At 46.7% G+C, this 144,179-nt stretch overlaps 1 protein-coding gene across 1 annotated transcript; it reads right to left on the minus strand.

The window, feature by feature from the left end:
* Nucleotides 1-8,696: 8,696 nt before the first annotated feature.
* LOC143785042 (uncharacterized) lies at nucleotides 8,697-96,808 on the minus strand. Its single transcript, XM_077273700.1, has 4 exons — nucleotides 96,408-96,808; nucleotides 83,779-83,902; nucleotides 71,134-71,207; nucleotides 8,697-9,733 (listed from the first exon to the last, which is right to left on the minus strand). Exons 1-4 carry the CDS (start codon nucleotides 96,721-96,723, stop codon nucleotides 9,174-9,176), a joined length of 1,074 nt encoding a protein of 357 aa, XP_077129815.1. The 5' UTR covers nucleotides 96,724-96,808; the 3' UTR covers nucleotides 8,697-9,173.
* Between the last annotated feature and the right edge of the window lie 47,371 nt (nucleotides 96,809-144,179).

Genomic DNA, 144,179 nt, shown 5'->3' on the forward strand with positions numbered 1-144,179 from the left:
TGTTTGGACCTGAAGGGTCCAAGGGCAAAATCCCTGAGGGAGTTCCTGAGGACTCCGTGTGTTCCTGTGTTGGAAGCCTGAGAGGAGGCTTCCTGGAAAGCACCTGCTGGCCTGGGATCGTCCTAGGAATGACTAGGATCCCGGAGCAGTGCACAGTGGAACTGGGGAAGCTACAATCCTTCAGTGGCTCTGGACTGACTAGTGTGTGCCGGCCAGGCAAGTTGGTGATCCCTGTAAGGCAGCTTACCCGGAGGTGTGGACTGGCGAGGAGTCAGCAGGTGGAGCCGGAGCTCCCGTCAGGTATCGGACAGGCCGGTAGTGCTTGTGAAGCCCTATGAACTGTGTGGTCTCCCTTGGGAGCTGGTTAAGGGAGTACCAGCGTGTTTAGAGACGACAACCCAGAGTCACATGTGCTGTCTGTGACTTGGGACGTTGGTGAAGTGTACGGCGTACGGACACCCTGGTAACTGGGCGAAGTGAGAGGCCCAGCACGTTAGTGTCCGTGAGGCAAAGCCGTACACTGAAGTGTTTGAAGATGCAAGTTAATATCACCAGTTGGTGCCTGTTGTGTTTCATGTTTTGAACTGTGCGTAACCCGGTTTATGAGGCTTAATAAACCGCATGGACTGCTTTGTTTTAAAAACCCGTGCCCGTGTGCTTAAATATCGCGGCCAAGTGAGTGTCCCCCAACACTCTCAGTAAGAGAAACCTTACAGCTGGTACCCCATATGTGGGGGTAAACCACTGTTTGGGCGCACGGCAGAGCTCAGAAGGGAAGCAGCGCCATTTTGAAATGCAGGCTTTGATAGAATGGTCTGCGGGCGTTATGTTGCGTTTGCAGAGCCACTGATGTACCTAAACAGTAGAAACCCCCCACAAGTGACCCCATTTTGAAAACTAGACCCCCCACGGAACTTATCTAGATATGTGGTGAGAACTTTGAATGCCCAAGTGCTTCACAGAGGTTTATAATGCAGAGTAGTGAAAATAGAAAATATTTTTTTTTTCCACAAAAAAGATTTTTTAGCCCCCAAGTTTTTATTTTCACAAGGGTAACAAGAGAAATTGGATGCCAATATTTGTTCTCCAATTTGTCCTGAGTATTCTGGTACCCCTTGTGTGGGGGTAAACCACTGTTTTGGCACACAGCAGAGCTCGGAAGAGAAGGAGCGCCATTTTGGAATTCAGACTTTGATAGAATTGTCTGTGGGTGTTATGTTGCGTTTGCAGAGCCCCTGATGTACCTAAACAGTAGAAACCCCCACAAGTGACCAAATTTTGGAAACTAGACCCCCTAGAACTTATCTAGATATGTGGTGAGAACTTTGAAAGCTCAAGTGCTTCACAGAAGTTTATAATGCAGAGTAGTGAAAATAAAAAAATATTTTTTTTTCCCACAAAAAAGATTTTTAGCCCCCAGGTTTTTATTTTCACAAGGGTAACAGGAGAAATTGGACCCCAAAAGTTGTTGTCCAATTTATCCCGAGTACGCTGATGCCCCATATGTGGGGGTAAACCACTGTAGAGCTCAGAAGGGAGGGAGCACCATTTGACTTTTTTAGCGCAAAATTGGCTGTCGTGTTTGGAGACCCCCTGATGTACCTAAACAGTGGAAACCCCCAAATTATAACTCCAACCCTAACTCCAACACACCCCTAACCCTAATCTCAACCCGATCCATAATCCTAATCACAACCCTAACCCCAAAACAGCCCTAATCTCAACCCTAATCAAAACCCTAAATCCAACACACCCCTAACCCTAATCCCAACCCTAACTCTAATCCAAACCCTAATCCCAAACGTAACCCTAATCCCAACCCTAATCCCAAACGTAACACTAATCCCAACCCTAATCCAAACCCTAACCCTAATCCCAACTCTAACCCTAACTTTAGCCCCAACCCTAACCCTAACTTTAGCCCCAACCCTAACCATAACTTTAGCCCCCGTCGTCACAAAAAAAGTTCAATGTAACCTTTTTTTTGTACGTCGCGTCCGCCATTTCCGCGCATGCGTGGCCGTAACTCTGCCCCCTCCTCCCCAGGACATAGACTGGGCAGCGGATGCGTTGAAAAACTGCATCAGCTGCCCACGTTGTGCACAATTTTCACAACGTGCGTCGGTACGTCGGGCCGACGCATTGCGAACGCCCCGTACCGACGCAAGTGTGAAAGAAGCCTAAGGCTACTTTCACACTAGCGTCGTACTCGGCCCATCGCAGTGTGTCGGGCCGACGTACCGACGCTAGTGTTGTAAGCGCCGCACAACGGGTGCAGCGGATGCTGTTTTTTCAACGCATCCGCTGCCCCATTGTGAGGTGCGGGGAGGCGGGGGCGGAGTTCCGGCCACGCATGCGCGGTCGGAAATGGCGGACACGTCGCACAAAAAAGTTACATGTAGCTTTTTTTGTGCCGACGGTCTGCCAAAGCACGACGCATCCGTCGCACGACGGATGCGACATGTGGCAATCCGTCGCAATGCGTCGCTAATGCAAGCCAATGGAGAAAAAACGCATCCTGCAAGCACTTTTGCAGGATGCGTTTTTTCTCCAACGACGCATTGCGACGGAAGCCAAAAAACGCTAGTGTGAAAGTAGCCTAACCCTAACCCTAACCCTAGCCCTAACCCTAACCCTAAATTTAGCCCCAACCCTAACTCTAACCCTAACCCTAACTCTAACTCTAACCCTAACCCTAACCCTAACCCTAACTCTAACCCTAACCCTAATTTTAGCCCCAACTCGTCTCTCCTGCCGGCCGGCAGATGGCAGCAGATGGCGGGCGCACTGCGCATGCGCCCGCTGTTGTGAATTAGACCTTTTGGCTCCCTCTTGTGGTCACTAGTGATATGACACTTTGATTTTCCTTCCCTTGCTTGGTATCCACCTGGCCTCGTTAGTCCAGGGGTGTCGCTATTTGAACTTCCTGGATTTTCAGTCTGGTGCCTGGCATCGTTGTAATCAGATCCTTCTGTTTGCTCCTATCTGCTGGTCCTGGTTCTTTGCAAAATTAAGCTAAGTCCTGCTTTCTTGTTTTTGGTTATTTTCTGTGCTCTTATTTTTGTCCAGCTTGTACTAATGTGATTCCTTATATTGCTGGAAGCTCTAGGGGGCGGATGTTCTCCCCCCGTGCCGTTAGACGGTTCGGGGGTTCTTGAATATTCCGCGTGGAGTTTTTGTGAGGGTTTTTGCTGACCATATAAGTCATCTTCCTATATTCTGCTATTAGTTAGCGGGCCTCTCTTTGCTAAAACCTAGTTCATTTCTTGCGTTTGTCTTTTCTTCTTACCTCACCGTTATTATTTGTTGGGGGCTTGTATCAAACTTTTTGGGGTATTTCCTCTGGAGGCAAGAAAGGTCTTTCTTTTCCCTGCTAGGGTTAGTTAGTTCTCCGGCTGGCGCGAGATGTCTAGAATCAACGTAGGTACGTTCCCCGGCTGCTGTTATTAGTGTGCTAGGTTCAGGTATATGGTCAGCCCAGTTACCACTGCCCTATGAGCTGGGTTTTATGTTTGCAGACTTCGCTATTGTCTCTGAGACCCCCTGCCATTGGGGTCATAACAGCCCGCCATGATGAAAAAGCCGGCTGGCAGGAGAAGACCGAAGAGGACCCAGGGACACCGGGTGAGTATGTTAGGGTCCCCGAATCCCCCTATTTCTCTGTCCTCTGATGTGCGATCACATCAGAGGACAGAGAATTACAGATCGCTTTTTTTTTTTTTTTTGCGGTCGCCGGTAAACTGTTACTTACCGGTGATCGCAAAACAGGGGTCGGTGCAAACCGACCCCGATCATGTTCTTTGGGGTCTCGGCTACCCCCGGCAGCCGAGACCCCAAAGATCTTCCGGGTGCCGGGCGGCGGGCGTACTGCGCGTGCGCCCGCCATTTTTTCCCGGAAAAAAGATGGCGGCGCCCATCGGGAGCCACGAGGAGCACCGGGGGAGATAGGTGAGTATTGGGGGGCTATCGGGGGCCATCGGGGACCCTATTTCTCTGTCCTCCGATGTGCGATCACATCGGAGGACAGAGAAATTAAAAGGCAAATCGCGTTTTTGTTTTTTTTTTGCGACCGCCGGTAAACGGTTAATTACCGGCGATCGCAACTCGGGGGTCGGTAAAAACCCCCCGAATCATGTTCTCTGGGGTCTCGGCTACCCTCGGCAACCGAGACCCCAGAGAAAATCCGACTCTGGGGGGCGCTATTCACTTTTTCCACAGCGCCGTTAATTAACGGCGCTGTGGTTTAAGTACCCTTAGCGGCCGCCGTTAAAAGGCGTATCGGCGGTCGTTAAGGGGTTAAGAGTACCACAGATCGCAGGATAATAGAGTCACATCCATGGATGCTCGGATTTGTTGCTTGAACTAATATAGGTAGGGAGGTGTGTGTTCACCTAGGCTTTGAAGTTCAGCTGTAAAATTGAGTTTGTTTTCCTGTGCATCTTAGATTGGATAAAGGGTGTTGTTACGTGAGCTAAGATAGGCGAAGAAGCAGAGACAGATAACGGACATACACGATGGAGTGTCATGTTATACTGCCTGCTGACCTTGAAGTTTGGACGGATAACATGGTTTTGTTTAAGACCTGATGCAGGATACAACTAGAGTCAGTGTACCTTAGTTTAATGTTTAGTTTTCCTAGGGTGTTAAGTAGCTGCGAGGGTTATATGTTACTCTTTGAATTGTGGAAAATTGGTAGGGGTATCTGTATAGGAAATAGAGGCAATTGACTAGGATCGTACTATAAGAAAATTGCATTCATTTTGTGGGGTTCAGGAGAGTTGAGGCATTAGCTAATTACTGGGCAGCTGAATAAAGGTCAACAGGGGGAGGTCACCCTGAAGTAAAAGTATAAAGAATTAGTGAGTTTGGGGGAACAGTGAATCATCAAATAAGGCTGTTTATTAGCTGCACTGGGAGATCTCCCAGAGCGTATTGTTCCCTTTGTCCATTTTAGATATCTATGTAGAAGAGCACCTATCACTCCAGAGAAGAAGTCTTGACCTTTGCCCAGATGCCCTGAGAGACTCCAGAACACCCCTCTTACGTTTGGTGCCGAGCTGAAACATCTCCTCTCAGATTTCAGCCATGAGGAGGAGACTGTAATAAAACTCAACGCCACTTGGTCCTGTCATTTTCCTCCCGGTCATTATTTTATATATATTGGACTGTTTATGATCTGCAGAAGGACTGAAAGACTGGACACCCAACTGCACGGAAGTCAGGCTGAGCACCATTAACTCAGCCAGTGAAGGGGGTTAAGGACGCAAGAAAAATCCAGTCCTTTACCCCGAATCCAATATATATTGTATATAATAATTATGTTTTATTCATTGACGTGTTAGGCCTCTTTCACATTAGCGTCATGCACTGCACGTCGCTATGCGTCGTTCTGTAGAAAAACGCATCCTGCAAAATTGCTTGCAGGATGCGTTTTTTCCATAGACGTGAATTAGTGATGCTTTGCCACACGTCGCAACCGTCGTGCGACGGTTGCGTCGTGTTGCGTCGGACCGTCGGCACAAAAAAAGTTACATGTAACTTTTTTGTGCGTCGTCAGCGTCTTTTCCAACCGGGCATGCACGGCCAGAACTCCACCCTCACCTCCCCGCACATCACAATGGGGCAGCGGATGCGATGTAAAACTGCATCCGCTGCCCCCGTTGTGCGGCGGTTTCACTGCTAGCGTCGGTGCGCCGCAGTGTCGCATAGCGATGTGCGGTGCACGACGCTAGTGTGAAAGAAGCCTTACTGTGTACTAAATTCCATATGTGTGCATATAGACACTTTAGGTGGAAGTGCAGGACTACCTGTACATGGACATACTCAGTAAGTGTGTTCATGTGAAGGTGTCCATGCATTTACAGCCAGTAGAGCTTAAGTCTCTATTTGCATTATGGAATTGTAATATTTTGTGTGAATGGGGTGTGAATGGGAAAAAGAGTAAGGTTCCCTAGGGACAGGTCCCCTCATCTAAGGTATTTGCCACTTTAACCCTAGCAATGGTGAAGTTCTTAAGGGATGGATTGAATGTCGGTTAGAATCAGATGGTGTAATTTTCCCACAGTCCACTTAGGTATTGTGACATCACTCCCTACTTAAGAAATTCTGACCTGCCTAGTAAAGATCTGCTTATCTGTCCATGGAGGAACCTCATCAATAATCTTCAATCAAGATTACAGGAGAAGTGCCTGATGGAAGTCGCATCTGATGCATGTCTGATGAAAGTCTTTTCCAGTGCCTGAGTCCAGTCATTTCCAGTGCCAGAGTCGAGTCGTTTCCAGTGCCTGAGTCCGTGAGGCCCAGAGGAAAAAAATACCTGTGACATCCAGCAGTCTCATCATGCCAGACATACTCAAAATCCTGCTGAATCAAGCTATAGGGGAGTAACGTGAAGTCTGGCAAGGTGACGGGTGCACACAGGATGATGTTGACTGACTATGGACTGTGAGGGTGAAGCCATTCCAGAGTCTGACCAGTCACAACTGGAGAAAGATGGCTTTGGGATGTGCTGATACTTGAAGATTGACAATTAAAGACCAGAACAGAGACTGAAAACTGCAAAAAGACTCCATGAAAGAAGAATAAGGTGTACTCTGTGGATAGAGATGTGGGTTACGGTGAATGGCAGGGAAGAGCTGATGGCCGTGTGGATGATGTCTAGGTACCTAAGTGCAGAATTATGCTTCATTCCATCCTGAACTGTCACTAGTTATAAATGGGGTTGAGTAGGCAAATAAATCCCAGCACAAAATGTCCCTCAAATTTCATTGTCGTGTTCTCAACAACAGGGGGAAAGTAGAAGGGAAGTGCACCCAAAATGTATATCTTTACATAGAGATGTGTTTAGTGCATGTTTTGGGTATATCCCCCACATGTATACCACATGGAGCAAAGCCCCCCTCCAGTCTGCTGTAAAACAAAGCTGCCATGAGCTGGTATATCAGGTTTCATTTAGGACAGGCCAGTGGACAATAGATTTGTGACCTCATCCCCACACACCTGGGCCTGTACACACCTCTTCTAGCAGGACATAAAGGCACAAGACACATGTGCTCTGCCTCTTTTTTGCTGTGCCTGCATTGCCTGGAATGATGATGGACCCACATGGCTTAAGTATACTCTGTATCCCCTTTTCTTAATAGGCCCAGTACTATTTATTCGGGTTAGCTAGCCATAGGTGGGAGGGCTGATATTGTATGTGTGATTTGGGTAATCGGGCAGTTCATTGTGTTTTTTTATATTGTGTGATATTGTTGTGATATTACTGGTTATTGTGGGTTATTACTGTGTGATACTGTTGGGATATCACTGTATACTGTAGTGATATTACTATATCAGAGTTGTGATATCCATATATTTGTATATATATAATTTTGGCATTAATAGTTGATATCGGACCTCCTTACAGGTGAAAGGAGGTTTCCTCTTTTGATACTATAAGTTTCAGTATTATTAGGAGGAAAACCCTGTGTCCTTTAACAGCTCCCATGCAATTTTAAAAACCAGCAGAGGAAAAGCCAGCAACTGGGGGCCGATGTGTATAGCCTGGGAATAGCTTCCCAGGCTATTAAAATCAGCTCACAGCTGTATACTTAGCCTTTACTGGCTATTAAAATGGGGGACCCCAAAAAATAAGGACGTGGGGTCCCCCCCATAATTAATAACAGCAAAGGCTATGCAGACAGCTGCAAGTTGATATTAATACCCTAGGAAGGGTATTGCCCCCCCTGGCTAAAAACATCAGCCTTTTAATAGACTGTTTACACAGGCAGACCACTCATTAGGATGCGCAGCATCTGTATTAGATCAGTCTATACACACAGGCTGCCATTATTCAAGGCAGCACAAGTCCAGTTTGTACAGAATAATGAGCTGCAGAGAATGATGATTTTTAAGCGCCTTATTTGACCTGATGAACAAGCGTTCTGCTCATTTATAGGGTGAATTGAAGCCTGAAAGACTATTGAGAGATGAGAACTCCTAGGAAAGTTCGTCCAAGATGTATCTGTTAATGTAAACGCACATTTAGGACACGATCTAGTCACAATTTGTGTAACTGCATTTACTACGATAACATTACAGCTTTCACTCCAAGACTTTTCGAATCACCAATGTTAGGTACTTCTAAAATACTCAAATCTCAGTTTACTGATCATGTGGTGACGCATGCAGGCTCAACATAAAATGACATATGGTCACAGCCTGTGAATGGAGTCGGATCAGGAACATAGTCCTCACCAGACCCAACAGATGCCATCTGTCCTTGTGTGATACTCATCCTCAGGGTTACATCACGATTTTGATAGCAAGATACACTTGGCAGCTCCTCTCTGCTCTTTGTGGAGGTCTCAGCACAACCATCACAGTCTATTCATCTAGTTCTCAGCTATATAATTCTTCTTCGTCATCACTCCTTGGGTACAGTTTGACGACGGTCACAGAAGGTCACCTACTCACCCTTCTACCGGACAGGTCTACACCGACACTCTCCTCCCTCCCCAATGCCACGCAGTCTTGTGTATATTATATCCAGACTTCCATCCTCTGTGTGGTTTTATCCACAGACTAAAGAGTGTATAGACTGGTGTAAGAATCTCCTGATGATGGCCCACAACCACATGGGGGCAAACCCCTTACAGTCAAAAAGAAATGTCCTCCAGACATGGCTCTAGAGACAGAAAATGTAACAAGACACTGGAGGTGGATTGATTTTATTGGATTGCATACAATAAGTGTAAATTGGATAAAAATACAAATCAAATAACATATTCGGGTATAATAAAGGCAATAGTGTCTAAAGCTCCAGTCTGTCAGCCATCTACATGACCTGCCCCTGTCTTCCTACAACCAGGGGGCTTAAGAACACTCAGCCAATAGTAGCCATAGGACCCTTACCAATGATTAGTCCACTGTCTGCACCCTGGGAACTTCACACAAGGTTATGCTTTTTTATTAGGCTATGTTCATACATTGCAGACTCTATAAAGAAACAGTCGTAAAATGTTTGCACCAAACTCTCCTGTGCAGACGTAGCCTGTGGTGGATCTCCGATGTCCATGCTTTCTTCAAAAAAATCTTATGATTTATAACCATAGTCTGCTCTCTGGATGAATTATTGCGTTCAAAATACATATGGGGACATTATGGGACATCGCACAGATCCATATTCACGCTCACCACTGTCCTCCATCTGCACCATGCAGTATTTTCATATTATTTGCTTTTCCTTTTTTCTTTCCTTTTTTCTTCATATTTTCCAATCTCTCCTCATGCTCGAACTGATCCTGCAATCTCTGTCTCCCGTACTCTCGTTGTAATCTCTCCATTCTTTCCTTATGTTCTTCTCTACGTTTTTGCCTCCGTGCTTCCTCCTCCTGATGCAATAGTCTGAAGGTCTGCTCCATCCGAACATTCTCCACATCTTTCTGTGTGGCTAGATTTGTCTCGTGAAGGTTCATTTCCCTTTTGTGAATATAATTCAGCACAAATAGTTTCCGATCAATCATCTCCTGATCGGCGTCCCGGGGCTTGTTGGCTCGGAACTGGGCATCACTGATGACTTCATAGAGGAACCGGATGACCACCTCGTGAGTTTCCATTTTTTTCTTCGGATTCTTATCTGTGTAATTTTCAATGGCAAAAATATAATCGACTCCGATGGCTCTGAACATATCCTCAAACTCGGTGTAGGTCTCGTGATTCCGGTGAGTGAGGACAACGATGGGAACAACCTCTGAAACGAGAGTAACAGTGAAACATCAGAACTGATTCCAGTTACAGATGAAAGGAACAGTGAATGTTCAGCTTTTCCTCTTTCACTAATTCACACACGTTCAACGACTGAGGCGCAGCTCTGCGTGTAAGTCAGTGCTGGCTGGAATATAGCTCGGCCTTCATTGACTCATGTTTGCCCATGGAGCTCCATATTCGAGAATATGCAGAGTAGCAAAATGTCAGCAAAGAAAAGCCTTACTACATGGACCCGTAGAAGAGCCAGCTAGGCGTGAAACGGCCGTAGTCTGTCAATTCTCACTGTTCGGAAAAAAAACTCCCCTGACACCTGCATTTCCGCAATTATCTATGTAACCAATTTTATGGATTAAAACCACATCTTGAAAGAAGGTTCGGGTGAGTGCTGTTTTTCTTGTTACTTTTTCTGATATAATACATGTTCTTTATGCATGCGCCACCCAGAAGAGATCGGACGAGGCTATTTCTGAGGATATTGGTTGAAATAACACACAGAAAAAATAGCGACTTGGTGCCTGGAATAACCCTCCCTTTTTTAAAAATAAACCCTTACTAATTCACACATCATTAAAGCAGATGTCACCTCAACATTTGTATTTAGTACAGTAAAATAAAGGACACAATACACACAGATTACACAGCACATACATGACTTCTGGATATGGGACCCCGCTCCATCATAAAACAACCATAACTACAGTAAACCTAATCACAGGAAGAAATACACAAAACACATTATGTTACTGGTCAAAATGGCCACAGCTTTATTTAAATCACAGGATTAAATAATCACAGTAGGAGTCAGGTGAAGTGCTAGTACATTGGGATTCACAAGTACTGCGGTACGCCCAGCTGTCTGACATATAGCACCAGGACAGACAGCCATAAAGGGGCGGCACCAGGACAGACAGCCATAAAGGGACGGCACCAGGACAGACAGCCATAAAGGGGCGGCACCAGGACAGACAGCCATAAAGGGGCGGCACCAGGACAGACAGCCATAAAGGGGCGGCACCAGGACAGACAGCCATAAAGGGGCGGCACCAGGACAGACAGCCATAAAGGGGCGGCACCAGGACAGACAGCCATAAAGGGGCGGCACCAGGACAGACAGCCATAAAGGGGCGGCACCAGGACAGACAGCCATAAAGGGGCGGCACCAGGACAGACAGCCATAAATGGGCGGCACCAGGACAGACAGCCATAAAGGGGCGGCACCAGGACAGACAGCCATAAAGGGGCGGCACCAGGACAGACAGCCATAAAGGGGCGGCACCAGGACAGACAGCTATAAAGGCTCGGCACCAGGACAGACAGCTATAAAGGGGCGGCACCAGGACAGACAGCCATAAATCGGCGATGTAAGGGGGTGACAGACTGCCATGTGCCTCTCCCTTCTTAAACAATGTTAGTATCAAATATGGGCTGTTCCATAGAGTTTTATGAACAATTATTGCATTCGTTTAATGTTATGATAATTTGTATGTGCTTCAGATCAGCTTTGTACAAGATTGGGGAAAGATAAATTAGATAGGATATCACATTATTGGGAATAAGTTATTGGGGCACAAAAGAGATAGGAAATGAGAGTGCCAGACCAAGTGTACTTAGAATAAGGGGTTTTCTATTGGGAGGAGTTAGAGATGGGTGTAGCACAGAGCAGTGAGGTATAGTGTGAGACTTCCTGGTTTTGTGAGCAGAAGGATTAGTGATGCAGCAGTGAGAGGGCAGATGGATAGCCATGGGGGTGAAGATTGCTGTGGCAATGAGGGACCCCAGGCTGAGCAGTGTGCGAGTGGTCACCATCTACTCAAGTAACCATTCCAAAGGGCATCTGGGGCCTACGGCCAGGACGAGTCAGAGCTGAGCGTGCCTTTTTCCATTTCCCTATTGAAACCAGACAAGGGGAATGGGAGGAAGTTGGTGGACCTAGGGGCATGGACGCCTCAGAAGAGAAAAGGACTGTCTGTGGGACAAAGGCTACCGTAAGCTATAGGGATACAAGTGTGTTCAGGAAGGAAGTGTCAGGGAAGGCAGGGAAAGTTCCAGGATTGTTTTCGTATATGAACTGTGCTACGTCTGTATCAAGAACTCTGTTCCCAAGTAAAGTTGAACTGTTGAATTTGGACATGGAGTCTGGATTTGTTTGTGCAAACCCAGAATCAGAAGCCAAGGATAGGGAGCCAGAGGGAATCCCAGTGGTTAGCATAAGTGTTCTGCTGCGCACATTTCACATACAACAGAAGGGGCATTATGTTTCCTTTGTGGGGTGCCAGGGTGTGAGACCACCATAGCCCCTCACTATGACTACCACCCTGATCACCTGACAGCAACACCAGGACAGACAACGATAAAGGGACAGCACGAGGACAGACAGCCATAAAGGGGCAGCATGCACTGGGATCATTCAAGCAGAGCCAGTAAAATTTTCAGGGCACCAATGACCCTATAATCCTCACTCCAGTGCTTAACCACTGTGTCCGCCTGATTGACATTACCATTATAACGTCATTGAAGCCACAAAAGCTGAGCCTGTTCACCACCATGAGGTTTAACATCCTCTATTAGTTACAATGAGTCCACCTTAAATTGCAACTTCCACCTGACTCCTAAACAGCCACCAAAGCCAAGCTTGGTCACCACTGGTGATGAGCCAATTTGTTCGAAAAACGATACCAAACAAAAATTTGGCACAGTCATTTCACATTCGGATTTGTGATTGGAAACATGATCAAAATTTTATAAAATCTGAAAAAATTTTTTAAAACATTCCGTAAAATGTACGGGAAAATATTTGCTTTGCCACAAAAGTGTTTTCAGGACTTGGGCTATAATAATGGTGCAGTATGATAAGTGTTAAGTGTGTTTAATGAGAGGAGGAGGTTTGCAGAGGTGTGCTTGTAAACTTTTTTTTCTAGCTTTATGTGTGCATAGCGCGGCTAGCCAATCAGGGCGCAGGAAACACCCACAATGTCCTGACACTACGTCTTGTGTCACTGGCTGCTGAAATCACATGTCCCGCTCCATATAAAGAGCGACATCTTGTTTTAGAGCCATCTTGATGCTGTGATAGCGCAGAGAGGCTGCTCCTGACACTGGCACTGTTAGCAGCAAGATTTTAGCTAGTTAGGCAGATGTATATCAGTCAGATAGCGTAGCTAGATAGAGTCCAGTGTGGCTGTTAGATTTACCTTCCAACACTTATTTTGGGCCATTACTGAGGTCCACAGACAAAGCCGGCAGGGCACATGTCCTACAAGTGTGTTGTGCACTGCTACTATTGTGCTCCATGGATGAGTATAGCATTCTAAATGATATTATTTCACTAACTAAATGTATAGAAAAGTAGGAGACAAAAAAAGCGCAAATAGGGTCTTATCCTCAGGATTGCTTCTAATCAATTATGAGAGAACTGCTCACCTGGTGGTACAAAGTAAAGGCGTATAGTTTGTCAGCTGCTGCAGATCCACAGGTCGGCGCTGCGACCTCTTAGAACCGTTATAATAGATGAATGTGGATAACTTTGTGTGGAAACTTCCTGAAGAAGAAGCCATGAGCTTCGAAACGCGTTGAATAAACCACCCGAACATCTTATAACTATATCTGGATCCATTTTTTGTCACAGCAGCGCGAATTTTACTAACTAAATGTGAAACAGCCTGCTGTATCCCACGTTGTTATTTAGTGCTGTGGTGACATTGTTCCGTGATTTGAGCTGTTTTATGGGTGGAGGGGCAGTTTCTACCATGATTCACCATGCCATATCTCACCTTGTTATTTAGTGGCAGGGAAATTCCACAGTCGGCATAGCTCATGCACATTAAAAAAATTTTAAAAAAAGTTCTGTTGATAAACAGGATACAGCCCGCTGTATCCCACATTGTTATTTTGTGGCAGTGATAAGAAGCTGTCTGCATAGCTCATGCAGATGGAAAAAAATGTTTTTCTGTAATTTTGTGGCGGTGAAATAAAGCTGTCTGCAGAGCTCATGCACATGAAAAAAAACAGTTTTTTTGTTGATAAATGTGATACAGCAGCCGAGATCCGAGTTTGAAATTGTTTTGAGCATATCTACTAGGTTTTACAGGCCTTATTCACACTAAAATCTATTTTTTTTTCTGTTACTAACATCATACAGTAGGGCAGATCTCAGTTTGAAATTGTTTGGAGTATCTCGTGAGTATCTAGTCAATGTCATACAGGCCTCATCCACACTGAAACAATTCTTTAACCTGTGGCTAACACTATTCAGCACGTCATATTTCACCTTTTCATTTAGTACTGCTGAAATTCAGTTGTTGCAGAGGTTGTGCAGAGTAAAAAATCTATTTTTGTTGCTTTTACCACACTATCTGAGCAACATGACTGGGAAAAAGCGAAGTCGTGGTGGAAAGGGGATTAGGCTTGGTTTTTAAGGTGTATGTGGGGTAGATGGTAATGTTTGCAAAAAGCACTAGTGAATCAACACTGCCACCTCCTATGCAAAGACAACTGACAACTTTTGTTACTGGATTTTGTAGTTTTTAGTGTGCAGCATTGTTCTCGCATAATTGCAGTCTTTGATATCTTTAGTGTGGCTTATATGCCTGCTGTTGCTGCTGCTGCAGATGTTAACACTAATTTGTGGAAATGTGAACACTCCTGGTTGGGTGTCCATCTGCTGAATTAGGTGTAGTGGAAGACCTGTCATCCTTATTGTACTATTTCTACTGTGGTAAACTTGATGTCACTTTTTTGGTGTGTGCAAATAAATTTTTGTAAATGCGTAGATTCCACGTTGGATCTCCTTCATCTGTTCAGTATTATTATTTATTTTTTATAGCGCCATATATTCCATGGCGCTTTACATGTGAGGAGGGGTATACATAGTAAAAACAAGTACAATAATCTTAAACAATACAAGTCACAACTGGTACAGGAGGAGAGGACCCTTCCCGCGAGGGCTCACAATCTACAAGGGATGGGTGAGAATACAGTAGGTGAGGGTAGAGCTGGTCGTGCAGCGGTTTGGTTGATCGGGGGTTACTGCAGTAGTAGTAGGCTTCTCGGAAGAGGTGAGTCTTCAGGTTCCTTTTGAAGGTTTCGATGGTAGCAATATGTTGTGGTAGAGAGTTCCACATGCGCGAGAGAAATTTTGTATGCGATTGTGGGAAGAGGAGATAAGAGGGGAGTAGAGAAGAACATCTTGTGAGGAACGGAGGTTGCGTGTAAGAAGATGATCCAGGACAAACTCAGCGGTTCCCTGTGCATTTTGGGGCCGGAACTATCGGGACTGTCACCACTTCAGCTAGGGGACCGTTCATCTGAGGGGGGGATCTTTGCACTGTGCAAGAGGGGGCATAGGGGAGATAAAGGGGCATAGCACGGAAACAGGGGAGATTTGATGGGAAGGCGACAGGAGAAGGTTGACTCCTTCCCCACTGCTCCGACTGCGAATGCTGCATACTCTAGTTCCCTGCAGATTGACTTACTATTGAAGTGTGTCCTGACTGAGCTGTCCCCAGACAGGTCCTTATCTTTCCCAGCGAAAGACAATTTTACTCGCTCTGTTCATTGCGAATCCGTCTGATGTTCCCCCACTCCCGAGGCCTGCGGCCCTGCTTGCTGCTCGAGTTCTGCGACACCCCAGAGGAACCAACAAAAGAGACTGTTTCAGCATTCCAACGTACTCAAGCCAAGCGAACCTGGATGCATCGGCACGGTCGGGAGACAATGCATTTCGTATCTCCGTAACAGAGCCAGAGACATTGTCAACGATCTACGTCGCCAGCGGGAGATATTTCAGCCTCTCCCCAACAAGAACTTCAAGCGATAAATTACCGTATATATTCGTGTATAAGCTGAGATTTTCATCCCTTCTTTTGGCTGAAAGTGCCCCTCTCGGCTTATACTCGAGTCATTGTTGTCAAAAGGTGTCGGCGGGGGGAGGGTAGCGGCAGCTGTCATATACTCACCTGCTCCTGGCGCGGTCCCTGGCAGCATCTCACTGTCAGATGGTCTCCAGGCACCCGCAGGTCTTCCTACTTTCAGCGGTCACGTGGTACCACTCATTAAAGTAATGAATATGGGCGCATATTCATTCCTTTAATGAGCGGTACATGACCGCTGAACACAGGAAGATGCTGCCGACTCCCGGAGACCATTTGACAGTGAGACGCTGCCAGGGACTGTGCCGGGAGCAGGTGAGTATATCGGGGAGGTGAGCATTGCACGATATTCACCTCTCCCCGCTCCACCGCCGGGTTGCCGCTCCATCTTCCTCGTCCTCTGCCTGTGACTGTTCAGGTCAGAGGGCGTGATGATGTAGTTAGTGCGTGCTGCCCTCTGCCTGAACAGTCAAAGCCAGAAGACAGAGAAGCGCGCAGCGGTGGAACGAGGATGGGTGAATATCGCAAATGCCGTGGGCCTGAGCGACGAGAGGTGAGTATGTGATTTTTTTTTATTTTAATCACAGCATATAGGGCATAATCTACGGATCATCTTATGGGGCAAAATCTATAGATCATCTTATGGGGCAAAATCTATGGAGCATACTCTATGGAGCATCTTATGGGGCATAATCTATGGAGCATTTTATGGGGCCATCAACCTTTATGCAGCATTGTATGGGGCAAATGTTTCTATGGAGTATCTTACGGGGCCATTACTAACCTTTGTGCAGCATTATATGGGGCATATTTTGTATGGAGCATCTTATGGGGCCCATCATGAACTGTATGGAGCATTATATGGGGCTCCTGATTCAATATGGATATTCAAAAACACTTAAAGGGGTTGTCCACTACTTTCAATTAACCCCCCTATGTATCCCCCCGGGGCCCCTGATGATTTGTGTAAATACCTTCTTTAGCCGTTTTCGCCTGTGAGCGGCGCTATGCTGGCGGCTGAGTCCGGGTCACGTGACCCCCAGGCTTCAGCCGCCGCTCATTTCCGCCGACGTCACGTCAATTTCCAGACTCTGGAAATTGACGTGACGTCAGTAGCAGGCGTGTCCCCAGGCTCCACAGACAGCAGTCACTCAAAGAGTGACTGGGCTGTGGGCGGGGCTGAGGCTGCCTGCGGGGCTGTGCTAGGGGCGGGCGGGGCTAGGCAGGGATGTGCGGGCGGGCGCCGGTGCTGTGCGGTCCCGGTCCCCGGCGCTGTGCGGTCCCGGGCGCCGGTGCTGTGCGGTCCCGGGCGCCGATGCTGTGCGGTCCCGGTCCCCGGCGCTGTGCGGTCCCGGGCGCCGGTGCTGTGCGGTCCCGGTCCCCGGCGCTGTGCGGTCCCGGGCGCCGGTGCTGTGCGGTCCCGAGCGCCGGTGCTGTGCGGTCCCGGTCCCCGGCGCTGTGCGGTCCCAGGCGCCGGAGCTGTGCGGTCCCGGTCCCCGGCGCTGTGCGGTCCCGGGCGCCGGTGCTGTGCGGTCCCGAGCGCCGGTGCTGTGCGGTCCCGGTCCCCGGCGATGTGCGGTCCCGGTCCCCGGCGCTTTGCGGTCCCGGTCCCCGGCGCTGTGCGGACCGGTATGTGCTGGGGGGGGTGTGTGTGTGTGTGTCTGTCTCTGTGTGCAGGCAGAGCCCGATGGGACAACAAGTCCCATCGGGCTCTGCCTGCTACAGTGGCAGTGAGTGACACATTAGCCAATGATGGGACAGTAGTAGTCCCATCATCCGGCTAATGTGTTGAATGTAAAAAAAAAAAAATACACATATACAATACATACATACATACATACATACAACACACGACATGCGACGACACTCACCATGCGACGCCATGCGACAACATGCACCGTGCGGCGACATGCACCATGCAACGACACGCAACATGCGCCATGCGACGGCATGCGACATGTACCATGCAATGACATGCGCCATGTGACGACATGGGACGCCATGCGATGACATGCGCCATGCGACAACATGCGACATGCGACATGCGGCGACATGCACCATGCAACGACACTCACCATGCGGCAACATGCGCCATGCGACGGTATGCGACATGTACCATGCAATGACATGCGCCATGCGACGACATGGGACGACATGCGCCATGCGATGACATGCGACATGCGCCACGCGACAACATGCGACATGCACCATGCGGCGACATGCACCATGCAACGACACTCACCATGCGGCAACATGCGCCATGCGACGGTATGCGACATGTACCATGCAATGACATGCGCCATGCGACGACATGGGACGACATGCGCCATGCGATGACATGCGACATGCGCCACGCGACAACATGCGACATGCACCATGCGGCGACATGCACCATGCAACGACACTCACCATGCGGCAACATGCGCCATGCGACGGCATGCGACATGTACCATGCAATGACATGCGCCATGCGACGACATGCGCCATGCGATGACATGCGCCATGCGACAACATGCGACATGCAGCATGCGATGACATGCGCCATGCAACAACATGTGACATGCAGCATGCAATGACATACAGCATGCGACGACATGCGCCATGCGACGACATGCGCATACAGTACATATATACAGAACATACATACATACAGTACATACATACATACCTACATACATATAGACATACAGTACATTAAACATAGATTACATACTCACCATCACTTGTCACTTTGATCCCCGAAGCCATTGTCATCTGTAAAAAATATTAAAATAATAAACAAACACTATACTCCCTGATCCGCAGAAATCCAATTAAAACGAGTGTCCCACGACGATCTCCCGTGGAGAGCTGGAGCATCTGCTGATGCAACCACTCACCAGGGGCTCCAGGAAGACAATGAGGGAGGAAGGTATCCTTCCACAATGTATTCCCCACAATGTATTCCTACGCCCCTGTGAGAAAATAGTCCCTAGTCTCACTTTATGGCATGCTGTATGAGAAAGTTCCCACACAGCTTTTTGCCATAAAGTGAGACCAGTGAACTTTAGTAACCTCAGTGATACACTGCAGGAGCCATTGCCTCCTGTCAGTGTGTCACTGAGGGTCCTATAGAGCGGTGACATCAACCCTAACCCTAACCGTAAACGTGACAGAAATACGTGGCACTTTAATACGTGACACTGAAATACGTGGCACTTAAATCCGTGGCACTGAAATACGTGTCACGTGGTACTTAAATACGTGGCACTTAAATACGTGGCACTTACATACGTGGCACTTACATACGTGGCACTTACATACGTGGCACTTACATACGTGGCACTTACATACGTGGCACTTACATACGTGGCACTTACATACGTGGCACTTACATACGTGGCACTTATATACGTGGCACTGAAATATCGTGGCACTATGTCAGAAAATGTTCATTAAACGGTTAGGGGTGAGGTTAGGGGTAGGGTTAGGGTTTGGATCCCTTTATCACCCTGATGGTGGTGGTTGGTGTTTCAGTGTTTTTTTCTGTTTTTTTCTATAAAAACGCATGCGTTTTTAACGCAAACAAACGCATGTGCTTAAAAACGCATGCGTTTACATAGACAGCAATGCATTTTTTTGCCGCAAATAAACGCTTGCGTTTTTTTGTGGCAAAAAAACTATGAAACTGAGCTGTGAAATGATGAATCCGGCCTTGGAATCCGTTTTTTCATGCATGTTTCCATTCAAATCATGCACATTTTCCGTTTATTTACTTATTTCCAAAAACGGCATTAAAACCACGCATAAACCGCACCAAAAAAAGCATCAAAACTGCACCAAAAACTGCATCAAAACTGCACCAAAAACTGCATCAAAACCTGGTGCAGTTTTGCAGTTTTGGTGCAGTTTGCAGTTTTGGTGCGGTATTGATGCAGTTTTTGGTGCGGTTTTGATGCAGTTCTTGGTGCGGTTTTGATGCAGTTCTTAGTGTGGTTTTGGTGTGGTTTTGATGGAGTTTTTGGTGCGGTTTTTGTGCAGTTTTGATGCAGTTTTTGGTGCAGTGTTGATGCAATTATGGTGCGGTTTTGATGCAATTTTTTTCAGTTTTGATGCATTTTTTATGCAGTTTTTTGCACGGTTTTGATGCATTTTTTAATTCGCTTTTGTTGCGGTTTTTGCGCGGTTTTTAGGCGTTTTGGTGCGTTTTTGAAAGGTAAATAAAGATGTATTATTGAACAAAAAAAAAGATTTGTGATGTCATTATTGTCCAACCTCCTCTTTTACATTTGTCCAACCCACACTCCTTTAAACACACAGATAGACAGATAGATGATAGATGAAATGGATAGACAGGTCTACATATAGATAGATCTATAGATGCATACATCTATCTATTCATATATCTATCTGTAGATGTGTCTGGATAGATATCTATTGATAGATGTATGGATAGCGTAGGGTGTGTGTCCACTGTCCGGATTACATCCGAATGAGCTACAGATTGTATGCTGCGTACTTGTAGTTCCATCAGATGATGCCTGCACACACACCCCAAAAGACCCCCCCCCACAGCCCCGCACACATCCGAAGAGCCCACAGACATCGCACACACCTGAACAGTCCCGCACAGCGCAGCACACATCCGAACAGCCCGCAGACCCCGCCCGCCCACACATAGACGCACACCGTCACCGCCCACACACTTCCATCCTCCCGAGGTGCTGCGTTTCTCGGACCCACATCCGCAGCAAAACTGCAGATCTTTTTTACATCTGCGGTTTTGCGGCGGATGTGCCCGACTCAATGAAAGTCTAAGGCTATGTTCACACTTTGCGGTTTTTACCGCGGATCCGCGGCGATTTTGATGCTGCGGGTCCGCAGCAGTTTCCATTGCGTTTACATTAACATATAAACCCTATGGAAACCGCAAACCGCAGTGCACATGCTGCGGGAAAAAGCGATTCTGCACCCATAGGAATGCATTGAACCGCTTACTTCCCGCATGGGGGCTGTGCCCACGATGCGGGAAGTAAGCAGATCATGTGCGGTTGCTACCCGGGGTGGAGGAGAGGAGACTCTCCTCCAGGCCCTGGGAACCATAAATAGTGTAAAAAAAAGAATAAAAATAAAAAATGATGCTATACTCACCTCTCAGTGCTGCACGCGGCTGTCCGGTCAGGGTTGGTGTGCGAGCAGGACCTGTGGTGACGTCGCGAAGGTCCTTCTCGGCACAGCATCTTTGGAACTGGACCGCCGGGTGCAGCGCCGAGGAGATCGCGACGTCGGAGGGCGAGTATAACCAATTTTTATTATTTTTTACATTACTATTGATGCTGCATATGCAGCATCAATAGTACAGGAGTAATCCCGCAGCAGAAACCGCGGGACAAACCGCGATATATCTGCAGGGATAACCGCAGCGGTTTTGCCCTGCAGATTTATCAATTCCGCTGCAGGAGAACCCGCAGAGCAGGCCGCAAAGTGTGCACATAGCCTAAGGGTGCAGAAACGCTGCAGTTCCGCACAAAAGAAGTGACATGCTGCGAGAAAAAAAAGCTGCGGTTTCGGTGCGGCTTTTTCCGCAGCATGTGCACAAGTCTGCGGCTCCCATAGACTTACATTGGTTGTGCACTACACTGCGGATTTGATGCAATTCAGTGCGGCAAAAAACCCTGCGGATCTGCAATCAAATCCACAATGTGTGCACAGCCTTAGCATTTAGGGAACCGAGCAAAAAAGCCAAGCAAAAAACAAGTGTGGGATTGCACTTTTTTTGCAATTTCATTGCACTTTGAATTTTTTTCACATCTTCTGTTACACGACACGGTAAAACCAATGGTGTCGTTCAAAAGTAGAACTTGTCCCGCAAAAGACAAGCCCCCACATGGCCATATTGACGGAAAAATGATGGCTCTGGAAAGAAGGGGAGCGATAAACGAAAAAAAGCTCCAGGGGTGAAGGGGTTTAGAAACATGGATATGGACATACCTATGGAAATAGACATAGATATATCTGTATGTATTCATTCATCTATCTATCTATCTATCTATCTATCTATCTATCTATTATCTATCTCTCTATCTATCTATCCCATATCTATCTATCCCATATCTATCTATCTATCTATCTATCCCTCTATCTATCTATCTATTAATCTATCTATCTATCTATCTATCTATCTATCTATTATCTATCTATCATCTATCTATTATCTATCTATCTATTATCATTATCTATCTATTATCTATCTATCTATCTATCTATCTATCCCTCTATCTATCTATCTATCTATCTATCTATCTATCTATCTATCTATCTATCTATCCCTCTATCTATCATCTATCTATCATCTATCTATTATATATCTATCATCTATCTATCTATCTATCTATCTATCCCATATCTATCTATCCCATATCTATCTATCTATTATCTATCTATCTATCTATCTATCTATCTATCTATCTATCTATCCCTCTATCTATCTATCTATCTATCTATCTATCTATCTATCTATTATCTATCTATCATCTATCTATTATCTATCTATCTATTATCATTATCTATCTATCTATCATCTATCTATCTATCTATCTATCTATCCCTCTATCTATCTATCTATCTATCTATCTATCTATCTATCTATCTATCTATCCCTCTATCATCTATCTATCTATCTATCTATTATCTATCTATTTATCTATCTATCTATCTATCTATCTATCTATCTATTATCTATCTATCATCTATCTATCTATCTATCTATCTATCTATCTATCTATCTATCTATCTATTATCTATCTATCTATCATCTATCTATCTATCTATCTATCTATCTATCTATCTATCCCCTACCTATCTATCTATCCCCTACCTATCTATCTATCTATCTATCTATCTATCTATCTATCCCCTACCTATCTATCTATCTATCTATCTATCTATCCCCTACCTATCTATCTATCTATCTATCTATCTATCTATCTATCTATCTATCTATCTATCCCCTACCTATCTATCTATCTATCTATCTATCTATCTATCTATCTATCTATCTATCTATCCATCTATCTGTGTGTAATGGAGGGTGGGTTGGACAGAAATGACATCACAAATCTTTTTGAAGATAGAGGGGGGAGAGGAGGGAGGGGTTGGGGTGTGTTTTGGAGTGGGTGTGGTAGGTTCAGGCTTAGTGGCGAGTGCAATGCATCATGGAACTTGTAGTATTAGAGCACAATGACTCAGGAGAAAGGAAGTTGTCGATTAACCCCATGAGAGCTGAATCCAGCACTAAAATGTGCTGCTACAGCATGATAAAAGGTAATATTGCTAAAATAAACACAGTAGATGTTTTCAGTGGCCCATAATAGCAAGATTTATGAAAAAAAAAAAAAAAAGGTTATAGTAGTGGACAACTTCTTTAACCTACTGATGTCTCAATTAAATTTTACTTTTATGGGTATCTATTTTTCTTTTTGAAATTTACCAGTAGCTGCTGCATTTCCACCCTAGGCTTATACTCGAGTCATTAAGTTTTCCCAGCTTTTTGCGGCAAAATCAGGGGGGTCGGCTTATACTCGGGTCGGCTTATACTCGAGTATATATGGTACCTCTTTTGTACACCCCCTTTCCCCCAAATATTGTGTTTTTGTGCAAATACCCGTTGTGGCGCTCAGTGATCCGGTGCCATTTTGTTGTTAATATTATCTCCCTTGTACGTCAATAACCTGTTTAAGTAAATTCTGTTAACTCCTTCTCTCCCTCCTGCTCTTTACTGCATCCAACGAACCTCACTCCGGAACCTGTACATTTGGCATATTCGGCAGGATGCAGTCTAACAGCATGGAGACGGCAGAACAGGCAGCTGGGCCCAGAACCAGTATCTCCCTGGGGGCCATGTTAAATAATTTGCCTAAATTCACATGGTCTAACACTATGTTGTGGAGTTGGACAGAGCACATGAGGGGCCTGATGAGAATGCACCCTATGACCCCCGCACTAGAGTCCGAGGTGGCCATTATGGCTTTGGATGGGGAGGCTAGAGATTCAGTGATGTTGCGTACCCCCCCCCCCCCCAAGACCGTGATACTTTTACCAAAGTACTCCAAGTTTTAGAGCCGACCCATGGAGACCTCACTGGCGTAGGGGAACTTAGGACTCACCTGCATGCAAAAGGAGGGGGAGACAATCACGCAGTATATGAATGCGCTGCAAGAGTTACACACCACCATTGCTAGAAAGGACGGAGTGGGGATAGGACCAGCAGATGTATTGCATGACTTGTTGGTGATTGGCCTGCAGGACACCCTGTCGAAGCAGACCTGAGAGAGCAGGTGCGGGCGGACCCTTGCATCACTTTTGCTGACATAGGAAAAGAGGCCCGCTTACGTAAGCAGAAGCAGAGGGTGACAGTTCCGGTAAAGAAGGTCCAGAGTGGCGAAGCAGCAGTTAAGACATTTGCTGAACTCCAATGGGTTGAAGAGTTGAGAAAGGAGCTGGTGAATATTCAAGGGGAATTGGCTCAGATGAAGGAGAAAGTTGAAACTGGTCAGTCTGCATCAGGGGCCCAGAATGATACAGATGCCCATAACGATGCCAGACGATTCTGCTGACAGAGGCCCTTTCGCTTGCTATAACTGCAGGGAAATAGGACATATGGCTAGGGAATGTCCACGGCGGAACGGGCCACGGCCGTGCCGTCCATTAAACTAGAGGGCTCCAAGCCTGTCCCACAAATCTGGTGTCTACATGCCCGCTGGTCTGAGCTGTAAAACAAAAAAGAGAAAATTATGCATAACAACCAGTGGGTACATAAAAGTCAAGGGAAAACACCATGGTTTAAAACCAGGCTAAAAAAGCCAACATGGTTAAAAAAGAGATAGACCAGATATGGCCATCCCCAGGACAAAGTTATTCTTATACTTTAAGGCACATCCCTAATGAGTTCAAACCATAACATTACAAACTGGGCACAACAATGTCATAATCACATAAAACAGAGTAAATATCAATGATCTTCCCTCCATTCAATTCAATGGTTGGTATACTGCCAACCCAGTTTAAGGAAGAATGAAGTGCTTATAAACATGATAATCCTGAAAACACGAAATAAAATATAAATAATTTCCACAGGTAGAAAGGCAGAATGGAGTAAACAAGGGATAACATCCCAATGAGAAAACCCTCTATTGTATGCCAAAGAGAAGACCCTCTATTATATGAGATCCGTTACTCAATATACGATTGCCAGCCGGTATAAGCCTAGTAAACCTAAGCAGCCATGGGATCGTATGGCAGTAAAGTGCCAAGTGCAGCCTGGGTAGGAAGAAAAAGTTTTTAAACCATGGTGTTCTCCCTTGTCTTTTATGTAACCACTGGATTTGAATAAAGATTTTTTGTTTGGGTTGATCCCTGTTGTTATGCATACTTTTCTCTTTTGCTCTATATACTTACTCTTATGCATATGGTTAATCCTTGACTATTTAATGTTGATTATATTGTGGTGACCGCCATTCCTTTAAATTTCAAAATAATTCAATACACAAGAGAGGCACGTCTGCACAGCTGCGATCATTTAGACTATCATGTCCAATTGCCAAACAGTGCTGCAGTGCTGTAATGGACCTTGTGTGCCAGACGGTCTGGTGCGGTATCCAGTGAAAGTTCAATCATGAAATATCCAAAATAGCGAAAGAGAAATGGAACGCACTCCCCAGTCTGATAGCTCTGATCCTTTATTTGAACATGGACAAACTTAGCACGGAGGGGTGTGGAGGATGACGGGCGACGGCCGTTTCACACACACTGGCGCTTCTACGGGTCCCATAGAAGCACCAGTGTGCGCGAAACGGCCGTCGTCCGTCATCCTCCACACCCCTCCCTGCTAAGTTTGTCCATGTTCGAATAAAGGATCAGAACTATCAGACTGGGGAGTGCGTTCCATTTCTCTTTCGCTATTTTGGATATTTCTTTAAATTTCAAATGCTGTTCTGGGCTGAGTTCGATGGCCAGACCGTGCGTTGCCTAGTGGATACGGGGTCTCAAGTAACCACAATTCCCAAAGCGTATTTCTGTCGACACTCACCAGAGACTCTACAGCCTGAATGGGGCCCGGTGGTAAAGCTGACAGCGGCAAATCACTTGCCCATCCCAGTCGCAGGGGTGGTGTGGATGCAGTTCTTCCTGGGCGGAAAAGATCTTGGACGGAAGGGTACAGTACTGACCCTGGGGGAAGCCGGTCACAGTCATATAGTCACCCTGGGGATGAACATCCTGAAAGAGTTCGGAAAGCTGCTCATCGATGAACCTTCACAATTGTCCCTGAAACAGTGGAGTCCGCATACCACCCAGCGACAAGTGTTTCGATGGCTAATTCGTACAGCTCGAGCCCAGGAAGCCTCTAGCCATGGGGAAACGTTAGGAAAAGTGGTTGTGCTGTCTTCCACTAAACTCACCCTACCACCGGGACAGACCGTACTGAGATTGCCAGTCCATGCGCATGCCCCGCTGAAGGGGGTAGAAGTACAGTTGGAACCCTCTATAAAACTGAACAATTGCCTACAGGACTCTTAGTGGCACAGACACTGGCCCTTGCACATGAAGGGACGGTGCTTATATGTTGTGTTAATTTGATAGACCAGGAAATGGTCGTCCCACACAGGGGTGAAGTGGCGCGGGTAGTGGGCATGCCCGAAGAAATCATACCGCCCCAGGCCATACAGTTGACAGTTAATCCGGAAGACCTGTGGTAAGTAAAGGTCACCACTTCTCCGACAACAGAACTTCAATTCATCCAGGAGGGGCGACGCACACCAGATCAGATGTGCGCCGAACTATCTGAACTCACGCCCACCCAAGTACAAGTAGAAGTGTTACTGGGGTGATACAGGTCCATGTTTGCGAATTATGAGGATGACTTTGGCTGCACTACGGCTATTACTCACAAAATACCAACGGTGGATACAGCACCCATTTGAGAACGTTATCAAAAAATTACCCCTCATCAGGGAGAGCCAAAGTCCATGGGCAGCCCCCATTGTGCTGGTGCGAAAGAAGGATGGATCACTGAGGTTGTGTAGATTACAGTAAACTCAACAACTGCACCGTGAGGGATTCATACCCTCTGCCCTGGATTGAGTAATCCCTGTCTGCATTGGGGAAAGCCAATTCTTCTCGACGCTGGATCTCACCAGTGGCTACTGGAAGTGCCCATGTCGGAGAAGGACCAGGCAAAGACGGCTTGTATACTACCAATGGGCCTCTTCAACTTCAATAGGATGCCATTTGGCCTGGCCTATGCCCCAGGTGCGTTCCAACGATTGATGGAGAGGTGCTTAGGTGATTTGAACTTTGAGACCACACTTATTTATCTGGATGACATCATAGTATATGCTGCCTCGTTTGAAGATCACCTGCGGAGATTAGAGCAAGTGCTGAGCCGTCTGCAGAAATATGGACTAAAGGTGAAACCCCAGAAGTGCCACTTGTTTCGGACCCAGATTGAATATCTGGGCCACGTTGTTTCAGCTGAAGGAGTGAAGCCAACATGGGAGAAAATCGCGGTGATTCAGGATTAGCCGACCCCGGAGACCGTAAAAGAAGTCCGAGCATTCCTAGGACTGACAGGGTATTATTGTCGTTTCGTGAAGAACTTTGCTCATGTGGTGAAACCTCTGCTCAAGCTTTTGATAGGGGAACGAATGGAAAGGGCCGGTCCATCCGTTGGGAGGAAAGGCAGAAGAAAGCTTTTTGTGACTTGAAGAGAGCGTACTGGCCTACGCGGACTTCTCAATACCGTTCATTCTCCACTTCGGCGGAAGCTTGCACGGACTTGGGGCTGTGTTGTCACAGGTGCAGGATGGGAAAGAGAGGGTGATTGCTTATTCTAGTCAGTCCCTTCACAATTCTGAGCACAAACCAGACAACTACAGTTCTTTCAAGTTTGAATTGCTGGGGTTGGTGTGGGCTATGCCAGAGAGATTTCCAGAATTCCTGTCGGGCTCGGAGGTGTTTGTGCGCACCGATAACAATTGTTAGCGCATCTGGAGAATGCTAAGTTAGGAGCCCTGGAACAGCGCTGGGTGGCTCGGATGGAAAAGTTTTGATATAGAATCACTTACAGGAGGGGGGGTGGAGAATACCCACGCCGACGCCTTGTCTAGAACAAGACATGCGACACCGGGGAAAAGTAATACCGCTGGGACGGTGACGGCTACGCTGGACCAGATAAGGACCCTCCACCATGAGAGAGTGTTAGGAAGGTCTAGGGATGAGTGGGTCCAGTTTCAGCAGGAAGGCCGTGAACTTGCTCTGTTTAGACAATGGGTGACACTGAAGAAACAGCCCTGTTAAGAACAGAGGAGTACTCTGACTCCAGAAGCGATGAAGATACTCTGGCAGTGGGAGCGCCTCCAGATGAGAAGCGGGCTGTTATATCGGAAGGTCCAACTGCAAAAAGAGTTGGAGCCTCCTGGCAGGAGGTGATTCCGGAGATGGTGCTATCTACAGTAGCCACTGAGGCTCATGAAAAAGGGGCTCTCTTCGGTCTTGAAAAAAACTTTCCAATGGCTACAGAGGTTTGTCTACCACCCTCAGTTAAGAACAGCGGTTGAATAAGCTTCTAGACTCTGTCGGGCATGTGAGTTGTCCAAATCACCAGACCAAAAGGTTTCCCATCGCGACATCAGCCACCTTGGAATTATTGATCATCGACTACTTGACCATCGGGCCGGCACACCAAGGATATGACCACTGTCTAGTGATGGTAGATCATTTCACAAAGTTCGCTGTAGTGACGCCCATACAGGATCAAATGGCTGAGTGTCATGGTTCTCAATGGCAAGAGACCGTAGTAAAGCATACAAAAGGACTAGCTCTTGGAAGATGGGAACTCGAGCTGACTGTGAGCTAAACCTTCCGCACAACTAACAGTGGCCGGGTAGCGTGCCTACGTTTTATCCCTAGACGCCCAGCGCCAGCCGGAGGACTGACTGACCCTAGCAGAGGAAAATACAGACCTGGCTTACCTCTAGAGAAATTTTCCCCAAAAGGCAGACAGTAGCCCCCACATATATTGTCGGTGATTTTAGAGGAAATTGACATACGAAGTATGAAGATGGGTTTAGCAAATTGAGGTCCGCTTACTAGATAGTAGGAAGACAGAAAAGGGAACTTCACAGTCAGCTGAAAACCCTTTCAAAACACCATCCTGAAATTACTTTAAGACTCTAATATCAACTCATGACACCAGAGTGGCAATTTCAGCTCACAAGAGCTTCCAGCCTCAGAAATATTCAAACACAGAGAACTGGAACAAAAATGCAAAACAATCTTAGGACTACAAGTCCAACTTAGCTGATAGTAGTCTAGGAGCAGGAACATGCAACAGAAAGGCTTCTGGTAACATTGTTGGCCGGCATAGAAATGACTAAGGAGCAAGGCTAAATAGAAACTCCCACATCCTGATGGAAACAGGTGAACAGAGGAGATGAAGCACACAAGTTCAGTACCACCAGTGACCACCGGGGGAGCCCAGAAACCAAATTCACAACAGCTGAGTCTGCTGCACGTGCTATTTGCAAAAATTTCATCCAGGTCCACGGATGCCCGCTGCAGATCCATTCTGATCAAGGAGCCTGTTTCTTGGGGAGAGTAATGGATGAGATACAACAGATCTATCAGTTTGACAGGACTCATACCACACCGTACCACCCTCAGAGAAACGGGGCCTGTGAACGATTTAGCTGCACTCTAATCCAGATGTTAAGAACCTTGGAAGAGGTTAGGAAGGCTCAGTGGCCCAAGTACGTGTCTGAGCTAGTGTGGATCTACAGTAAAAGAATCCACCAAGCTACCGGTTTCACACCCTACTCCTTGTTGTTCGGCCAAACAGGGAAGGAAATCACGGAACAGGAGTTGGACGCAGGGGAAGACTACCCAAGGATGGGGGTGTCTACCTGGGTCTGAGAACATCGTGACCATCTGCAGACCTTACATCGTCTAGTACAGACTCAGTTCCTGAAGTTGGAGCACCCTGAGAAGCTCCCTCTGCGGGGGACAGATCTTCAGGTTGGTGATTGAGTGTTGGTGTGGGAGAAACATCAACGGGACAAGCTGGAAAACTGGCGGGAAAGTAGGCCCTACTTAGTGAAGAGTTGGGTTGGTACAGAAGGACATGGATATGAGATTTATCCAGAAGGAGAAGAGAATGCTCCCACTCGGGTAGTACACAGAAGTATGCTCCTGCCATGCCTCTCAGAAGACCCTATACAAGAAGGAGAGGCACCTGAGATTCCTGATGTGGTGCCTCCCATGACAGAGGAAGATGAAGAGGAAGAAAGTTCCGAGCAACAGTCTGAGGATAAGATTATCTCCCTGCGTGGAGTATCCCTTGTACGTCAATAACCTGTTTAAGTAATTTCTGTTAACCTGTTCTCTGCCTCCTGCTCGTCACTGCATCCAACGAACCTCACTCCAGAACCTTTACATGCGTGTATGTAAGTACGGGGTGACGAGGTCACAGACGTATGGAAGAGACAGGTTGTGGATGGCTTTGTATGCCATAGTTAGGGTTTTGAACTGGAGTACTTGGGTAATGGGGAACCAGTGCAGGGATTGACAGAGGGGAGACGCTGGGGAATAGTGGGGGGGACAGGTGGATTAGTCAGGCAGCAGAGTTTAGAATAGATTGGAGGGGTGCGAGAGAGTTTGAAGGGAGGCCACAAAGCAGGAGGTTACAGTAGTCAAGGCGTGAGATGATGAGGGCATGGACTAGGGTTTTTGCAGATTCTTGGTTGAGGAATGTACGGATCCATGAAATATTTTTGAGTTGAAGTTGGCAGGAAGTGGAAAGGGCTCGGATATGTGGTTTGAAGGAGAGATCAATGTCAAGGATTACCCCGAGGCAGCGAGCTTGTGGAACTGGGGAGAGTGGGCAGCCATTTACTTTAATGAATAGGTCCATTGGAGGGTTGAATGAGATAGGGGAAAGATGAATTATGTTTAGTCCATATTAACTTTTAGAAATCTAGTTGAGAAGAAGGATGAAATCGCAGACAGACATTGTGGGGTTCTGGTTAGTAGGGAGGTGATATCTGGTCCAGAGATGTAGATCTGTGTGTCATCAGCATAGAGGTGATACTGAAAGCTATAAGAATCTATGAGCTGTCCGAGGCCGAATGTGTATATGGGAAAAAGTAGGGGCCCCAGGACTCCGACACATAGGGGGCTAGGTGAGGAGGTGGCATGTGAGTGGGAGACGCAGAATGTCCAGACTGTTAGGTATGAAGAGATCCAAGATAGGACCAAGTCAGTGATGCCAAGAGAAGATAGGGTCGGTAATAGTAGGGAATAGTCCACTGTGTCAAAGGCAGAGTACAGGTCCAGGAGGAGGAGGACAGAGTAGTGTTGCATGGCCTTGGCGGTTAATAGATCTTTGGTGACTTTAGTTAGGGCAGTTTCAGTGGAGTTATGCGGCCGGAAGCTAGATTGTAAGCGGTCGAAGGGGGAGCAAGAAGAGAGGTGGGAGGACAGTTCAAAATGGACAGTTCAAGATGGACGTTTTGTTCCAGTAGTTTTAAGGTGTAGGGGAGAAGTGATATCGGGCAATAGCGAGATACAGAGGATGGGTCAAGAGGTCAAGAGAGGGCTTTTTAAGTATAGGTGTGATTGAGGCATGTTTAAAGATAGAATGGAAAACACCAGTGACAATTTGAAGAGATGGGTGAGATTTGGGATACAGTGGGATGAGATCGGGTCAAGTGCACAGGTGGTGAGATGTGTTCTTGAGATTAGAGTGGAGAATCGATCTTCTGTAGTGATCAGCGAACGTTCTCGCCACTACTCGTTACTCGCCTGAGTATCGCTATGCTCGGCGTACTCTGTGAGCAGCGAGCATATCCGGGATTATTCGGCGGTAACGTAAGTCTCCACCCAGCAGTTTTGGCGGACTTTAGAGACCCAATCATGGTACAGGGATTGCATGCCAGGCCATGAAACGCCGCAGCCATCTTTGTTGTCGTCGTGCAGGGATTGGCTGGGCCGCACAGCAGCATCCCGAGTATAAGAGACCAGGCGCCTCCCTGCTCGCCGCATTCTGTTCCTGTTTCAGCTAGAGTAGGGAGAGCTGCTGCCGAGATAGGGTCGGAATCGTGGTTTTAAAGCTAGTGTAGGTCTGCAACTCTTACATCCACTACTCCTCAGAAACCAAAAGTCCTTTTTAGGGCTAATTCGTGGGTCCCGATATTGCAGCACTAGGTAGGCAGGGCACAGCATATCCACATCAGTGCAAGGCCTGCAGGCACTGTAAGTGCGTCCATTGCTCCCACTGCATCCCTCCCAAAGCTCCATAACTGCCTGCTGCAGCTTATTTACTATCTATATACCTTTTTTTTTCCCAAAAAATTCCCCCCCAAGAAAAAAAAAATAATATACAGTCTGCTCTGTCAGGCTGAAGCCTGCTGAAAAATTATAGTTTGTCAGGCATACGTAGCATAGTTGTGTGTGCTAGCCTTGTGCCACTTTTTTTTTTTGATGTTTTAAATTCACTGAAAAAGGCCTCATATATCTGCGTGTTCCAAGTTTGGTCATTGGAGGATGGTGTATTTTTTTTTGGCAGTCTGATAGTCAAATTCTATACAGCACTATTTTGCCTAAAAAAAAAATTGAAAGGCCACAGATTTGCCAGTGTGGTATTTCTGTTACAGCCGTCATATATCTCTGCTCCAAGTTTTGCCATTGGAGGCCGGTGGGTGTACTTATTTTTTGGCTGTGAGATACTCAAATCCTATACAGCGCTATTTCGCATACATTAACTTAAAAAAAAAAAAATGAATCCAGTCTGTTAGGTCAGGCTGAGGTCTGCCTCGTGTTTGGGTTTGAAAAATCATAGATTACTGATCACATTATTTCACTACTAATAAAGACATTTGTGTTGAGCATTTGAAATAGTGCAGTAGTTCATTTAAAATGGTTAAGGCAAGGGGCAAGGGACGGGGAAGTGGACGTGATGCTGATGGTGCATCCAGAGGACAAAGCCGTGGACAACGTGAAAGTGGGCAACAACAAAGACCCACATCTTCTCTCTCGACCTTCCTGTCCCAGTTTCTAGGGGACCGCAGCACACCACTATTGAAGCCAGAGCAATGTGATACGGTTGTTGGTTGGATAGCAGATAATGCTTCCAGTCACTTAGCTACCACCACCACCTTGTTCTCCACAATTCTGAGTAGCCGTGAGTGTGGCCAGGATATTCCTCACCCTGATCGTCCATCATCCCATCATGCCGAGTGCCCTGAGACAACTGATTCCACACTTGGACACTCTGAAGAGCTGTTCAGTATTCCATTTCAAGATTCAGAAATCTCTGCCGGTCAACTTGAAGTGGGGAAAGAGAAGATCGCATGTAGAGCTGCCCAAAGCTTTGACCAGCCCCGGTCACACAAAGGCGATGATGGGAAAGTGTCACAAGAGGTGGACGATGATGAGACACAATTGCCAGAAAGTCAGGAAGAGGAGCAGGGTGCAGATGTGGAAGACGAGGTGGTGGGCAGATGTGGAAGACGAGGTGGTGGATGACAGTGACAGTGACATGGGGAAAGAGGCATATCCCCCAACAGGCAGGAAGAAGCAGTGTGGTGGCCACAGACAGAAGGCGTGCATTAGTTCCCCATAACACAAACATGAGTGAAGTTGCCATTCCACCTGTGAGATCTTCCTGAGTCTGGCTATTTTTTAAAGACTCTGCCGAAAACCCCAAACAGGCCATTTGCAGCACCTGCCATGCCTGCATCAGCAGGGGTAGCAAAACAACCAGCCTGACCACCACCAGCATGATCAGGCACATGCAAACAAAGCACCTGACTTTGTGGGCCGAACCCCAGGCTCCAGGACTACTGCTTGCTGGTCACACCACTGCTTATTCTACTGTTTTACATAGAAGCCAATCCCCAGTACACCGTGCATGTGAAGATGCCTCTAGCCCTGTAACTGTTGTGTCCCACAGTCAAGCAGCACCATCAGCAAGCGCGTCCACGTCCTTGTCCCAGCACAGGGTTCAGTTGTCTATAACCCAGTCTTTGGAACGCAAGTGGAAATACCCCTCCAACGTCCTACAGGCCACAGTCCTAAATTCCAATGTTTCTCTTCTGCTTTCGCTAGAAATGCTGCCTTTTAGGCTTGTTGAGACGGAAGCTTTCTGCAACCTTATGGCCCCAAGGTACTCGGTCCCCAGTCGCCACTATTTCTCCCAGTGTGCTGTACCGGCATTACACCAGCCTGTGTCCTACAACATTAGCCGTGTCCTCAACAATGCTGTTACTGGGAAAGTCCACCAAACCACGGACACGTGGACAAGTGCTTGTGGGCAGAGACGGTACATCTCAATGACAGCACACTGAGTTAACATAGTGGAAGCCGGGAACCAGTCGGACCTTGGGATGGAACACATCCATCCCACGCTGTGGATTGCTTGCCCTACGTCAATCAGGGTTGACCCCACAGTCTACAGCTCCTGCACCTCCTCTGTTATGACCCCAGTGGACAGGGTCTCAGAGATACGTGTAAGTCTGCGAGATACAAAAATCCAGCTCATAGGGCAGTGGTAACTGGGTCGACCAAATATCTACTCCTAACGCCAACACTAGAAGTAGCCGGGGATCATGCCTACGGTGATCGCTAGATGACTCGCGCCAGCCGGAGAATCTAACTACCCCTAGGAGAAGAAAACAAAGACCTCTCTTGCCTCCAGAGAAAGGGACCCCAAAGCAAGATACAAGCCCCCCACAAATAATAACGGTGAGGTAAGAGGAAAAGACAAACACAGAAATGAACCAGGTTCAGCAAAGAGAGGCCAGCTTACTAATAGCAGAAAAAAGCAAGATAACTTATTTGGTCAACAAAAACCCTATAAAAATCCACGCTGGAGATTCAAGAACCCCCGAACCGTCTAACGGTCCGGGGGGAGAACACCAGCCCCCTAGAGCTTCCAGCAAAGGTCAGGATACAGATTGGAACAAGCTGGACAAAAATACAAAACAAAACAAAAGCAAAAAGCAAGGAAGCAGACTTAGCTTTAACAAGCAGGAACCAGGATCAGTAGTCTAGAGCACAACAGATTAGCTCTGATTTCAACGATGCCAGGCATTGAACTGAAGGTCCAGGGAGCTTATATAGCAACGCCCCTGAACTAACGGCCCAGGTGAGCATATAGGAGAAGACAGAAGCTCCAGTGTCAAATCACTAATGACCACTAGAGGGAGCAAAACGCAAATTCACAACAGTACCCCCCCCTTAGTGAGGGGTCACCGAACCCTCACCACGACCACCAGGGCGATCAGGATGAGCGGCGTGAAAGGCACGAACTAAATCGGCCGCATGAACATCAGAGGCGACCACCCAGGAATTATCTTCCTGACCATAGCCCTTCCACTTGACCAGGTACTGAAGCCTCCGCCTGGAGAGACGAGAATCCAAGATCTTCTCCACCACGTACTCAAACTCGCCCTCAACCAGCACCGGAGCAGGAGGCTCAGTAGAAGGAACTACAGGCACAACGTACCGCCGCAACAAGGACCTATGAAACACGTTGTGGATAGCAAACGACACAGGAAGATCCAGACGAAAGGATACAGGATTAAGGATTTCCAATATCTTGTAAGGACCAATAAAACGAGGTTTAAATTTGGGAGAGGAAACCTTCATAGGAACAAAGCGGGAAGAAAGCCACACCAAATCCCCAACACGTAGTCGGGGACCCACACCGCGGCGGCGGTTGGCAAAGCGCTGAGCCCTCTCCTGTGACAACTTCAAGTTGTCCACCACAAGATTCCAGATCCGCTGCAACCTATCCACCACAGAATCCACCCCAGGACAGTCAGAAGGTTCCACATGACCCGAAGAAAAACGAGGGTGGAAACCAGAGTTGCAGAAAAACGGCGAAACCAAAGTGGCGGAACTAGCCCGATTATTAAGGGCAAACTCAGCCAACGGCAAGAAAGTCACCCAATCGTCCTGATCAGCAGAGACAAAACACCTCAAATAAGCCTCCAAAGTCTGATTAGTTCGCTCCGTCTGTCCATTAGTCTGAGGATGGAAAGCAGACGAAAACGACAAATCAATGCCCATCCTACTACAAAAGGATCGCCAGAATCTGGAAACGAACTGGGATCCTCTGTCTGACACAATATTCTCAGGGATGCCGTGCAAACGAACCACGTTCTGGAAAAACACAGGAACCAGATCGGAAGAGGAAGGCAGCTTAGGCAAAGGAACCAAATGGACCATCTTGGAGAAGCGATCACATATCACCCAGATAACAGACATGCCTTGAGACACCGGAAGATCAGAAATGAAATCCATGGAGATATGTGTCCAAGGTCTCTTAGGGACAGGCAAGGGCAAGAGCAACCCGCTGGCACGAGAACAGCAAGGCTTAGCTCGAGCACAAGTCCCACAGGACTGTACAAATGACCGCACATCCCTTGACAAGGAAGGCCACCAAAAGGATCTGGCCACCAGATCTCTGGTGCCAAAAATTCCTGGGTGACCTGCCAACACCGAGGAATGAACCTCGGAAATGACTCTGCTGGTCCACTTATCAGGCACAAACAGTCGGTCAGGTGGACAAGAATCAGGCCTATCAGCCTGAAATCTCTGCAACACACGTCGCAAATCTGGAGAAATAGCTGACAAGATAACTCCATCCTTAAGAATACCAACAGGCTCAGCGACTCCAGGAGCATCAGGCACAAAGCTCCTGGAAAGAGCATCGGCCTTCACATTCTTAGAACCTGGTAAATACGAGACAACGAAGTCAAAACGGGAGAAAAACAATGACCAGCGGGCCTGTCTAGGATTCAGGCGTTTAGCAGACTCGAGATACATCAGATTTTTGTGATCAGTCAAGACCACCACACGATGCTTAGCACCCTCGAGCCAATGACGCCACTCCTCAAATGCCCATTTCATGGCCAACAACTCCCGATTGCCCACATCATAATTTCGCTCAGCAGGCGAAAACTTCCTAGAGAAAAAGGCACAAGGTCTCATAACAGAGCAACCAGGGCCTCTCTGTGACAAAACGGCCCCTGCTCCAATCTCTGAAGCATCCACCTCAACCTGAAAAGAAAGCGAGACATCAGGCTGGCACAAAACAGGCGCCGAAGTAAACCGACGTTTCAACTCCTGGAAAGCCTCCACGGCAGCAGGAGCCCAATTAGTCACATCGGAGCCCTTCTTGGTCATATCCGTCAAAGGTTTCACAATGCTAGAAAAATTAGCGATAAAACGACGGTAGAAGTTAGCGAAACCCAAGAACTTCTGAAGACTCTTAACTGACGAGGGCTGAGTCCAATCAAGAATAGCTCGGACCTTGACTGGGTCCATCTCCACAGCAGAAGGGGAAAAAATGAACCCCAAAAAGGGAACCTTCTGTACACCAAAAAGACACTTTGAGCCCTTGACAAACAAAGAATTTTCACGCAAAATTTTAAAGACCATCCTGACCTGCTCCACATGCGAGTCCCAATTATCAGAAAAAAACAGAATATCATCCAGATAAACGATCAAAAATTTATCCAGATAGTTCCGGAAAATGTCATGCATAAAGGACTGAAAAACTGAAGGGGCATTAGAGAGCCCAAAAGGCATCACCAAGTACTCAAAATGACCTTCGGGCGTATTGAATGCGGTTTTCCATTCATCACCTTGCTTAATGCGCACAAGGTTGTACGCACCACGAAGGTCTATCTTGGTGAACCACTTGGCACCTTTAATCCGGGCAAACAAGTCAGACAACAGCGGCAAAGGATACTGAAATTTGACAGTGATCTTATTTAAAAGCCGATAGTCAATACAAGGCCTCAAAGAACCGTCCTTTTTAGCCACAAAAAAGAATCCCGCACCAAGAGGGGAAGAAGACGGACGGATGTGTCCTTTCTCCAGAGACTCCTTGATATATGAACGCATAGCGGTATGTTCAGGTACCGACAGATTAAACAGTCTTCCCTTAGGAAATTTAGTTCCTGGAATCAAATCTATTGCACAGTCACATTCCCTATGAGGAGGCAATGCACTGGACCTGGAGTCGCTAAAGACATCCTGATAATCAGACAAATACTCCGGAACTTCCGAAGGCGTAGAAGAAGCAATAGACACAGGCAGGGAATCCTCATGAATACCATGACAGCCCCAACTAGACACTGACATAGCCTTCCAGTCCAGGACTGGATTATGGGTCTGTAACCATGGCAGCCCTAAAACAACCACATCATGCATTTTATGCAAAACAAGAAAACGTATCACCTCGCGGTGTTCAGGAGTCATGCACATGGTAACCTGTGTCCAATACTGCGGTTTATTTTCTGCTAATGGCGTAGCATCAATACCCCTAAGAGGTATAGGATTTTCCAATGGTTCAAGAATGAAACCACAGCGCTTAGCAAATGAGAGATCCATAAGACTCAGGGCAGCACCTGAATCTACAAACGCCATGACAGGATAAGATGACAGTGAGCAAATCAAAGTTACAGACAGAATAAACTTAGGATGCAAGTTACCAACGGTGACAGGACTAACAACCTTAGAAAGACGCTTAGAGCATGCTGAGATAACATGTGCAGAATCACCACAGTAGTAGCACAAGCCATTCTGGCGTCTATGAATTTTCCTCTCATTTCTAGTCAGGATTCTATCACATTGCATCAAATCAGGTGTCCGTTCAGACAACACCATGAGGGAATTTGCGGTTTTTCTATCACATTGCATCAAATCAGGTGTCTGTTCAGACAACACCATGAGGGAATTTGCGGTTTTGCGCTCCCGCAACCGCCGGTCAATTTGAATAGCCAGGGCCATGGTATCATTCAGACCTGTGGGAATGGGAAAACCCACCATAACATTCTTAATGGCTTCAGAAAGGCCATTTCTAAAATTAGCAGCCAGTGCACACTCGTTCCAATGTGTCAGCACGGACCATTTCCGAAATTTTTGGCAATACACTTCAGCCTCGTCCTGGCCCTGAGACATAGCCAGCAAGGCTTTTTCTGCCTGAATCTCAAGATTGGGTTCCTCATAAAGTAAACCGAGCGCCAGAAAAAACGCATCAATATCAGCCAATGCCGGATCTCCTGGCGCCAACGAAAAAGCCCAATCTTGAGGGTCACCCCGTAAGAATGAAATAACAATTTTTACTTGTTGAGCAGAGTCTCCAGACGAACAGGGTCTCAGGGACAAAAACAATTTACAATTATTCCTGAAATTCCTAAACTTAAATCGGTCTCCTGAAAACGGTTCAGGAATCGGTATCTTGGGTTCAGACCTAGGATTTCTGATAACATAATCTTGTATACCCTGCACACGAGCAGCAAGCTGGTCCACACTTGTAATCAAGGTCTGGACATTCATGTCTGCAGCAAGCTTAAGCCACTCTGAGGTAAAGGGGAAAAGAAAAAAAAAAAAAAAAATGAGAGGGAAAAAAAAAACTCAAAATTTTCTTTCTTATAATCCCACTTCTGCAATGCATTAAACATTTAATCAAGGCCTGGCATACTGTTATGACCCCAGTGGACAGGGTCTCAGAGATACGTGTAAGTCTGCGAGATACAAAAATCCAGCTCATAGAGCAGTGGTAACTGGGTCGACCAAATATCTACTCCTAACGCCAACACTAGAAGTAGCCGGGGATCATGCCTACGGTGATCGCTAGATGACTCGCGCCAGCCGGAGAATCTAACTACCCCTAGGAGAAGAAAACAAAGACCTCTCTTGCCTCCAGAGAAAGGGACCCCAAAGCAAGATACAAGCCCCCCACAAATAATAACGGTGAGGTAAGAGGAAAAGACAAACACAGAAATGAACCAGGTTCAGCAAAGAGAGGCCAGCTTACTAATAGCAGAAAAAAGCAAGATAACTTATTTGGTCAACAAAAACCCTATAAAAATCCACGCTGGAGATTCAAGAACCCCCGAACCGTCTAACGGTCCGGGGGGAGAACACCAGCCCCCTAGAGCTTCCAGCAAAGGTCAGGATACAGATTGGAACAAGCTGGACAAAAATACAAAACAAAACAAAAGCAAAAAGCAAGGAAGCAGACTTAGCTTTAACAAGCAGGAACCAGGATCAGTAGTCTAGAGCACAACAGATTAGCTCTGATTTCAACGATGCCAGGCATTGAACTGAAGGTCCAGGGAGCTTATATAGCAACGCCCCTGAACTAACGGCCCAGGTGAGCATATAGGAGAAGACAGAAGCTCCAGTGTCAAATCACTAATGACCACTAGAGGGAGCAAAACGCAAATTCACAACACTCCTCCTCTTCATCCTCCATGTCTGAAATCAACACATCAGTCAGAAGCTGGAAGCACTGCAGCATTGCTTCAGCCAAGTGGCAACAGGCTGTGCTGAAGCTAATCTGCATAGATTATAAACCGCACAATGCAGAAGAGTTGTTGACAGCGCTGAAAGAGCAGTCAGATGTTTGGATGACACTGCTGAACCTACAGCCAGGCATGGTCATGTGTGACAATGGCCGTAACCTGGTGGCGGCTCGGAGGCAAGGTGAGCTCACACACGTACCTTGCTTGGCCCATGTGCTTAACCTTGTGGTTCAACGTTTTCTGAAAAGCTACCCGGAGCTGCCAGATCTGCTAGTGAAAGTACGCCGTCTGTCTGCCCGCCCATGTTAGAATGTCAGCTACAGCTTCAGCCGCCCTTGCCGTGCTACAGCAGCTGTTTCAGCTTCCAGCTCACCGACTGTTGTGTGAGGACCCCACGCGGGAACTCTATGCTGCATATGTTGGAAAGGATTTGTGAGCAGAAGAGGGCCGTTGTTGACTATCAACATCAACAAGGCCATTGAATTTCAGGTCAGACTCCACACAGAAGACCTCAGGAGTGGACATGGATGTCACTCATACGTAACATCCTCCAAAACTTTGAGGACTGCACCAAGATGGTGAGCGGCGATGACGCGATAACTAGCATCACCATCCCGCTTCTCAGCATTCTGAAAAACTCTCTGCTCACAATCAAAGAGGATGTATTGCAGGTGGAGTATGAGGACATGGAGCAAGGAAACATACATAGGGATTACACTCAGCCCAGCGTCATGTCTTCTCAACGTGGATTCATAGGCAATGAGGAGGAGGAGGAAGAACAGGAGCTACTTTCATGCCCTATAGACGGTACTGCAAATACATCTGTATTAGCTTCTGTTCAGCGGGGATTACCTGAGGACAGGGAGGAGGAGGATGAGGAGGAGGAGGACAGCATGGTTAGTGGTTCTGTTGGTGAGGACATGGACATCTTGCCTGTTAGCAGTCTGGCACGCATGGCTGACTTTATGTTGCGCTGCATTTCATGTGACCCTCGGATTATCAAAATTTTGGGCGACACTCATTACTGGTTGGTGACACTTCTAGACCCATGCTACAAGGAGAACTTTCATTCTCTTCTGCCTGAGGCAATGTTGCAGTACCAGAGGGCCCTTGTAGCGGAATTACTTAGAAAATTCCCATGTGAGAACGCTGGCAGCAGATGTCAGAGTTTGTTGTACAACCAAGGGCTCCAAGCGAAAGAGACAGAAGTACAATCCAGCTCAGGCAGGGGAACAATGGCCAAGTTCTGGGACAGTTTTCTCAGACCCTCCCATCGTGGCGGCACAGAGGCAAGGGGTGCTGTCACAAGAAGTGCAATGTTTGGGAAGATGGTGAGGGAGTACCTTGCTGATAATACAAATGTCCTCCGTGATTCCTCTGTGCCTTTTAATTATTGGGTATCCAAGCTGGACACGTGGCATGAACTGGCTCTCTATGCCTTGGAGATCCTGGCCTGCCCTGCTGCTAGCGTTCTGTCAGAGAGGGTTTTTAGTGCCGCTGGTGGAATTATAACAGATAAGCGCATCCGCCTGTCAACTGAAAATGCTGACCGGCTGACTTATCAAAATGAACAAGGCCTGGATTGGGAAAGACTTCTGTACACCACCAAGTGAAAGCAGCGAAACATAACCTCAAATACATTCTCTCTTTTGGGGAAGTGTATTCTCATGCACCTCTTCACAACCACACATGGGTATACGCTGTTATGATCTGGTGGCCTAGGAGCAGCATGGACGAGCTCTGGAGTAGGTGGCCTCTATACTGACCGCAGACCCTGAACTTAACACGCAACTAGAAGTAGCCGTGGGATGTTCCTGTCACTCCCTAGACACCTCGTCACAGCCGGAGGACTAATTACCCCTAAAGAAGGAAACAGGAAAACTATCTTGCCTCAGAGAGAATTCCCAAAGGAAAGACAGCCCCCCACAAATATTGACTGTGAGAGGAGAGGGAAATTACATACGCAGACTGAAAACAGAATTTAGCAAAGGAGGCCACGCTAGCTAGAAAGAAAAGACAGGACAGAGTACTGTGCGGTCAGTATTAAAATACTACAAAAATCCACCACAGAGAATACAAAAATCTCCACACCTAACTAAAGGCATGGAGGGTAACTCTGCAACTCCAGAGCTTCCAGCTTGGCTGAATAAATCCTTACACAGACAAAGCTGGGCAACAAAAAAACATAGCATTTCACTGAGCTATAAAGTCCACCGCATGTGGACTGCAAAAACAAAGCCAGGACTTATCTTTGATGATTTAAACAATCCAGCAGGAGAAACCAAGAGAGATGTGAATCCTCCAGAAAACAATGGACAACTGGCACTGACTAAAGGATCTAGCCAGAATAAGTAGCCCATTCAGAAATGGTAGTAAGTGAAAGCACCTGTTGACTGCTGAGATCAGCAGCAGTACCACTTACAACCACCGGAGGGAGCCCAAGAGCAGAATTCACAACAGTACCCCCCCCCCTTGAGGAGGTGTCACCGAACCCTCACCAGAGCCCCCAGGCCGATCAGGACGAGCCAAATGAAAAGCACGAACCAAATCGTCAGCATGAACATCAGAGGCAGCAACCCAAGAATTATCCTCCTGGCCATAACCCTTCCACTTGACAAGATACTGAAGCCTCCGCCTCGAAAAACGAGAATCCAAAATCTTCTCAACCACATATTCCAACTCCCCATCAGCCAACACCGGAGCAGGAGGATCAACAGAAGGAACAACGGGCACCACATATTTCCGCAACAGAGATCTATGGAAAACATTATGGATGGAAAAGGAGGCTGGAAGGGCCAAACGAAAAGACACAGGATTAATAATCTCAGAAATCTTATAGGGACCAATAAAGCGAGGCTTGAACTTAGGGGAAGAGACCTTCAAAGGAACATGACGGGAAGACAACCAGACCAAATCCCCAACCCGAAGCCGGGAACCAACACCCCGACGACGGTTAGCAAAACGCTGAGCCTTCTCCTGAGACAATACCAAATTGTCCACCACATGGGTCCAAATCTGCTGCAACCTGTCCACCACAGAATCCACACCAGGGCAGTCAGAAGGCTCAACCTGTCCAGAAGAAAAACGAGGATGAAAGCCCGAATTGCAAAAAAAAGGCGAAACCAAAGTAGCTGAACTAGCCCGATTATTAAGGGCAAACTCAGCCAATGGCAAAAAAGTCACCCAGTCATCCTGATCAGCAGACACAAAGCATCTCAAATAAGTCTCCAAGGTCTGATTAGTACGCTCGGTCTGGCCATTTGTCTGAGGATGAAATGCGGAAGAAAAAGACAAATCAATGCCCAGCCTAGCACAAAAGGACCGCCAAAACCTAGAAACAAATTGGGAACCTCTGTCAGACACAATATTCTCAGGAATGCCATGCAAACGAACCACATGCTGAAAAAACAGCGGAACCAAATCAGAGGAGGAAGGCAACTTAGGCAAGGGTACCAAATGAACCATCTTAGAAAACCGATCACAAACCACCCAGATAACAGATATCTTCTGGGAAACAGGAAGATCAGAAATAAAATCCATAGAAATATGCGTCCAAGGCCTCTCAGGGACCGGCAAAGGCAAAAGCAACCCACTAGCACGGGAACAGCAGGGCTTGGCCCGCGCACAAGTCCCACAGGACTGCACAAAAGAACGCACATCCCGTGACAAAGAAGGCCACCAAAAGGACCTACCAACCAAATCTCTGGTACCAAAAATCCCAGGATGACCGGCCAACACAGAACAATGAACCTCAGAAATCACCTTACTAGTCCATCTATCAGGAACAAACAGTTTCCCCGCTGGACAGCGGTCAGGTTTATCAGCCTGAAATTCCTGAAGAGCCCGTCGTAAATCAGGGGAGATGGCAGAAAGAATCACCCCTTCTTTCAGAATGCCGACCAGCTCAAGGACCCCAGGAGAATCAGGCAAAAAACTCCTAGAGAGGGCATCAGCCTTAACATTCTTAGAACCCGGAAGATACGAGACCACAAAATCAAAACGGGAGAAAAACAGGGACCAACGAGCCTGTCTAGGATTCAGCCGCTTGGCAGACTCGAGGTAAATCAGATTCTTATGATCGGTCAAGACCACAACACGGTACTTGGCCCCCTCAAGCCAATGTCGCCACTCCTCAAATGCCCACTTCATAGCCAACAACTCCCGATTGCCGACATCATAATTGCATTCCGCAGGCGAAAACTTTCGGGAAAAGAAGGCACACGGTTTCATCGAGGAACCATCAGAATTCCTCTGAGACAAAACGGCCCCTGCCCCAATCTCAGAAGCGTCAACCTCAACCTGAAAAGGAAGAGAAACGTCCGGCTGACGCAACGCAGTGGCAGAAGTAAATCGGCGTTTAAGCTCCTGAAAGGCAGAAACAGCCGCAGAGGGCCAATTCGTCACATCAGCGCCCTTCTTCGTCAAATCGGTCAAGGGTTTAACCACACTGGAGAAGTTGGCAATGAAACGGCGATAAAAATTAGCAAAACCCCAAAATTTCTGAAGACTCTTCACAGATGTGGGTTGAATCCAATCATGAATGGCCTGAACCTTAACCGGATCCATTTCCATAGACGAGGGAGAAAAAATGAAACCCAAAAAAGAAACCTTCTGTACTCCAAAGAGGCACTTAGACCCCTTCACAAACAAAGCATTCTCATGAAGGATCTGAAATACCACACTGACCTGTTTCACATGAGACTCCCAATCATCGGAAAAAATCAAAATATCATCCAAATATACAATCATGAATTTATCAAGATAATTGTGGAAGATATCATGCATGAAGGACTGAAACACCAATGGAGCATTAGAGAGCCCGAATGGCATCACAAGGTATTCAAAATGGCCTTCGGGCGTATTAAACGCAGTTTTCCATTCGTCACCCTGCTTAATACGAACAAGATTATATGCCCCTCGAAGGTCAATCTTAGTAAACCAACTAGCCCCCTTAATCCTAGCAAACAAGTCAGAAGGCAAAGGCAAAGGGTATTGAAATTTGACCATGATCTTATTCAAGAGGCGATAATCAATACAGGGTCTCAAGGAGCCATCCTTCTTGGCAACAAAAAAAAAATCCGCTCCCAAAGGTGAAGAAGATGGCCGAATATGCCCTTTCTCCAAAGACTCCTTAACATAACTCCGCATGGCGGCATGTTCAGGCACAGACAGGTTGAAAAGTCGGCCCTTAGGGAACTTACAGCCTGGAATCAAGTCAATAGCACAATCACAGTCCCTATGCGGCGGAAGGGAACTGGATTTGGGCTCATCGAAAACATCCTGTAAATCTGACAGAAACTCAGGAATTTCAGAAGAGGGGGAAGAGGAAATTGACATCACAGGAACGTCATCATGAACCCCCTGACAACCCCAACTAGTCACAGACATAGATTTCCAATCCAGTACGGGGTTATGTACCTGTAACCATGGAAAACCCAGTACAATAGAATCATGCAAATTATGCAACACCAGAAAACGACAATCTTCCTGATGTGCTGGCGCCATGCACATAGTCAGCTGTGTCCAGAACTGAGGTTTATTTTTAGCCAAAGCATCAATGCCCCTCAAAGGAATAGGATCCTTCAAAGGCTGCAAAGGAAACCACAATGCTTGGCAAACTCTAAATCCATCAAGTTCAAAGCGGCGCCTGAATCCACAAATGCCATGACAGAAAATGACGATAATGGGCAGATCAGGGTCACAGATAACAGAAATTTAGGCTGTACAGTACTGATGGTAACGGAACCAGCGATTCTCCTTGTACGCTTAGGACAATCAGAAATAACATGAGCAGAATCGCCGCAGTAAAAACACAACCTATTCTGACGTCTGAATCCTTGTCGTTCAGCTCTAGACAAAATCCTATCACACTGCATAGGCTCAGGACTCCGCTCAGAGGACAACGTCATCGTGTGCACAATTCTGCGCTCACGCAAGCGCCGGTCAATCTGAATGGCCAGAGACATAGAATCACTCAGACCAGCAGGCGTGGGGAATCCCACCATAACATCTTTAACGGATTCAGAAAGACCCTTTCTGAAAATTGCCGCCAAAGCATCCTCATTCCATTTCGTGAGCACAGACCATTTTCTAAATTTCTGGCAGTATAATTCTGCTGCTTCTTGACCCTGACTGTTGTGAATTAGACTTTTTGGCTCCCTATTGTGGTCACTAGTGATATGACACTTTGATATTCCTTCCCTTGCTTGGTACCCACCTGGCCTCGTTAGTCCAGGGGTGTCGCTATTTGAACTTCCTGGATTTTCAGTCTGGTGCCTGGCATCGTTGTAATCAGATCCTTCTGTTTGCTCCTTTCTGCTGGTCCTGGTTCTTTGCAAAATTAAGCTAAGTCCTGCTTTCTTGTTTTTGGTTATTTACTGTGCTCTTATTTTTGTCCAGCTTGTACTAAATGTGATTCCTGATACTGCTGGAAGCTCTAGGGGGCGGATGTTCTCCCCCCGTGCCGTTAGACGGTTCAGGGGTTCTTGAATATTCCGCGTGGAGTTTTTGTGAGGGTTTTTGCTGACCATATAAGTCATCTTCCTATATTCTGCTATTAGTTAGTGGGCCTCTCTTTGCTAAAAACCTAGTACATTTCTTGCGTTTGTCTTTTCTTCTTACCTCACCGTTATTATTTGTTGGGGGCTTGTATCCAACTTTTTGGGGTATTTCCTCTGGAGGCAAGAAAGGTCTTTCTTTTCCCTGCTAGGGTTAGTTAGTTCTCCGGCTGGCGCGAGACGTCTAGAATCAACGTAGGTACGTTCCACGGCTGCTGTTATTTGTGTGCTAGGTTCAGGTATATGGTCAGCCCAGTTACCACTGCCCTATGAGCTGGGTTTTATGTTTGCAGACTTCGCTATTTGTCTTTGAGACCCCCTGCCATTGGGGTCATAACAGTATGCCAGGCCATAAGTGAATATTTAATGCATTGCAGAAGTGGGATTATAAGAAAGGAAATTCTGAGTTTTTTTTTTTTTTCTTTCTTCCTCCCCTTTACCTCAGAGTGGCTGGAGCCTTGCTGCAGACATGAATGTCCAGACCTTGATTACTAGTGTGGATCAGCTTGCTGCTCGTGTGCAGAGTATTCAAGATTTTGTTACTAGCAGTCCTATGTCAGAACCTAAAATACCTATTCCGGAATTGTTCTCTGGAGACCGATTTAAATTTAGAAATTTCAGGAATAATTGTAAATTGTTTCTATCTCTGAGAACTCGTTCGTCTGGAGACTCAGCTCAGCAAGTAAAAATTGTTATCTCTTTCTTGCGGGGCGACCTTCAGGATTGGGCCTTCTCGTTAGCGTCAGGCGATCCGGCTTTGGCAGATGTTGATGCGTTTTTTCTGGCGCTTGGGTTGCTATACGAGAAGCCCAATCTTGAAATTCAAGCAGAAAAAGCTTTGCTGGCTATCTCTCAGGACCAGGATGAAGCTGAAGTTTATTGCCAAAAATTTCGGAAATGGTCCGTGCTTACTCAGTGGAATGAGTGTGCTCTGGCCGCAAATTTCAGAAATGGCCTTTCTGAAGCCATTAAGAATGTGATGGTGGGTTTCTCCGTTCCTACAAGTCTGAATGATTCCATGGCGTTGGCTATTCAAATTGACCGGCGTTTACGGGAGCGCAAAGCCGCTAATCCTCTGGTGGTGTTGTCTGAACAGACACCTGAGTTAATGCAATGTGATAGAGTTCAGACTAGAATTGAACGGAAAAATCATAGACGTCAGAATGGGTTGTGTTTCTACTGTGGTGATTCTACACATGTTATATCAGCATGCTCTAAACGCTTAACAAAGGTGGTTAGTCCTGTCGCCATTGGTAATTTGCAACCTAAATTTATTTTGTCTGTGACTTTAATTTGCTCATTGTCTTCCTATCCTGTTATGGCGTTTGTGGATTCAGGTGCTGCCCTGAGTCTTATGGATCTGTCATTTGCCAAGCGCTGTGGTTTTGTTCTGGAGCCTTTGGTTAATCCTATTCCTCTGAGAGGTATTGATGCTACGCCATTGGCGGAAAATAAGCCGCAGTTTTGGACACAGGTGACCATGTGCATGTCTCCTGAACATCGAGAGGTGATTCGTTTTCTTGTTTTGCATAAAATGCATGATTTGGTCGTTTTGGGTCTGCCATGGTTGCAGACTCACAATCCAGTTTTGGATTGGAAGGCTATGTCTGTGTCAAGTTGGGGCTGTCAGGGAATTCATTGCGATTCCCCGCCGGTGTCTATTGCTTCCTCTACTCCTTCGGAAGTTCCTGAGTATTTGTCTGATTATCAGGATGTATTTAGTGAGTCCAGATCCAGTGCTCTTCCTCCTCATAGGGACTGTGACTGCGCTATAGATTTGATTCCAGGTAGTAAGTTTCCTAAGGGAAGATTATTTAATCTGTCTGTACCTGAGCATACCGCAATGCGTTCGTATATTAAGGAGTCTCTGGAGAAGGGACATATTCGTCCATCCTCTTCCCCTCTTGGTGCGGGATTTTTCTTTGTGGCCAAGAAGGACGGATCTTTGAGACCTTGTATAGACTATCGACTTCTGAATAAAATCACTGTTAAATTTCAGTATCCTTTGCCTCTGTTGTCGGACTTGTTTGCCCGGATTAAGGGTGCCAAGTGGTTCACCAAGATAGACCTTCGTGGTGCGTACAACCTTGTGCGCATTAAGCAGGGAGATGAATGGAAAACTGCATTTAATACGCCCGAAGGTCATTTTGAGTACTTGGTGATGCCTTTTGGGCTCTCTAATGCTCCTTCAGTGTTTCAGTCCCTTATGCATGACATCTTCCTGAAATATCTGGATAAATTTATGATTGTTTATCTGGATGATATTCTGTTTTTTTCTGATGATTGGGACTCCCATGTAAGGCAGGTCAGGATGGTGTTTCAGGTTTTGCGTGAGAATGCTTTGTTTATTAAGGGCTCAAAGTGTCTCTTTGGTGTGCAGAAGGTTCCCTTTTTGGGTTTTATCTTCTCCCCTTCTGCTGTGGAGATGGACCCAGTCAAGGTCCGAGCTATTCATGATTGGACTCAGCCCACGTCGGTTAAGAGTCTTCAGAAGTTCTTGGGTTTTGCTAACTTCTACCGTCGTTTTATCGCTAATTTTTCTAGCGTTGTCAAACCTTTGACGGATATGACCAAGAAAGGTTCTGATGTTGCTAACTGGGCTACTGCAGCCGTGGAGGCTTTTCAGGAGCTGAAGCGCCGGTTTACTTCGGCGCCTGTTTTGTGTCAGCCTGATGTCTCACTTCCCTTTCAGGTTGAAGTGGATGCTTCTGAGATCGGTGCAGGGGCCGTTTTGTCGCAGAGAAGCCCTGGTTGCTCAGTAATGAGACCATGTGCTTTTTTTTCTAGGAAATTTTCGCCTGCTGAGCGGAATTATGATGTTGGCAATCGGGAGTTGTTGGCCATGAAGTGGGCATTTGAGGAGTGGCGTCATTGGCTCGAGGGTGCTAAGCATCGTGTGGTGGTTTTGACTGATCACAAAAATCTGATGTATCTCGAGTCTGCTAAACGCCTGAATCCTAGACAGGCCCGTTGGTCATTGTTTTTCTCCCGTTTTGACTTCGTGGTCTCGTACCTGCCTGGTTTAAAGAATGTTAAGGCTGATGCTCTTTCTAGGAGCTTTGTGCCTGACTCTCCTGGAGCCTCAGAGCCAGTTGGTATTCTTAAAGAGGGAGTAATCTTGTCGGCCATTTCTCCGGATTTGCGACGTGTGTTGCAGAGATTTCAGGCTGGTAGACCTGACTCTTGTCCACCTGACAGACTGTTTGTTCCTGATAAATGGACCAGTAGAGTCATTTCCGAGGTTCACTCCTCGGTGTTGTCAGGGCATCCGGGAATTTTTGGCACCAGAGATTTGGTGGCTAGGTCCTTTTGGTGGCCTTCTTTGTCACGGGATGTGCGGTCATTTGTGCAGTCCTGTGGGACTTGTGCTCGGGCTAAGCCTTACTGTTCTCGTGCCAGCGGGTTGCTTTTGCCCTTGCCTGTCCCGAAGAGGCCTTGGACACACATTTCCATGGATTTCATTTCGGATCTTCCAGTGTCTCGGGGCATGTCTGTCATCTGGGTGGTATGTGATCGCTTTTCCAAGATGGTCCATTTGGTGCCCTTGCCTAAGCTGCCTTCCTCTTCTGATCTGGTTCCGTTATTCTTTCAGAATGTGGTTCGTTTGCACGGCATTCCTGAGAATAGCGTGTCTGACAGAGGATCCCAGTTTGTTTCCAGGTTCTGGTGATCCTTTTGTGCTAAGATGGGCATTGATTTGTCGTTTTCATCTGCCTTTCATCCTCAGACTAATGGCCAAACTGAGCGAACAAATCAGACTCTAGAGGCTTATTTGAGATGTTTTGTTTCTGCAGATCAGGATGATTGGGTGACCTTTTTGCCATTGGCTGAGTTTGCCCTTAATAATCGGGCTAGTTCCGCTACCTTGGTTTCGCCATTTTTCTGCAACTCTGGTTTCCATCCTCGTTTTTCCTCGGGACATGTGGAGCCGTCTGACTGTCCTGGGGTGGATTCTGTGGTGGATAGGTTGCAGCGGATTTGGGATCATGTGGTGGACAACTTGAAGTTGTCACAGGATAAGGCTCAGCGTTTTGCCAACCGCCGCCGCGGTGTGGGTCCCCGACTTCGCGTTGGGGATTTGGTGTGGCTGTCTTCTCGGTTTGTTCCTATGAAGGTCTCATCTCCTAAATTTAAGCCTCGCTTCATCGGTCCTTATAAGATTTTGGAAATTCTTAATCCAGTGTCCTTTCGCTTGGAACTTCCTGTGTCGTTTGCCATTCACAACGTGTTCCATAGGTCTTTGTTGCGGCGGTACGTTGTGCCTGTGGTTCCTTCTGTTGAGCCTCCTGCTCCGGTGTTGGTTGGGGGCGAGTTGGAGTACGTGGTGGAAAAGATCTTGGATTCTCGTCTCTCCAGGCGGAGGCTTCAGTATCTGGTCAAGTGGAAGGGCTATGTGCAGGAGGATAATTCCTGGGTGGTCGCCTCTGATGTGCATGCGGCCGATTTGGTTCGTGCCTTTCACGCTGCTCATCCTGATCGCCCTGGTGGTCTTGGTGAGGGTTCGGTGACCCCTCCTTAAGGGGGGGGTACTGTTGTGAATTAGACTTTTTGGCTCCCTCTTGTAGTCACTAGTGATATGACACTTTGATATTCCTTCCCTTGCTTGGTGCCCACCTGGCCTCGTTAGTCCAGGGGTGTCGCTATTTGAACTTCCTGGATTTTCAGTCTGGTGCCTGGCATCGTTGTAATCAGATCCTTCTGTTTGCTCCTTTCTGCTGGTCCTGGTTCTTTGCAAAATTAAGCTAAGTCCTGCTTTCTTGTTTTTGGTTATTTAATGTGCTCTTATTTTTGTCCAGCTTGTACTAAATGTGATTCCTGATACTGCTGGAAGCTCTAGGGGGCGAATGTTCTCCCCCCGTGCCGTTAGACGGTTCAGGGGTTCTTGAATATTCCGCGTGGAGTTTTTGTGAGGGTTTTTGCTGACCATATAAGTCATCTTCCTATATTCTGCTATTAGTTAGTGGGCCTCTCTTTGCTAAAAACCTAGTTCATTTCTTGCGTTTGTCTTTTCTTCTTACCTCACCGTTATTATTTGTTGGGGGCTTGTATCCAACTTTTTGGGGTATTTCCTCTGGAGGCAAGAAAGGTCTTTCTTTTCCCTGCTAGGGTTAGTTAGTTCTCCGGCTGGCGCGAGACGTCTAGAATCAACGTAGGTACGTTCCACGGCTGCTGTTATTTGTGTGCTAGGTTCAGGTATATGGTCAGCCCAGTTACCACTGCCCTATGAGCTGGGTTTTATGTTTGCAGACTTCGCTATTTGTCTTTGAGACCCCCTGCCATTGGGGTCATAACACCTGACACAGGGTTACCAAGGTCTTTTCTGCATGATCCACTGAATTAGGTTCATCATACAATAACCCTAGCGCCTGAAAAAAGGTGTCTACAATAAGCAAGGCCGGATTCCCAGACTCCAGGGAAAATGCCCAATCCTGAGGGTCGCCACACAGCAAAGAGATGACAATTTTAACTTGCTGAATGGGATCATCAGAGGAACGAGGTTACAGAGCAAAAAACAGTTTGCAGTTATTTTTAAAGCTCAAAAACTTGGACCTGTCCCCAAAAAACAAATCAGGAATTGGAATTCTAGGCTCCAAAACCGGAGTCTGGACAATATAATCGGAAATACCCTGTACTCTTGCAGCAAGTTGATCGACACGAGAAGCCAGTCCCTGAATATCCATTCCCGCACCAAACTCCTGAACCACCCAGAGTTTAAGAGGGAAAAGAAGACAAAACAGACTACAAAAAAAAAATGGCTCAGCACTTCCCTTCTTTTGAGATGCATTTAACTCTTTGTAGGCCAGATGTACTGTTATGATCTGGTGGCCTAGGAGCAGCATGGACGAGCTCTGGAGTAGGTGGCCTCTATACTGACCGCAGACCCTGAACTTAACACGCAACTAGAAGTAGCCGTGGGATGTTCCTGTCACTCCCTAGACACCTCGTCACAGCCGGAGGACTAATTACCCCTAAAGAAGAAAACAGGAAAACTATCTTGCCTCAGAGACAGCCCCCCACAAATATTGACTGTGAGAGGAGAGGGAAATTACATACGCAGACTGAAAACAGAATTTAGCAAAGGAGGCCACGCTAGCTAGAAAGAAAAGACAGGACAGAGTACTGTGCGGTCAGTATTAAAATACTACAAAACCCACCACAGAGAATACAAAAATCTCCACACCTAACTAAAGGCATGGAGGGTAACTCTGCAACTCCAGAGCTTCCAGCTTGGCTAAATAAATCCTTACACAGACAAAGCTGGACAAGAAAAATCATAGCATTTCACTGAGCTATAAAGTCCACCGCATGTGGACTGCAAAAACAAAGTCAGGACTTATCTTTGATGATTTGGACAATCCAGCAGGAGAAACCAAGAGAGATGTGAATCCTCCAGAAAACAATGGACAACTGGCACTGACTAAAGGATCTAGCCAGAATAAGTAGCCCAGTCAGAATTGGTAGTAAGTGAAAGCACCTGTTGGCTGCTGTGATCAGCAGCAGTACCACTTACAACCACCGGAGAGAGCCCAAGAGCAGAATTCACAACAATACGCTTCCAGATTTGGTGTGTTTGTTTTTATCCTCCTCCTTTATCCTCATCCTCCTCATTCAGAACCACAATATCACCAGGGTGAACGTGGTCTGTACGCTGCATTTTGGCCAAGGGTGCTGTGATGGTACTCTTATTTTTTTAAAAAAGGACAACACATTGGGGAATTGGGCATGGCATTCCATTGGGCGGACTTCTTAACTCGGTCCCCTGCAATCTGTCCTGTACCTGCTACTAGATCACCAGGGTGAATGTGGTCTGTACGGGGCATTTAGGTCTAGGGGGCTGTGATGGCACTATTTTAATCTGTCCAAAAAGGACCTCAGATTGGGGAATTGGGCATGGCATTTCATTGGGCCTACTTCTTAACTCTGTCCCATGCAATGTCTCTTGATTAACTGCCACTAGATTACCAGGGTGAATGTGCTTTGTACTGTTATAGGACGGTGAAGTTTGGTCAAGGGGGGCTGTGATGGCACTAGTTTATTTTTACAGAAGGTACCCCCCATTGGCGAAATCACATCCTTGTTGGAAAACACTTCATAACATTTGTGTACCTTAAAGAGCTCACTTGAAAAGCTCCTTTTTGTGTTGCCTGGTTGCTAACATTGGACACAATACACTTCATATAAATTTGATAAAGCAATGCTGTTAGTTTGCCTCAGTAGTTCATTAAAAATATAGCTTTGTCCACTATATTTGTTTATCTCCTTGCGAGCCTTAACTTTGTCTGCCTCAAATGTACAAATAGAGAATATACAAATGGTGATTTGTAACCAAGATTGAAGTACTGTATACTGAATGCATTCAGACAATCACATAGCTGCATTTCTGGTAAAATATTTACAGATGTGACAGACAATGCTCATAGTGACGCAATCTTGATAAATGTTTGTTTATTCACTTCACAAACAGTTCTAAGCCTCTATATGTTTGCTCTTTGTTATTGTAAAACATTAAGGTTTACTGAAACTATGCCGGTGGTGGTTTGATCTAAATCCTTGTGGCTTTTATTTTCTAGGGGTTTATGGCCCCTCGTCTGATGACACCATGATATCTGAGTTTCATCCAACCCTGAAAAGTGGCCACTTGAATGTGTGGGTGAAACTAGAGTTACTACATAGTGTTATTCACTATATAAGACCAGAGAAACATGACTAAGACAGATGCCAAAACTGGGGTACCTTTACATGTACAGTGTGCTGATACCTGCATGATTGGGGATGCTCATGCAGTGTAGGTAATCTCCCAGGGATTCTCTGTCTTGGTCTTCTCTGATATTCCAGACGGATGATGTTTAAAAGCCTCTTGGTGATGATCTAACTATACTGTATGTATATTCATATATACGTAATCACTATATTTATTTAATCCTTATATGTACTTATTAACCTGGGTATGTTAACACATACACATACAAAAGTGTACGCATTCATACTATTCAATGATACTATTCCTTGAATTTTATATATATGTGCAATCAAAAAGCACCAATTTATAGTAAACCTGAGAGTATAAAACTCTCCCCGGATGCCCCAAGGGCATCCACTCAATTAGACAACTCCAGAAAGGTTGAAACAAAAGAAAATGGAGTAAACCAGTCCCAAACAACATATTTAAAAAGCAAATCCAAATTTTATTATACAAATGAACACTAACAACAAATATATGTATATACAGTATATTATTATTATTATTATTATTTATTGTTATAGCGCCATTTATTCCATGGCGCTTTACAAGTATATATATATATAATCTGCTGTATGCAGTATATATCAAACAGGAAAGTCGAACAGAGGAGACATGACGGTACGTCAGGTTACATATTGTTTAACCGGAATTCATCCCTAAAGGATGCACAATATGTATATATCATTAGATTCAGGGAATAGATAGGAGCTCAACAGAGCATCAAAATGAAAAGTCACCCTATTCCCAGAAAAATAACCATGAAGTGCATAATCGTGCTTTTAAATGTGCATGTTTACCCATAACTCAAAGGGAAATCCGACCACACTTCACCTGACTGCCCCGGACGCACGTTTCGCGGTGAGCTTTTTCAAATAAAATTGCAAAATTCTCTTGTAAATAATTGTGCAAAGAGGGAACCATCATATCATTAAAAAATACGAGTGAATTTTCCTGGGCCCATCCAGTATGTGGGTTCCAAGGCCTAACGGGGTGCATATGACTCACTATGCGGCAGGGCTGGCCTTGCTTCCAATGTATAAAACAAAGGAGTACGGGAGCACAAAATGCATATTGTGAAGTGGATTTTCCTGGGCCCATCCAGTATGTGTGTTCAAACGCTTATTGGGGTGCATATGAATTGGTAGCAGGGCAGGCCTTAAATTCAATGCAACACTTTTTCAGGAGTCCCCCTGGACATCTTATGATGGGGTATTGTGGTGCGTCATAATTCTTGGCAGCCCATCCACTCACAGCATAGGCTTCAACAGCTTAGGAGACCCAAAGTTTAATAATGGCCCTTTAAGAAGATTAATGCCGCCTGATGCACCAGTAAAAATAGGCTCTGTGACTTTAAGAGTCCCTCCTTCGTAAATGAAAAAGATGGGTCTGCTTATGTGTCATGGCCAGCTAGGGGGGTTACATGTTACAATGACATTTCCCAGTGAATGCATTTGTAGTGGTTGAAATGTTAAATGTTAAATGTTAAAGTTAAAAAACGCTTCAAAATCGCAGCGTCTGAACTAAGCCGAAGTGGGGAAGGAAATTTTCCATCTGGGGTGAAATATTTGGCCTTACAGGCAAGTCATTAACCGGCAAATGATGGACCTTGACATATTTCCCAGCAAAACCCATTTTGGTTTCGTTTACATGTGTTTTTTGTGGCATTGGGAAAAATGGCATGAATCTCGGAAAAAAATGATTAAGGCTGTGAACTAGGAGTCAGGAATGCTTCCAGGGGCGATCCCCATGATGTCCCTGTGTCATTTGAGCAGTGTTTCCCTCATTTTCAGACATTTCTAGACCTTAATATGACCCCCGCGGGGGGGGGGGGGGGGGATCGCGGTAAAAATACTCGGGTCTCCCATAGACTTACATTGTTCTGGCCAAGTACCCGCGTATTCCAGTTTGCTTGACCCGAGCAACGAGCACCCGAGCATTTTAGTGCTCGCCCGTCACTAATCTTCTGTAATGGTGGAGAAGTTGGTCTTGTAGGAGGAGAAACCTTCAAAAGGAACCTGAAGACCCACCTCTTCTGTCAAGCCTACAACCTGCAGCGATCCTCTGTATGCTGAACCGCCGTATGATCAACTCTACCCTCTCCTAGTGTAGATTGTGAGCCCTCGCGGGCAGGGTCCTCTCTCCTCGTGTACTTGTGTGTGCCTTGTTTTACTCATGTTTATTGTACTTGTCTGTATTTACCCTGTTCACATGTAAAGCACCATGGAATAAATGGTGCTATAAAACTGTATAATAATAATAATACTAATAATACTAATACTAATAATAATAATAATAATAATAAAAAGGGGGTTGGGCAGTTATGAGGAAGGGCTCTGGGGATTGTCGACCAAAACTGTCTCTGAGGCTATCAATCTTCTGCTTGAAGAGTGAGACAAAGTCTTTAGCTGAGATGAGTGGAGAGGGAGGTGGTGCTGGGGGACAGATGAGAGAATTGAAAGTGTTGAATAACTGTTTAGGGTTGTGAGACAGGGAGGGTATGATAGATGAGAAGTAGGTTTGTTTTACTGCAACGAGCGTGGCTTTGACAGTAGTGAGGGACTATTTGAATGTGATGAAGTGGGATCTTTTCCATCTCAGCTCAGCAACCCTGGAAGCCCGCCTCAGGTCTTTGGTCAGGCTGGAGTGCCAGGGCTTTCTGTTGATATTGCAACCTTTGGTATGTGTGAGAGGGGCAACCAATTCCAGAGCTACAGCTATTGTGTTATATAAAGTGGCAGTGGCATCCATATTGTGTAGGGAACTTATGTCTGTAAAAGGGAGAAGGGACTCAGAGAGAGTTTAAATTGAGGTGTTTAAGATTTCTGCGAGGGTGTGCAAGTTTGTGTGGTGGGGATTGTGGACCTGGAGAGGAGAAGGATGAGAATGTGAGAAGGTTGTGGTCAGAAAGAGGTAGAGGTCAGTAATTATTATTATTATTATTTTATATATGCAGCGCCCCAGAGACCTGGTCGTTGCAGTAATGTCGCTCTGCCACTAAGGGGAGTGATGTTACGTCTGATTGCACAAAAGGAGTTCACCTGACCAGGTATCACAGTCACACAATACATTTCACACTCCAGCCACCAGGGGGAGCAAAGGGTTCTATGTATTAGGCCACTCCTCACACTTTGGTAAAACTGGGGGCTGGATAGGAAGTTAGAGAGAAGCTGACTGGGTTTTTTCCAGGCAACATCCTGTGGCAGAGGGTGTTGCGGGAAAAGATTCAGGGGGGTCTCTGTCAGGGGTGGGATCCTTGCAGTGACCTAGCGAACAGGACAGATCGTTACGGAGCCGCGCCTGCACTTGAATGTGGCGGCATCTTAAGAAAGGATACGAAGCAGCAAAAAGGAGATAAAGCCAGTAGGAGTCGTGCCCCGAGATCGGCAACATCCTACTGAGGCGCGTAGCCGGTGGCCGGAACGCGGAGGAAGTATTGGCTCCAAGCATTACTTCAAACAGCAGCAGGACAGTTGATTATAGGTTGGCTGTCTCACCTAAAACACCTAAGCAGACATAGGGGGCAATTGTGGGAGAGGGGCGACTTTAGGGTCTCGGAAGAACTCCAGGCCTACCCATCATACGATGCGTCCTAGCCATATCATCTGGGGGACGGAGAAGAACATCAGAACAGATACGATAGTTGTGAGAAAGCACATCAGATACAGACACAACAGTTGTGAGGACTATCCTGTGGTGCTCAGCAGGGAAGGACTACAACACACAGGCGCTAGAAGGTAGACACTGATTCCCACCTGCAAAGGGAACTCTGGATGTGCCTTCGGACCGGCCGGTCTCAGCCAGCCCTGTTAGCAGTACTCTGGATTGCGGATCCTGAAGCCTTCAGTAAAGAGGTAAAGAGACTGCAACCCTGTGTCCTCGTTATTCATTGCGCCTTGCACCACGCACCAACCCACCATCACCTTTCATTGGACGCCCCTTAGCAGGGTTGCGGCCCGGGTCTAGCCACAGTGACAACCCTAGGACCGACACAGAGAGGCCCGGTACCGAGTACCTCGCGGCCCTGCGTCTGGGGGCGCTCCATATAGCACCAATGATTCCATGGTGCTGTACATTAGAAGGGGTTACATCAAAATACAAATATCACTTACAGTAAACAAAACTAACAATGACAGACTGATACAGAGGGAAGAGGACCCTGCCCTTGCGGGCTTACATTCAACAGGATTAAGGAGACAGTAGGTCGAAGGTTGCAGTAGCTCCAATGGTGTTGAGGTGGCCGTGTGGTCTTTACAGGCTGTAAGCTTCTTTGAGGAGGTGGGTTTTCTGGTTTCTTTTGAAGGATCCAAATGTAGTGGATAACCGGACGTGCTGGGGCACTGAATTCCAGAGGATGGGGGATATTCGGGAGAAGTCTTGGAGGCGATTGGGTGAGGAGCGAATAAGCGTGGAGGAGAGGAGGAGGTCTTGGGAGGACCAGAGATTACGTGAGGGAAGATATTGAGCGATTAGTGTGGAAAAATGATAATTACTTACTGGTAATTTGATTTTCCAGAACCATGACAGCACCGTACGTGAGAGATGGCATCCACCCCCAGGAACAGGAAACCTGCAGCAGAGATAAAAGAATGGGGCGGCCCCTCTCTCCTCAGTTTTTTTTCAGAGTATGGAAGATGACCGCTTTGTTCGTACACACTTGTATATTAAATCCATTTTGTATAGCTGCTTCATCAGTTTCTATATACATATATACACATGTATCCTTTATATATATATATATATATATTTTTTTTTTTTGGAAATCACACAACCATCACCAAGATAGGACGGGAATTAATGCGGTGCTGTCATGGTTCTGGAAAATCAAATTACCGGTAAGTAATTATCATTTTTTCCCTTCACCATGACAGCACCGTATGTGAGAGGAAGAAATAGAAAGACTCCTAGGGTGGGACAACAGCAGATAGTACCTTTCTCCCGAAAGACAAGTTTGATAGACATAGGTCTAGCCTATAATGTCGGAAGAAGGTGGAAGGTGAAGACCATACTGCCGCCCTACAAATCTGTTCCACCGAAGCGTTAGCCCTTTCTGCCCAGGATGTGGCAATAAGCCATAACACCCTGTGGAGGAACTTGGCCAGAAGAGGAATATGAAAGTGAAATAGCCGTACGCAACCACTGTGCAATAGTTGCCTTTGAGGCCTTTTTTCCCCTGTTTGTCCCCTGGAAGGTGACAAAAAGGGCTGATGACTGACGCCAAGATTTTGTAGCTTCTATATATTGAAGCAAGCAGTGTCTGACATCAAGACAATGGAAGGTTTGTTCTCCCTGGGATTTTGGTTGAGGACAAAATGAGGGCAAAATTATTTCCTGGTCTCTATGAAATTTTGAGTTGACCTTTGGAAGGAAAGCCAGGTCAGTTTTAATAACCACTCTATCATCCTGAAAGGTAGTGTGAGGGGGGGTTTACTGAAATAGCTTGCAGCTCGCAGGTACGTCGGGCTGAAGTTAAAGCAACCAGTAGGACCGTTTTCAGGGTTAAGGCTTTTATTGAAATGGAAATCTTTTTATTGGGTTTTTTCCATTCTCTTTTGATTAGATTTAAGATAAGATATTATCATGGAAAGGAAAAAATTTACGCTTTTTCCCCTCCAAATTGCTGAACATAGTGTCCTGGATTGATCGCGGCTCTTTAGGGGTTTCTACCTTCATGGTCGCCCTAACAAGTTTACACAGTTTCCCGATATCTTCAGATTGAAAATAAGGGTGGCCATACTCCTCATCCGAGGAGTCCAGATCTGAGGCATCTGAAGGGGTTAACTCTCCCAGTTCTTCTGCTGAGTCTATATCAGACCCTTGCACACTTGTCGGGGGAGGGGGAGGCGGTACTCTTTTTGTATGGTGTTTTAACTGTTCTTTAAGGGTATGTGCACACGTTCAGGTTTTCTTGCAGAAATTTCCTGAAGAAAACCGGAAATTTTCTGCAAGAAATCTGCATTTTTTTTTTTGCGTTTTTTTTCCTTTTTTTTCGCGTTTTTTTAGCATTCTGCAAGCGTAATTAGCTTGCAGAATGCTAAAGTTTTCCAAGCGATCTGTAGCATCGCTTGGAAAACTGACTGACAGGTTGGTCACACTTGTCAAACATAGCGTTTGACAAGTGTGACCAACTTTTTACTATAGATGCAGCCTATGCAGCATCAATAGTAAAAGATAGAATGTTTAAATATAATAAAAAAAATAAAAAAATGCTTATACTCACCCAGACATCTCCTCACCGGCGTCCGGCTCCTCTTCCTATAGCTGTTCTGTGCGCACAGGACCTTCCGTGACGTCACGGTCACGTGAGCGGTCACATGACCGCTCACGACCAATCACAGGACAGTGACGTCATCGGCAGGTCTTTCGCCGCACAGCAGCTACAGGAACCGAACGGCAGCGTGCAGTGGAGGCGGGAAGACTGCGCGGGACATCGAGGGTGAGTATAGGACTATTTTTTATTTTAATTCTTATTTTTTGACCACTTATATGGTGCCCAGTGCGTGGAGGAGAGTCTCCTCTCCTCCACCCTGGGTACCAACCGCACATAATCTGCTTACTTCCCGCATGGTGTGCACAGCCCCGTGCGGGAAGTAAGCAGATTAATGGACCCCTAGGTGTGCGGAATCCCCTGCAATTCCGCATTTTAATGAACATGTTGCTTTTTTTTCCGCGATGCGATTTTTTCGCGGAAAAAAAGGCTACATTTGCACAAAAAATGCGGAATACACTTAAAATAATAGGAGGCATATGTAAGCGTTTTTTTCGCGTTTTTATCACGTTTTTATAGCGAAAAAACGCGAAAAAAACGCGAAAAATACTGAACGTGTGCACATGGCCTAACAGTTGTTTTAACTTCCTCCCGTATAATCGACTTTATATTTTGTAACAGGGAAGAAGACTCCTCTGCCACCTTTCTATCAATACAGAGCTGGCAGATTTTCTTGCTGTACAGCCTAGGGAGTGTTTCTTTACATAGGGCACAGGCCCTATTCTTCTGTTTGGAGGTAGTTTTCCTTCCCTAAAAGACATATAGTGTAAAGGACATCAGCATGTGTGATTTGCCTTACAAAGGCACTGACCCCTCCAGGACCCTGGGTACCCCGGTAGCTTGTGCTTCCTCTCTCATCCTGGGTGCAGGCATCGCTGCCATATCAGGATCCACCGGCTCAGCCATTTCCGCAGGCAGTACCGTGTCTAGAAGGCACACCGATGCTCAGCAGTAAGGGCTTTCACTTGCCCCTTATTATGTGGTGTGCGCGCCTCTGGAGCAACTTCCGCCCAGAAGTGTAGAGCACACCGGCTCCCCCGGCATGTGATGTCACTCCCGAGCGACCGGAAGTCGTCACCTTCCACTTCGGCGCCAGCGTCAGTGAAGGACATGCCCCCTTTTTTCCCCGGACCAGCCTCCTGCCCAGAGCGGACGCCGGGGAGTCCAGCGGGGGGATGAGGCGTGGCACACAGCAGCCCTTCACCCCGACAGCACCGTACAAGATGACGCCGAGTACGGCCGCCCCCGCTGCGGACCTCAGCCTCCGGACTGGTAATCGTCAGAGGGAGATCCCTCCGGAGGTAGGAGCTCTGCGACAGGCGTCCACCTGCAGGAACAGGAAACCAAAACTGAGGAGAGAGGGGCCGCCCCATTCTTTTATCTCTGCTGCAGGTTTCCTGTTCCTGGGGGCGGATGCCATCTCTCACGTACGGTGCTGTCATGGTGAAGGGAAAATATACGGAGGAGAAAGTTCATGGATGGCTTTGTAGGTCAGTGTCAGTAGTTTAAACTGGATATGCTGGGAAACTGGGAGCCAGTGAAGGGATTTACAAAGAGGGGAAGCAGGAGTGTTGCGAGAAGAGAGATTAATTAGTCGGGCAGCAGAGTTAAGGATGGACTGGAGGGGTGCGAGAGTGTTAGAAGGTAGGCCACAGAGGAGTATGTTGCAGTAGTCGAGGCGGGAGATGATTAGGGCATGCACGAGAATTTTGGTAGTGTGGGTTGAGGAAAGGACGGATTCTGGAAATATTTTTGAGCTGGAGGCGACAGGAGGTGGCGAGAGCTTGGATGTGCGGTTTGAAGGACAGGGCAGAGTCAAGGGTTACTCTGAGGCAGCGGATTTTGGGGACAGGGGAAAGTGTGATTTCATTTATTTTGATAGATAGATCAGGTAGGGAAGATATGTGTGATGGAGGATAGATAATGAGTTCAGATTTGTCCACATTGAGCTTGAGGAAGCGAGAGGAGAAGAAGGAGGATGATATGGCTGATAGACACTCTGGGATTGTGGAGAGCAGAGAGGTGACATCTGGGCCCGAGAGGTAGATCTGAGTGTCATAAGCATAGAGGTGGTACTGGAAGCCATAGGACCTTATGAGTTGTCCCAGGCCGAGTGTATAGGTTGAGAAGAGTAAGGGTCCTAGGACAGAGCCTTGGGGGACTCCAACAGAGAGGGGGCGAGATGAAGAGGTAGTATGGGAGTAGGAAACACTAAATGTGCGGTTGGCAAGGTATGAGGAGATCCAAGATAGGGCAAGGTCTTTGACCCCAAAGGAAGAGAGGATCTGTAGTAGGAGGCAGTGGTCAACTGTGTCGAAGGCAGAGGACAGGTCCAGGAGGAGGAGTATAGAGAATTGTCTGTTAGCTTTGGCTGTAAGTAAATCATTAGTAATTTTGGTCAGGGCAGTCTCAGTGGAATGGTGGGGATGGAAGCCAGATTGTAGGTTGTCGAAGAGAGAGTTAGATGCAAAGTGAGAAGAATGTTCAGCATGGACGTGCTGCTCAAGGAGTTTGGAAGGAAATGGGAGGAAAGATATGGGGCGGTAGCTGGACATAGCGCTTGGGTCAAGGGATGGCTTTTTGAGGATAGGTGTGATTGTGGCATGTTTGAAGGCAGAGGGGAAGGTACCAGAAGTTAGTGAAAGGTTGAAGAGATGGGTTAGGGATGGGATTAGTGTGGTGGTGAGGTTGGGGAGAGCGTGGGATGGGATGGGGTCAAGTGCACAAGTGGTGAGGTGTGATTTGGAGAGAAGATGAGCAAGCTCCCCTTCAGAGATTTTGGAGAGTGAAGTTATGGGGTTTGGGCATTGTTCTCTCATACAAAGGGGGTGTGGTGTTTGGACAACAAAGACTTTGCTTGTTTGGTCTATCTTATTTTTGAAGTGCGTGGCAAAGTCCTCGGCAACGAATAGGGAACTCGGAGGGGTCAGTGGTGGGTGGAGGAGGGAGTTAAAAGTGTTGAACAACTGTTTGGGGTTGTGGGATAAGGAAGATACGAGGGTTGTGAAGTAGGCCTGTTTAGCAGAGGTGAGAGCTGATCTGAATGCCAGTGTTGCTTGTTTGAGTGCAGTGAAATCATCTTGCGAATGAGTTTTCTTCCAACGCCGTTCTGCAATTCTGGATACTTGTCGAAGCTTTTTAGTGATGTTATTGTGCCAGGGTTGTCTATTGGTTCGTCACACTCTGCTTTGCATGACGGGGCGACCGTGTCAATAGCTGATGCAAGAGTGGCATTGCAGAAAGCAGTGGCACTGTCTGTGTCGTGGAGTGAGGATATAGAGGACAGTGGTAAGATATTAGAGTGCAGCAGGAAAGGCTGTGTCAGAGGGGGTGAGCCAGGTTTCGTGATGGCGAGGAAAGAAAGTTTGTGAGTAGTGTTGAGCGATACCGTCCGATACTTGAAAGTATCGGTATCGGATAGTATCGGCCGATACCCGAAAAGTATCGGATATCGCCGATACCGATACCCGATACCAATACAAGTCAATGGGACACCAAGTATCGGAAGGTATCCTGTATGGTTCCCAGGGTCTGAAGGAGAGGAAACTCTCCTTCAGGCCCTGGGATCTGTCATGGTTCCCAATGGCAGGGAAACATCAGAAGCATAGAAAAAACGGACAAGCTCTCGGGTGATGGAAACTAGAGCTGACCGCGATGCTAAACCTATACACACAACTAATAGTAGCCAGGGGACGTATCTACGTTTTCGCTAGACGTCTCGCACCAGCTGGAGAGCTAACTACCCCTAGTAGATGAAACACAGTCCTGGCTTGCCTCCAGAGGAAAATCCCCCACAGAAGATAGTAGCCCCCCACATATAATAACGGTGAGTTAAGATGAAAAGACAAACGCAGTATGAAAGCAGATTTAGCACAGCGAGGCCCACTAACTAGATAGCAGAAGGATACAATAGTGGACTTCGCAGTCAGCTACAAAACCCTATCAAATACCATCCTGAAATTACCTTAAACTCATGTGCCAACTCATGGCACCGGAGTGGCAATTTCAGCCCACAAGAGCTTCCAGCTGCAGAGAATCACATAAGTGCAAACTGGACAAAAGATACAAAAATAGACTAAGGACAGAAATGTCCAACTTAGCTGGTCAGCAGACTGGGAGCAGGTACATGCAACAGAAAGACTCTGGTTACATTGATGGCCGGCATTGGAATGACTGAGGAACAAGGCTAAATAGGAAACTCCCACATCCTGATAGAAACAGGTGAAAAGCTCACAAGACACCAGTACCACAAGCGACCACTGGGGGAGCCAAATAACCGAATCACAACAGTACCCCCCCCCCCTTAAGGAGGGGGCACCGAACCCTCACAAGAACCACCAGGGCGATCTGGATGAGCCCTATGAAAGGCACGGACCAAATCAGAGGCATGAACATCTGAAGCTGAAACCCAAGAATTATCCTCCTGACCGTAGCCTTTCCACTTAACCAGATATTGAAGTCTCCGTCTGGAAACACGGGAGTCCAAGATTTTCTCCACCACGTACTCCAATTCACCCTCAACCAGCACAGGAGCAGGAGGCTCAACAGAAGGCACAACTGGCACCTCATACCTCCGCAATAACGACCGATGGAAAACATTATGGATAGCAAAAGATGCTGGGAGGTCCAAACGAAAAGACACAGGGTTAAGAATTTCCAAAATCCTATAAGGACCGATAAACCGAGGCTTAAACTTAGGAGAAGAGACCCTCATAGGGACAAAACGGGAAGACAACCACACCAAGTCCCCAACACGAAGACGAGGACCAACACGACGACGGCGGTTAGCAAAATGCTGAGTCTTCTCCTGGGACAACTTCAAATTGTCCACCACCTGTCCCCAAATCCGATGCAACCTATCCACCATAGTATCCACTCCAGGACAATCCGAAGACTCCACCTGACCGGAAGAAAAACGAGGGTGAAACCCCGAATTGCAAAAGAAAGGAGAAACCAAAGTGGCAGAACTAGCCCGATTATTGAGGGCAAACTCTGCCAACGGCAAAAAGGCAACCCAGTCATCCTGATCCGCAGACAAAAAACACCTCAAATAAGTCTCCAAGGTCTGATTAGTTCGCTCAGTCTGGCCATTAGTCTGAGGATGGAACGCAGACGAAAAAGACAAATCAATGCCCATCCTAGCACAGAATGCCCGCCAAAATCTAGACACGAACTGGGTCCCCCTGTCAGAAACGATATTTTCCGGAATACCATGCAAGCGAACCACATTTTGAAAAAACAGAGGAACCAATTCGGATGAGGAAGGCAACTTAGGCAAGGGCACCAAATGAACCATCTTTGAAAAACGTTCACACACCACCCAGATGACAGACATTTTCTGAGAAGCAGGGAGATCAGAAATAAAATCCATAGAGATGTGAGTCCAAGGCCTCTTCGGAATAGGCAAAGATAACAACAATCCACTAGCCCGAGAACAACAAGGCTTGGCCCGAGCACAAACATCACAAGACTGCACAAAAACTCGTACGTCTCGAGACAGGGAAGGCCACCAGAAGGACCTAGCCACCAAATCCCTAGTACCAAAGATTCCAGGATGACCTGCCAACGCAGAAGAATGAACCTCCGAGATGACTCTACTGGTCCAATCATCAGGAACAAACAGTCTACCAGGCGGGCAACGATCAGGTCTATCCGCCTGAAATTCCTGCAAAGCCCGTCGCAGGTCTGGGGAAACAGCAGATAATATCACCCCATCCTTAAGGATACCTGTAGGTTCAGAATCACCAGGGGAATCAGGCTCAAAACTCCTAGAAAGGGCATCTGCCTTCACATTTTTAGAACCTGGTAGGTATGAGACCACAAAATTAAACCGAGAGAAAAACAACGACCAGCGCGCCTGTCTAGGATTCAGGCGCTTGGCAGACTCAAGATAAATCAGATTCTTGTGATCGGTCAATACCACCACCTGATGTCTAGCCCCCTCAAGCCAATGACGCCACTCCTCAAAAGCCCACTTCATAGCCAAAAGCTCCCGATTACCAATATCATAGTTTTGCTCGGCGGGCGAAAATTTTCGAGAAAAGAACGCACAAGGTCTCATCACGGAGCAGTCGGAACTTTTCTGCGACAAAACCGCCCCAGCTCCGATCTCGGAAGCGTCGACCTCAACCTGAAAAGGAAGAGCAATATCAGGCTGACGCAACACAGGGGCAGAAGAAAAGCAGCGCTTAAGCTCCCGAAAGGCCTCCACAGCAGCAGGGGACCAATCAGCAACATCAGCACCCTTTTTAGTCAAATCAGTCAAAGGTTTAGCAACATCTGAAAAACCAGTTATAAATCGACGATAAAAATTAGCAAAGCCCAAGAATTTCTGAAGGCTCTTAAGAGAAGTAGGTTGCGTCCAATCACAAATAGCCCGAACCTTGACAGGATCCATCTCAATGGAAGAAGGGGAAAAAATGTACCCCAAAAAAGAAATCTTTGGAACCCCAAAAATACACTTAGAACCCTTCACACACAAGGAATTAGCCCGCAAAACCTGAAAAACTCTCCTGACTTGTTGGACATGAGAGTCCCAGTCATCGGAAAAAAACAAAATATCATCCAGATACACAATCATAAATTTATCCAAATATTCACAGAAAATGTTATGCATAAAGGACTGAAAGACTGAAGGGGCATTTGAAAGACCAAAAGGCATTACTAAATACTCAAAATGGCCCTCGGGCGTATTAAATGCGGTTTTCCACTCATCCCCCTGCTTAATTCGCACCAAATTATACGCCCCACGAAGATCAATCTTAGAGAACCACTTAGCCCCCTTTATTCGAGCAAACAAATCAGTCAGCAGTGGCAAAGGATACTGATATTTGACTGTAATTTTATTCAAGAGTCGATAATCAATACACGGCCTCAAAGAGCCATCTTTTTTAGATACAAAGAAAAAACCGGCTCCTAAGGGAGATGAAGAAGGACGAATATGTCCCTTTTCCAGGGACTCCTTAACATACTCTCGCATAGCAACATGTTCAGGTACGGATAAATTAAACAAACGACCCTTTGGAAATTTACTGCCTGGAATCAGATCTATGGTACAATCGCAATCTCTGTGAGGAGGGAGTGAACCAAGCTTAGGCTCCTCAAAAACATCACGATAATCAGACAAAAATGCCGGAATCTCAGAGGGAATAGATGATGAAATGGAAACCAAAGGTACGTCCCCATGAGCCCCCTGACATCCCCAGCTTAACACAGACATTGCTTTCCAGTCAAGGACTGGGTTATGAGATTGTAACCATGGCAATCCGAGCACCAAAACATCATGTAGATTGTACAACACAAGGAAGCGAATCACCTCCTGATGGTCTGGAGTCATACGCATAGTCACTTGTGTCCAGTATTGTGGTTTATTACTAGCCAATGGCGTAGAATCAATACCCTTCAGAGGTATAGGGACTTCCAGAGGCTCTAGATTAAACCCACAGCGCCTGGCAAAGGACCAATCCATAAGACTCAAAGCGGCGCCAGAGTCGACATAGGCGTCCGCGGTAATTGACGATAATGAACAAATCAAGGTCACAGATAGAATAAACTTAGACTGTAAAGTGCCAATTGAAACAGACTTATCAACCTTCTTTGTGCGTCTAGAGCATGCTGATATAACATGAGTTGAATCACCACAATAGAAGCACAACCCATTTTTTCGCCTAAAATTCTGCCGTTCGCTTCTGGACAGAATTTTATCACATTGCATATTCTCTGGCGCCTTCTCAGAAGACACCGCCAAATGGTGCACAGGTTTACGCTCCCGCAAACGCCGATCAATCTGAATAGCCATTGTCATGGACTCATTCAGACCTGTAGGCGCAGGGAACCCCACCATAACATCCTTAATGGCATCAGAGAGACCCTCTCTGAAATTCGCCGCCAAAGCACACTCATTCCACTGAGTAAGCACAGACCATTTATGAAATTTTTGGCAGTATATTTCAGCTTCATCTTGCCCTTGAGATAGGGCCATCAAGGCTTTTTCAGCCTGAATCTCTAAATTAGGTTCCTCATAAAGCAACCCCAAAGCCAGAAAAAACGCATCCACATTGAGCAACGCAGGATCCGCTGGTGCCAATGCAAATGCCCAATCCTGAGGGTCACCTCGCAGCAAGGAAATTACAATCTTAACCTGCTGTGCGGGATCTCCAGCGGAGCGAGGTCTCAGAGAAAGAAATAATTTACAATTATATTTGAAATTCAGAAAACGAGATCTATCTCCGGAGAAAAACTCTGGTATAGGAATTCTAGGTTCAGATATAGGAGCATGTATAACAAAATCCTGTAAATCTTGAACTTTAGTGGCAAGATTATTCAAACCTGTAGCCAAACTCTGAGGATCCATTTTAAGCAGGTGAGATCAGAGCCATTCAAGGGTTAGAAGGAGAGGGAGACAAAGACTGCAATTAGAGCTGAAATGCAACTGATTCAACTATAGAGCAAGCACAGAGGGGAAAAAAAAAATTTGCAGACTTCTTTTTCTCTCCTTTCTTCTGCCAACAGTTTTAACACGCGGCCGGCCATACTGTCATGGTTCCCAATGGCAGGGAAACATCAGAAGCATAGAAAAAACGGACAAGCTCTCGGGTGATGGAAACTAGAGCTGACCGCGATGCTAAACCTATACACACAACTAATAGTAGCCAGGGGACGTACCTACGTTTTCGCTAGACGTCTCGCACCAGCCGGAGAGCTAACTACCCCTAGTAGATGAACCACAGTCCTGGCTTGCCTCCAGAGGAAAATCCCCCACAGGAGATAGTAGCCCCCCACATATAATAACGGTGAGTTCAGATGAAAAGACAAACGTAGTATGAAAGCAGATTTAGCACAGCGAGGCCCACTAACTAGATAGCAGAAGGATACAATAGTGGACTTCGCAGTCAGCTACAAAACCCTATCAAATACCATCCTGAAATTACCTTAAACTCATGTGCCAACTCATGGCACCGGAGTGGCAATTTCAGCCCACAAGAGCTTCCAGCTGCAGAGAATCACATAAGTGCAAACTGGACAAAAGATACAAAAATAGACTAAGGACAGAAATGTCCAACTTAGCTGGTCAGCAGACTGGGAGCAGGTACATGCAACAGAAAGACTCTGGTTACATTGATGGCCGGCATTGGAATGACTGAGGAGCAAGGCTAAATAGGAAACTCCCACATCCTGATAGAAACAGGTGAAAAGCTCACAAGACACCAGTACCACAAGCGACCACTGGGGGAGCCAAATAACCGAATCACAACAGGGATCCATATTAATGTGTAAAATAAAGAATAAAAATAAAAAATATTGATATACTCACCTCTCCGACGCAGCCCGATGTAACCGGCAGATTCCGTTCCTCAGAATGAGCGCTTGAAAGACCTTAGATGACGTCGCGGCTTGTGATTGGTCGCGTGGCGGTCACGTAACCGCTCGCATGACCAATCACAGGCTGCGATGAACTAGGTGAGAGAGAGAGAGAGAAAGAGAGAGAAGACAATGAATTGGGGCAGAAGGGGCATGTAACTATAATGAATCAGGGGAGCCGGAGACTGAAGTTTTGGCAGACTTGTGCTATACAATATATGTGCGACAAAGTGCAGGTGTGAAGCAGAGAGGAGAGGTCTGTGCTCATCTTGGTCAGATAAAGAGTGAGTCAGATGTACAGTTTATGATCAGCGCAGAGTTAAGTTAAGTCATAAATAACATTGTGGTATTTCAGGGGTCAGTTGAAAAGCACACCAAATTTTGTTGCAAGCTGAGATAGGAAAGTTCAGTGTGGAAAAGCTGGATGACATACCAAGATGTTACAATAGCTTTACATATGGCACAATATCAGAATAAACTAGATGAGGTCCGCCACGAACCCTCCCCCCAAATGGCCCTACTGTCCCTGATACCCAGTTCGATAGCTTCCGTTAAAAAGGGGATCCTGAGATTTTGCCTAATAGCTGCCAGGGCAGTTATTCCCCAGCATTGGAAGTCTACTGAGGTCCCCTCCCCGGAGGAATGGATAGCTGAAATGGATAGATTACATCGTCTGGAGTCGCTGGTGGCGGGTGATGGTGATGCTGCATATGACCAGGGGCGCACCTGGTTCCTCTGGCAATCCTTCTATTCTCAATACATGGGCGTGTACATTGCTGGGTCTCCCTTAACCCCCCTCCCCCCTTTCTCCCCTCTCCCCCATTCCCCCCCCCCCTTTTTTTTCTCTTTCTTTCCTTTCTCCTATTTCTACAATTGCTTTTCTTACAGGTTCTGTATTCTGTATATAAGGTCCATGTCCCGAGGTGATTCTCAAGATGAGAACCATGTACCCTTTATGTGCCAGAGTCCTTGTTCAACTACACTTATGCTGTGTTCTCAGAGACGTAATGTATAGCTCTGGACATTGTAATGATTCTTTTTACTGTTTTTCCTGTTTCAAATTTCAATAAATATATTTACTGAAAAAAAAAGAATAAACTAGATGAGCAAAGGAAGAAATATGGCAGGGAACCGTTCCTATGAGAACTTGGCCCTTCTTTCCATCTTTTTGGAGTCACTGGGTTCTTACCTGCCAATACATGCATGATGGATCTGTATATACATGGAGGACACTTACTTGTTAGCTCTCTGGCAATACGAAATATTTCTTTTAGCTCTTCCTGTAGCCCAGGAGTTGATGAATTTGTCACACTAAATAAAACAGAAAGAAATCAATAAACCGATCCCAATGTTCATGAATACAGAGCAATAATGCAGATAGGAGTGTGAGTGTTGGGCAACGACTACAGGCAGCTACTGGTGAAACCATATGGGGGCAGAGATGACGGCTGCATATGGGACGGGTTAGAGCTGGAACAATCATTGGAAATTTTAAATTTGCAAACATCAGAAACCTTTACCACAAAATTTGATTTCCATCAAATCAATCTAATCTAATTTTAATAATAAAAATCTTATAATTGCTTGTAATATACAAAAATGCACATGAGGGAGAGGAGAGAGTACACCACTGACCATAAGAGCTTACACTCTACAGGAGAGAGAAGACCCTACTGACTATAAGAGCTTACACTCTACAGGAGAGAGAGGACCCCACTGACCATAAGTGCTTACACTCTACAGGAGAGAGAGGACCCCACTGACCATAAGAGCTTACACTGTACAGGAGAGAGGACCCCACTGACCATAAGAGCTTACACTCTACAGGTGAGAGAGGACCCCACTGACCATAAGAGCTTACACTCTACAGGAGAGAGAGGATCCCACTGACCATAAGTGCTTACACTCTACAGGAGAGAGAGTGGACCCCACTGACCATAAGAGCTTACACTCTACAGGAGAGAGAGGACCCCACTGACCATAAGAGCTTACACTCTACAGGAGAGAGAGAAGACCCTACTGACCATAAGAGCTTACACTCTACAGGAGAGAGAGGACCTCACTGACCATAAGAGCTTACACTCTACAGGAGAGAGAGAACCCCACTGACCATAAGAGCTTACACTCTACAGGAGAGAGAGGACCCCACTGACCATAAGAGCTTACACTCTACAGGAGAGAGAGGACCCCACTGACCATAAGAGCTTACACTCTACAGGAGAGAGAAGACCCTACTGACCATAAGAGCTTACACTCTACAGGAGAGAGAGGACCCCACTGACCATAAGAGCTTACACTCTACAGGAGAGAGAGGACTCCACTGACCATAAGAGCTTACACTCTACAGGAGAGAGAGGACCTCACTGACCATAAGAGCTTACACTCTACAGGTGAGAGAGGACCCCACTGACCATAAGAGCTTACACTCTACAGGAGAGAGAGGATCCCACTGACCATAAGTGCTTACACTCTACAGGAGAGAGAGTGGACCCCACTGACCATAAGAGCTTACACTCTACAGGAGAGAGAGGACCCCACTGACCATAAGAGCTTACACTCTACAGGAGAGAGAGAAGACCCTACTGACCATAAGAGCTTACACTCTACAGGAGAGAGAGGACCTCACTGACCATAAGAGCTTACACTCTACAGGAGAGAGAGAACCCCACTGACCATAAGAGCTTACACTCTACAGGAGAGAGAGGACCCCACTGACCATAAGAGCTTACACTCTACAGGAGAGAGAGGACCCCACTGACCATAAGAGCTTACACTCTACAGGAGAGAGAAGACCCTACTGACCATAAGAGCTTACACTCTACAGGAGAGAGAGGACCCCACTGACCATAAGAGCTTACACTCTACAGGAGAGAGAGGACCTCACTGACCATAAGAGCTTACACTCTACAGGAGAGAGAGGACCCCACTGACCATAAGAGCTTACACTCTACAGGAGAGAGAGGATCCCACTGACCATAAGAGCTTACACTCTACAGGAGAGAGGACCTCACTGACCATAAGAGCTTACACTCTACAGGAGAGAGAGGACCCCACTGACCATAAGAGCTTACACTCTACAGGAGAGAGAGGACCCCACTGACCATAAGAGCTTACACTCTACAGGAGAGAGAGGACCTCACTGACCATAAGAGCTTACACTCTACAGGAGAGAGAGGACCCCACTGACCATAAGAGCTTACACTCTACAGGAGAGAGAGGACCTCACTGACCATAAGAGCTTACACTCTACAGGAGAGAGAGGACCCCACTGACCATAAGAGCTTACACTCTACAGGAGAGAGAGGATCCCACTGACCATAAGAGCTTACACTCTACAGGAGAGAGGACCTCACTGACCATAAGAGCTTACACTCTACAGGAGAGAGAGGACCCCACTGACCATAAGAGCTTACACTCTAAAGGAGAGAGAAGACCCTACTGACCATAAGAGCTTACACTCTACAGGAGAGAGAGGACCTCACTGACCATAAGAGCTTACACTCTACAGGAGAGAGGACCCCACTGACCATAAGAGCTTACACTCTACAGGAGAGAGAAGACCCTACTGACCATAAGAGCTTACACTCTACAGGAGAGAGAGGACCCCACTGACTATAAGAGCTTACACTCTACAGGAGAGGGAGAGGACCCCACTGACCATAAGAGCTTACACTCTACAGGAGAGAGAGGACCCCACTGACCATAAGAGCTTACACTCTACAGGTGAGAGAGGACCCCACTGACCATAAGAGCTTACACTCTACAGGAGAGAGAGGACCTCACTGACCATAAGAGCTTACACTCTACAGGAGAGAGAGAGGACCGCACTGACCATAAGAGCTTACACTCTACAGGAGAGAGAGGACCTCACTGACCATAAGAGCTTACACTCTACAGGAGAGAGAGGACTGCTCTGACCATAAGAGCTTACACTCTACAGGAGAGAGAGGACCTCACTGACCATAAGAGCTTACACTCTACAGGAGAGAGGACCGCACTGACCATAAGAGCTTACACTCTACAGGAGAGAGAGGACCCCACTGACCATAAGAGCTTACACTCTACAGGAGAGAGAGGACCCCACTGACCATAAGAGCTTACACTCTACAGGAGAGAGAGGACCCCACTGATCATAAGAGCTTAGACTCTACAGGAGAGAGAGGACCCCACTGACCATAACAGCTTACACTCTACAGGAGAGAGGACCCCACTGATCATAAGAGCTTACACTCTACAGGAGAGAGAGGACCCCACTGATCATAAGAGCTTACACTCTACAGGAGAGAGGACCCCACTGATCATAAGAGCTTAGACTCTACAGGAGAGAGAGGACCCCACTGACCATAAGAGCTTACACTCTACAGGAGAGAGAGGACCCCACTGATCATAAGAGCTTAGACTCTACAGGAGAGAGAGAACCCCACTGACCATAACAGCTTACACTCTACAGGAGAGAGAGGACCCCACTGATCATAAGAGCTTACACTCTACAGGACAGAGAGGACATCACTGACCATAAGAGCTTACACTCTACAGGAGAGAGAGAACCCCACTGACCATAAGAGCTTACACTCTACAGGAGAGAGAGGACCCCACTGACCATAACAGCTTACACTCTACAGGAGAGAGGACCCCACTGATCATAAGAGCTTAGACTCTACAGGAGAGAGAGGACCCCACTGACCATAAGAGCTTACACTCTACAGGAGAGAGAGGACCCCACTGATCATAAGAGCTTAGACTCTACAGGAGAGAGAGAACCCCACTGACCATAACAGCTTACACTCTACAGGAGAGAGAGGACCCCACTGATCATAAGAGCTTACACTCTACAGGACAGAGAGGACATCACTGACCATAAGAGCTTACACTCTACAGGAGAGAGAGAACCCCACTGACCATAAGAGCTTACACTCTACAGGTGAGAGAGGACCCCACTGACCATAAGAGCTTACACTCTACAGGAGAGAGAGGACCTCACTGACCATAAGAGCTTACACTCTACAGGAGAGAGAGGACCCCACTGACCATAAGAGCTTACACTCTACAGGAGAGAGGACCCCACTGACCATAAGAGCTTACACTCTACAGGAGAGAGGACCCCACTGACCATAAGAGCTTACACTCTACAGGAGAGAGAGGACCCCACTGACCATAAGAGCTTACACTCTACAGGAGAGAGAGGACTCCGCTGACCATAAGAGCTTACACTCTACAGGAGAGAGAGGACCCCACTGACCATAAGAGCTTACACTGTACAGGAGAGAGAGGACCTCACTGACCATAAGAGCTTACACTCTACAGGAGAGAGAAGACCCTACTGACCATAAGAGCTTACACTCTACAGGAGAGAGAGGACCCCACTGACCATAAGAGCTTACACTCTACAGGAGAGTGAGGACCCCACTGACCATAAGAGCTTACACTCTACAGGTGAGAGAGGACCCCACTGACCATAAGAGCTTACACTCTACAGGAGAGAGAGGACATCACTGACCATAAGAGCTTATACTCTACAGGAGAGAGAGGACCCCACTGACCATAAGAGCTTACACTCTACAGGAGAGAGAGAAGACCCCACTGACCATAAGAGCTTACACTCTACAGGAGAGAGAGGACTCCACTGACCATAAGAGCTTACACTCTACAGGAGAGAGAGGACCCCACTGACCATAAGAGCTTACACTCTACAGGAGAGAGAGGATCCCACTGATCATAAGAGCTTACACTCTACAGGAGAGAGAGGACCCCACTGACCATAAGAGCTTACACTCTACAGGAGAGAGAGGACCCCACTGACCATAAGAGCTTACACTCTACAGGAGAGAGAGGACCTCACTGACCATAAGAGCTTACACTCTACTGGAGAGAGAGGACCCCACTGACCATAAGAGCTTACACTCTACAGGAGAGAGGACCCCACTGACCATAAGAGCTTACACTCTACAGGAGAGAGAAGACCCTACTGACCATAAGAGCTTACACTCTACAGGAGAGAGAGGACCCCACTGACCATAAGAGCTTACACTCTACAGGAGAGTGAGGACCCCACTGACCATAAGAGCTTACACTCTACAGGTGAGAGAGGACCCCACTGACCATAAGAGCTTACACTCTACAGGAGAGAGAGGACATCACTGACCATAAGAGCTTATACTCTACAGGAGAGAGAGGACCCCACTGACCATAAGAGCTTACACTCTACAGGAGAGAGAGAAGACCCCACTGACCATAAGAGCTTACACTCTACAGGAGAGAGAGGACTCCACTGACCATAAGAGCTTACACTCTACAGGAGAGAGAGGATCCCACTGATCATAAGAGCTTACACTCTACAGGAGAGAGAGGACCCCACTGACCATAAGAGCTTACACTCTACAGGAGAGAGAGGACCCCACTGACCATAAGAGCTTACACTCTACAGGAGAGAGAGGACCCCACTGACCATAAGAGCTTATACTCTACAGGAGAGAGAGGACCCCACTGATCATAAGAGCTTACACTCTACAGGAGAGAGAGGACCCCACTGACCATAAGAGCTTACACTCTACAGGAGAGAGAGGACCCCACTGACCATAAGAGCTTACACTCTACAGGAGAGAGAGGACCCCACTGACCATAAGAGCTTATGGAGCGCCCCCACACCGCCGCAGGGCCTAGGGGTACCCGGAGCCGGGCCTCTGGGTCTCAGTCCTGGGGTTGTCACGGTGGCTAGACCCGGTCCGTGGCCCTGTCTGTCAGTGGGGGACGTCCGGTAGAATAAGTGATGATGATGGTGCAGTAACGGTGGTGTAGCGGTGCAGTTGTGGGGTGCAGGTCGCGGTAAATAACGAGGACACCAGGTTGCAGTCTCTTTACCTCTTTACTGGAGATCTCTCAGTCCGCAGTCCAGAATACGGTTCACCAGGCTGCGCAAGTCCGGTCGGTCCGATGGCACTTCCAGAGTTCTCCTCACAGGTGGAAATCAGTGCCCTCCTTCTTAGCGCTATGTGTTGTAGTCCTTCCCTGCTGTGCTCACGGAAAGTACCCCACAACTGTTGTGTCTGTTTCTTAAGTTCCCTCACAACTCGATTCACTGATGTTCTTCTCGTATTCCATCCCTCCCTGTTATTCAGGTTGGAACGGCACCCGTTTGTCAGGTAGGCCTGGAGTTCTTCCGGGACCCTAGAGACGCCCCTCTCCCGCAATTGCCCCCCAAGACTTCATAGGTGATATGTGGTAGACAGCCCGCCTTAAACTGACTACCCTGCCGCTGTTTGGAGTATGGCTTGAAGCTGTATGCTATTCCACTCCCTCGGCGTTCCGGCCACCGGTAATGCGCCTCAGTAGGATGTTGCTCCGGTCCTACAGCATGACCCCTACTGGTATTCTCCTTTTTGCTTGATCTCGTTTCTCACTCAGCACAATCTATCTCGCTTCTAGTCCTTTCTTGGGCACCGCCGCTATGCTGAGCAGGCACGGTCCCGTTACGTTCTTTCTAATGCCAAGCCTCTGTCAGGATCCCACCCCTGACAGAGACCCTACTGTCTCTTCCTCCACAACACCCTCTCTCACTAGGTGTTGCTTCGTTCAATCCAGTCAGCTTTCTCTTCTAACTTCCTGCCTGACCCCCAGTTTACCCACTATGGTGGGGAGTGGCCTAATGAATAGAACCCTTAGCTCCCCCCGGAGGCCCTGCTGTGAAACATATTGGTGTCTGTGATACCTGGTCAGATGAACTCCTTCAGTGCCATCGAACGCACCATGGCTCCCCATAGTGGCGGATCCACAGTACTGCAACGACCAGGACTCTGGGGCGCTGCACTCCCCCCTGGTTAAACACAGTACTCCGGGACTGGGAAGAAAACAACAATACAGGTTAGCAAAAAGACATACAATTTTCGTTGAGTGCAAAACAATAAGTATACTTGAACAGGCTTCCCTTTATGGGAGGTGAGGACACTTTAACGTTACAAACATAATTAAATATCATAGCAACAGGCTACAATTAGCTCTCATTACCCAACCGGGTATTCTACTAGGTACAAACATTATTGACCAATAATTTAACTTTGCCTTTAAGGATATACACTCTTAATCCGCTAAAGACCTTCCTATAATCACATTATAAGGTATTTTAACTTTGCATTCGCCTTCTTTGGAATCTGCAGGACCGCCTGTCCTAACGGCACCAGACCTACTGCCTCTCCTTTCTATTACAGGATCGCCCCGTTCAGCCAGGGCCTACTGCCTTTTCAACTACTATACACAGTATAGAACATAACTTTTCTTTCAGTTTGAGAACACTGAGCCGGCTCTACTTGGCTCCTATAAGGACTCACTCACTAACCCCTACGGGTTCACTTTCTGTCCTTAGTAACACATTATTAACTTTCTATGGGGACTCAGGGTTTACCTTCTATCCTCACCTTCGTTATTACTTCCTTTCTTTCAACTATGCAGGACTCTAATTCCTCCCCTACAGGCTCTCTGCATCTTTCTTTTTAAAGAACATTATCTAGGTTTCACATTTCAAACAGATTAAACACACATAACTTTTCTTTATGCAAAAACAGTTACATTTCTTCCAGAGCATCATCATATTACTGTTCTAAAACAGTATCACTTTTCAAGTTCAGGTCAAACATCCCCTTTAAGAGGGGATCAAGTCTTTCTGAGGTAGCTCGTCTTCTCAGCCTACCAGTCTTTGCTCAGCAAAGGTTCCAGAACGGTATCTTCGCAAAGAGTCTTTGAGTAAAACCAGTAGAAAGCGCCTTTAAGAAGGTGCAAACTATTTACAAGAAAGTTTGGATCATGCACTGTTCATGATTTCTCAGTTTGTAAAACTTGTGCAAAACTGGTAGGAAAAGCAAACAATAGGGATCCCGGGTCAACTAAGGGATCCATAAAGAGTTAACCCTGAGCGGGTTTAGCAGCAAACAGTTCACAAACAGTTAACGGGAAAACTATTTACATTTTTGAAGCATTCAATTTCAGAATCCCCCACGAGGCGCCACCTGGCGGGTGAACCCCTGCAATACAGGCAGTTCAGGCTCCAGGTTCACTCCCGCGGCCAGGTACACCCCATGGGTGCGGGTCTGTTGCACAACCAGATCGTGTGCGGTGATAAGGGTCTGCGTTCCCACTTCTTTCTGCGCTGGTACATCAGGAACATCGGTTACTTGAGAAGGCACCTCCTTGGCCACTACGGTGGTTGCGGTGGTCAGGCGGCAGATCGCAGGTTCTGTGATCAGACGGGTGGGGGCGACCAGGGTGGTTACAGATCGGTCACACGGTGACACCTTGGCTACAGGGGCTGGTTTCTCTTTCTTGTAGACGTTCAGAGCGAACCACCCCTTTTCCCCAAAATGCCGGGTGTAAGTAACGCTGTCCCCCGGGTAGAGGTCCCGATCGGGGTGGCCCTCCCTAAGGTGCGACTCGACATCCCGTCGGTTAACAAAGACCTCCGCATATAGCCCCGGTTCTTTAATGAAGCCCCAGCCTCCTCGGAGTTTAAAGGTGGTGACGATGCCCTGCCTACGCGGGGCCTGGTGAGTGGTGGGGTCCTTACGGGCCCGGTCCTTGACCGCCAAATACTTTTGATGGTGGGCCTCCCGCCCAGCCTGATGTATTTTCTCCTCCTCTCGCCACCGTTGTTCTAGCTGGATTCGGTACTCCTCCCAACTTAGAGCCTGTACCATCTCCCCCTTCTGGGTCTCCACCCCGGGGAACCCCATAAGATCGGATCCGGGGTTCACCCAGCGGCACACCGTGCGCTCCGCGTGGACCTCACACAGCAAGGGAGTAGGGGTGATTGGGGCTCGCATACGGTGTTCCATGCCCGTGGCGTCCTCCCATGGTAGCAGGCGCTGGAGTTTATGGGTTCCCGGGAGAGGTGGTGCCGCTACGGGACCCACTAACACACCCTCGGCTGGCGGGGCAGGATCGGCGGACTCACCAACTGGTACGAGTTCACTTCCCACAACAGGTCCCGCTGGTTCTTCCGGTGAGAACTCCGATGTCCGGGAACCCTCTGCCGGCACTACCGGGTGCGGAGCCTGGACTCCCACATTCAGTTGGAGGAGCTGGTTATATAAGTCCTCCATCTCGGCTCTCAGGAATCTGGTGTTATCCATGGAGGATGGGTGGCTGGGCTCATCCGGGTAGTCGGGGGAGACTTCCACTTCAACCCCACTGTCGGGTCCGGAGTTGCTGGCCATAGCGTCCTCCACGTGGGTCACTTCCTGGTCTTTTTCCCGCTCTCTCCTTCGTGAGCGGTTTCGTTTCCTCTGCCTCCGCCCCCCATTAAGGATTAGGAGGCGGATCTCTGCTGCTGACGGACAAGTCCTCACCGTGCAGAAATACTTAGACTGGGCGGCCATTGTGGTTCGCGCTCTCCAGCTTGTCTACGCCCACCTCACGCCCCTCTTCTTCTCCTGCGCTCTCCTCAGCGCTGCAATGGCGGCGGATTTTGGCGGCAACTGGCGCAGCACACAGTCTTTGCAATAAAGTACAGTTCAAGCACAACAAATCACAGTTCCAAGGCACACATGACCTGATTCTTCAGGCTTAAGTAGATCCTGTTCGTGACGCCAAGTTGGAGCGCCCCCACACCGCCGCAGGGCCTAGGGGTACCCGGAGCCGGGCCTCTGGGTCTCAGTCCTGGGGTTGTCACGGTGGCTAGACCCGGTCCGTGGCCCTGTCTGTCAGTGGGGGACGTCCGGTAGAATAAGTGATGATGATGGTGCAGTAACGGTGGTGTAGCGGTGCAGTTGTGGGGTGCAGGTCACGGTAAATAACGAGGACACCAGGTTGCAGTCTCTTTACCTCTTTACTGGAGATCTCTCAGTCCGCAGTCCAGAATACGGTTCACCAGGCTGCGCAAGTCCGGTCGGTCCGATGGCACTTCCAGAGTTCTCCTCACAGGTGGAAATCAGTGCCCTCCTTCTTAGCGCTATGTGTTGTAGTCCTTCCCTGCTGTGCTCACGGAAAGTACCCCACAACTGTTGTGTCTGTTTCTTAAGTTCCCTCACAACTCGATTCACTGATGTTCTTCTCGTATTCCATCCCTCCCTGTTATTCAGGTTGGAACGGCACCCGTTTGTCAGGTAGGCCTGGAGTTCTTCCGGGACCCTAGAGACGCCCCTCTCCTGCAATTGCCCCCCAAGACTTCATAGGTGATATGTGGTAGACAGCCCGCCTTAAACTGACTGCCCTGCCGCTGTTTGGAGTATGGCTTGAAGCTGTATGCTATTCCACTCCCTCGGCGTTCCGGCCACCGGTAATGCGCCTCAGTAGGATGTTGCTCCGGTCCTACAGCATGACCCCTACTGGTATTCTCCTTTTTGCTTGATCTCGTTTCTCACTCAGCACAATCTATCTCGCTTCTAGTCCTTTCTTGGGCACCGCCGCTATGCTGAGCAGGCACGGTCCCGTTACGTTCTTTCTAATGCCAAGCCTCTGTCAAGATCCCACCCCTGACAGAGACCCTACTGTCTCTTCCTCCACAACACCCTCTGCCACAAGGTGTTGCTTCGTTCAATCCAGTCAGCTTTCTCTTCTAACTTCCTGCCTGACCCCCAGTTTACCCACTATGGTGGGGAGTGGCCTAATGAATAGAACCCTTAGCTCCCCCCGGAGGCCCTGCTGTGAAACATATTGGTGTCTGTGATACCTGGTCAGATGAACTCCTTCAGTGCCATCGAACGCACCATGGCTCCCCATAGTGGCGGATCCACAGTACTGCAACGACCAGGACTCTGGGGCGCTGCACTTACACTCTACAGGAGAGAGAGGACCCCACTGACCATAAGAGAGAGAAATCCCTGGTGACTCTGAAGATGAAATATGAATTTGCAGTATGGGGAAGCGCTGATCTCTGGTAGTCCAGGTACTAACCACCACTGCACAAGTTATAGTAATCTGTAAGGTGTCATAGTTGTAGTCCATTATGGTGGAGCTTCAGATTTCTAATTCTTCAGCAGCAGTGTCACGTTTCGGGGCAAGAATTTATTTTTTTGTGAACTTCAAATGAAATCTTAAAAGTGATTTAATTTGGCGTAGAACCACGAATTTCAGGAAATTCAATAGGTACTTGATCCTCCGGAGATCGTCCTGCTCACCTCTAGTTCTTGTACCTCAGGGAGCCCACAAGTCTCAGCGCCTCATACATTAACCCCTGTACACACGGGACGCTGCTGGCTCTGGTACAGATTTTGCTACTGGCTTTCTAAACTGATACATGTAGCAGCTTCTGAATATACACTACCGTTCAAAAGTTTAGGGTCACCCAGACAATTTTGTGTTTTCCACGATAACTCATACTTTTATTAATCCAATGAATTGATAATCTAGTCCAGACATTGACAAGATTCGAAAAAAAGATTATTATTTGAAATAATTATTTCTCCTTCCAGCTTTGCTTTCGTCAAAGAATTCTCCCTTTGCAGCAATTACAGCATTGCAGACCTTTGGCATTCTAGCAGTTAATTTGCGGAGGTCATCTGGAGACATTTCACCCCATGCTTCCAGAAGCCCCTCCACAAGTTGGTTTGGCTTCATGGACACTTTTTGCACCATACGGTCAAGCTGCTCCCACAACAGCTCAATGGGGCTGAGATCTGGTGACTGCGCTGGCCGCTCCATTACAGATAGAATACCAGCTGCCGGCTTCTTCTCTAAATAGTTCCTGTATAATTTGGAGGTGGCTTTGGGTCATTGTCCTCTTGTAGAATGAAATTGGCTCCAATCAAGCGCTGTCCACAGGGTATGGAATGCTTTGCCAAATAGAGTGATAGCCTTCCTTATTCAATATCCCTTTTACCTCGTACAAATCTCCCACTTTACCAGCACCAAAGCAGCCCCAGACCAACACATTACCTCCACCATGCTTGACAGATGGCATCACACTCTTCCAGCATCTTTTCAGTTGTTCTGTGTCTCACAAATGTTCTTCTGTGTGATCCAAACACCTCAAACTTGGATTCGTCTGTCCATAACACTTTTTTCCAATCTTCTTCTGTCCAATGTCTGTGTTCTTTTGCCCATATTAATATTTTCCTTTTATTAGCCAGTCTCAGATATGGCTTTTTCTTTGCCACTCTGCCCTGAAGGCCAGCATCCCGGAGTCGCCTCTTCACTGTAGACGTTGACACTGGCGTTTTGCTTGTACTATTTAATGACGCTGCCAGTTGAGGACCTGTGAGACATTGATTTCTCACACTACAGACTCTAATGTACTTGTCTTGTTGCTCCCACTTCTCTTTCTACCCTGGTTAGAGCTCTGCTCTGCTCTGCTCTGAAGGGAGTAGTACACACCGTTGAAGGGAATCTTCAGTTTATTGGTAATTTTTCGCATGGAATAGCCTTCATTTCTAAGAACAAGAATAGACTGTCAAGTTTCACATGAAAGTTCTTTTTTTTATTGCCATTTTGAGAGTTTAATGGAATCAACACATGTAATGCTCCAGATTCTCAACTAACTCACTCAGAGGAAGGTCAGGTTTATAGGTTCTCTAATCAGCCAAACTGTATTCAACTGTGCTAACATACTTGCAGAGTTTTCAAGGGTATTCTAACCATCCATTAGCCTTCTCACACAGCAAACACAAAGTACCATAAGAACACTGGAGTGATGGTTGTTGGAAATGGGCCTCTATATACCTATGAAGATATTGCATTATAAATCAGGCGTCTGCAGCTAGAATAGCCATTTGCCACATTAACAATGTATAGAGTGTATTTCTGAATCATTTAATGTTAGCTTCATTGGAAAAACTGTGCTTTTCTTTAAAAAAAAATAAAGACATTTCTAAGTGACCCTAAACTTTTGAACTGTAGTGTATATGCAAGAAATGTCTTATTTCTGGGATTGGGATGAGATACTGGCGAGAAGATCTCCTACCTGTACACGAATATAGGAATAGTGAAATCAGAAGCTTTCACATGGGGTTCGGCTTCCACAATCCTGTCCACCAACCCAAATCCTTTGGTCCAATCCACCGACTTGTCCAGAGGCAACAAATTTGCTGAAAAGTTACATTTAGGCATCAAATAGGTGATAACAACTATAAATGATACAATCAGAAGGAATTTAATTCATCATCATCATCATCACGATAATGTAAATATGCCATATTCTGAGTTTACTTCTAGGATGTTCTGTGGCTTTCCAGACACATGCTGTGGGCTTTCTGACACCCCCCTTTACACTGCATAGGAAACTCTTCTCACTACACACTCTGTGCAACTTGATACCAGGGTGTAGCAGCCCTCACTGAGTAGTTTATGGCCTTAAGCTGGCTTAAGGCAGCTGTGGTAACATGTGCTCTTTTGTTAATTTAAAAACTTAATAGTAGAGCATAACTTGACCTCAATTAGGGATAGAGCTATAAAAGTTACACATTGTTACACAATGTCCATCAAGAGATCTATAACTCACTGAAATCGCTAGGATCAAAACCCAACAAAATGCATGGAACAGATTTCTCTGTAAGCAGGTCATGTATCCACGTCGTGTTTATACTTAAATGAACCCCCATGTCATGCTGAGTATAATGACACTAGCTGTTGTGAATTCTACTCTTGGGTTCCCTCCGGTGGTTGTTGGTGGTAGTGCAGTTGTCCCTGGGCTGCAATCCTGGACAGGTGTCCCTGCTGATTGCAGTACTGACTGGGGTATTTAAGGTTGCTGGATTCATTAGTCCATGCTAGTTGTCCATTGTTCTGGGAAGTTATGGATCTCAGTTTGGTTCCTCCTGCCCTGCTGCCAAATCAGCAAAGATAAGTTCTGGTTTTGTTTCTGCAGCACACATCTGTGTGCTTTACAGATCAGCGCTATTCATTGTATTTTTTTCTCTTGTCCAGCTTATACTGTGTTAGGATTTTTCCAGTCAAGTTGGATTCTCAGGAGATGCAGATATACATTCCATATCTTTAGTTAGACGTTGGAATTTTTGTATTATCTGCTGTGGATATTTTCAGGGTTTTAATACTGACCGCTTAGTATTCTGTCCTATCCTTTCCTATTTAGCTAGAGTGGCCTCTTTTGCTGAACCCTGTTTTCTGCCTGCTTGTGTCTTTCCTCTAATACTCACAGTCAATATTTGTGGAGGGCTGCCTATCCTTTGGGGTTCTGCTCTGAGGCAAGATAGGATTTCCCATTTCCATCTTTAGGGGTATTTAGTCCTCTGGCTGTGTCGAGGTGTCTAGGCCATGTTAGGTACACCCCACGGCTACTTCTAGTTGCGGTGTCAGTTTAGGGTTTGCGGTCAGTATAGGTTCCACCTACTCCTGAGAAAGTCTCATGCTGCTCCAAGGTCACCGGATCATAACAGTACAACTGGCCCACAATGAGTTAAATGCATCTCAGAAGAAGGGAAGAAAGGTGTTGAGCCATTTTTTTTTCTGTAGCCTGTTTTGTATTTTCTTCCCTCTTTTCTCTGGGTGGCTGAGGAGTCTGGTGCTAGCATGGATATTCAGGGATTAGCTTCTCGTGTAGACCAGCTTGCTGCTAGGGTACAGGGTATTTCTGATTATATTGTTCAGACTCCGGTTTTAGAGCCTAAGATTCCTATTCCTGATTTGTTTTTTGGTGACAGGTCCAAATTTTTGAGTTTTAAAAACAACTGTAAACTGTTTTTTGCTCTGAGACCTCGATCCTCTGGTGATTCCATTCAGCAGGTTAAAATTGTCATCTCCCTGCTGCGTGGTGATCCTCAGGATTGGGCATTTTCCCTGGAGTCTGGGAATCTGGCTTTGCCTAATGTAGATGCCTTTTTTCACGCTTTGGGATTATTATATGATGAACCAAACTCTGTGGATCAAGCAGAGAAGACCTTGTTGGCCCTGTCTCAGGGTCAAGAAGGGGCAGAATTGTATTGTCAGAAATTTAGAAAATGGTCTGTGTTGACTAAATGGAATGATGATGCTTTGGCGGCAATTTTCAGAAAGGGTCTTTCTGAATCCGTTAAAGATGTTATGGTGGGGTTTCCCACGCCTTTCGGTCTTAGTGATTCTATGTCTCTGGCCATTCAGATTGATCGGCGTTTGCGTGAACGCAGAACTGTGCGCGCTGTGGCGTTGTCCTCAGAGCAGATGCCTGAGCCAATGCAATGTGATAGGATTCTGTCTAGAACGGAACAACAAGAATTCAGACGTCAGAATAGGTTGTGTTTTTATTGTGGCGATGCTTCTCATGTCATTTCAGTCTGTCCTAAGCGTACAAAGAAGATCGCTAGTTCATTTACCATCAGTACTGTATAACCTAAATTTCTATTATCTGTGTCCTTGATCTGCTCATTGTCATCATTTTCTGTCATGGCGTTTGTGGATTCAGGCGCCGCCTTGAACTTAATGGACTTTGAGTTTGCCAGGTGTTGTGGTTTTCCCTTGCAGTCTTTGAAGAACCCTATTCCTTTAAGGGGCATTGATGCTACACCTTTGGCTAAAAATAAACCCCAGTTTTGGACACAGGTGACTATGTGCATGGCGCCAGCCCATCAGGAAGAGTGTCGATTTCTGGTGTTGCATAATTTGCATGATGCTATCGTGCTGGGTTTTCCGTGGTTGCAGGTACATAATCCTGTGTTGGATTGGAAGTCTATGTCTGTGACTAGTTGGGGTTGTCAGGGGGTTCATAATGACGTTCCTTTGATGTCAATCTCCTCTTCTTCCTCTTCTGAAATTCCAGAGTTTTTGTCGGATTTTCAGGATGTATTCAATGAGCCCAAGTCCAGTTCCCTTCCACCGCATAGGGACTGTGATTGTGCTATTGACTTGATTCCAGGCTGTAAGTTTTCTAAGGGCCGACTTTTCAACCTGTCTGTGCCTGAACATACCGCTATGCGTAGTTATGTTAAGGAGTCTTTGGAGAAAGGGCATATTCGACCATCTTCTTCACCGTTGGGAGCGGGATTTTTTTTTGTTGCTAAGAAGGATGGCTCCTTGAGACCCTGTATTGATTATCGCCTCTTGAATAAGATCACGGTCAAGTTTCAATACCCTTTACCTCTGCTTTCCGATTTGTTTGCTAGGATTAAGGGGGCTAGTTGGTTTACTAAAATTGACCTTCGGGGGGCGTATAATCTTGTTCTTATTAAGCAGGGTGATGAATGGAAAACTGCGTTTAATACGCCCGAAGGCCATTTTGAATACCTTGTGATGCCATTCGGGCTCTCTAATGCTCCATCTGTTTTTCAGTCCTTCATGCATGATATCTTCCGGACTTATCTTGATAAATTCTTGATTATATATTTGGATGACATTTTGATTTCTTCCGATGATTGGGAGTCTCATGTGAAGCAGGTCAGGATGGTATTTCAGATCCTTCGTGATAATGCCTTGTTTGTGAAGGGGTCTAAGTGTCTCTTTGGAGTGCAGAAGGTTTCTTTTTTGGGCTTCATTTTTTCTCCCTCATCTATAGAGATGGATCCGGTTAAGGTTCAGGCCATTCATGATTGGATTCAACCCACATCTGTGAAGAGCCTTCAGAAATTTTTGGGCTTTGCTAATTTTTATCGCCGTTTCATTGCTAACTTCTCCAGCGTGGTTAACCCCTTGACCGATTTGACGAAGAAAAGCACTGATGTGGCGAATTGGTCCTCTGCGGCTGTCTCTGCCTTTTTAGGAGCTTAAACGCCGATTTACTTCTGCCCCTGTGTTGCGTCAACCGGATGTTTCTCTTCCGTTTCAGGTTGAGGTTGACGCTTCTGAGATTGGCGCATGGGCCGTTTTGTCCCAGAGGGATCCTGTTGGTTCCTTGATGAAACCATGTGCCTTCTTTTCTCGTAAGTTTTCGCCTGCTGAATGCAATTATGATGTCGGCAATCGGGAATTGTTGGCTATGAAGTGGGCATTTGAGGAGTGGCGACATTGGCTTGAGGGAGCTAAGCACCGTATTGTGGTCTTGACCGATCATAAGAATCTGATTTACCTCGAGTCTGCCAGACAGCTGAATCCTAGACAGGCTCGATGGTCCTTGTTTTTTTCCCGTTTTGATTTCGTGGTCTCGTATCTTCCGGGTTCTAAGAATGTTAAGGCTGATGCCCTCTCTAGGAGTTTTTTGCCTGATTCTCCTGAGGTTCTTGAACCGGTTGGCATTCTGAAAGAAGGGGTGGTCCTCTCTGCCATTTCCCCTGATTTACGATGGGTTCTTCAGGAATTTCAGGCTGACAAACCTGACTGCTGTCCTGTGGGGAAACTGTTTGTTCCTGACAGATGGACTAGTAGAGTGATTTCTGAGGTTCATTGTTCTGTGTTGGCTGGCCATCCTGGTATTTTTGGTACCAGAGATTTGGTTGGTAGGTCCTTTTGGTGGCCTTCTTTGTCACGTGATGTGCGTTCTTTTGTGCAGTCCTGTGGGACGTGTGCGCGGGCCAAGCCTTGTTGTTCCCGTGCTAGTGGGTTGCTTTTGCCATTGCCGGTCCCTGAGAGGCCCTGGACGCATATTTGTATGGATTTTATTTCTGACCTTCCGGTTTCCCAGAGGATGTCGGTTATCTGGGTGGTTTGTGACCGGTTCTCTAAGATGGTTCATTTGGTGCCTTTGCCTAAATTGCCTTCCTCTTCAGATTTGGTTCCGTTGTTTTTTCAGCATGTAGTTCGTTTGCATGGTATTCCGGAGAATATTGTGTCCGACAGAGGTTCCCAGTTTGTTTCTAGGTTTTGGCGGGCCTTTTGTGCTAAGCTGGGCATTGATTTGTCTTTTTCTTCCGCATTTCATCCTCAGACAAATGGCCAAACCAAGCGAACTAATCAGACCTTGGAGACTTATTTGAGATGCTTATCAGGATGATTGGGTGGCTTTCTTGCCATTGGCCGAGTTTGCCCTTAATAATCGGGCTAGTTCAGCTACTTTGCTTTCGCCCCTCTTTTGTAATTTTGGTTTTCATCCTCGTTTTTCTTCAGGGCAGGTTGAGCCTTCTGACTTTCCTGGTGTGGATTCTGTGGTTGACAGGTTGCAGCAGATTTGGGCTCATGTGGTGGACAATTTGGTGTTGTCTCAGGAGGAGGCTCAACGTTTTGCTAACCGTCGTCGGTGTGTTGGTTCCCGGCTTCGGGTTGGGGATCTGGTTTGGTTGTCTTCCCGTCATGTTCCTATGAAGGTTTCTTCTCCTAAGTTTAAGCCTCGGTTTATTGGTCCTTATAGGATTTCTGAGATTATTAATCCGGTGTTTTTTCGATTGGCGCTTCCGGCTTCTTTTGCTATCCATAATGTCTTCCATAGATCTTTATTGCGGAAATATGTGGTGCCCGTTGTTCCCTCTGTTGATCCTCCGGCCCCTGTTTTGGTTGATGGGGAGTTGGAGTATGTGGTTGAGAAGATTTTGGATTCTCGCTTTTCGAGGCGGAGGCTTCAGTACCTTGTCAAATGGAAGGGTTATGGCCAGGAGGATAATTCTTGGGTTTTTGCCTCTGATGTCCATGCTGCTGATTTGGTTCGTGCCTTTCATCTGGCTCATCCTGATCGGCCTGGGGGCTCTGGTGAGGGTTCGGTGACCCCTCCTCAAGGGGGGGGTACTGTTGTGAATTCTGCTCTTGGGTTCCCTCCGGTGGTTGTTGGTGGTAATGCAGTTGTCCCTGGGTTGCAATTCTGGACAGGTGTCCCTGCTGATTGCAGTGCTGACTGGGGTATTTAAGGTTGCTGGATTCATTAGTCCATGCCAGTTGTCCATTGTTCTGGGAGGTTTTGGATCACAGTCTGTTTCCTCCTGCCCTGCTCCCAAATCAGCAAAGATAAGTGTCTGGTTTTTGTTTCTGCAGCACACATGCTGTGTGCTTTACAGATCAGTGCTATTCATTGTTTTTTCTTGTCCAGCTTAGACTGTGTTAGGATTTTTCCAGTCAAGTTGGATTCTCAGGAGATGCAGATATACATTCCATGTCTTTAGTTAGATGGTGGAATTTTTGTATTATCTGCTGTGGATATTTTCAGGGTTTTAATACCGACCGCTTAGCATTCTGTCCTATCCTTTCCTACTCAGCTAGAGTGGCCTATTTTGCTAAACCCTGTTTTCTGCCTGCTTGTGTCTTTCCTCTAATACTCACAGTCAATATTTGTGGGGAGCTGCCTATCCTTTGGGGTTTCTGCTCTGAGGCAAGATAGGATTCCCATTTCCATCTATAGGGGTATTTAGTCCTCCGGCTGTGTCGAGGTGTCTAGGATTGTCAGGTACACCCCACGGCTACTTCTAGTTGCGGTGTCAGTTTAGGGTTTGCGGTCAGTATAGGTTCCACCTACTCCTGAGAAAGTCTCATGCGGCTCCAAGGTCACCAGATCATAACATCGGCCCCTCTGTCCTTGCCTCTCCTATGTATAGCACTCATGCTCTGTTCACATTGCTTAACAGCGCTGATCCATTCAGTCCCACCATCCAACACAAGAGACGCTCTCACAAATCATTTAACCATCTGCTCACTCTTTCTATCCTCCTTCTCCTAGTCGCTGGAGACATCTCTCCCAACCCCAGCCCCCCATGTTATAGCCAGTCAAACCTCCCAACTGCTACACCCAGAAACCCCTCTAACCTTATTAATATTCCCTGCATGCTTTCTGTCTCTTTCAATTGTGCCCTTTGGAATTCTCGCTCTGTGTGTAATAAACTCTCCTTCATTCATGACTTTTCCCTTTCTAAATCTTTTAATCTCCTGGCTCTTACTGAAACCTGGATCCAGCAGTCAGACACAACCGCTGCTGCTGCTCTTTCATATGGTGGACTACAGTTTTCTCATACCCCAAGATCAGACAACAGAGCAGGTGGAGGCATTGGTCTGCTCCTTTCACCCAAATGTACCTTCCAAGTTATCCCCCAAGTACCCTCACTTGTATTCCCTTCCTTTGAGGTCCATGCTGTCAGACTCTACGTCCCCTTCTCCATGCGAGTGGCGGTGGTGTATCGTCCTCCCGGCCGCTCTCATCAGTTCCTGGATCACTTTGCCACCTGGCTTCCACACTTTCTCTCCTGTGACACCCCCACCCTTATCAACATTCCCATTGCTTCTCTCCTCTCCCCATCTGCTTCTCACCTTTTATCTCTAACCTCCTCTTTCGGCCTCTTGCAGCATACTAACTCTCCAAAGCATGAAGATGGAAACTCCCTAGACTTGGTCTTCTCCCGGCTTTGCTCAGTCGATGATTTCACAAACTCCCCTCTCCCGCTCTCTGACCACAACCTTCTTTCATTCTCTATCAAGAACTGCCATCCCGCTCAGGTCACCCCCACTTTCCACACTTATAGAAACATACAGGCCATTAACACCCAGAAACTTATGAAGAACTTGCAGTCCTCATTGGCCCCAATCTTCTCCATCTCATGTCCTGATTCTGCTCTGAAGCATTACAATGAAACCCTGCAAAGTGCCCTGGATGAAGCGGCACCTCCTATACATAGAACAACTCGGCACAGACGGCGACAACCGTGGCACACGCTGCAAACACGTTTCCTGCAGCGGTGCTCCAGGTGCGCCGAACGTCTGTGGAGAAAATCTAATCTACCCGAAGATTTCATCCATTATAAGTTCCTGCTAAAAACATACAACTCTGCCCTTCACCTCTCCAAACAAACCTATTTCAACACCCTCATCACCTCACTGTCAAATAACCCTAAACGTCTCTTTGACACTTTCCAGTCCCTACTCAACCCAAGAGAGCAGGCCCCAACCACAGATCTCCGCGCTGACGATCTGGCCAATTACTTCAAAGAAAAAATTGACCACATTCGACAGGAAATCATCTCCCAATCTCTTCATACCAGGCACTGTCCTCCCTCCCCCACTGCATCTAGTTCACTCTCTGACTTTGAACCAGTTACTGAAGAAGTAAGCAGGCTCCTTGCATCTTCTCGCCCGACCACTTGCACCAGTGAGCCCATTCCGTCACATCTCCTCCAGTCCCTTTCCCCGGCTGTCACCTCTCACCTAACAAAAATATTCAACCTTTCCCTCACTTCCGGTATTTTTCCCTCCTCATTTAAGCATGCCATCATACATCCATTACTTAAAAAACCCTCCCTTGACCAAAATTGTGCCGCTAATTATAGACCTGTCTCTAATCTTCCCTTCATCTCTAAACTCCTCGAACGCCTGGTCCACTCCTGTCTTACCCGCTATCTCTCAGATAACTCTCTTCTCGACCCTCTTCAATCTGGCTTCCGCTCTTTACACTCTACTGAAACTACCCTCACTAAAGTCTCTAATGACCTACTAACAGCTAAATCTAACGGTCATTACTCCATGCTAATTCTCTTGGATCTCTCCGCAGCATTCGATACTGTGGATCATCAGCTCCTCCTCACTATGCTCCGCTCCATCGGCCTCAAGGACACCGTTCTCTCCTGGTTCTCCTCCTATCTCTCTGACCGATCCTTCTCTGTATGTTTTGCTGGTTCCTCCTCCTCTCACCTTCCCCTTACTGTTGGGGTTCCTCAAGGATCAGTCCTAGGCCACCTCCTCTTCTCTTTGTATACTGCCCCTATTGGACAAACAATCAGTAGATTTGGTTTCCAGTACCATCTCTATGCTGATGACACCCAATTATACACTTCTGCTCCTGTTATCGCGCCGACCTTTTTAGAAAACACCAGTGATTGCCTTACCGCTGTCTCTAACATCATATCCTCCCTCTATCTGAAACTGAACCTGTCAAAAACTGAACTCCTCGTGTTCTCTCCCTCTACTAACCTACCTTTGCCTGACATTGCCATCTCCGTGTGCGGTTCCACCATTACTCCAAAGCAACATGCCCGCTGCCTTGGGGTCATCCTTGATTCCGAGCTTTCATTCACCCCCCACATCCGATCACTGGCTCGCTCTTCTTATCTGCATCTCAAAAACATTTCTAGAATTCGCCCTTTTCTTACTTTCGACTCTGCAAAAACTCTTACTGTTTCACTTATTCATTCTCGTCTGGATTATTGTAACTCTCTACTAATCGGCCTCCCTCTTACCAAACTCTCCCCGCTCCAATCTGTCCTGAATGCTGCTGCCAGGATCATATTCCTCACTAACCGTTACACCGATGCCTCTACCTTGTGCCAGTCATTACACTGGCTACCCATCCACTCCAGAATCCAGTACAAAACTACTACCCTCATCCACAAAGCACTCCATGGCTCAGCACCACCCTACATCTCCTCTCTGGTCTCAGTCTACCACCCTACCCGTGCCCTCCGCTCCGCTAATGACCTTAGGTTAGCATCTTCAGTAATCAGAACCTCCCACTCCCGTCTCCAAGACTTTACACGTGCTGCGCCGATTCTTTGGAATGCACTACCTAGGTTAATACGATTAATCCCCAATCCCCACAGTTTTAAGCATGCCCTCAAAACTCATTTGTTCAGACTGGCCTACCGCCTCAACGCATTAACCTAACTATCCCTGTGTGGCCCATTCAAAAAAAAAAAAACATAATCAGGTTCCTCGCATCATGTTCTCATACACTTTATGCAGTTAATAGCCCTCTGTGTCTGTACTGTTACATACTTAGGCTGATAACTGGTTCATGCAGCTTTACATGAACACCCGAGCCTTACACTATGACTGGTCCGAACAAAGAAAGCAATTGTTACCATCCACCTCTCGTGTCTCCCCTTTTTCCTCATGGATTGTAAGCTTGCGAGCAGCAGGACCCTCACTGCTCTTGTATCTGTTTTGATCTATGTGTTTATTGTTATGCTATAATGTCTATTGTCTGTACAAGTCCCCTCCATAATGTAAAGCGCTGCGGAATATGTTGGCGCTATATAAATAAAATTATTATTATTATTATTATATAGTGTACTCAATTATTATATACAGCACAGTCCCTTAGTATATAGTGCACTCACTTATTATGTACAGCGCAGACCCTTAGTATATAGTGTACTTACTTATTATGTACAAAGGGGCGAGGACTCTGCCCTTGCAGGCTTACATTCTACAGGATTATGGGGAAGGAGACATTAGGTAGGGGGTTGCATTAGCTCCGATGGTGTTGAGGTGGCCATGTGGTCATTACAGGTTGTGTGTCGCCCGCCAGGGCCGTGGGTTACTCGGTACCGGGTTCGGTACTTAAAGGGAATGTCACGGTGGCTGCGACCAGGTCCGTGTCCCTGGGTGCCCAAGTAAAGGGAAAGGTCTTTAAAGGGATTTTGAGAATAAAGTTTGCTCGTGACGCCACCTGTCGAATTCGGTCAGTAGAGACCAACGCTGCTTAAAGGGGTCCTCTGGGGTGATAGTATGGCAACTAGATGGTATAACTTCCCACAAGTGAAGTATGTCCCCAGGGCTCCCGGTATGTAGGTGAGATGGTGAATGGTGCAATAAGAAACAGAGGACACAGGTTTGCAGTCTCTTTACCTGGTTTACTGTAGGCTTCAGGCAGCTGCAGTCCAGGGCACCAGATCACAGGTACAGGCAGGGTCCGGTCGGCTTGGAAGCAAGTTGGGAGTCCCCTTTATCAATTGGAGCTAGAAGCCTTCCTACTAGTGCGCTGATGTTGTAGTCCCTTACTGCCTATGGCTTCTGGCAAGGTCCTCACAGTTCTCTCTGTCCTCTGTGAAGGTTTGTACACGAACCCATATGACAGGTGGCTCGAGCCTTTTTTATAGGGTCTCTATCACGACCCAGGCTCTATATGCCGCTGTGCCTCCTGGGTATTAGGTGGACATGATGATGATGTGATGTGTAATCCAGCTGTCCTGCCGGTTTCTGCTGTGCCTCCTGGAGTCTGACACAGCCTCGGTCTTCCGGCCACCGGAATCTGCGCTTGGCCAGGGAGGTAGCTTGAACGCTGCTGTGCTCCCATGGTATCACTCTCCTGTGCTTTATCCTCCTGCACACTCATTTCTTTCTTTATATCTCTATCCTGGAGCTGCAGCACCTCTGGCTGCACGGCCCCTCACACATCTCTCTGCCTCAGACTGTCCCAGTCTGCTGACTGGCACTAACTGTCTCTCTCACCAACTCCCTTTCCTTCCTGACCAGAATCTATATATATATAGGGAAGTTCCCCTTAATCCGGGTTCAGAGCTCCCCCTTCTGGCCTGGAGTGTGAAAATGGTGTGTGCTTTGTGGTGAAATATATCCTTCCTTGCTTCCAAGTGTGATATCACTCTCCCCGTGAGGAAAGCAATGCCACTGTGACGACCAGGACCCTGGGGCATCACATAAGCTTTCTTGAAGAGATGGGTTTTCAGGTTCTGTTTGAAGGATCCAAATGTGGTGGATAATCGGACGTGTAGAGGCACAGAATTCCAGAGGATGGGTGATATTTGGAAGAAGTCTTGGTGGCGATTGGGTGAGGAGCAAATAAGAGAGGAGGAGAGAATGAGGTCTTGGGAGGACCGGAGAGTATGGTAGGGAAGATTTTGAGAGTTTAGCTTGGAAATATATGGAGGAGACAGGTTATGGATGGCTTTGTAGGTCAGTGTTAGTAATTTGAACTGGATACTGGGAAATTGGGAGCCAGTGAAGGGATTTGCAAAGAGGGGAAGCAGAGGAGTAGCGAGGAGAGAGATTAGTCGGGCAGCAGAGTTAAGGACGGATTGGAGGGGAGCAAGAGTGCTAGCAGGAGGCCACAAAGGAGGATGCTGCAGTAATCGAGGCTGGAGATGATGAGAGCATGCACAAGCATTTTTGTAGAGTGAGAGTTGAGGAAAGGATGGATTCTGGAAATATTTTTGAGCTGGAGGCGACAGGAGGTGGAAAGAGCTTTGATGTGCGGTTTAAAGGACAGGGCAGAGTCAAGGGTTACTCCGAGGCAGTGGATTACCGGGACAGGAGAAAGTGTAAATTCATTTATTGTGATTAGATAGATCAGGTAGGGAATGAATGAGCAAAATGAAAGATCTATTACAGATTATTCAGTGCACATCATTCAGTGCGGTCTACCTGTGTGAACAAGATTATAAAGGACTGCCGATCAGTAGATATTTACCCATAGATGGTCATTTAATGCTGGAAGTCAAGTGGTCCAAACCCAGCTTTTGTCACCCCTACATTTAGTTGTGTCGGGGAGTATGAATCTGTCTATGCCGTGCCCCCAGTCCTTCATAATATAAACTTAATACATTTGTCAGCTGAAAAAAAATACATGTAAGTTAAAGTATGATACCCCTCACATTTCAGCACACAGACATGGTGTTGACAATGAAAATGGGGAAAAGACCCTAAAATTTACCTAACACCTCGGGCTGTGCTCAGGACAGCAGAATTCAATAGCTGAGATAACATATGGACTTGTAATCATTTAGATCCTTTCTTTTTGCATTTTTTTTCTAATTTACAATAAGTACAATAAGTGTTCTGTTTTAATAAGTAACATTATGACTTTATAATTGGTTGTAGGACAAAGGACATCTAGATGGCTCTGTTGCTGAATAGGGGCAATGAAATATTTAATGACCTCTATACATTCCCACTCTTGATATATACAATATGGCGCCAGAAATCCTGATTATTAAACTATAAAACAATAATCATTACAGTGATAACGTGAAAACATCAGTAATAAGCCAGGTCTTCCCTCGCACCTGCCCGTTTAGCTCTTACACTTACCAAGTTGGGCAAAGATCTCTCCAATTTCATATGTGTTCATTTTGGAGCAGCCCCTGTTATCGACCAGGACAATGTTCTTGGTGAGCTGGTAAGTCAACCTCTCCGTCGTGTTTTCCTCATCTGTATCTGCTGCATTTGACCAATTTTTGTAGTCACTGTTGGACCAGACACACATCACGGTGTTGATAAATGACGACTTCCCATGACCGCTGTACCCAATCACCTGGAGGAGGATTCTATGAAAACCCTGGTTGCCCCTTTCACATTTGTCAAAAGTAAAATCTCTAATCTTCCTCCTCAGTTCTTCATCGTCCATGGCTGGTGAGATGTCTGCACCTTCAACGCTCTGCACTCAGAATAAACCACCAAGACGTTAGGCCAAAGTCTTCTATTTACAGCTTCTTCTATGTGAAAGTTGCTTAAGATCTTATCTGCTCCTACTTTAGGTCTTTACTTTTTTCCTAAGATTGGTCTTTCAAGTGGATTTTAATACAGAGGTCAATGTTTGAATTCTGAATGGAATATGTTTCTACTTCCTTATACAATAACTTCCTGCACAGTATATAATATAGAGGTGCGAAAGCGAAATGGCTTTAGCAAGGAATCGTTCTTAAGAACTTTAGTGAGAGGATTTTGTTTTTTTTCTTTTATACCCTACAGTTTCTGCACTCTCGAGACTCAGAGAATATTAAAGATCATTCAATTTGAATCCAGGATTTCTTTCCTGTTAGACCTTCTCTTCTGGTGTGGCGTCACAACAGCTGGAGCATTGCATGTTACTAACCTTCCACTAAAGAATGGGAAGTTTGTTGTCATTGAGAATGCCCAAAGACCAAGCAGAATGGGTAATAACATTGGGTACAAAAGATGACCAAGGCATAAAAGTATAATGGCTGACAGCTTCAGGTTATGCTTTGTAAGAAAGCAGCTCGCAAGACCTAGGATGGACAATGTGTCACCAAGGTGCCTAGCCTCAATGATGTGACACTCTAATTAGCAGGCTCCAGCACATAAAGTGCTGAGAGTTGCTTTTAATGGCACTGGGTCTTGGGTCCGGGTTCTAGGAATGACTGGAAGAGCTGGGCGGGACTGATCCTTCCCACCCTCCTATCCAGGAGCTGCAGCCGGGATAATTGGGCAGCTGAACTGCTCTAAAGTGGTCGTTGTGTAGGACTGGAAAGATCTGTTTATTTGCTGCTCAGTGTCTGCCAAAGGCTGACTTAGGGTACCGTCTCACATAACGATTTACCAACGATCACGACCAGCGATACGACCTGGCCGTGATCGTTGGTAAGTCATTGTATGGTCGCTGGGGAGCTGTCACACAGACCGCTCTCTCCAGCGACCAACGATGCCGAGGTTCGCTGGTAACCAGGGTAAACATCGGGTTACTAAGCGCAGGGCCGCGCTTAGTAACCCGATGTTTACCGTGGTTACCAGCGTAAAAGTAAAAAAAAAAAAAAACGTACATACTCACATCTGATGTCCGTCAGGTCCCTTGCCATCTGCTTCCCATTCTGACTGAGTACCGCCGTACAGTGAGAGCAGAGCGCAGCGGTGACGTCACCGCTGCGCTCTGCTCTCACTTTCCGGCCGGCACTCAGTCAGAGCGGGAAGCAGACGGCAAGGGACCTGACGGACATCAGATGTGAGTATGTACGGTTTGTTTTTTTTTACTTTTACGCTGGTAACCACGGTAAACATCGGGTTACTAAGCGCGGCCCTGCGCTTAGTAACCCGATGTTTACCCTGGTTACAAGCAAAGACATCGCTGGATCGCTGTCACACACAACGATCCAGCGATGACAGCGGGAGATCCAGCGACGAAAGAAAGTTTCAAACGATCTGCTACGACGTACGATTCTCAGCAGGGTCCCTGATCGCAGTAGCGTGTCAGACACTGCGAGATCGTAACGATATCGCTACAACGTCACGAATCGTGCCGTCGTAGCGATGAAAATGCCACTGTGTGACGGTACCCTAACACTGGACTTAACTTTAAACAGGTCAAACTACGATGTTATCCTGTACTGCTGTATGGACTGTTTGTTTATTTTGCTTTCCTTTATGATATAGAAAACGCTGTTGACTTTTCCTTTATGTTGGAGATCCACCTGTGTGCACCAAGGAACGTAATGTCCTTGTGGACCTGGTGACTGCTTAAGAGCGTGAATCCCACAACATTCACACATTTTCTGTAGAAGAAGTTGTAGGACCTGGAGTCCTCTGATGTCTCCTCTCAGGTGGTTGAACATAAGCTAATTAGGATACTTTGTTTTCAGTGTTCTTGGCCATAACGTGTTGTCTTCTTTCTTGATTTGATTCTTGATTTGTTTTACTGCTCGTGACTTTTTTCGATGATTTCATATTCTTTTCCTGAAGAATTATCATTTACTACATAGATTATTTTTCTTCATGAGAAACTCTTTCCGTTCCAGTGTATAGAGCCAGAGAAGGATGGAGATTGATGGAAAACAAGCAAGTGGGAAGGTGTATATAAATCATTGGCCACCATGATAATCTGAGTGCCTCTGCTTGGTTTCAATAGTCATTCTGTGCTGTGCTGACAGAGAGCCTTTAACCCCTTAATGGCCGCCAATACGTCTTTTAACTGACCTGAGAAATAACAGAATAGCATCCCCATACAGTTGACGATCCAGCAGCTGTCGGCTGTCCACTATAGCTGACAACTTGCTGCATCAGCCACGATCAGTGTTTGCACCGTCCAAATCTGTTTAACCCTTTAGATGCTGCAGTCAATAGTGACTACATCATATAAATGGTTAACAGAGTGTAGGGGCTTCCTATTAATCCCAATGGGTGCCCTCAGATCATGATTTTGTGGTCCTGGTGTTTGCTATGGCAATTCATGACCAAATAGCGGCCTTAGAGTCTGATGGCTGTGGTAACCTGTTCAGAAGTAAAGGTACCGTCACACTCAGCAACTTTGCAAAGAGAACGACAACTGTTGTGAATTTGCTTTTTGGCTCCCTCTAGTGGTTACTAGTGATTTGACTCTGGGTATGTCAGTCATCCCTTGTATGCTCACCTGGGCCGTTAGTTCAGGGGTGTTGCTATATAAGCTCCCTGGACCTTCAGTTCAATGCCTGGCAACGTTGTAATCAGAGCTAATCTGTTGTGCTCTTGTCTACTGATCCTGGTTCCTGCTAGATTAAGCTAAGTCTGCTTTCTTGCTTTTTGCTATTTGTTTTTGTTTGCATTTTTGTCCAGCTTGTACATAATCTGTATCCTAACCTTGCTGGAAGCTCTAGGGAGGCTGGAGTTCTCCCCCCGGGCCGTTAGACGGTTCGGGGGTTCTTGAATTTCCAGTGTGGATTTTTGATAGGGTTTTTGTTGACCATATAAGTTATCTTACTACATTCTGCTATTAGTAAGTGGGCCTCTCTTTGCTAAACCTAGTTCATCTCTGTGTTTGTCATTTCCTCTTACCACACCGTTATTATTTGTGGGGGGCTTGTATCCAACTTTTGGGGTCTATTCTCTGGAGGCAAGAGAGGTCTTTGTTTTCCTCTTCTAGGGGTAGTTAGTCCTCCGGCTGGCGCGAGACATCTAGCGACCAACGTAGGCATGTTCCCCGGCTACTTCTAGTGTTGGCGTTAGGAGTAGATATATGGTCAACCCAGTTACCACTGCCCTATGAGCTGGATTTTTGTACTTCGCAGACTTACTTGTTCCTCTGAGACCCTCGCCATTGGGGTCATAACAGTTTGCCAGGCCCGTATTAAATGTTAAATGCATTGCAGAAGCGGGATTATAAGAAAGAAAGTTCTGAGTTTTTTTTTCTCTCTCTCATTTTTTTTTTCTTTTCCCCTTTACCTCTGAGTGGCTTGTGTTTGCTGCAGACATGAATGTCCAGACCTTGATTACAAGTGTGGACCAGCTTACTGCTCGTGTGCAGGGCATACAAGATTATGTTATCAGAAATCCTATGTCAGAACCTAAGATACCGATTCCTGAACTGTTTTCCGGAGACCGATTTAAATTTAGAAATTTCAGGAATAATTGTAAATTGTTTTTGTCCCTGAGACCCTGTTCATCTGGAGACTCCGCTCAGCAAGTGAAAATTGTTATTTCTTTTTTACGGGGCGACCCTCAGGATTGGGCCTTCTCGCTGGCGCCAGGAGATCCGGCATTGGCTGATATTGATGCGTTTTTTCTGGCGCTCGGTTTGCTTTATGAGGAACCCAATCTTGAGATTCAGACAGAAAAAGCCTTGCTGGCTATGTCTCAGGGCCAGGACGAGGCTGAAGTGTATTGCCAAAAATTTCGGAAATGGTCCGTGCTGACCCAGTGGAACGAGTGTGCATTGGCTGCAAATTTCAGAAATGGCCTTTCTGAAGCCATTAAGAATGTGATGGTGGGTTTTCCCATTCCCACAGGTCTGAATGATTCCATGGTCCTGGCAATTCAGATCGACCGGCGGTTGCGGGAGCGCAAAACCGCAAATTCCCTCATGGTGTTGTCTGAACAGGCACCTGATTTAATGCAATGTGATAGAATCCTGACTAGAAATGAGCAGAAAATTCATAGACGCCAGAATGGCTTGTGTTACTACTGTGGTGATTCTACACATGTTATCTCAGCATGCTCTAAACGTCTTACTAGGGTTGTTAGTCCTGTCGCCATTGGTAATTTGCAACCTAAATTTATTCTATCTGTAACTTTGATTTGCTCACTGTCATCGTATCCTGTCATGGCGTTTGTAGACTCAGGTGCTGCCCTGAGCCTTATGGATCTGTCATTTGCCAAGCGCTGCGGATTTGTTCTTGAGCCATTGGAAAATCCTATCCCTCTTAGGGGTATTGATGCTACGCCTTTGGCAAAAAATAAACCGCAGTTTTGGACACAGGTTACCATGTGCATGACTCCCGAACATCGGGAGGTGATACGTTTTCTTGTTCTGCATAAGATGCATGATTTGGTTGTTTTGGGTTTGCCATGGTTACAGACCCATAATCCAGTCTTGGACTGGAAGGCTATGTCGGTGTCAAGTTGGGGCTGCCATGGAATTCATGGAGATTCCCTGCCCTTGTCTATTGCTTCTTCTACGCCTTCGGAAGTTCCGGCGTATTTGTCTGATTATCAGGATGTCTTCAGCGAGTCTAAGTCCAGTGCACTGCCTCCTCATAGGGAATGTGACTGTGCAATAGATTTGATTCCTGGCAGTAAGTTTCCTAAGGGGAGACTGTTTAATTTGTCGGTACCTGAACATACCGCGATGCGTTCATATATCAAGGAGTCTCTTGAGAAGGGGCATATCCGTCCTTCTTCTTCCCCTCTTGGTGCGGGATTCTTTTTTGTGGCCAAAAGGACGGATCTTTGAGGCCTTGTATTGACTATCGGCTTTTAAACAAGATCACTGTCAAATTTCAGTATCCTTTGCCGCTGTTGTCAGACTTGTTTGCCTGGATTAAAGGTGCCAAGTGGTTCACCAAGATAGACCTTCGTGGTGCGTACAACCTTGTGCGCATTAAGCAAGGCGATGAATGGAAAACCGCATTCAATACGCCCGAAGGTCATTTTGAGTACTTGGTGATGCCATTTGGGCTCTCTAATGCACCTTCAGTTTTTCATTCCTTCATGCATGACATTTTCCGGAAGTATCTGGATAAATTTTTGATTGTTTATCTGGATGATATTCTGGTTTTTTCTGATGATTGGGACTCGCATGTGGAGCAGGTCAGGATGGTTTTTAAGATTTTGCGTGAAAATTCTTTGTTTGTTAAAGGCTCAAAGTGTCTCTTTGGTGTACAGAGGGTTCTCTTTTTGGGGTTCATTTTTTCCCCTTCTGCTGTGGAGATGGACCCAGTCAAGGTCCGAGCTATTCATGATTGGACTCAACCCTCGTCAGTTAAGAGTCTTCAGAAGTTCTTGGGTTTTGCTAACTTCTACCGTCGTTTTATCGCAAATTTTTCTAGCGTTGTTAAACCATTGACGGATATGACCAAGAAAGGCTCTGATGTAGCTAACTGGGCTCCTGCTGCCGTGGAGGCTTTCCAGGAGTTGAAACGCCGGTTTACTTCGGCGCCTGTTTTGTGCCAACCTGACACCTCACTTCCCTTTCAGGTGGAGGTGGATGCTTCGGAGATTGGGGCAGGGGCCGTTTTGTCGCAGAGAGGCCCTGGTTGCTCTACTATGAGACCTTGTGCCTTTTTCTCCAGGAAGTTTTCGCCGGCAGAGCGAAATTATGATGTGGGCAATCGGGAGTTGTTGGCCATGAAGTGGGCATTTGAGGAGTGGCGTCATTGGCTCGAGGGTGCTAAGCATCGTGTGGTGGTCTTGACTGATCACAAAAATCTGATGTATCTCGAGTCTGCTAAACGCCTGAATCCTAGACAGGCCCGCTGGTCATTGTTTTTCTCCCGTTTTGACTTTGTGGTCTCGTATTTACCAGGTTCTAAGAATGTGAAGGCCGATGCTCTGTCTAGGAGCTTTGTGCCTGATGCTCCTGGAGTCGCTGAACCTGTGGGTATTCTTAAGGAAGGAGTTATCGTGTCTGCTATTTCTCCAGATCTGCGACGTGTGTTGCAGAGATTTCAGGCTGGTAGGCCTGACTCTTGTCCATCTGACAGATTGTTTGTGCCTGCTAAATGGACCAGCAGAGTCATTTCCGAGGTTCATTCCTCAGTGTTGGCAGGGCACCCGGGAATTTTTGGCACCAGAGATCTGGTGGCCAGGTCCTTTTGGTGGCCTTCCTTGTCAAGGCATGTGCGGTCATTTGTGCAGTCCTGTGGAACTTGTGCTCGAGCTAAGCCTTGCTGTTCTCGTGCCAGCAGGTTGCTCTTGCCCTTGCCTGTCCCGAAGAGACCTTGGACACACATCTCTATGGATTTCATTTCTGATCTTCCGGTGTCTCAGGGCATGTCTGTCATCTGGGTGATATGTGATCGTTTCTCCAAGATGGTCCATTTGGTTCCTTTACCTAAGCTGCCCTCCTCTTCTGATCTGGTTCCTGTGTTCTTCCAGAACGTGGTTCGTTTGCACGGCATTCCTGAGAATATTGTGTCGGACAGAGGATCCCAGTTTGTTTCCAGGTTCTGGCGATCCTTTTGTGGTAGGATGGGCATTGATTTGTCGTTTTCGTCCGCTTTTCATCCCCAGACTAACGGACAAACGGAGCGAACTAATTAGACTCTGGAGGCTTATTTGAGGTGTTTTGTCTCTTCTGATCAGGATGATTGGGTGACCTTCTTGCCGTTGGCTGAATTTGCCCTTAATAATCGGGCTAGTTCCGCCACCTTGGTTTCGACATTTTTCTGCAACTCTGGTTTCCATCCTCGTTTTTCCTCGGGACATGTGGAGCCTTCTGACTGTCCTGGGGTGGATTCTGTGGTGGATAGGTTGCAGCGGATCTGGAGTCATGTGGTGGACAGCTTGAAGTTGTCACAAGAGAAGGCTCAGCGTTTTGCCAACCGCCGCCGCGGTGTGGGTCCCCGACTTCGCGTTGGGGATTTGGTATGGCTGTCTTCTCGATTTGTTCCTATGAAGGTCTCCTCTCCCAAATTTAAGCCTCGCTTCATTGGTCCTTACAAGATATTGGAAATCCTTAATCCTGTATCCTTTCGCCTGGATCTTCCGGTGTCGTTTGCCATTCACAACGTATTTCATAGGTCCTTGTTGCGGCGGTACGTTGTACCTGTGGTCCCTTCTGCGGAGCCTCCTGCTCCGGTGTTGGTTGAGGGCGAGTTGGAGTACGTGGTGGAGAAGATCTTAGATTCTCGTCTCTCCAGGCGGAGGCTTCAGTACCTGGTCAAGTGGAAGGGCTATGGTCAGGAGGATAATTCCTGGGTGGTCGCCTCTGATGTGCATGCGGCCGATTTGGTTCGTGCCTTTCACGCCGCTCATCCTGATCGCCCTGGTGGTCTTGGTGAGGGTTCGGTGACCCCTCACTAAGGGGGGGGTACTGTTGTGAATTTGCTTTTTGGCTCCCTCTAGTGGTTACTAGTGATTTGACTCTGGGTATGTCAGTCATCCCTTGTATGCTCACCTGGGCCGTTAGTTCAGGGGTGTTGCTATATAAGCTCCCTGGACCTTCAGTTCAATGCCTGGCAACGTTGTAATCAGAGCTAATCTGTTGTGCTCTTGTCTACTGATCCTGGTTCCTGCTAGATTAAGCTAAGTCTGCTTTCTTGCTTTTTGCTATTTGTTTTTGTTTGCATTTTTGTCCAGCTTGTACATAATCTGTATCCTAACCTTGCTGGAAGCTCTAGGGAGGCTGGAGTTCTCCCCCCGGGCCGTTAGACGGTTCGGGGGTTCTTGAATTTCCAGTGTGGAATTTTGATAGGGTTTTTGTTGACCATATAAGTTATCTTACTACATTCTGCTATTAGTAAGCGGGCCTCTCTGTGCTAAACCTGGTTCATTTCTGTGTTTGTCATTTCCTCTTACCTCACCGTCATTATTTGTGGGGGGCTTGTATCCAACTTTTGGGGTCTATTATCTGGAGGCAAGAGAGGTCTTTGTTTTCCTCTTCTAGGGGTAGTTAGTCCTCCGGCTGGTGCGAGACATCTAGCGACCAACGTAGGCATGTTCCCCGGCTACTTCTAGTGTTGGCGTTAGGAGTAGATATATGGTCAACCCAGTTACCACTGCCCTATGAGCTGGATTTTTGTACTTCGCAGACTTACTTGTTCCTCTGAGACCCTCGCCATTGGGGTCATAACAGACAACGATCTGTGACGTTGCAGCGTCCTGGATAGCGATTTCGTTGTGTTTGACACGCAGCAGCGATCTGGATCCCGCTGTGATATCGCTGGTCGGAGTTAGAAGTTCAGAACTTTATTTCGTCACCAGGTCGACGTGTATCGTCATGTTTGACATCAAAAGCAACGACGCTAACAATGGATGTAATGGAGCTAACAACCAGCGAGAATGAGAAGTGAGTCGCCGTTACGTCACTGTATCGCTCCTGCATCGTTCTGGAGTTGCTGTGTTTGACGTCTCTACAGTGACCTAAACAGCGACGCTGCAGCGATCTAGTTTAGGACGGCTCGTTGTCTAGATCGCCGCAGCGTCGCTGAGTGAGACGGTACCTTTAGAGGCATTTAGATGGTAAAAATACACTTTTTCATTTCTGTCATGCCACTTTGCATTAATTCCTGAAAATCACCTGAAGGGTTAATAAACTACCTGACTGCAGATTTCAATATTTCACGGGGTGCTGTTTTTAAAATGGTATAACTTTTGGGGGTTTCCCAATTTATGGGACCCCTAAAGGCACTTCAATCATGGGTAGGTCCCTAAAAAAATACATTTTGTAAATTTCCTTGAAAAAATGAAAAATTACTGTTACATTTTTAAACCTCATAAAATACAAACAAAATAAAAGAACATTTTATAAATGGTGCTGATGCAAAGCAGACATGTGTGGAATGTTATTCATTAATGTTTTGTTGCAGTATGACTATCTGAATTAATGGGATAATCATTCAAAGTTTGAAAATTGCTATTTTTTTTTAATTTTTCTCAAATTTCTGATATTTTTTATAAATAAACACAAAACATATCGACCAAAATTAACGATTATCATAAAGTATAATGTGTCACAAAAAATCAGGCTCAAAATCACTGGGATTTGTTAAAGCGTTGCAGAGTTATTACCACATAAAGTGACACTGGTCAGATTTCAAAAATTTGGCTCCGTCACTAAGGGGTTAAAGAGGGGTCCGATACACCTGAAGGATTTCTCTCTGACTCATAACATTATATATAATGCGTCCAATATTATATATGAGTATATATCCGTATAATGTCGGCACGATCCTCCTCCAGAGCGGGTCCACTGCGGGATACAAGCAGCGGGCATCCCACAGTGGACTCGCTAGTGTGAAATTACCATAAAGGTGTTATCCAGGGATTCTGTTACAGGGAGTCTGTCACTGATTTTATGATATCCTAATCCTAACTAAGGATAACAAACTAGTGACAGATCCCCGTAGCAGAATGCTGGGTCACTTAGTTGTCCCAAAATCTTGTATTGGAAGCTCCAGCACATAATGATGAGTCCTGAATATTCATGAGTTCCTGACTTTCTCCACCCCTGCTGCTAATTCAGTTTAAAACAAACAAACCTGTAAATCAGGGGCTGGGTGTAGAGAAAGCCGGGAGCTCAGGGACATCCGGATTTGTCAGTCGCTGCTGCCAGAAACTTATTTTCCTAATGAGGTATATTACAAATGTGATTAACATCCCTGTCCTTATATATAAAAAAAGTTTATGGAAGCTGTAGAGGGGCCCCTAGAGTTAATTCCCCTAGTGGGCCCTAGGCACCTCAGTCCGACCCTGGTTACCTGTATGATGGGCAGTGTGAGCCTTTTTATAGGGTCTCTATCACGACTTGGGCTCTTAGTGAACTGCTGCACCTTCAGGTCTGGATGCGGGCAAATTACATAAAGTCCTATGCACTCCGGTTCTGACATGCAACCTGGAGTACAACACAGCCTCGGGCTCCCGGTGCCCGGTTCCTGCGCTTTGGCTCTGAGGGTGTCCGGTCACAGTTCCCCTCAGAGCCCCTTTCCTCTTCCTGTGCTTCTTTCCTCTGATGCTCCACTACATTCAACCCCTCGGGTTCACTTCCTTTCCAGGAGCTGCAGCTCCGTCCTCGCTGCACTGCTCCGCTGTCTGCTCTCCACTCCTCTCCCTTCACTGTCTGCTCCAGACTAAACTAACTCCTCCTCCAGACCAGAACACTTAAAGCTAGGGAAGCTCCCCTGAGTCCAGGTTCTGAGCTCCCCCTTGTGGCCTGGATTCAGAATGTGTTGTATGTAGGTGCGTTACCTGGTAAAGGGAATCCTCTTTGCCTCCAAGCATGACATCACCCTCCCCGAAGGAAGGCAAAATCACTGTAACAACCTGTTACTTGGGGTGTTACATATGCAATACACCTAACTAAGGCAGGGACAGCAATAGTTAATATTGTAGGCTGGGCCAGCAGCAGGGAGGCTGGACTTGCAGCCAGCAAGGGATAGTTAACTGTTGATTCTTCAGAACTGCCCAGACACGTTGGCTAGGGCAGACTTGTATGCAGAACGGGCACTGCCTGACCCCCTGGATGGGAGAGGTCTGTTCAAGGATTTTAAGGACCCCAGTGAGTGGAATAAAGAAGGGTCCTGAACACTACAGGACTGAAGACTGCAGCACGGGCCCTAGGACTCTGGAAGGGCCCCCCCGCTTCTGAAGGGTTAATCTTGGCATGTGGACTGCTGTCTATCTTTGGCTGCTACAGCTGCTCTGGATGCAGCTGTGCAGAGTTTCAGGGAAAGATCAGTAATCCAGCATTATACTCTATTTTTCTCCTTTCTTTTTTTTCCGTTCTATTCCATCCCTGTTTATTAAACATTTTTTCCCCGTTTTGTTAATGGTTGCCTACCGGACTCTAATTTACTTGTACTACCGTGGACTGCTGTGACCAGAAGAGAAGGTAGCCTGTGTGGGTCCCATCTATCTATGTGCAAGGGACTGGGTGGAAGGGTGCTCGCTGATAGTGGACTCTGCCTATGTACTGTATCTTTAAGTAACTTGGCCACCATTCCCCCCTTCCCCCATGCCGTGCCCTTGTTACACCAGCATTTCCTTCATAGACTTCCACTGATGAGGTGAAAATTAACGAGATTGAAAACTTTAACTAAAACATTTTAGGACTTTCTTGTGTTTTGATAGATTTTTTTAAAAACTCAGCAGGGAGTATTAAAATGTAAATATCTGCTCCACCCTGAGGTTTCAGATATTTGCTGTGCCACCACCTCTGTTATTTCTCTCGAGCATAAAGGATGAAGTAGCTGCTTCCCTCGTTGTGATTTGGCAAGAATCTTTGCTATTGGTGAATTTCCCTGTCATGGATCCCAATGGCTGGGGATCGCACTGGACAAGCAAAATAACATAAATAACGGACGAGCTCTAGGGTGATGGAACCTGGGCTGACCGCTGCCCTACTCCTGACAAACACAACTAGAAATAGCCAGGGAGCGTGCCTACGTTGATTCTAGACGCCACGCGCCAGCCTAAGAGCTAACTAGTACTGCAGAGGAAATAAAGACCTAGCTTGCCTCCAGAGAAATGAACCCCAAAAGGTATAGTTGCCCCCCACATGTATTGACGGTGAAATGAGAGGAAGGCACGCACATAGAGATGAAAATAGATTTAGCAAAATGAGGCCCGCTATATCTAGAAAGCAGAATGATACAAAAGGGGTCTGAGCGGTCAGCAAAAAACCCTAATCAAAAACCATCCTGAGATTACAAGAACACATGTGCCAACTCATGGCACATGGGGAGAACCTCAGCCCACTAGAGCTACCAGCTAGCATAGAGTCATAATTAGCAAGCTGGACAAAAAGAACAAAACAACTGAAAAACAGAACTTAGCTTATCCTGAAAGATCTGGGAGCAGGTAGTCAGGAACCAAACTGAGCACATCTGAGTACATTGATAGCCGGCAAGGGAATGACAGGAAAGCCAGGTTAAATAGGAAACACCCAGCCTCTGATGGACAGGTGGAAACCAGAGACCGCAACCCACCAAAGTCACCCAGTACCAGCCGTAACCACCAGAGGGAGCCCAAAAACAGAATCCACAACAGTACCCCCCCCTTGAGGAGGGGTCACCGAACCCTCACGAGAACCCCCAGGGCGATCAGGATGAGCTCTATGGAAGGCGCGGACCAAATCAGTCGCATGAACATCAGAGGCGACCACCCAGGAATTATCCTCCTGACCATAACCCTTCCACTTAACCAAATACTGGAGTCTACGTCTGGAAACACGAGAATCCAAGATCTTCTCAACAACATACTCCAATTCTCCCTCCACCAGCACCGGAGCAGGAGGCTCAACCGAAGGAACAACGGGCACCTCATACCTCCGCAATAACGACCGATGGAACAAATTATGAATAGCAAACGATGCTGGGAGATCCAAACGAAAAGATACAGGGTTAAGAATCTCCAAGATCTTATAAGGACCGATGAACCGAGGCTTGAACTTAGGAGAAGAGACCTTCATAGGGACAAAACGAGAAGACAACCACACCAAGTCCCCAACAAGAAGTTGGGGACCCACGCGGCGACGGCGATTAGCAAACTGCTGAGTCTTCTCCTGAGACAACTTCAAAGTGTCCACCACCTGATTCCAAATCTGATGTAGCCTTCCACCACCACGTCCACTCCAGGACAATCCGAAGGCTCCACCTGACCAGAGGAAAAACGAGGATGAAACCCCGAATTACAAAAGAAAGGAGAGACCAAAGTAGCAGAACTAGCCCGATTATTAAGGGCAAATTCGGCCAGTGGCAAAAAGGCAACCCAGTCATCTTGATCAGCAGAAACAAAACACCTTAAATAAGTTTCCAAGGTCTGATTAGTTCGCTCCGTCTGGCCATTCGTCTGAGGATGGAATGCAGACGAGAAAGACAAATCAATGCCCATCTTAGCACAAAACGTCCGCCAAAATCTAGACACAAACTGGGATCCCCTGTCAGAAACGATATTCTCCGGAATCCCATGCAAACGAACCACATTCCGAAAAAACAAAGGGACCAACTCAGAGGAGGAAGGCAACTTAGGCAAGGGTACCAAATGAACCATCTTAGAAAAGCGGTCACACACAACCCAGATAACGGACATTTTCTGTGAGACAGGGAGATCTGAAATAAAATCCATGGAAATGTGCATCCAAGGCCTCTTCGGGATAGGCAAGGATAACAACAACCCACTGGCCCGAGAACAGCAAGGCTTAGCCCGAGCACACACTTCACAAGACTGCACAAAGGTGCGCACATCCCTTGACAAGGAAGGCCACCAAAAAGACCTGGCCACCAAGTCTCTAGTACCAAATATTCCAGGATGACCAGCCAACACAGAAGAATGGACCTCGGAGATGACTCTACTGGTCCAATCATCCGGAACAAACAGTCTTTCTGGTGGACAACGATCAGGTTTATCCGCCTGAAACTCCTGCAATGCACGTCGCAAGTCTGGGGAGACGGCGGACAATATTACCCCATCCCTAAGGATACCAGTAGTCCCAGAGTCTCCAGGAGAGTCAGGCACAAAACTCCTGGAAAGAGCATCTGCCTTCACATTCTTTGAACCTGGCAGGTATGAAACCACAAAATTGAAACGAGAAAAAAACAACGACCAACGAGCCTGTCTAGGATTCAGACGCCTGGCAGACTCAAGGTAAATCAGATTTTTGTGATCAGTCAAGACCACCACACGATGTCTAGCACCCTCAAGCCAATGACGCCACTCCTCAAATGCCCACTTCATGGCCAAAAGCTCCCGATTACCCACATCATAATTGCGCTCGGCGGGCGAGAATTTTCTAGAAAAGAACGCACATGGCTTCATCACCGAGCCATTGGAACTTCTCTGTGACAAAACCGCCCCCGCTCCAATCTCGGAAGCATCAACCTCAACCTGAAAAGGAAGTGAAACATCTGGTTGACATAACACAGGAGCAGAAGAAAACTGGCGCTTAAGTTCCTGAAAGGCCTCCACAGCCGTAGGAGACCAATTAGCAACATCAGCACCCTTTTTAGTCAAATCAGTCAAAGGTTTAACAACAGTGGAAAAATTAGTAATGAACCGACGATAAAAATTAGCAAAACCCAAGAACTTCTGAAGACTCTTAACAGATGTAGGTTGTGTCCAGTCACAAATCGCCTGAACCTTGACGGGATCCATCTCAATAGTAGAAGGAGAAAAAATGTACCCCAAAAAAGAAATCTTCTGGACTCCGAAGAGACATTTTGAGCCCTTCACAAACAGAGAATTGGCCCGCAGGACTTGAAACACCTTCCTGACCTGTAGAACATGAGACTCCCAGTCATCAGAAAACACCAAAATATCATCCAAATACACAATCATAAACTTATCCAGATATTCACGGAAAATATTGTGCATAAAGGACTGAAAGATTGACGGAGCATTGGAGAGTCCAAAAGGCATTACCAAATACTCAAAATGGCCCTCAGGTGTATTAAATGCGGTTTTCCACTCATCACCCTGTTTTATCCGCACAAGATTATACGCACCGCGAAGATCTATCTTAGTGAACCACCTAGCCCCCTTAATGCGAGCAAACAAATCAGTCAATAATGGCAATGGATACTGATATTTGACTGTAATCTTATTCAGAAGGCGATAATCTATACAAGGCCTCAGGGAACCATCTTTTTTTGCCACAAAAAAAAAACCTGCTCCCAGAGGGGACGAAGATGGACGAATATGTCCCTTTTCCAAGGACTCCTTAATATAATTCCGCATAGCAGTATGCTCTGGCACTGACAGATTAAATAAACGACCCTTAGGGAACTTACTGCCAGGAATTAATTCTATAGCACAGTCACAATCCCTATGAGGAGGGAGCGAATTGAGCTTAGGCTCCTCAAAAACATCCCGATAGTCAGACAAAAACGCAGGGACCTCAGAAGGAGTAGATGAAGCGATTGAAATCAGAGGTGCATCATCATGAACCCCCTGACATCCCCAGCTTAACACAGACATTGTTTTCCAATCCAGGACAGGATTATGAGTTTGTAACCATGGCAGACCAAGCACTAGTACATCATGTAAATTATACAGTACAAGGAAGCGAATCACCTCCTGATGAACGGGAGTCATGCGCATGGTCACTTGTGTCCAGTACTGCGGTTTATTCATAGCCAATGGTGTAGAGTCAATTCCCTTCAAAGGAATAGGAACTTCCAGAGGCTCCAGACTAAAACCGCAGCGTTTGGCAAATGACCAATCCATAAGACTCAGGGCAGCGCCCGAATCCACATAGGCATCGACGGAAATGGAAGACAGTGAACAAATCAGAGTTACCGACAAAATGAACTTAGACTGCAAAGTACTAATGGCAAAAGATTTATCAACCCTTTTTGTGCGTTTAGAGCATGCTGATATAACATGAGCTGAATCACCACAATAAAAACACAATCCATTTGTCCGCCTATAATTTTGCTGTTCACTTCTGGACTGAATTCTATCACATTGCATAGTCTCAGGTGCCTGTTCAGAAGACACCGCCAACTGGTGCACAGGTTTGCGCTCCCGTAAACGCCGATCAATCTGAATGGCCATAGCCATAGACTCATTCAGACCTGTAGGCGCAGGGAACCCCACCATAATATCCTTAATGGCCTCAGAAAGACCATCTCTGAAGTTTGCAGCCAGGGCGCACTCATTCCACTGAGTAAGCACCGACCATTTCCGAAATTTTTGACAATATACTTCCGCTTCATCATGCCCCTGAGAGAGGGCTAATAAAGCCTTTTCAGCCTGAATCTCCAGGTTAGGTTCCTCATAGAGCAATCCCAGTGCCAGAAAAAACGCATCCACACTGAGCAATGCAGGATCCCCTGGTGCCAATGCAAATGCCCAATTCTGAGGGTCGCCCCGCAGGAAAGATATTACAATCTTAACCTGCTGAGCAGGGTCTCCAGAGGAGCGAGATTTCAAAGAAAGAAACAATTTGCAATTGTTCCTGAAATTCAGGAAGGTAGATCTATCTCCAGAAAAAAACTCTGGAATAGGAATTCTAGGTTCAGACATGGGAGTGTGAACAACAAAATCCTGTATGTTTTGAACTTTTGCAGCAAGATTACTCAGGCTGGAAGCCAAACTCTGGACATCCATGTTAAACAGCTAAGGTCAGAGCCATTCAAGGGTTAAGAGGAGGTAAGAAGCAGCTAGACAGCAATTAAGGGCTAGGCAGCAAAACTCTGAGGGGAAAAAAAAAAAAAAATTTCCCTTAAACACTTCTTTTTCTCCTGCTTCAGCCCAAACAATTAACACTTTGTGGGCCGGCTATACTGTCATGGATCCCAATGGCTGGGGATCGCACTGGACAAGCAAAATAACATAAATAACGGACGAGCTCTAGGGTGATGGAACCTGGGCTGACCGCTGCCCTACTCCTGACAAACACAACTAGAAATAGCCAGGGAGCGTGCCTACGTTGATTCTAGACGCCACGCGCCAGCCTAAGAGCTAACTAGTACTGCAGAGGAAATAAAGACCTAGCTTGCCTCCAGAGAAATGAACCCCAAAAGGTATAGTTGCCCCCCACATGTATTGACGGTGAAATGAGAGGAAGGCACGCACATAGAGATGAAAATAGATTTAGCAAAATGAGGCCCACTATAACTAGAAAGCAGAATGATACAAAAGGGGTCTGAGCGGTCAGCAAAAAACCCTAATCAAAAACCATCCTGAGATTACAAGAACCCATGTGCCAACTCATGGCACATGGGGAGAACCTCAGCCCACTAGAGCTACCAGCTAGCATAGAGTCATAATTAGCAAGCTGGACAAAAAGAACAAAACAACTGAAAAACAGAACTTAGCTTATCCTGAAAGATCTGGGAGCAGGTAGTCAGGAACCAAACTGAGCACATCTGAGTACATTGATAGCCGGCAAGGGAATGACAGGAAAGCCAGGTTAAATAGGAAACACCCAGCCTCTGATGGACAGGTGGAAACCAGAGACCGCAACCCACCAAAGTCACCCAGTACCAGCCGTAACCACCAGAGGGAGCCCAAAAACAGAATCCACAACATTTCCCCTTAGGTGATGGTCTGCCGGCACCTGAGGACTTCTGCATCTTGTAGCATACTCGGTGCTCGGGAAGCCATCTAACACTGCCGCCATTCCTCTCTTGGTCAATATGTCGGGATCAGTATCAGGAGAACTTCATCAGAGGACCAACAGTGGAGAACAAGCCCAAGATGGCGTGAGGGCAGAGGTGCGCTGCTTAACACAAAGTCCGCGGGCCATCATGTGACCTAAATCTATAAAACTAAGCGGGCAGCGCACAGGACGGACATCATCGTCGGTCCGCTACAGAACATCGGAATTATGGCAATACGATTGCTGCCAATGGAAAAATGTAGCAAATCCACCCTGCTTAGAATTATTCTTGGGAGCAGCCGTCTCGCAGAACATTTGGTATCATACATAGATCTCTCAGATGTAGAGAAAATACAAAATAGGACTATTGAGTGCCTCAGGTGTAATGTCCACTGGGGCATATAAGGCTTATCCCACCGGTCACTGGTATGGTAGAATGGTGGACAGATGACGTATCCTTCTATCCACTACACAGGTAGCTGCATCACTGAATGCTTTATATCTAATTGTCGATGGGAGACTGTCATGGTTCTCAATGGCAAGAGACCGTAGTAAAGCATACAAAAGGACTAGCTCTTGGAAGATGGGAACTCGAGCTGACTGTGAGCTAAACCTACCGCACAACTAACAGTGGCCGGGTAGCGTGCCTACGTTTTATCCCTAGACGCCCAGCGCCAGCCGGAGAACTGACTGACCCTAGCAGAGGAAAATACAGACCTGGCTTACCTCTAGAGAAATTTTCCCCAAAAGGCAGACAGTAGCCCCCACATATAATGTCGGTGATTTTAGAGGAAATAGACATACGAAGTATGAAGATAGGTTTAGCAAATTGAGGTCCGCTTACTAGATAGTAGGAAGACAGAAAAGGGAACTACACAGTCAGCTGAAAACCCTTTCAAAACACCATCCTGAAATTACTTTAAGACTCTAATATCAACTCGTGACACCAGAGTGGCAATTTCAGCTCACAAGAGCTTCCAGCCTCAGAAATATTCAAACACAGAGAACTGGAACAAAAATGCAAAACAAACTTAGGACTACAAGTCCAACTTAGCTGATAGTAGTCTAGGAGCAGGAACATGCAACAGAAAGGCTTCTGGTAACATTGTTGGCCGGCATAGAAATGACTGAGGAGCAAGGCTAAATAGACAACTCCCACATCCTGATGGAAACAGGTGAACAGAGGAGATGAAGCACATAAGTGCAGTACCACCAGAAACCACCGGGGGAGCCCAGAAACCAAATTCACAACAGTACCCCCCCCCCCAAGGAGGGGGCACCGAACCCTCACCAGAACCACCAGGGCGATCAGGATGAGCCCTATGAAAGGCACGGACCAAATCGGAGGCATGAACATCAGAGGCAGTCACCCAAGAGTTATCCTCCTGACCGTAGCCCTTCCACTTGACCAGATACTGAAGTCTCCGTCTGGAAACACGGGAGTCCAAGATCTTCTCGACAACGTACTCCAACTCACCCTCAACCAACACCGGAGCAGGAGGCTCAACGGAAGGCACAACCGGTACCTCATACCTGCGCAACAATGACCGATGGAAGACATTATGAATAGAAAAAGATGCAGGGAGGTCCAAACGAAAGGACACAGGATTAAGAATCTCCAATATCTTGTACGGGCCGATGAACCGAGGCTTAAACTTAGGAGAAGAAACCTTCATAGGGACAAAACGAGAAGATAACCACACCAAGTCCCCAACACAAAGACGAGGACCAACACGACGACGGCGGTTGGCAAAATGCTGAGTCTTCTCCTGGGACAACTTCAAATTGTCCACCACATGCCCCCAAATCTGATGCAACCTCTCCACCACAGCATCCACTCCAGGACAATCCGAAGACTCCACCTGACGAGGATGAAACCCCGAATTACAGAAGAAAGGAGAAACCAAGGTGGCAGAACTAGCCCGATTATTGAGGGCAAACTCCGCCAAGGGCAAAAAGGCAACCCAATCATCCTGATCCGCAGACACAAAACACCTCAAATAAGTCTCCAAGGTCTGATTAGTTCGCTCGGTCTGGCCATTAGTCTGAGGGTGGAAAGCAGACGAAAAAGACAAATCAATGCCCATCCTAGCACAGAATGCTCGCCAAAATCTAGACACGAATTGGGTTCCCCTGTCAGAAACGATATTCTCCGGAATACCATGCAAGCGCACCACATTTTGAAAAAACAGAGGAACCAGCTCGGATGAGGAAGGCAATTTAGGCAAGGGAACCAAATGGACCATCTCAGAAAAACAGTCACACACCACCCAGATGACAGACATCTTCTGAGAAACAGGGAGATCAGAAATAAAATCCATGGAGATGTGTGTCCAAGGCCTCTTCGGAATAGGCAAGGATAACAACAATCCACTAGCCCGAGAACAACAAGGCTTGGCCCGAGCACAAACATCACAAGACTGCACAAAACCTCGCACATCTCGCGACAGGGAAGGCCACCAGAAGGACCTAGCCACCAAATCCCTGGTACCAAAGATTCCAGGATGACCTGCTAACGCAGAAGAATGGACCTCCGAGATGACTCTACTGGTCCAATCATCAGGAACAAACAATCTACCAGGCGGGCAACGATCAGGTCTATCCGCCTGAAACTCCTGCAAGACCCATCGCAAATCTGGGGAAACAGCAGATAATATCACTCCATCCTTAAGGATACCTGTAGGTTCAGAATTACCAGGGGAATCAGGCTCAAAACTCCTAGAAAGGGCATCCGCCTTCACATTTTTAGAACCCGGTAGGTAAGAAACCACAAAATTAAACCGAGAGAAAAATAACGACCAGCGCGCCTGTCTAGGATTCAGGCGCCTGGCGGACTCAAGATAAATCAAATTCTTGTGGTCGGTCAATACCACCACCTGATGTCTAGCCCCCTCAAGCCAATGACGCCACTCCTCAAAAGCCCACTTCATAGCCAAGAGCTCCCGATTACCAATATCATAATTTCGCTCAGCGGGCGAAAACTTACGAGAAAAGAACGCACAAGGCCTCATCACGGAGCAGTCGGAACTTTTCTGCGACAAAACCGCCCCAGCTCCGATTTCTGAAGCGTCGACCTCAACCTGAAAAGGAAGAGTAACATCAGGCTGACGCAATACAGGGGCGGAAGAAAAGCGGCGCTTAAGCTCCCGAAAGGCCTCCACAGCCGCAGGGGACCATTCAGCAACATCAGCACCCTTCTTAGTCAAATCAGTCAACGGTTTAGCGACATCAGAAAAACCAGTTATAAATCTACGATAAAAATTAGCAAAGCCCAAAAACTTCTGAAGGCTCTTAAGAGAAGAGGGTTGCGTCCAATCACAAATAGCCTGAACCTTGACAGGGTCCATCTCAATGGAAGAGGGGGAAAAAATGTACCCCAAAAACGAAATCTTTTGAACCCCAAAAAACGCACTTAGAACCCTTTACACACAAGGAATTAGAGCGCAAAACCTGAAAAACCCTCCTGACCTGTTGGACATGAGAGTCCTAGTCATCCGAAAAAATCAAAATATCATCCAGATACACAATCAAAAATTTATCCAAATATTCACGGAAAATGTCATGCATAAAGGACTGAAAGACTGAAGGGGCATTTGAAAGACCAAAAGGCATTACTAAATACTCAAAATGGCCCTCAGGCGTATTAAATGCGGTTTTCCACTCATCCCCCTGCTTAATTCGCACTAAATTATACGCCCCACGAAGATCAATCTTAGAGAACCACTTGGCCCCCTTTATTCGAGCAAACAAATCAGTAAGCAGTGGCAAAGGATACTGATATTTAACCGTGATTTTATTCAAAAGCCGATAATCAATACACGGCTTCAAAGAGCCATCTTTTTTAGATACAAAGAAAAAACCGGCTCCTAAGGGAGATGACGAAGGACGAATATGTCCCTTTTCCAAGGACTCCTTAATATATTCCCGCATAGCAGCATGTTCAGGCACAGATAGATTAAATAAACGACCCTTTGGAAACTTACTGCCCGGAATCAGATCTATAGTACAATCGCACTCTCTGTGCGGAGGTAGTGAACCAATTTTAGGCTCCTCAAAAACGTCACGATAATCAGATAAAAATTCCGGAATCTCAGAGGGAATAGATGACGAAATGGAAACCAAAGGTACGTCCCCATGAGTCCCCTGACATCCCCAGCTTAACACAGACATTGCTTTCCAGTCGAGGACTGGGTTATGAGATTGCAGCCATGGCAATCCAAGCACCAACACATCATGTAGATTATACAACACAAGGAAGCGAATAATCTCCTGGTGATCCGGATTAATACGCATAGTTACTTGTGTCCAGTATTGTGGTTTGTTACTAGCCAATGGCGTGAAGTCAATACCCTTCAGAGGTATAGGAACTTCCAGAGGCTCTAAATCAAACCCACAGCGTTTGGCAAAGGACCAATCCATAAGACTCAAAGCGGCGCCAGAGTCGACATAGGCGTCCGCGGTAATAGACGATAAAGAGCAAATCAGGGTCACAGATAGAATAAACTTAGACTGTAAAGTGCCAATTGAAACAGACTTATCAACCTTCTTAGTACGTTTAGAGCATGCTGATATAACATGAGTTGAATCACCACAATAGAAGCATAACCCATTTTTTCGCCTAAAATTCTGTCGTTCGCTTCTGGACAGAATTCTATCACATTGCATAATCTCTGGCGCCTTCTCAGTAGACACCGCCAAATGGTGCACAGGTTTGCGCTCCCGCAAACGCCGATCAATCTGAATAGCCATTGTCATGGACTCATTCAGACCTGTAGGCACAGGGAACCCCACCATAACATCCTTAATGGCATCAGAGAGACCCTCTCTGAAATTCGCCGCCAGGGCGCACTCATTCCACTGAGTAAGCACAGACCACTTACGAAATTCTTGGCAGTATATTTCAGCCTCATCTTGCCCTTGAGACAGGGCCATCAAGGCTTTTTCAGCCTGAATCTCTAAATGAGGTTCCTCATAAAGCAACCCCAAAGCCAGGAAAAACGCATCCACATTGAGCAACGCAGGATCCCCTGGTGTCAAAGCAAATGCCCAGTCCTGAGGGTCGCCCCGGAGCAAGGAAATTACAATCCTGACCTGCTGTGCAGGATCTCCAGCGGAGCGAGATCTCAGAGACAAAAATAATTTACAATTATGTTTGAAATTCTGGAAGCGAGATCTATCCCCGGAGAAAAATTCAGGTAAAGGAATTCTAGGTTCAGATATAGGAGCATGAATAACAAAATCCTGTAAACTTTGAACCTTCCCAGCGAGATTATCCAAACCTGTAGCTAAACTCTGAGGATCCATATTAATCAGGTGAAATCAGAACCATTCAAGGATTAGAAGGAGAGAGAGACGAAGGCTGCAGAAAGCAGAGATGCTAGTGAATCAACTAATGAGCAAACTCAGGGAAAAAAAAAAAAAATTCTCTGCAGACTTCTTTTCTCTCCTTTCTTCTGCCAATTATTTTAACCCTTGGCCGGCCAAACTGTCATGGTTCTCAATGGCAAGAGACCGTAGTAAAGCATACAAAAGGACTAGCTCTTGGAAGATGGGAACTCGAGCTGACTGTGAGCTAAACCTACCGCACAACTAACAGTGGCCGGGTAGCGTGCCTATGTTTTATCCCTAGATGCCCAGCGCCAGCCGGAGAACTGACTGACCCTAGCAGAGGAAAATACAGACCTGGCTTACCTCTAGAGAAATTTTCCCCAAAAGGCAGACAGTAGCCCCCACATATAATGTCGGTGATTTTAGAGGAAATAGACATACGAAGTATGAAGATAGGTTTAGCAAATTGAGGTCCGCTTACTAGATAGTAGGAAGACAGAAAAGGGAACTACACAGTCAGCTGAAAAACCCTTTCAAAACACCATCCTGAAATTACTTTAAGACTCTAATATCAACTCATGACACCAGAGTGGCAATTTCAGCTCACAAGAGCTTCCAGCCTCAGAAATATTCAAACACAGAGAACTGGAACAAAAATGCAAAACAAACTTAGGACTACAAGTCCAACTTAGCTGATAGTAGTCTAGGAGCAGGAACATGCAACAGAAAGGCTTCTGGTAACATTGTTGGCTGGCATAGAAATGACTGAGGAGCAAGGCTAAATAGAAAACTCCCACATACTGATGGAAAACAGGTGAACAGAGGAGATGAAGCACACAAGTGCAGTACCACCAGAAACCACCGGGGGAGCCCAGAAACCAAATTCACAACAGGAGACATTTTATTAGGAACATTAATTAGTGTCTAGTTGCAAAAGTGATGAAAACAAGATACTAACGTTTTTACTGTTTGTCTACTGTATAATGCTAATCCCTCACAATTTGGTGGCCATCTACTGCTGCTAAGAAGAGCTGCAATGAGCTGCACAAAAACGCTCAAATCTGTCGCAAGTGTAGGGTCTGCTTACAAGGACGGACACTACATGACAGCTGATTGATCAATATTTACTGATTGCAGGGGAGGTACTTAGGCAGGGGTTTACTCTGCAGGGGAGGTACTTAGGCAGGGGGCACTTATGCAGGGGAGGCACTTATGCAGAGAGACACTTATGCAAGGGAGGCACTTAGGTAAGGGGGCACTTTTGCAGATTTTATCAATGTGCCTTAATTTTCAAAGTGCCAGGCAGTTAAACATGGCATGGATCTAACACTGATCTCTCTTCTCTTCATACAGATTCATGTTCATTTCATCTGCATTGTTATGACACTTTTAGAATCTTACTTCACTTTTCATCTTTGCAATCCTCAATCAATAGTATATCATCATTTCATGTTACGGAGTCTCTTCCATCATGCTGTAAGTTCTTCTCACTTGCTCAAAGGCTTTATGATCCGTGTTGTCTTCCAAGCTTGTTTGTTTGCCTTTGTATGTTATTGTCGTCTTAAGTTAGTTGGTTAATTACTAACAAGTTAAATTTCCTATATATTTAAACAGAGCAAAGGGGAAGACACTTTGTGCAGATTTTTACAAAGTGCCAGGAAGTTAACCCCTTCACGACCGTTGGATTTTCCGTTTTTCCATGTTCGTTTTTCACTCCCCTCCTTCTCAGAGCCATAACTTTTTTATTTTTCCGTCAATTTGGCCATGTGAGGGCTTATTTTTTGCGGGATGAGTTGTACTTTTGAACGACATCATTGGTTTTACCATGTCGTGTACTAGAAAACAGAAAAAAAATTCCAAGTGCGGTGAAATTGCAAAAAAAGTGCAGTCCCACACTTGTTTTTTGCTTGGCTTTTTTTGCTAGGTTCACTAAATGCTAAAACTGACCTGCCATTAAGATTCTCCAGGTCAGTACGAGTTCATAGACACCTAGCATGACTAGGTTATTTTTTACCTAAGTGGTGAAAAAAAATTCCAAACTTTGCTAAAAAAAAAAAAAAATTGTGCCATTTTCCGATACCCGTAGCGTCTCCATTTTTCGTGATCTGGGGTCGGGCGAGGGCTTATTTTTTGCATTCCAAGCTGACGTTTTTATTGATACCACTTTTGTGCAGCTACATTCTTTTGATCACCCGTTATTGCATTTTAATGCAATGTCGCGGCGACCAAAAAAACTTAATTCTGGCGTTTCGATTTTTTTTCTCGTTACGCGGTTTAGCGATCAGGTTAATGCTTTTTTTTTTTGATAGATCGGGCGATACTGAACGCGGTGATACCAAATATGTGTAGGTTTGATTTTTTTTTTATTGATTTATTTTGAATGGGGCGAAAGGGGGGTGATTTAAACTTTTATATATATATTTTATTTCTTTCACACTTTTTTTCACTTTTTTTTACTTTTGCCATGCTTCAATAGCCTCCATGGGAGTCTAGAAGCTGGCACAGCACGATCGCCTCTGCTACATAGCAGCGATCTGCTGTTCGCTGCTATGTATGTTGTGGATTCTGTTTGTGGGCTCCCTCTGGTGGTTACTGCTGGTACTGGGTGACTTTGGTGGGTTGCGGCCTTTGGTTTCCACCTGTCCATCAGTGGCTGGGTGTTTCCTATTTTACCTGGCCTTTCTGTCATTTCCCTTGCCGGCTATCAATGTATTCAGATGTGCTCTGTTTGGTTCCTGCCTACCTGCTCCCAGATCTTTCAGGATAAGCTAAGTGCTGATTTTCAGTTGTTTGTTTTTTTTGTCCAGCTTGCTTATTATGTCTCTACGCTAGCTGGTAGCTCTAGTGGGCTGAGGTTCTCCCCATGTGCCATGAGTTGGCACATGGGTTCTTGTAATCTCAGGATGGTTTTTTGATTAGGGTTTTTTTGCTGACCGCTCAGACCCCTTTTGTATCGTTCTGCTTTCTAGTTTACAGCGGGCCTCAATTTGCTGAACCTATATATATCATCTCTATGTGTGTGCCTTCCTCTCATTTCACCGTCAATACATGTGGGGGGCAACTATACCTTTTGGGGTTCATTCCTCTGGAGGCAAGTGAGGTCTTTATTTTCTCTGCAGTACTAGTTAGCTCTTAGGCTGGTGCGTGGCGTCTAGAACCAACGTAGGCACGCTCCCTGGCTATCTCTAGTTGCGTTTGTCAGGCGTAGGGCAGCGGTCAGCCCAGGTTCCATCACCCTAGAGCTCGTCCGATATTTTGTATTACTTTGCTTGTCCCTTGCTATCCCTAGCCATTGGGATTCATGACAGTATAGCCGGCCCACAAAGTGTTAATTGTTTGGGCTGAAGCAGGAGAAAAAGAAGTGTTTAAGGGAAATTTTTTTTTTTATTTTTTTTTTTTTTTTTCCCCTTCAGAGTTTTGCTGCCTAGCCCTTAATTGCTGTTTAGCTGCTTCTTACCTCCTCTTAACCCTTGAATGGCTCTGATATTAGCTGTTTAACATGGATGTCCAGAGTTTGGCTTCCAGCCTGAGTAATCTCGCGGCAAAAGTTCAAAACATACAGGATTTTGTTGTTCACACTCCCATGTCTGAACCTAGAATTCCTATTCCAGAGTTCTTTTCTGGAGATAGATCTACCTTCCTGAATTTCAGGAACAATTGTAAATTGTTTCTTTCTTTAAAATCTCGCTCCTCTGGAGACCCTGCTCAACAGGTCAAGATTGTAATATCTTTCCTGCGAGGCGACCCTCAGAATTGGGCATTTGCATTGGCACCAGGGGATCCTGCATTGCTCAATGTGGATGCGTTTTTTCTGGCATTGGGATTGCTCTATGAGGAACCCAACCTGGAGATTCAGGCTGAAAAGGCTTTATTAGCCCTCTCTCAGGGGTATGATGAAGCGGAAATATATTGTCAAAAATTTCGGAAATGGTCGGTGCTTACTCAGTGGAATGAGTGCGCCCTGGCTGCAAACTTCAGAAATGGTCTTTCTGAGGCCATTAAGGATATTATGGTGGGGTTCCCTACGCCTACAGGTCTGAATGAGTCGATGGCTATGGCCATTCAGATTGATCGGCGTTTACGGGAGCGCAAACCCGTGCACCAGTTGGCGGTGTCTTTTGAACAGGCACCTGAGACTATGCAATGTGATAGAATTCAGTCCAGAAGTGAACGGCAAAATTATAGGCGGAAAAATGGATTGTGTTTTTATTGTGGTGATTCAGCTCATGTTATATCAGCATGCTCTAAACGCACAAAAAGGGTTGATAAATCTTTTGCCATTGGTACTCTGCAGCCTAAGTTCATTTTGTCTGTCACTCTGATTTTTTCACTGTCTTCCATTTCCGTCGATGCCTATGTGGATTCGGGCGCTGCCCTGAGTCTTATGGATTGGTCATTTGCCAAACGCTGCAGTTTTAGTCTGGAACCTCTGGAAGTTCCTATTCCTCTGAAGGGAATTGACTCTACACCATTGGCTATGAATAAGCCGCAGTATTGGACACAAGTGACCATGCGCATGACTCCCGTTCATCAGGAGGTGATTCGCTTCCTTGTACTTTATAATTTACATGATGTACTAGTGCTTGGTCTGCCATGGTTACAAACTCATAATCCTGTCCTGGACTGGAAAACAATGTTTGTGTTAAGCTGGGGATGTCAGGGGGTTCATGATGATGCACCTCCGATTTCAATCGCTTCATCTACTCCTTCTGAGATCCCTGCGTTTTTGTCTGACTATAGGGATGTTTTTGAGGAGCCTAAGCTCAATTCGCTCCCTCCGCATAGAGATTGTGACTGTGCTATAGAATTGATTCCTGGCAGTAAGTTCCCTAAGGGTCGTTTATTTAATCTGTCAGTGCCAGAGCATACTGCTATGCGGAATTATATTAAGGAGTCCTTGGAAAAGGGACATATTCTTCCATCTTCATCCCCTCTGGGAGCAGGTTTTTTTTTGTGGCAAAAAAAGATGGTTCCCTGAGGCCTTGTATAGATTATCGCCTTCTGAATAAGATTACAGTCAAGTATCAGTATCCATTGCCATTATTGACTGATTTGTTTGCTCGCATTAAGGGGGCTAGGTGGTTCACTAAGATAGATCTTCGCGGTGCGTATAATCTGGTGCGGATAAAACAGGGTGATGAGTGGAAAACCGCATTTAATACGCCTGAGGGCCATTTTGAGTATTTGGTAATGCCTTTTGGACTCTCCAATGCTCCGTCAGTCTTTCAGTCCTTTATGCACAATATTTTCCGTGAATATCTGGATAAGTTTATGATTGTGTATTTGGATGATATTTTGGTGTTTTCTGATGACTGGGAGTCTCATGTTCTACAGGTCAGGAAGGTGTTTCAGGTTCTGCGGGCCAATTCTCTGTTTGTGAAGGGCTCAAAGTGTCTCTTCGGAGTCCAGAAGATTTCTTTTTTGGGGTACATTTTTTCTCCTTCTACTATTGAGATGGATCCCGTCAAGGTTCAGGCGATTTGTGACTGGACACAACCTACATCTGTTAAGAGCCTTCAGAAGTTCTTGGGGTTTGCTAATTTTTATCGTCGGTTCATTGCTAATTTTTCCAGTATTGTTAAACCTTTGACTGATTTGACTAAAAAGGGTGCTGATGTTGCTGATTGGTCTCCTGCGGCCGTGGAGGCCTTTCAGGAACTTAAGCGCCGGTTTTCTTCTGCTCCTGTGTTGTGTCAACCAGATGTTTCACTTCCTTTTCAGGTTGAGGTTGATGCTTCCGAGATTGGAACGGGGGCGGTTTTGTCACAGAGAAGTTCTAATGGCTCCGTGATGAAGCCATGTGCATTCTTCTCTAGAAAATTCTCGCCCGCCGAGCGCAATTATGATGTGGGTAATCGGGAGCTTTTGGCCATGAAGTGGGCATTTGAGGAGTGGCGTCATTGGCTTGAGGGTGCTAAACATCGTGTGGTGGTCTTGACTGATCACAAGAATCTCATTTACCTTGAGTCTGCCAGGCGTTTGAATCCTAGACAGGCTCGTTGGTCGTTGTTTTTTTCTCGTTTCAATTTCGTGGTTTCATACCTGCCAGGTTCAAAGAATGTGAAGGCAGATGCTCTTTCCAGGAGTTTTGTGCCTGACTCTCCTGGAGACTCTGGGCCTACTGGTATCCTTAGGGATGGGGTAATATTGTCCGCCGTATCCCCAGACTTGCGACGTGCATTGCAGGAGTTTCAGGTGGATAAACCGGATCGTTGTCCACCAGAAAGACTGTTTGTTCCGGATGATTGGACCAGTAGAGTCATCTCCGAGGTCCATTCTTCTGTGTTGGCTGGTCATCCTGGAATATTTGGTACTAGAGACTTGGTGGCCAGGTCTTTTTGGTGGCCTTCCTTGTCTAGGGATGTGCGTACCTTTGTGCAGTCTTGTGAAGTGTGTGCTCGAGCTAAGCCTTGCTGTTCTCGGGCCAGTGGGTTGTTGTTATCCTTGCCCATCCCGAAGAGGCCTTGGATGCACATTTCCATGGATTTTATTTCTGATCTCCCGGTTTCACAGAAAATGTCCGTTATCTGGGTTGTGTGTGACCGCTTTTCTAAGATGGTTCATTTGGTGCCCTTGCCTAAGTTGCCTTCCTCCTCTGAGTTGGTCCCTTTATTTTTTCAGAACGTGGTTCGTTTGCATGGGATTCCGGAGAATATCGTTTCTGACAGGGGATCCCAGTTTGTGTCTAGATTTTGGCGGACGTTTTGTGCCAAGATGGGCATTGATTTGTCTTTCTCGTCTGCATTCCATCCTCAGACGAATGGCCAGACGGAGCGAACTAATCAGACCTTGGAAACTTATTTGAGGTGTTTTGTTTCTGCTGATCAAGATGACTGGGTTGCTTTTTTGCCACTGGCCGAATTTGCTCTTAATAATCGGGCTAGTTCTGCCACGTTGGTCTCTCCTTTTTTTTGTAATTCGGGGTTTCATCCTCGTTTTTCCTCTGGTCAGGTGGAGTCTTCGGATTGTCCTGGAGTGGACGTGGTGGTGGACAGGCTGCATCAGATTTGGAACCAGGTGGTGGACAATTTGAAGTTATCTCAGGAGAAGACTCAGCAGTTTGCTAATCGCCGTCGCCGCGTGGGTCCCCGACTTCTTGTTGGGGATTTGGTGTGGTTGTCTTCTCGTTTTGTCCCTATGAAGGTCTCTTCTCCTAAGTTCAAGCCTCAGTTCATCGGTCCTTATAGGATCTCGGAGATTCTTAACCCTGTATCTTTTCGTTTGGATCTCCCAGCATCGTTTGCTATTCATAATGTGTTCCATCGGTCGTTGTTGCGGAGGTATGAGGTGCCCGTTGTTCCTTCGGTTGAGCCTCCTGCTCCGGTGCTGGTGGAGGGAGAATTGGAGTATGTTGTTGAGAAGATCTTGGATTCTCGTGTTTCCAGACGCAAACTCCAGTATTTGGTTAAGTGGAAGGGTTATGGTCAGGAGGATAATTCCTGGGTGGTCGCCTCCGATGTTCATGCGACTGATTTGGTCCGCGCCTTCCATAGAGCTCACCCTGATCGCCCTGGGGGTTCTCGTGAGGGTTCGGTGACCCCTCCTCAAGGGGGGGGTACTGTTGTGGATTCTGTTTGTGGGCTCCCTCTGGTGGTTACTGCTGGTACTGGGTGACTTTGGTGGGTTGCGGCCTTTGGTTTCCACCTGTCCATCAGAGGCTGGGTGTTTCCTATTTTACCTGGCCTTTCTGTCATTCCCTTGCCGGCTATCAATGTATTCAGATGTGCTCTGTTTGGTTCCTGCCTACCTGCTCCCAGATCTTTCAGGATAAGCTAAGTGCTGATTTTCAGTTGTTTGGTTTTTTGTCCAGCTTGCTTATTATGTCTCTACGCTAGCTGGTAGCTCTAGTGGACTGAGGTTCTCCCCATGTGCCATGAGTTGGCACATGGGTTCTTGTAATCTCAGGATGGTTTTTTGATTAGGGTTTTTTGCTGACCGCTCAGACCCCTTTTGTATCGTTCTGCTTTCTAGTTTACAGCGGGCCTCAATTTGCTGAACCTATATATATCATCTCTATGTGTGTGCCTTCCTCTCATTTCACCGTCAATACATGTGGGGGGCAACTATACCTTTTGGGGTTCATTCCTCTGGAGGCAAGTGAGGTCTTTATTTTCTCTGCAGTACTAGTTAGCTCTTAGGCTGGTGCGTGGCGTCTAGAACCAACGTAGGCACGCTCCCTGGCTATCTCTAGTTGCGTTTGTCAGGCGTAGGGCAGCGGTCAGCCCAGGTTCCATCACCCTAGAGCTCGTCCGATATTTTGTATTACTTTGCTTGTCCCTTGCTATCCCTAGCCATTGGGATTCATGACATATGTAGCAGAAAATCAGGTGTGCTGTGAGCGCCGACCACAGGGTGGCGCTCACAGCTACCGGCGATCATAACCATAAAGGTCTCAAGGACCTCTATGGTTACTGTCCTGACACATCGCCGACCTCCGATCATGTGACGGGGTCGGCGATGACGTCGTTTCCGGCCACCCGGCCGGATGCGGTAGTTAAATGCCGCTGTCTGCGTTTGACAGCGGCATTTAACTAGTTAATAGCGGCGGGTGAATTGCGATTTCATCTGCCGCTATTGCGGGCACATGTCAGCTGTAAAAAACAGCTGTCATGTCCCGGCTTTGATGTGCGCTCACCGCGGAGCCCTGCATCAAAGCAGGGGAGCCGACATCGGACGGTATAGTACGTCCGATGTCGGTAAGGGGTTAAACAACATGGCTCTTGAACAAAAGCTGGAGACAGATAAGCCATACAAGACATTCAAACAAATGTGATCCTAGTCCATTGGTGCTGCAAAATGCATTCACCCATGTATTTGTATCATTTATGTTCTAGCTGCTGCAGTCACTCATATCTACCGTCCTTTCACACACTAGAATTCGCCCTTATTATTATTTATTTATTTATTTATTTATTTTATTTTATTTTTTTAGGCCACACAGGGATAGTTAGGTTAATGCGTTGAGGCGGTAGGCCAGTCTGAACAAATGAGTTTTTAGGGCACGCTTAAAACTGTGGGGATTGGGGATTAATTGTATTAACCTGGGTAGTGCATTCCAAAGAATCGGCGCAGCACGTGTAAAGTCTTGGAGACGGGAATGGGAGGTTCTGATTATTGAGGATGCTAACCTGAGGTCATTAGCAGAGCGGAGGGCACGGGTAGGGTGGTAGACTGAGACCAGAGAGGAGATGTAGGGTGGTGCTGAGCCATGGAGTGCTTTGTGGATGAGGGTAGTAGTTTTGTACTGGATTCTGGAGTGGATGGGTAGCCAGTGTAATGACTGGCACAAGGTAGAGGCATCGGTGTAACGGTTGGTGAGGAATATGATCCTGGCAGCAGCATTCAGGACAGATTGGAGCGGGGAGAGTTTGGTAAGAGGGAGGCCGATTAGTAGAGAGTTACAATAGTCCAGACGAGAATGAATAAGTGAAACAGTAAGAGTTTTTGCAGAGTCGAAAGTAAGAAAAGGGCGAATTCTAGAAATGTTTTTGAGATGCAAATAAGAAGAGCGAGCCAGTGATCGGATGTGGGGGGTGAATGAAAGCTCGGAATCAAGGATAACCCCAAGGCAGCGGACATGTTGCTTTGGAGTAATGGTGGAACCACACACGGAGATGGCAGGCAGGAAAGCCCATTATAGAGGGGGATGGTAAACATGCCCAATAAGTATTGACTAGTTTAATCAAGGAAGGGGTGTAAGGTGGAACATGCTGGAAGTGAATGGACACTGACCTTAAATGGTGTGAGAAAAGGAACAAGAGGCTGTAAACTTTTGTATAGCACAGTCCCTTAGTATATAGACATCAAAGTAGAACTGCTTAAATTTTTGCTCCAGGAGCAGTGTGAAAGACTGGTGGAAAGCTGCCAAGACACATGAAAGCTGTGATTAAAAATCATGGTTATTCGACAAGATATTGATTTCTTCCTGAGTTAAAACATTAGTATTGTTGCTTCTAAATGATTATGAAGTTTTTTTTGCATTATTTGAGGTCTGCAAGCAATGCATTTTTTTTTCTAATTTTGACCGTTTCTCATTTTCAGAAAAAAAATACAAAAATTATTGCTTGGAAATTTGAAACATGTTGTCAGTAGTTTATACACTGCTCAAAAAAATAAAGGGAACACTAAAATCCCACATCCTAGATATCCCTGAATGACATATTTCTGTTGTAAACCTTTACTCATTACATAGTGGAATGTGTTGAAAACAATAAAACCTAAAAATGATCAACGTAAAGCACAACTAATATCCCACGGAGGTCTGGAGTTGGAATGATGCTCAAAATCAAAGTGAAAAATGAAGTTACAGGCTGATCCAACTTCAGTGGAAATGGCTCAAGACAAGGAAATGATGCTCAGTAGTGTGTGTGGCCTCCATGTGCCTGTATGACCTCCCTACAATGCCTGGGCATGCTCCTGATGAGGCGGCGGATGTCTCCTGAGGGATCTCCTCCCAGACTTGGATTAAAGCATCTGCGAACTACTGGACAGTCTGTGGTGCAATGTGACGTTGGTGGATGGTGCGAGACATGATGTCCCAGATGTCCCAGATGTGTTCAATCGGATTCAGGTCTGGGGAACGGGCGGGCCAGTCCATAGCTTCAATGCCTTCATCTTGCAGGAACTGCTGACACACTCCAGCCACATGAGGTCTGGCATTGTCCTGCATTAGGAGGAACCCAGGGCCAACCGCACCAGCATATGGTCTCACAAGGGGTCTGAGGATCTCATCTCGGTACTTAATGGCAGTCAGGCTACCTCTGGCGAGCGCATGGAGGGCTGTGCGGCCCTCCAAAGAAATGCCACCCCACACCATTACTGACCCACTGCCAATCCAGTCATGCTGAAGGATGTTGCAGGCAGCAGATCGCTCTTTACGGCATCTGCAGACTCTGCGCGTCTGTCACATGTTCTCAGTGTGAAACTGATTTCATCTGTGAAGAGCACAGGGTGCCAGTGGCGAATTTGCCAATCCTGGTGTTCTGTGGCAAATGCCAAGCGTCCTGCACAGTGTTGGGCTGTGAGCACAACCCCCATCTCTGGACATCAGGCACTCAGACCATCCTCATGGAGTCAGTTTCTATCCGTTATGCAGACGCATGCACTTTTGTAGCCTGCTGGAGGTCATTTTGCAGGGCTCTGGCAGTGCTCCTCCTGTTCCTCCTTGCACAAAGGCTGAGGTAGCGGTCCTGCTGCTGGGTTGTTGCCCTCCTATGGCCCCCTCCATGTCTCCTGGTGTACTGACCTGTCTCCTGGTAGCACCTCCAGCCTCTGGACACTACGCTGACAGACACACCAAACCTTCTTGCCACAGCTCGCATTGATGTGCCATCCTGGATGAGCTGCACTACCTGAGCCACTTGTGTGGGTTGTAGAGTCCATCTCATGCTACCCCAAGTGTTAAAGCACAGCCAACATTCAAAAGTGACCAAAACATCAGCCAGAAAGCATTGGTACCGAGATGTGGTCTGTGGTCCCCACCTGCAGAACCACTCCTTTATTGAGGGGGTCTTGATAATTGCCAATAATTTCCATCTGTTGTCTATTCCATTTGCACAACAGCATGTGAAATTGATTGTCAATCAGTGTTGCTTCCTAAGAGGACAGTTTGATTTCACAGACGTTTGATTTACTTGGAGTTACCGTATATACTCGAGTATAAGCTGAGATTTTCAGCCCATTTATTTAGGGTGAAAGTGCCCCTCTTGGCTTATACTCGAGCCACTGTCTCAGTGGGTCGGCGGGTGAGCTGCGGCTGTCACATACTCACCTGCTCCTGGCGCAGTCCCTGCATCTCCGATGGTCTCCGGGTGCCGGCAGCTCTTCCTGTGTTCAGCGGTCGCGTAGTACCGCTCATTAAAATAATGAATAAGGACGCTACTCCACTCCCATAGGGGTGAGCCGCATATTCATTACTTTAAAGAGCGGTACTAGTGACTGCTGAGCACAGGAACAAGCTGCCGGCGCAGAGACCATCTGTCAGTGAGAATCAGGGACCACGCCGCAAGCAGGTGTGTATAAAAAGGGGAGGGTGAGCATTGCGCGATATTCACTTGTCCCCATTCCACCGCCGGGCGCCGCTCCGTCTTCCGCGTCCTCTGGCTGTGACTGTTCAAGTCAGAGGGTGCATTGAAGTGTTTAGAGTGCGCCCTCTGCCTGAACAGTCAGAGAGCCGGAAGACGGAGCGGCACCCGGCAGTGGAACGGGGACAGGTGAATATCGCAAGTGCCAGGGGCCTGAGCGACGAGAGGTGAGTGTGCCATTTTTTTTTTAATCGCAGCAACAGCATATGGGGCATAATCTATGGAGCATCTTATGGGACCATAATCAACCTTTATGCCACATTATATGTGGCACATGCTTCTATGGAGCATCGTATGGGGCCATAATCAACCTTTATACATAATAATAATAATCTTTATTTATATAGTGACAACATATTCCGCAGCGCTTTACAGTTTAAACATCATTGTATAGGGCAAATGTTATTAACCTTTATGCAGCATTGAATGGGGCGTATTTTGTATGGAGCATCTTATGGGGCCCATCATAAACTTTATGGAGCATTATATGGGGCGTATTTTGTATGGAGCATACAGTATTAAATGGGGCCCATCATGAACTGTATGAAGCATTATATGGGGCTCCTGATTCAATATGGATATTCAAAAACACTTAAGCACGGGAGAAGTTTTGCATCCGGTTGTGGGATGAAGAGATAAGAGAGGAGTAGAGAAGGAGATCTTGTGAGTAGGGTTGAGCGAAACGGGTCGATCATTTTCAAAAGTCGCCGACTTTTGGCTAAGTCGGCGTCTCATGAAACCCGATCCGACCCCTGTGCTTGTCGGCCATGCGGTACGCGACTTTCGCGCCAAAGTCGCGTTTCAATGACGCGAAAAGCGCCATTTCTCAGCCAATGAAGGTGAACGCAGAGTGTGGGCAGCGTGATGACATAGATCCTGGTCCCCACCATCTTAGAGAAGGGCATTGCAGTGATTGGCTTGCTGTCTGCGGCGTCACAGGGGCTATAAAGGGGCGTTCCCGCCGACCGCCATCTTACTGCTGCTGATCTGAGCTTAGGGACAGGTTGCTGCCGCTTCGTCAGAAGCAGGGAGAGCGTTAGGCAGGGTCCACTAACCACCAAACCGCTTGTGCTGCAGCGATTTCCACTGTCCAACACCACCTTCGGTGTGCAGGGACTGTGGAAGCTATTTTTTTTTTTTTTTTCCCCTCAGCGCTGTAGCTCATTGGGCTGCCCTAGAAGGCTCCGTGATAGCTGTATTGCTGTGTGTACGCCACTGTGGAAACCAACTGCTTTTTTCAAAGCACATATCCTCTTGTTCCTTCCTTTCTGCACAGCTATCTTTTCTGTTTGTCCACACTTTTTATTTAATTTGTGCATCAGTCCACTCCTATTGCTGCCTGCCATACCTGGCTTACATTACTGCAGGGAGATAGTAATTGTAGGACAGTTTTTTTTTTTTTTTTGTTTTTTTTTTGTGGGAGATTAAGATTGGCATTTCTGCTACAGTGCCATCCCTGTGTGTGCCATCTCTCACTGAGTGGGCCATAGAAAGCCTATTTATTTTTTCCGTGATTTGTGTTCTAAATTCTACCTCAACACAAAAACACTACATCAATCAGTGGTAGAAAAATATTGGCCTCAGTCAGGGCTTGTGTGCCACTGCTGTGTGTGCTATCTCTCATTCAGTGGGCTATAGAAAGCCTATTTATTTATTTTTTTTCTTATTATTTGGTTTCTAAAGTCTCCCTGAAAAAAATAAATAAATAAAAAAACAGTGGGAGAGTAATATTGCCCTTTCAGCTTGTGTGCCAGTCTTGACTCCTGGGTGTGCCACCTCTCTCCCTTTCATTCAGTGGGCCATAGAAAGCCTATTTATTTTTTTTTTTAAATATTATTGGGTTTCTAAAGTCTCCCTTAAAAAACAAAAAATACATAAAAAAACAGTGGGAGAGTAATATTGCCCTTTCAGCTTGTGTGCCAGTCTTGACTCCTGGGTGTGCCACCTCTCTCCCTCTCATTCAGTGGGCCATAGAAAGCCTATTTATTTTTTTTTTTAAATATTATTGGGATTCTAAAGTCTCCCTTAAAAAACAAAAAATACATAAAAAAACAGTGGGAGAGTAATATTGCCCTTTCAGCTTGTGTGCCAGTCTTGACTCCTGGGTGTGCCACCTCTCTCATTCAGTGGGCCATAGAAAGTCTATTTATTTATTTTTTTAAATATTATTGGGATTCTAAAGTCTCCCTTAAAAAACTAAAAAAAACATAAAAAAACAGTGGGAGAGTAATATTGCCCTTTCAGCTTGTGCGCCAGTCTTGACTCCTGGGTGTGCCACCTCTCTCTCTCTAATTGTGGGCCATAGAAAGCCTTTTTTTTTTTTTTTTTTTTTAATATTATTTGGTTTCTAAAGTCTCCCTGAGAAAAAAAAATAAATAAATTAGGTGGGAGATTAATATTGACATTAGTGCTTGAGTGACAGTCCTGCGTGTGTGTCATCTCTGTGATTTTGTGCCACAGAAAACAGAGTGTGTAACATTGGGCCTGATTTTCCTTGTGGTCTCACCAACCTGTTAAGGGATATTGAAATCATACTGAAGTTATAGCTCACCGTGTAAGTTGTTTGACAGCAACAAATAAAGTTACTTTGGTTAAGATTTTAAAACAATGAGGAAGTCTGGTGCAAGAGGTCGTCGTGGGCGTTCATTGTCAGCTGGTGTGATGGTAGTGGTAGTGGAGCATCAGGTGGTCGTGGGGATAAAAATATTCCACCTAAGTCTGGAGCTGTGGAGCCAGTTTTGTCGTCAGGCTACACAAGGCCTCGAACGCTCTCTTTTCTGGGAGTAGGAAAACCGCTTTTAAAGGCGGAGCAGCAACAGCAAGTTTTGGCTTACATTGCAGACTCAGCCTCTAGCTCTTTTGCCTCCTCTTCCGAAACTGGTAAATGTAAAAGCAGCGCGTCGCTTGTGGATGTTCACGGTCAGGGACAAGTCGCTTCCTTGTCCTCCTCAGCAAAAACTACAACAAGAGAGAAGGATGCAGCAGGCGACACAACGGGTCACTCCATGGAGCTCTTTACACATACCGTCCCTGGCTTAGAAAGTGAAACATTTAACAGGCCATGCCCATTACAAGTATATTCTGACATGGAGTGCACTGATGCACAGCCACAGCCAGAGTACTATGCTGCTCCTTTGACTCAGACCACCACATTGCCCTCTCAGGGTACAGATCCACAATCAGACCCTGATGAGACTATGTTGCCCCGCCACGAACGCTATACCACCGACCGACACAGTGACACAGACGAAGTTGCACACGAGCTCGAACAGGAGGTAATAGATGACCCAGTTATTGACCCCGATTGGCAGCCATTGGGGGAACAGGGTGCAGGCGGCAGTAGTTCAGAAGCGGAGGTGGAGGAGGGGCCGCAGCAGGCATCAACATCGCAACAGGTTCCATCTGCCGGGCCCGTATCTGGCCCAAAACGCGTGTCAAAGCCAAAACCTGTTGGAGGACAGCGTGGCCATCCGGTTAAAGCTCAGTCTGCAATCCCTGAAAAGGGATCCGAGTCTAGGAAGAGTGCAGTCTGGCATTTTTTTAAACAACATCCAACTGATCAGCGCAAAGTAGGGTTGAGCGACTTTCATTTTTTTAAGATCGAGTAGGGTTTTGGGAAACCCGATTTTGTCCAGAGTCGAGTCGAGTGCAGTCGGCCGATTATCGCTAAAAGTCGGGGATCGACCGAAACACGAAACCCAATGCAAGTCAATGGGGAAGCATAGTCGGCAGTGAGTGGAGGCCAGGAAAACACCTACAGTGCCCATTTTAATGCCAAAAACATCCATTCTTGTTTCTGAAGCTTGCCAATCTTAATTAACTGTATAATAATAGTTGGGCATAGGGAATTGGGGGAAAGTTGTGGGGGGAGTAGGGCTGGCTCAAGTTTTTCGTGGGCCCAGGAAATGCGGACTACGTCACGGCGGTGTTGCAGGGAAAGGTAAGTATTTAAACGTTGCAAGTGCTGTGATCCTGAGCAAGCAGGGGGGGGCCCACTCGTTCGCATTGCCACTGGCACAGGGCCCCTCAAAGTACGGCGGTGTGTTTGCATGGCGGGGGCGCCTCCCACCAGCAGCGACACTTTTGCGTACTCTGAGGGGCCCTGTGCCAGTGACGTCGCCAACGAGTATGCCCCCCCACCTGATGAAGGAACCTGCACTTTCATCTGCACCTTCCTCTTTGTCCCTGTGTAAGGTGGTATAACATGCGGGAAGGGGAACCTTACTTTCAGCAGGGACAGATTCTGGCTGTGTAGAGTACAAGGGGAATGTAGTGGTCTAGGTCAATGTACCAGCAGACTCATTTAGCAGTGGCTGGGCAATGGGCAGGATGAGGAGGAAACAGATATAGGGCCAAAGAATAAAGTAGGCTACATGCAGTTCAAAATTGGTAACAGGACTAAACAGGCGGCATTGCTTTGTTCAGTGGAGTAGCAAACCCAAGAGCAGCAGACACTGTTTCAAGGGCCTAACCACACTAGTAGGCCAAATGCAGTTTAATATCTGATAGTATAGGGCGAAAGCCAGAATGTGGAAGCTCAGCTTTGTTCAGTTGAGGACAACACCAGGGAGGGGCAGACACCTTTAGTAGGCCGGAAAAGCCTATTGCATTTTTTAAAATGGTAATTTGGAGCAGAAGGTTGAAGCTCAGCTTTATTTAGTTGAGGGCAACACCAGGGAGGGGCAGAAGCCGTTAGTAGGCCCTAACCACCATTTTTTTTTTTTAAAACCACTTAATGAGAGCCGGAAGGTTGAAGCTCAGCTTTATTTAGTTGAGGACAACACCAGGCAGGGGCACACAGACAGACACCTTTAGTAGGCCGGAAAAGCCTATTGCATTTTTTAAAATGGTAATTTGGAGCAGAAGGTTGAAGCTCAGCTTTATTTAGTTGAGGACAACACCAGGCAGGGGCACACAGACAGACACCTTTAGTAGGCCGGAAAAGCCTATTGCATTTTTTAAAATGGTAATTTGGAGCAGAAGGTTGAAGCTCAGCTTTATTTAGTTGAGGACAACACCAGGGAGGGGCAGAAGCCGTTAGTAGGCCCTAACCACCATTTTTTTTTTTTAAAACCACTTAATGAGAGCCGGAAGGTTGAAGCTCAGCTTTATTTAGTTGAGGACAACACCAGGCAGGGGCAGAAGCCGTTAGTAGGCCCTAACCACCATTTTTTTTTTTAAAACCACTTAATGAGAGCCGGAAGGTTGAAGCTCAGCTTTATTTAGTTGAGGACAACACCAGGGAGGGGCAGAAGCCGTTAGTAGGCCCTAACCACCATTTTTTTTTTTAAAACCACTTAATGAGAGCCGGAAGGTTGAAGCTCAGCTTTATTTAGTTGAGGACAACACCAGGGAGGGGCAGAAGCCGTTAGTAGGCCCTAACCACCATTTTTTTTTTTTAAAACCACTTAATGAGAGCCGGAAGGTTGAAGCTCAGCTTTATTTAGTTGAGGACAACACCAGGCAGGGGCACACAGACAGACACCTTTAGTAGGCCGGAAAAGCCTATTGCATTTTTCAAAATGGTAATTTGGAGCAGAAGGTTGAAGCTCAGCTTTATTTAGTTGAGGGCAACACCAGGCAGGGGCACACAGACAGACACCTTTAGTAGGCCGGAAAAGCCTATTGCATTTTTCAAAATGGTAATTTGGAGCAGAAGGTTGAAGCTCAGCTTTATTTAGTTGAGGGCAACACCAGGGAGGGGCAGAAGCCGTTAGTAGGCCCTAACCACCATTTTTTTTTTTTAAAACCACTTAATGAGAGCCGGAAGGTTGAAGCTCAGCTTTATTTAGTTGAGGACAACACCAGGCAGGGGCACACAGACAGACACCTTTAGTAGGCCGGAAAAGCCTATTGCATTTTTCAAAATGGTAATTTGGAGCAGAAGGTTGAAGCTCAGCTTTATTTAGTTGAGGGCAACACCAGGGAGGGGCAGAAGCCGTTAGTAGGCCCTAACCAAAGTTGAAGGCCAAATGCAGTTTAATTTCTGATACTATAGGCCGAAAGCCAGAAGGTGGAAGCTCCGATTTAGACAGTGGAGGACAATTTGAATTAGGGACTGCAGACAGACTTAGTAGGCTGTCCCCTGTGGACCATGCATCCACCACATTAACCCATTGTGCCGTAATGGACACGTAATCTTCCGTGGCCATGCCTACAGGTCCATGCGTCTGTTGTCAGGTGCACCTTTGTACTCACAGATTGCCAGAGTGCATGGACAATGCGGTCTTCTACATGCTGGTGGAGGGTTGGGATGGCTTTTCTCGCAAAAGAAGTGTCGACTGGTTAGCTTGTAGCGTGGTACAGCGTAGTCCATCATGGCCTTATTAATAGTAAATAAAATATATAACTAGGCTCTATGAACTTTTAAATAGGTTCCAGGGGTACACGGGCAGCATTGGTGTGGTCAGTGGAGGAGTATTGCAAGTAGGGGCTGCAGACAGGCTATCAAAGGCCTAAAATAACAAACAGTAGGCAGTCATGGCAGTTTTACATCGGTTACATGGATACACAGGCAGGCACTCCAGGCAGCATTGTGGTCAGTGGAGGAGTATTGCAAGTAGGGGCCGCAGACAGGCTATCAAAGGCCTAAAATAACAAACAATAGGCTCATGGCAGTTTTACAGCGGTTACATGGATAGACGGGCAGGCAGCTTGGTGGTCAGTGGAGGAGTATTTAAAGTAGGGACCGCAGACAGGCTTCAAAGGCCTAACATAAGAAAATGGGCTGGCTGTAGGCACTTTATAATTGGTTCCAGGGGTACACGGGCAGCAGTGGTCTGGTCAGTGGAGGAGTATTTAAAGTAGGGACCGCAGACAGGCTATCAAAGGCCTAACATAACAAACAATAGGCTCATGGCAGTTTTACAGCGGTTACATGGATACACGGGCAGGCAGCTTGGTGGTCAGTGGAGGAGTATTTAAAGTAGGGACCGCAGACAGGCTTCAAAGGCCTAACATAAGAAAATGGGCTGGCTGTAGGCACTTTATAATTGGTTCCAGGGGTACACGGGCAGCAGTGGTCTGGTCAGTGGAGGACTAGTGGAAGGAGGGACCGCAGACAGGCTTCAAAGGCCTAAAATAACAAACAATAGGCTCATGGCAGTTTTACAGCGGTTACATGGATACACGGGCAGGCAGCTTGGTGGTGAGTGGAGGAGTATTTAAAGTAGGGACCGCAGACAGGCTATCAAAGGCCTAACATAACAAACAATAGGCTCATGGCAGTTTTACAGCGGTTACATGGATACACGGGCAGGCAACTTGGTGGTGGTGAGTGGAGGACTAGTGGAAGGAGGGACCGCAGACAGGCTTCAAAGGCCTAAAATAACAAACAATAGGCTCATGGCAGTTTTACATCGGTTACATGGATACACGGGCAGGCAGCTTGGTGGTCAGTGGAGGAGTATTTAAAGTAGGGACCGCAGACAGGCTATCAAAGGCCTAACATAACAAACAATAGGCTCATGGCAGTTTTACAGCGGTTACATGGATACACGGGCAGGCAGCTTGGTGGTCAGTGGAGGAGTATTTAAAGTAGGGACCGCAGACAGGCTTCAAAGGCCTAACATAAGAAAATGGGCTGGCTGTAGGCACTTAATAATTGGTTCCAGGGGTACACGGGCAGCAGTGGTCTGGTCAGTGGAGGACTAGTGGAAGGAGGGACCGCAGACAGGCTTCAAAGGCCTAAAATAACAAACAATAGGCTCATGGCAGTTTTACAGCGGTTACATGGATACACGGGCAGGCAGCTTGGTGGTGAGTGGAGGAGTATTTAAAGTAGGGACCGCAGACAGGCTATCAAAGGCCTAAAATAACAAACAATAGGCTCATGGCAGTTTTACAGCGGTTACATGGATACACGGGCAGGCAGCTTGGTGGTCAGTGGAGGAGTATTTAAAGTAGGGACCGCAGACAGGCTTCAAAGGCCTAACATAAGAAAATGGGCTGGCTGTAGGCACTTTATAATTGGTTCCAGGGGTACACGGGCAGCAGTGGTCTGGTCAGTGGAGGAGTATTTAAAGTAGGGACCGCAGACAGGCTATCAAAGGCCTAAAATAACAAACAATAGGCTCATGGCAGCTTTACAGCGGTTACATGGATACACAGGCAGCTTGGTGGTGAGTGGAGGAGTAGTGCAAGGAGTGTCTGTCCCAGTACTCCCAAAATATAAATAGATGTTAATGTCTCGCAAAACAACCACAACAAAAAAAAAGGTGGCATACTTAGGTACAGGGGTGGGCTCATCTACTGAGTTTCTGACATAGTAATTTGGCAGTAACTATTTAATGGTGCCAATATAGGACACAGACACAGACTACTTTAAGTTGCATCATAGATGTCTACAAATTTGTATTGTCAGTGCCAGACATTGAATGATGTCAGCGAATAGACTAAAGATTGGTGGAGCTGTGCGACATAATTTTGGACGTGGTAGAGCACATTTTGAGCTGGGGTAGGGGGGAACTCTCTTGAGGCCGGCGGGACCGCCCCAGGGCCCCTCATGTTACAACGGTGTGTCTGACGTTGGGTGCGCACCACCACCGCCAGAGACACTACATTGTACTATGAGGGACCCAGTAGCAATGCCGTCAACCAAAAGCGAGCACACCCACCTCTTCAGACAAACAGCAGTCTCACGGGTGCTTGCGCCAAGTCGCGATACCACGGCCCCGTGTGGGGAGTTTGGCCATTTAGGGAGGTGTAAACATGTCGTATGCTGTACAATCAGCTGCAGCAAATTAGACATTAGAAAAGTAATTCACAGGCAAGAGCTTTTCATAGGAAAGCTAGGTGTCGGCCGGGCAAGGTGGGGCAAAAGATTTCGAAATCCAGTTGTGGTTCATTTTAATGAATGTTAGATCGTCAACATTTTGGGTAGCCAGACGAGTCCTTTTTTCGGTTAATATTGAACCTGCAGCACTGAATACTCTTTCTGATAGGACACTTGCTGCCGGGCAAGCAAGCTCCTGCAATGCATATTCTGCCAATTCTGGCCAGGTGTCTAATTTGGAGGCCCAGTAATCAAATGGGAATGACGGTTGAGGGAGAACATCGATAAGGGATGAAAAATAGTTAGTAACCATACTGGACAAATGTTGTCTCCTGTCACTTTCAATTGATGCAGCAGTACCTGTCCTGTCTGCGGTCATAGCAAAATCACTCCACAACCTGGTCAGAAAACCCCTCTGTCCAACGCCACTTCTGATGTGTGCACCCCTAACACTCCTAGTCTGCTGCCCCCTGGAGCTCGTGTGAGAACGATCACGTGCGCTGTGTGCTGGGAATGCCTGAAGCAAACGGTCAACAAGAGTTGATTGTTTGGTTGCTAATATTAGTTCCAAGTTCTCATGTGGCATAATATTTTGCAATTTGCCTTTATAGCGTGGATCAAGGAGGCAGGCCAACCAGTAATCGTCATCGTTCATCATTTTCGTAATGCGTGTGTCCCTTTTTAGGATACGTAAAGCATAATCCGCCATGTGGGCCAAAGTTCCAGTTGTCAAATCTCCGGTTGTGATTGGTTGAGGGGCAGTTGCTGGCAAATCTACGTCACTTGTGTCCCTCAAAAAACCAGAACCCGGCCGTGACACGCAACCAATTTCCTGTGCCCCCGGGAAAGGTTCGGCATTAAAAATATACTCATCCCCATCATCCTCCTCGTCCTCCACCTCCTCTTCGCCCGCTACCTCGTCCTGTACACTGCCCTGACCAGACAATGGCTGACTGTCATCAAGGCTTTCCTCTTCCTCTGGTGCAGACGCCTGCTCCTTTATGTGCGTCAAACTTTGCATCAGCAGACGCATTAGGGGGATGCTCATGCTTATTACGGCGTTGTCTGCACTAACCAGCCGTGTGCATTCCTCAAAACACTGAAGGACTTGACACATGTCTTGTATCTTAGACCACTGCACACCTGACAACTCCATGTCTGCCATCCTACTGCCTGCCCGTGTATCCTCCCACAAATAAATAACAGCACGCCTCTGTTCGCACAGTCTCTGAAGCATGTGCAGTGTTGAGTTCCACCTTGTTGCAACGTCTATGATTAGGCGATGCTGGGGAAGGTTCAAAGACCGCTGATAGGTCTGCATACGGCTGGCGTGTACAGGCGAACGTCGGATATGTGAGCAAAGTGCACGCACTTTGAGGAGCAGGTCGGAGAACCCAGGATAAGTTTTCAATAAGCACTGCACCACCAGGTTTAAGGTGTGAGCCAGGCAAGGAATGTGTTTCAGTTGGGAAAGGGAGATGGCAGCCATGAAATTCCTTCCGTTATCACTCACTACCTTGCCTGCCTCAAGATCTACTGTGCCCAGCCACGACTGCGTTTCTTGTTGCAAGAACTCGGACAGAACTTCCGCGGTGTGTCTGTTGTCGCCCAAGCACTTCATAGCCAATACAGCCTGCTGACGCTTGGCAGTAGCTGGCCCATAATGGGACAACTGGTGTGCAACAGTGTCATCTGCCGATGGAGTGGTTGGCAGACTGCGTTCTGTGGAAGAGCTGTAGCTTCTGCAGGAGGACGAGGAGGAGGAGGAGGAGGGGGTGCGAACGCCTACAGCCAACTGTTTCCTAGACCGTGGGCTAGGCACAACTGTCCCTAAATTGATGTCGCCTGTGGACCCTGCATCCACCACATTCACCCAGTGTGCCGTGATGGACACATAACGTCCCTGGCCATACCTACTGGTCCATGCATCTGTAGTCAGGTGCACCTTTGTACTCACAGATTGCCTGAGTGCATGGACGATGCGCTGTTTAACATGCTGGTGCAGGGCTGGGATGGCTTTTCTGGAAAAAAAGTGTCGACTGGGTAGCTCGTATCGTGGTTCAGCGTACTCCATCAGGGCTTTGAAAGCTTCGCTTTCAACTAACCGGTAGGGCATCATCTCTAACGAGATTAGTCTAGCTATGTGGGCGTTAAAACCCTGTGTACGCGGATGCGAGGATAAGTACTTCCTTTTTCTAACCAGAGTCTCATGTAGGGTGAGCTGGACTGGAGAGCTGGAGATCGTGGAACTTTCGGGTGTGCCGGTGTACATGGCAGACTGAGAGACGGTTGGAGACGGTATTGTTTCCGCCGGTGCCCTAGATGCAATATTTCCTCCTACAAAACTGGTGATTCCCTGACCCTGACTGCTTTTGGCTGGCAAAGAAACCTGCACAGATACTGCCGGTGGTGCGGAAAATGGTGGCCTTACAGTGACGGAAGGGATGTTGCGTTGCTGACTAGCTTCATTGGCCGAGGGTGCTACAACCTTGAGGGACGTTTGGTAGTTAGTCCAGGCTTGAAAATGCATGGTGGTTAAGTGTCTATGCATGCAACTAGTATTTAGACTTTTCAGATTCTGACCTCTGCTTAAGCTAGTTGAACATTTTTGACAGATGACTTTGCGCTGATCAGTTGGATGTTGTTTAAAAAAATGCCAGACTGCACTCTTCCTAGACTCGGATCCCTTTTCAGGGATTGCAGACTGAGCTTTAACCGGATGGCAACGCTGTGCTCCAACAGGTTTTGGCTTTGACACGCGTTTTGGGCCAGATACGGGCCCGGCAGATGGAACCTGTTGCGATGTTGATGCCTGCTGCGGCCCCTCCTCCACCTCCGCTTCTAAACTACTGCCGCCTGCACCCTGTTCCCCCAATGGCTGCCAATCGGGGTCAATAACTGGGTCATCTATTACCTCCTGTTCGAGCTCGTGTGCAACTTCGTCTGTGTCACTGTGTCGGTCGGTGGTATAGCGTTCGTGGCGGGGCAACATAGTCTCATCAGGGTCTGATTGTGGATCTGTACCCTGAGAGGGCAATGTGGTGGTCTGAGTCAAAGGAGCAGCATAGTACTCTGGCTGTGGCTGTGCATCAGTGCACTCCATGTCAGAATGTACTTGTAATGGGCATGGCCTGTTAAATGTTTCACTTTCTAAGCCAGGGACGGTATGTGTAAAGAGCTCCATGGAGTGACCCGTTGTGTCGCCTGCTGCATCCTTCTCTCTTGTTGTAGTTTTTGCTGAGGAGGACAAGGAAGCGACTTGTCCCTGACCGTGAACATCCACAAGCGACGCGCTGCTTTTACATTTACCAGTTTCGGAAGAGGAGGCAAAAGAGCTAGAGGCTGAGTCTGCAATGTAAGCCAAAACTTGCTGTTGCTGCTCCGCCTTTAAAAGCGGTTTTCCTACTCCCAGAAAAGAGAGCGTTCGAGGCCTTGTGTAGCCTGACGACGAAACTGGCTCCACAGCTCCAGACTTAGGTGGAATATTTTTATCCCCACGACCACCTGATGCTCCACTACCACTACCATCATTACCAGCTGACAATGAACGCCCACGACGACCTCTTGCACCAGACTTCCTCATTGTTTTAAAATCTCAACCAAAGTAACTTTATTTGTTGCTGTCAAACAACTTACACGGTGAGCTATAACTTCAGTATGATTTCAATATCCCTTAACAGGTTGGTGAGACCACAAGGAAAATCAGGCACAATGTTACACACTCTGTTTTCTGTGGCACAAAATCACAGAGATGACACACACGCAGGACTGTCACTCAAGCACTAATGTCAATATTAATCTCCCACCTAATTTATTTATTTTTTTTTCTCAGGGAGACTTTAGAAACCAAATAATATTAAAAACAAAACAAAAAAAAAACAAACAAAAAAAAGGCTTTCTATGGCCCACAATTAGAGAGAGAGAGGTGGCACACCCAG

The sequence above is a fragment of the Ranitomeya variabilis genome, chromosome 7 (assembly GCF_051348905.1).
Source record: "Ranitomeya variabilis isolate aRanVar5 chromosome 7, aRanVar5.hap1, whole genome shotgun sequence".
Lineage (NCBI taxonomy): Eukaryota > Metazoa > Chordata > Amphibia > Anura > Dendrobatidae > Ranitomeya > Ranitomeya variabilis.

What these genes read in the sequence shown, in the direction of transcription:
- LOC143785042 (XM_077273700.1), bottom strand. Translation starts at nt 96,723, where the DNA reads ATGGACGATGAAGAACTGAGGAGGAAGATTAGAGATTTTACTTTTGAC. An exon ending in ATTCCTATATTCGTGTACAG is followed by an intron (nt 71,208 to 83,778) that starts GTAGGAGATCTT and finishes TGTTTTATTTAG; the next exon opens with TGTGACAAATTCATCAACTC. An exon ending in TATTGCCAGAGAGCTAACAA is followed by an intron (nt 9,734 to 71,133) that starts GTAAGTGTCCTC and finishes CTCTCGTTTCAG; the next exon opens with AGGTTGTTCCCATCGTTGTC.